Raw genomic sequence first — 144,179 nt, 5'->3', positions numbered from 1 at the left:
TGTCACACTTACAGGCCTTTCCCCCGATCCTTACAAACATGCACTTCATTCTGAAGCCCAAGCTCTTCAACATCAAAACTCTCTTTAATATAAAGGGCCACACCACCACCCTTCCTTCCTCCTCTATCCCTTCTGAAGAGCTTGTAACCATCCATCACAGCACTCCAGTCATGGCAGTGGTCCCACCATGGGTCGGTAATAGCAACTAGGTCATGGTTTGTCAGATGCACAGTTGCTTCCAGCTCCTCTTGCTTGTTGACCAAGCTGCGTGCGTTGGTGTAGACGCACTTCAGCTGAGGCATCTGCCTCTCTCCCAGCTCAAACAGCATTTCCCTAGGCTTATCTCTGGTAAGCCCTGTTTTGTCCACTCCCCCATCGTAGCTAGTTTAAAGCTCTTTCGATAAGCCCCGCTACCGTCTATGCTAGGATTCACTTCCCCCTTTGAGACAGTTGGGTTCCATTCATGGATAACAGACCATGGGCCAAGTAAACTGTCCTGTGATCAAAGAACTCAAAGTTTCTGGCTCAGTACCAACCTCTGAGACAATTGTTCATTGCTTTGCTTTCCAAGCCTGCTCTGTGTCCCTCACTGCCACTGAAGGTATAGAACAAAAAATCACTTGATCTCCCACTTTGTGAACTAAATGGCCTAAATTCCTGAAATCTCTTTTTATAGTTTGTAGTCCTATCTAAGAAATTTCATCACTGCCCACCTAAACTATGAGTAGTGGAAAATAATCAGTGGACCTAACCAGCATTGGGAGTTTCCTCATTATGTCCCTGACCTGAAACCAAGAAGGCAGCAGACTTACTGACAACTGGGGTCCAGTCTGCAAATGGGGCCCTCTATTCCTCTGAGAAGGGAGTCACCCACCACGGCCACCCTTCTTTCTTTCATGGCAGAGGAAGTCACAAGGCTTGGTAGTGACTGCCTTGCATTAGGTTTCCTCCTAGGCAGATCCTCCATTGCCTCCCCATTCTTATCTCCTTCAGATTTCAGAGTGTCAAACCTGTTGCTTAGATGGATCAGGGGTCGAGGGCTAGGCAGGCATGGGGGGGCTCCTGTGATGTTGAGTTGGGACTCTCTTCCAACCCTCCTCATCAGTCAGGTCTGTCTGACTGTGACAGGGCAGGGAGTCAACCACTTTTCTGGGGGTATCTGCCTGGCAGCCTTCCCTCGGGGATGCCAGCAAGTCACTCCACCAGCCCATCTCCCGATCACACTCCCTGATGGTAAACTGTGAGTAAAACCTTGAGTAAAGTGAGAGTTCACCTAGACAAAAGTATGAGTAGAAACATGGACTGACGTGAGGGTAAACCCAGAGTAAACCCAGGATCCCATCCATTGGGCATGCACAGCCTCTGAGGGCAACTTTTTCCAGTGTTGCTGTGTAAAAATATAGGTTCCTCACATCTAACCTATGTCTCCCCTTTTTAATTTAAATCCGTTTCCATTTGTCCTGTTATCAACAGACCATCCCATCCTTATTCTAGCGTTAGGCATCTCATCCTCAGATGGAAACCCTGGGGCTGAATTGGGATCAGTTTTTCAAAGAACCACAGGAGCTACAAGTTCACCTAGCTGAGTTCAGATGTGCACAGTGAGGTGTCTGTGTGTGAGTCCCTCATCTGAATCCTTGGTTTTTATTCCACAGGGACTGCACTACTCATACACAGTCTCTCAGTGATGCCCAAGGTGCCTTGGGTGATCCTAGTTTTGTGCTAGTGCTTGTAAACTGTGACGGAAAATCTATAAGATAGACACCTCCTTCTGGAGCATCAGCTGAGGGCCAGAAGGGAGGTATTCTTGGCCATCCTAAATACCACCTCAGCCACGTGCTTAGGGCACCCATTGTGTCTTTTGCACCTGACCCCATGGAGTATGTAGTGATATTCAGCTTATCAAAAGGATGAGCTCAGAACAGAAGAGGCAGATCTTCCTCTCTGCTCCATCTGTGGCATAGTCTGGATTTCAAGGCATTGCAAAGCTATGGCACATCTACGTTCTTGCACTGATGACACTTTAGCATGCTCTGGGCTCGCATTTCAATGGCATCTAATAAATCTAGGGTCATACCTGTTGACAGGAAGCTGGCAAATGTTGTCTCATTGTAAGGAAGAGCAAGAAAGATGACACGGGCAACTATGGACCTGTCAGTCTCACTACAGTGCTTGGTAAAATTATGGAGAAAATGATGGTGGGAGTTATGGAAAAACAACTGAAGGACAGGTCACAGACAACACAAGATACAGAGGGGAAGGTCCTATTTAATTTCAGGTCTTTTTTTGACACCTTTATCCATTGAGCTGAACAAGGGAAGGCAGTTGATGTAATCCTTGATGATTTCAGTAGAGCTTTTGATACTATTTCTCCAGCACCCTTCTGGACAGAAATTCCTGCATACAGCTAGACAGAAACAAAACGTGGTGTGTTGTAATACAAGAAGAATTTTACAGAGCAGCAGCCATGGATTGAGATAAGGAGTTCACAGAGCAGCAGCTGCGGAGCAGGATAAACAGCATGAGAACAAAGGACATCTCTAGGAAAAGAATGAATGGCTCGTGGCTTTGAAGGGGGGTTATAGGGTTGTTATTGCAGTAGCTTTCCTCCAATTAGCGTGTGTGATTTTTGGACACCCTTGTCTGTCTCCTATAAAAGTCTGGCTTTCGGGCAATAAATTGATGCAGCTATATGTAACTATATTGGTGTTTCTCTGTTTGACCCAGCACGCTGACATTTTGCCTTTCAGGTTCACCAGCAGTGGTGGGTGAGCAGTTGGCCAGTAGTTCTGTCCCAAAGGATTATAGTCAGTGGGTTCCATTGGGCTGATAGATGGTCACTGTCAGAGCTCCCCAGGGTTCCATTTTAGGGCCACTTTCCTTTCATGTTTATGCAGATGACTTGCATGCAGGACTAGAAGATGTTCTGAGCAAGTTTGCTGATGAGACCAGATGAGGAGGTGTTGTTGCCTCCACTGAGGGTGGAAAGGACTTGCAGAGAGATGTGGACAAGTCAGAGAAGTGGGTACCAGTTGGTACTAAGCACCAAGTGCATAAAGTATAACAAGAACAAGTGCCTGATTGTGCACCTGGGTATGGGCAACCCTGGACATAAACACTGTCTGTATATTGGACACATGAGAGACGTCTGACTGAAAAGGATTGGGGGTCCTGCTCAACATAAAATTTTAAGTGAGTCAGCAGTGTGCCCAGCCAGACAAGAAGGCCAACAGTCCCCTAAAGTGCATCAAGCAATTTATTGCCAGCTGGGTGGGAGAAAGGTTTGTCCCTCTTTGCTCTGCATTGCTACTGCCTCACCTGGAGCACTGGGTGCACTTCTGGGCAATGCAGAACATAAAGAACATCAAACTATGGGAGAGTGTGCACAGGAGGGCACTGGAACTGAGAGATCTGAAGTTCAGAGTTTCACTGGGATTGACTGCTTGTTCAGACTGGGCCCTTCTCACACCCCACATCCTGTGATGAGACACAGGGCACATGTGGGATATGAACTTTAACAGCATCCTTGCACCACATGCAAATGCTTTTCCCAGTGCTTCAGTGTTCCACCACCCATTGCTTTCAACATAGTTTTCAACACCCCATTGTATCTTTTAATTTTACCAGAAGCTGGTGCATGGTAGGGGATATGATAAATCCACTCAATGCCATGAACTTTGGCCCAAGTATTTATTAAGGGAATTTTTGAAATGTGTCCCATTATGAGACTCAGTTCTTTCTGAGGTGTCATGTCTCTATAGGACTTGTTTCTAACAACCCAATATTGTGTTTCTGGCAGTAGCATGGGGTACTGCGTATGTTTCAAGCCACCCAGTGGTTGCTTCCACCATGGTAAGCACAAAACGCTTATCATTATGAGATCCTGGCAAGGTGACATCATTCACCTGTCACTCCTCCCCATATTTATACTTTTGCCTTGGCCTTCCCCCCAGAGAGGCTTCATATTCTTGGCTTGTTTAATTATGGCACATGATTCACAGTCATGAATAACCAGTGCAATAGCATCCATAGTTAAGTCCACCCCTCAGTCTCTAGCCCAATTATATGTTATGTCCATTCCTTGATGGCCTGAGGTCTCATGGAACCATCAAGCTTGAAATAATTCACTCTTGTTCTGCCAGTCCAAGTCTATTTGAGCCACCTCAATTCTGGCAGCTCGACCTACCTGATGGTTGTTTTGTTGTTCTGCAATAGCCCGACTCTTGGGCAAGTGTGCATCCACGTGACACACCTTTACAATCATATCTTTTTTTTGAGCAGTTATGTTTTTCTACAGTTCAGCAGCCCAAATAGGTTTACACCTCCGTTGCCAGTTATTTTGTTCCCACTGCTGTAACAACCCCCATAAGGCATTTGCCACCATCCATGAGTCAGTATAAAGATAAAGCATTGGCCACCTCTCCCGTTCAGCCACATCTAAGGTCAGCTGGACAGCTTTTACCTCTGCAAACTGACTTGATTCTCCTTTACCTTCAGTGGCCTCTGCGACCTGTCGTGTGGGGCTCCAAACAGCAGCTTTCCATCTCCGATGCTTCCCTACAATATGAAATGATCCATCAGTGAAAAGAGCATATTTCTTTTCATTTTCTGGTAGTTCGATGTATGGTGGGGCCGCTTTAGCACATGACACCTCTTCTCCTGGTGATGTTCCAAACTTTTTATCTTCAGTCCAGTTCATGATCACTTCTAAAATTCCTGGACGATTGAGGTTCCCCATCCGCGCTTGTTGTCTAATCAGTGCAATGCAATCCACTTGCTCCAGGTGGCATCAGTAGCATGATGGGTGGAGAGAACCTCCCCTTTCAACATCCGGTTCATCATTGACAGTCGAGGTGCCAGAAAGAGCTGCATTTCAGTACCAGCTACTTCGGAAGCAGCCCGAGCCCCCTCATACGCGGCTAAGATCTCCTTCTCAGTTGGAGTGTAGCACTCTTCAGACCCCTTGTACGCTCAGCTCCAGAATCCCAGGGGTCGGCCTTGGGTCCCTCCTGAGGCTCTTTGCCACAAACTCCAAGTGGGACCTTTCTCTCCAGCAGCAGTATAGAGGATGTTCTTTACATCCTGTCCAGTCCGTACTGGCCCCAGGTCCATGGCACAGGCTATCTCCTGTTTAATCTGTTCAAAAGCCTGCTGCTGCTCTGGGCCCTATGCAAAATCATTCTTCTTCTGCATCACCTGATAAAGGGGGCTTACAATGAGGCTGTAGTTTGGAATGTGCATCCTCCAAAAGCCCACTGCACCCAGGAAAGATTGTGTCTCTTTCTTGCTAGTTGGTGGAGACATGGCAGTGATTTTGTCAATCACTGTTGGGATGTGATGACATCCATCCTGCCACTTTATACCTAAGAACTGAATTTCCTGGGCAGGCCCTTTTACTTTGCTTCACTTAATAGCAAAACTGGCTCATAGAAGAATTTGAATTATTTGCTCTCCAGCACAGCAGCACTCAGTGGGGGTGTGACCTCATTCAGGCCACGGTAGTCTACTGTCAGCCTCCATTCTCCACTGGCTTTACGCACTGGCCATATGGAGCTGTTAAAAGGTGAGTGAGTTTTACTGATCACTCCCTGATTCTCCAACTGGCGAATCAAATCATGAATGGGGAGCAAGGAATCCCTGTTGGTGCGATACTGCCGTCTGTGCACTGTCTTTGTAGCAATCGGTACCTGCTGCTCTTTTATTTTTACTCGTAGCAGCCTCACAACAGACGGGTCCTCTGACAGGCCAGGCAAAACAGACAGCTGCTTAATGTTGTCCATATCTACAGCAGCGATTCCAAAGGCCCAGTGATACCCCTTAGTATCCTTGAAATGCCCTCTTCTGAGGTATCCTCAATACCAAGTATGAACGGAAACCCTGGACCACTCACATAGGATGTTTTTTCCAGTCTTTACCAGTGAGGCTTATTTCAGCCTCCAACACAGTCAATTCTTGAGAGATATCCAGAAATATGGATTGATTCTGTCCCTTCATGACTGGAGGGCATTAGGGTGCACTGTGCACCAGTATCCACCAGTGCCTTATATTTCTGTGGTTCTGATGTGCTAGGCCATCAAATCCACACAGTCCAATAAACTCTATTATCCCTTCCACTCCCTTGAATGAGGGCAGGGCCCCTCTATTGGTTACCTGTGATAACTGGAGCAGCCGTACCGGTGGTTGGACTGTTTTGTAGTTCCCTCACCCGTGCTCATAGTACAGGAGTAGGCTGGTCATGCCACTTCCTCGTGTCTTCTCTGTGGTCACGTAGGTAACACCACAAGGAAACACACAGTGCAATTTACTGTTGTTCCTTGCTCAATCTGGAAAGCGCTTGTGTCTAATAGCTGAGAATTTTAATGATACACATGAAGGCTTTATGGTCGTTAATTTCTTTACGATCTCTCGCCTTCAACTGAAGCAGCAGCTAGGCCAATTACCAAGTGACACCAAGGAGATGAAGTGGCAAAATGGCGATTTATTGAAACAGACACATCCTTATATAACCTACGCCTTTTTGTCTACACCCACTGTATTACACTAAGATTCTTCCAGAATATGGGGAAGGGCCTGTCACATCACAACAAGCTACCGTCCCAGCTGTCCCAACAGCGAAGCAACCAGGTAACAAGAGATTCATTCTGGTGCCGTGTGAACTCCTTTCTTACGCCTTCGATTTCAGTCATCTTCAGGGATCGACAAACAGTAACAGAGATTTCCTCCTCATCACTCTCTTCTTCATGACACTTTTCCTTTTTCCTTTCTCGGTACTTATCCAGACCTGTCACCTGGATCTTCTGTTGCCTCCTCCTCCACTTCTTTTTTCCGTTCTAGACGTGAGGACACCCATTTCCATTTCTTGCCTTCCACAAGGGCAACTGATATTGTTACTGGTGCCTCCTGTGACTGATCAAAGTTGACTTGGGGATTTCCCTTTTTGGCTAGAACCTCAGCTCGGAAATTCTCTCTTTTCGGAACAGTGTTATATAGAGCACGGTAAGCACAAGCCAAGCCCCAAATAAGTCATACCCCCTTAGATCTATCTAGGCTGCGCCATCCCTGACTCAAATACTGGCTTAGTTTCTCGGGATCCCACAGGTGTTCAAGAGTTAAATCCCATGACATTGCGGGCCCCCATGTGTTGGCGAACCTGAAGGCAAAAGTCAGCGTTCTAGGACAAACAACCACACACCAATATAGTTAAATATAGCTGTGTCCATCTATTGCCTGAAGAGCCGTACTTTTATAGCAAACAAACAAGGGTGTTCAAAAATCACACGTACTAATTGGAAGAAAGCTTCTGCAATAAGAACCCTAAAACCCCGCTTCAAAGCCACGAGCCTTTCACTCTTTTGCTAGAGGTGTCCTTGGTTCTCATGCTGTTTATCCTGCTCTGCAGCTGCTGCTCTGTAAAGTGCTTATCTTGATCCATGGCTGCTGCTCTGTAAAATTCTTCTTGTATTACAACAGAATGGCAGTTCCCTGGGGTCTCCAGCACACCCCCAGCCAGCTGGCAAATGCCACTGAGGACCTTTAGGAAAGACATGGCCTGGGTAGTGACAATGTTCACTGGACAACTGTGAGCCCCACAATGGGTCTCGTACCTGTGTGCCATCTTCTGAACACCAGTAGCACGGTGTAGATGCAAGGCCCAGCCAGGCAAAATCAAAACATGCTTCTGGAAGGGGATCCTTTCTGAAGAGTCGTTACACTAATGAGAGGACCACAAACATTCACTCAGCGAACTCCAAATCTCTGTGCCTTTGCAGGCCTAGGGTCTTGTTTGGTTCACAGAGACACGGTGGGTTGATTCTCAGCTCTGTACTGTAGCAAATGGGGTACAGATTCTGCATGACGGATGGGCAAGGAAGAAGAGAAAAGGCTGCTGCCATCCATGAGAGGGCACTGAGCTCTGCCTGGGGATGGCAGAGGAGCCAGCTGAGAACTGATGGAAAGGGCTCAGAGAGGAGAGCGGCAGATTCTGTTCCTTGCTTCCTGATCAGGAAGAACAAGAAGAGGGGACAGGCAGGAATCTGAGTTACAGCTGGAATGGAATTGTTTTCTTCAGACTGTCTGCTGTGGTGCAGTGTTTTGGTTCTAGGAGAAAACCATTGATAACACTCTGATGTTTACAGCTGCTGCTAAGCAGTGTTGTACAGAGCCAAGGCCATGGTCAGTGGAGGGCACATGGAGCTGGGAGGGAACAGAGTGAGGACAGCTGACTGATAGTGGCCAAAGGGACGTTCTCTATCAGCTGACAGCAAGCAGAAATTGTATTGAAAGGGGTGGGAGTTCATCTCAGTCTCTTCACTGCTCAGGGCCCAGCTGAGCATCAGTCTGGTGGTGCTGAGCAAGTGCTTGTGCATCAGTTGTTACATACAATTCCATATCAACGGATATATAGTGATAACTATTACTCCACTTCTTTTATCTCTCTTAGTAAACTGCTTTGTTACATCCCAGAAGTTGTACTCTTTTTCCCAGTTCTCATCCCCATCCCACTGGGAATTGGGCAGTGCACAAAGCACTGTGTGCTGCTGAGCCACATGTTGGGTTCAACAACCACAGTCATTTTGGTGCCTGATGTGAGGCTCCAAGGGTTGAGATAGCAGCACATCTGTCCAGAGCGGACAGGGCTTTGTGGGAGCTGGAGAAGTGCAGGCCATGGTGCTGATATGTGTGGATGTGCTCCCTATGTGTGGAGCTTGTTGAGTCTTCTCATGAAGCTTCACTGCACAGCTCCTTACTTGGTGCTTGGATGCTGCATTAGGGTATTTATTTTGCTATGCTGTTTGACCTCAGTTTGTACCACGATAAAATTGGCAGCTGACAAAGTGAAGTTTTGTGCACATTCAGCTCTGCGGTCATCTTTGGGTTTTGGAAGTAATATTGTCCATATGATTAGGAATTACACAATTTACATTGTCGCCTCTGTGAGTCCGGGGGTGTACTGGATATTGTGTTGAGGGACATGGTTTAGTGGGAGCTATAGGTAATAGGTGAACGGTTGGACTGGATGATCTTTTAGGCCTTTTCCAACCTTGGTGATTCTATGAATCTATGATTGAGGTTAAACAATTATTCAGGAATATCAGTGAGAGATCTGCCCCAAGGTGAGAAGGCTCTGCATGGCAGAGGGTGTGGGACGGTCTGGGCAGCTGCCTGGAGTGGTGGGCACCCCCAGGGCTTTGGAACTTCATCTCCGAGCAACTGCAGGATCCTGATAAACTGGTAGAATATTGGGGGCAGGTCTGCTGTGGCACTGGTAACCCCCAAGAGGCACAAATGACTGCAGTGTGCCAGATCCAGAGAGCTGGATCTGCTGACAGTGCTGCAGCCTCTGCAACTCCTGGCACAGACCATGCAGCAGCTCCAAGGTTTTGCTACACGTCCTGCAGTTGCTCCAAGCTCTGGGCAGATCCCTCTGTCACTCCACCCCTCATAATGAGCTCTTCTCTGGTCCTGCTCTAAAGGGGCCCTCTTGTTATGGCAGTGCCAGCAAGGAGACCAGCTCTGACAGACCTGTTCATATTGCCGGCTACTGACTGCAGCCCTGGATTGCTGCTGTAGAGGCAACAGGACTGTTGTGAGACACACAAGACCTTCAGGACTGCACAAATGAGAGGACTCAAGAGCACTGCAGCACTGGTAAGAGCACATGAATGAAAAGAGCACGTTGAGCTGCTGTCTGTGGCTGTACCTCCCCAAATCCAGGCAAAGTAGGAAGAAAGAAAATCTAAGTAAGTCTATTTTGAAAGCTTTTTAGGTATCTTATAACATATTCAGGGAATCTGGTTCCATGTTTACATGAGTTCTTGGAGTGAGAAAATGGAAATTAGGTAGGAAAGAATTTAAATACATTTTTATTTATAAGTTCAATAACATTTTTTTTTTGCACATTCCTATATCTCACATAATCAAACAGACAAAGATGCATAAAACATAAAGAACCACCACTGGGAATCCTATTGAGGAAGTTGTGCATTTTATTGTAGCTGGAATAGTGCTTATTGCAACACCTTCCTGAAAGCGTGCTTGATCTCCCTGTTCCTCATGCTGTAGATAATAGGGTTTAGTGTTGGAGGAACCACTGCATACAGAAGTGCCACTGTCAGATCCAGGAGTGGGGAGGAAATGGACGGGGGCTTCAGGTAGGCAAAAGCACCAGTGCTGAGAAACAGGGAGACCACAGCCAGGTGAGGGAGGCACATGGAGAAGGCTTTGTGCCGTCCCTGCTCAGAGGGCATCCTCAGCACAGCCATGAAGATGTGCACATAGGACACAACTATGAAAACAAAGCAACCAAAGCCTAAACTGACACCAAAAAAGAGAAATACAAATTCCATGAGGTAGGAGCCAGAGCAGGAGAGCTTGAGGATCTGTGGGATTTCACAGAAAAACTGGTTGACAACATTGCCTTGGCAGAGAGGCAGTGAAAACGTACTGGCAGTGTGCAGCAGGGAATAGAGAACCCCAGTGCCCCAGGCAGCTGCTGCCATGGTGGCACAAGCTCTGCTGTCCATCAAGGTCCCGTAGTGCAGGGGCTTGCAGATGGCAACGTAGCGGTCATAGGACATGATGGTGAGAAGGGAATACTCTGCTGAGAGGAAGAAGGAAAAGAAAAAGAGCTGTGCAGCACATCCTGTGTAGGAGATGGCCCTGTTGTCCCAGAGGGCGTTGGGCATGGCTTTGGGGAGAGTGGTGGAGATGCTGCCCAGGTCGAGGAGGGCCAGGTTGAGGAGGAAGAAGTACATGGGGGTGTGCAGGCGGCGGTCGCAGGCTACGGCTGTGCTGATGAGGCCGTTGCCCAGGAGGGCAGCCAGGTAGATGCCCAGGAAGAGCCAGAAGTGCAGGAGCTGCAGCTGCCGCGTGTCTGCCAACGGCAGCAGGAGGAACTCGCTGATGGAGCTGCTGTTGGACATCTGCTGTTGTTGGGCTTGGAGTCCTGCTCAGAGTGCAGAAGATAATGACAAGTCCAGACCATTCTCAGAGGCACTACTCCTGCTATAATATGAAATGTTTTTATTCTCTTACAACAGTGTACATTTAGCACCATTACTTGCATTTAATTTCATGTATTTCAGCATTCCTTAAGCAGAAGCAGCATATGGAGCTCTAACCTTCCTTTTATTTTCTTATGCCTTCTCCCTGGATATTTTCATCTGTTTCATGTCTCATATCTTTACCCCAAGTGCTCTTAGAGCCCCCTACCCAAGCTTCTGTGGCATTCAGTTTCAGTTAGAAAATGCTGCCTGTTTGTAGGATAAGTGAATTATTCATGCCTACAGAAAATGATGATAATTCCATCCTTCGAGAAAGGGGAGACTGAAAGCACATCATGTGTGAGTGTTCACAAAACAAGCAATTGATTGATGAAAAATTCTCAGAACTCTTATTGCCCCTTTTAGATTTCTGACTCCAAACCTCTTTGCCTCAGAACAGGAAATGGAAACCCCCTGCCTTGGCTCTCCTTTTGCAAAGTGCCCTCAGAAACATTCCGTTGTGCAGTGGAGTTGTGATCCCCTGCCCCAGGCAGCAGCTGTGGCAGCACAAGCCCTGCCGGGGGGCTCCTTCCCCCCACCCGTCTCCCTGCAGCACCCTGGGCAGCTCCCCGGGCAGGCTGAGTGCTGAGCCTGGCAGGCGGCAGAGTCCCATACCCGGCACACAGCCCCTGGGGCACAGCAGGGACCCTGCTCTGCAGGACAGCCCTGGGCACCCGCCTGCAGCCCCGGCTGCACAGCCTGCAGCCGTGCTGGGACATGCAGCCCTCAGGGCTGTGATTTCATACTGCAGTATGGAAGCCCTCAGCTGGAGCAGAAGGCTTTTTCCACAGTAAAGAAACATGCAGTGCCTGCATCCAGATCTCCTATGGGATGTCCCAAATTAAGTTGACCCTCTATGAAAAGCAGCTCATGGTCTGCAGTGAGACTTACCCTGTCATGGTCTGTGAGCAATGCTCCTGCAGTGAGCTCACAGCCCGCTCACACCACACACATCCTGCAAGCTCTCTTCAGTTTCTCTCCTCTCCTTCTGTCACCTGCAGGCTGTGCTGTGCACAAGAGCTGCTCCTGGGCACAGCTGTCTCTCTGCAGCCCTGCACACTTTTATGAGCTCCCTGTGTCCCAGGAGCCTGGACAGGCAAGCAGCAGATTATGTCATTTTTATCTTTCCGACTTGTCTCCCCTGACATGTCCCTGGGTCCTCATGGCCAACAGCTCCTGAAAGACAACAGCATCATGACTGTGCTTTGAAATTCGCTCAATTAACCACCACATGTCCAGTGGTCAGTGACTGATTGGAGACATATGGGGAGTGCTCCCAGAGATCGTTTGATGAAACAAACACCAACACACAAGAAGCTAGAAATCTTGGTAGAGCTGCAGGCCTGAGCTCCTGTTTGGACCATGGGGACACAGTTTAATGGTTTCCACAACTGCACTGTAGCACAAGGGGGATACCGAGTCTTTAGGATGGATGGGCGAGGAGACAAAGAAGGGCGACTGCCCTCTGTGAGAGTGCACTGAGCTCTGCCTGGGGATGGAAGAGCAGACAGGTCAGAGCTAATGGAAATGGCAAACAGAGGAGACCATCAGTGTCTTTTCCTGTCTTCCTGATCAGGGAGAGTAAATGGAAGGTGCCCTCTGCAGACAGATGGGAATCTGATGTTGTCTGTCCCTTGTCCCATTTGGTGGCCTTTGTCACTCCATTATCTGCAGCAGGGACAGCACAGCAGGGCATGTGGCATCCAGCAGATCCCTGGAGAGCACAGATGGCAGCTTCTTGACCAAGCAGTGGAGGAACCAAAGAGGAGAGGTGCTCTGCTGGATCTCATACTCTCCGGCATGGAAGGACTTGTGGGAACTGCGAAGGTGAAAGGGGCATCAGGCCACGTGCAAGATGCAAATGTATCTCTTTTTATTTATTTTGAGGCTGTAAGCTTAATAGTTGATCATAAATGTCAATAAAACTGAAACAAATAATTGAAGACAAAGATGGAAATCATTGAAATTGTGTTAACCCTTCTCAACATGAAAAATTCTCATGAGTCTTGTTCCATTTTAAGTTGTAAATATGAATCTTTGAGGTGATTTGATGTCTTTTTTTTTCTTTTACTGAAACTACAATGTTTTCCAGAACTGTGTTCGCTGGACACAAATGTCTTCAGATTCAGAGACACAGACAGTGGTGCCAGTGCCAATGCCCTGTGACTATAGCCCGGTGCCCAGCACTACTCTTCCCTGCTGCCTATTTGATGTGCCTCATCCTCCAAGTTTTTTCAGCTCTCCTAATTAAATGGCCATGGTTAAGGGCATGTTTTCAGCAGGCCATTTGGGCACAAACTACTCCCACTGCCCTCCAGATTTCTCCATCCCTTGCTCTTTGTTCAGTCAGATACCTCCCAATTATCTGTCTGATTTCTGACTTTCAGGGGGATTACTGGAATTTGTTCCATCTCCCCAAAGTCTGAGAATCAGTGAGAATGTGTTAACCCGTCTCAATGTGTGAAATACTCACAAGTCCTGATCAATTTTAAGTTGATACCTCTCAACTACCTGGCTGATCTATCCCAGGGAGATTACTGGAATTTGCTCTATCTACCAGAGTCTGATGGCCTCTGTTGTCAACTACTTCACTGTGATTCAATCTATCCTATCCTACCTCAGAATAAATCATTTCTTTTAAAAGTATTCCATATGAAAGACAAACTTCAATAGATGCAGCTTGAACATGGCATGCAGTTGATCACTGTGTTTTACTGTTCATTCAATTGCATCACCTTTCTTTCCATTTGCTGGCCAGATAAAAAAGAGAAATCTTTCCTTTTCCATGTGTAGCTGGTTCTCTGAGGAAAGCCAGTGGGAGTTGGTGCAAAGCAGTTTTAACACTGAGCGGATGAATGCAGAGGAGAAGAGTGATGTGAAGAAAAGTGATGCAAGTCCCATAGGTCCATTGTGAGCAGAAATTGGGTGGGGAGGTTGAGAAGGACCTTTGTCAACACAGTAACAGTACAGAACTCATTGGGACATCCTGGATTGGTATCAGTTGCACAGTGCTGCTTTAATGTCTTCTTTAAACCCAACTATAAATAAATAGACAATAAATTTATACTGGATTCTTTAAGCTCTCTCCAGATATCCCTCCTTTTTGCTGAACAAGTTCTGATAACCTGAAGAAGATAACAAGATGGCATAAGGCACAGGAGATTCTTTAGGTTATAATGGTCCCAGGGTGCATTTGATGCTGAGTTCATCAGCCTCTAGTGCAGAGAGAAGTTTGCACAAAGTGCTCAACAAGACAAAGTCAGAAGTAACAGTGAAGTTTCTTGGAGTATTAATGGGCCCGCTGAGGAACATTACCAAGTAAGCTTCCCAAGGGACTTGTTAGAGAAGATAACTGGAAGCCATGACTACAGGCAGGCAAAGGCACTGGCATGCTAAGAAACCTCTCCTTTGCCTTACAAAGCAGACAGGTCAAGCCCTGATTGCAAGACCAGTGGTAGAGAGGTCCTGTATGTCATGTTGGCTCTGGGCATTTCCTGGGGCAATGTGTTGGAATTTTGTATGATGTTAAATGAAAGACATGGGGACAGAAGATCCCAGGCTCTACATGTGGTGCAAGGACGCTGTGAGGTTCATGTCCCATATGAGACCTATGTTTCATTGCAGGATGTGATCAGGGATGTGAGAAGGGCCCAGTCTGAACAAGCAGCCAATCCCTGTGAAACTCTGAACTTCAGATCTCTCGGTTTCAGTGCCCTCCTTTGCACATTCTCCCAGAGTTTGAAGTCCTTTATGTTCTGTGGTGCCCAGAACATAGTGAGGCAGTAGCAATGCAGAGCAGAGGGACAACCCTTTCCCTCACCCAGCTGGCAATAAGTTGCTTCATGCACTCCAGGGGACTGTTGTCTTTCCTGGCTGCCTTGGCACACTGCTGACTCACATTCAGTGTGATGCTGACCAGCACCCCAACCCTTTCCAGTCAGAATCCTCTCCAGTGTCCCATATCCAGTCAGTGTGTATGTCCAGCATTGCCCCTACCCAGGTGCACAATCAGGCACTTGTTCTTGTTATACTTTATGCACTTGGTGCTTAGTACCAACTGGTACCCACTTCTCTGACTTGTCCACATCTCTCTGCAAGTCCTCTCCACCCTCAGTGGAGGCAACAGCACCTCCTCATCTGGTCTCATCAGCAAACTTGCTCAGAACGTCTTCTAGTCCTGCATTCAAGTCATCTGCATAAACATGAAAGGAAAGTGGCCCCAAAATGGAACCCTGGGGACCCCGACAGTGACCATCTACCAGCCTGATGGAAAAAACTGACTATAATCCTTTGGGACTGACCTACTGGCCAACTGCTCACCCACCACATTGTGTTTCTGTCTAGCCATATGCAGAACATTCTGTCCAGAAGGTTGTTGTGAGAAACAGTATCAAAATCTCCACTGAAATCCTCAAGGATTACATCAACTGGCTTCCCTTGGTCAACTAAACGGATAACTGTGTCACAAAATGAGCTTAAATTAAACAGGACCTTTGCCTCACAAACTTGTGTTGGCTGCGACCAATGACAGAATTGTCCTTCAGCTGTTTTTCCATAACTCCCACCATCATTTTCTCCATAATTTTACCAGGCTCTGGACTGACAGGTCCATAATTGCCCATGTCATCTTTCTTGCTCTTCCTTACAATGAGACAACATTTGCCAGCTTCCTGTCAGCTGGCATGACCCTAGACTTCTTTAGATGCAATTGAAATGAGAGCCCAGAGCACACTAAGTTTTCATCATTGAAAGAAAGTAGATGTGCCATAGCTTTGCAATGCCTTGAACTCCAGAGTATGCCACAGATGGAGCAGAGGGGAAGATTTGCCTCTTCTGTAGTGAACTCATTCTTTTGGTAAGCAGAATAACACTACCTGATACATGGGGACTGTGTCTCTGCTCTGCTCTGCTCAGCTCACAGGGCAGCGGTCTGGCAGGGTGTTGCTCTCATGTCAATGCAGGTAAACTCACTTTAATCCTTTTTCCTCTGTAAATGCTTCCTCTATTTCTATGCTCAGATACACTTCCACATTCCCTCAACTACACTTCCATATATCATTAACAATTACACTTTCTTATACCATCAAAACAGTTTGTCAAAACGTACAGTTCTTCAGTTCACATAAACTCCCTTAATACAGTCTGTATTCTTCAGTTATAAACACTGTGCCACAGAACCAGCACTGATTGAACCACCTCCCTCACACACTTCCTCGCAAGCAGTACATAGTATTACATAAATGGGTTGACACTCATTGGTCGGGTGGAATGTACACCTCTCCTCAGGACAATCTTACTAATCTACAGAGTACAAACTCCTGTCTTCTTACATACAAGCAGAAAGTACTTATGAGTGGACACACAACACAGTCTTTCACTTTGTCCGTGTCTGGCCATTTCCCTCACAGGAGGAAGGAAACATGGATCGGGACTCGGCACTCACCCTGCAGCTGTTCTGTGTCTCACTCACACCACACTCACTCTGACATTTAGATCAAAAACCATGGTTTATTCATACTACACAATGCTGACAACGTTTTCTAGCTGGAATCTTAATAACACTCATACTCTGGTCGACCAGTTGCAAACGTTAATGTTTTTCCCAGAGTCGGCTTGACACACGGTACCAAACACTTAAAGCAGATGATAAAATTGAACATACAACCTATAACCCCCGTGATTACAACTTGGAGAACCCAGGCTACCATTTGACAGGCTATCCACTATATCCCATACCCGTAGGAGAGACCAACCTAGGTCCCTCCTATTGTCACCCACCTGGGAGAGAGTACTTGTTCTTGTTTCCATTCATATGACATACAGTTCCCTTTCATAGGAACTCACCCAAGGAGTCTTCCTACCCCAGCTGGCAACCAAAGCCATGAGCTCACCTCCCTGGGAGCAGCACGTATGGCTGTAAACTGTGTAGGATGTCTCCTCAAGACATATGGGCTCCACTTACCATACACATACCTGGTCCACCTATGGGTGGTCCTTGTCTGTCCCTGCAGTGATCAGGTGAGGAAGGGAGTCCTTCAGAGAAATGTCAGGGTGCGCCAAAAGTGTCTCCCTCTCAGCTGGTCCTGCAGCGAACAGAGCTGGTCCCACCTGGGCCGCCAAATTGACTACAGGAATTGAACTCTATAACCTCTATAACTGATACAGTCTCCCATGACATCCTTATAACAAAGCTGAGGAAGTATGGGATAGGTGATTGGACAGTGAAGTGGGTCGAGAATTGGCTGACTGGCAGAGTGCAGAGGGTTGTCGTTGGCGGTGCAGTGTCTGGCTGAGGGCCTGTAACGAGCGGCATCCCCCAGGGGTCTGTGCTCAGTCCGGTCTTGTTCAACATCTTCATCAATGACCACCCTCAGCAAGTTTGCTGATGACACGAAGTTGGGAGGATTGGCTGACACACCTGAAGGCTGTGCTGCCATTCAGCGAGACCTGGACAGGCTGGAGAGCCGGGCAGTAAGAAACCGGATGAGGTTTAACAAAAGCAAGTGTAGAGTCTTGCACCTAGGGAGAAATAATTGCATGCACCGGTACAGGCTGGGGGAAGAGCTGCTGGGGAGGAGCTCTGCTGAGAGGGACCTGGGCGTCCTGGTGGACGACAGATTAACCATGAGCCAGCAGTGTGCCCTTGTAGCCAAAAAAGCCAATGGCATCCTGGGGTGCATTAAAAAGAGCGTGTCCAGCAGGTCGAAGGAGGTGATCCTCCCCCTCTACTCTGCCCTGGTGAGGCCTCATCTGGAATATTGTGTCCAGTTCTGGGCTCCCCAGTAAAAAAAAGACAGGGATCTCTTAGAAAGAGTCCAGCAGAGGGCCACTAAGATGGTGAAGGGCCTGGAGCATCTCCCCAATGAGGAGAGACTGAGGGAACTGGGTCTGTTTAGCCTTGAGAAAAGAAGGCTGAGAGGGGACAGGATCCAGGTTCTATAAATATTTGAGGTGTGGGGGGCAAAGTGTTGAGGCCAGACTCTTTTCAGCAGTGTCTTTTCAGAGACGGGACAAGGGGAAATAGACAGAAACTGCACCATAGGAAGTTCTGCACTAATGTGTGCAATAACTTCTTTACGGTGAGAGTGACAGAGCACTGGAACAGGCTGCCTAGGGTGGTTGTGGAATCTCCTTCTCTGGAGATATTCAAGACCTGCCTGGATGCTGAGCTGTGCAACGTGGTGTAGGGAACCTGCTTTGGCAGGGGGCTGGACTCAGTGGTCTCTGGAGGTCCCTTCCAACCCCTACAATTCTGTGATTCTGTGAATATCATGGAGTTGTTTGGATGGGGAAAGACTACCCCTTTGAATGACCTTTTGTCAGGGCATGTCCTGGGATTCCTAGGATCCTCAAAATGCAGCACTGCTTCTGTCACTGAAAAATGGGGCCCTGTGTGGGACGGAGGGAGGGTCCATGAGTCCCTGGCCCACCTGACTGAGTATTTCCATGGTCTTAGCAAAGACATACTTACAACTTGAGAATGACAGTTAGCTGTGTTCATGGTGGCATGGCCACTTTTAATGGCCTTGAACTGTCTGAACATAACTGAAGAGGCTCAGGCTGATGCAAATCAGCTATTGAATGATAGTGTTGAAAAACTGGAAAGACAGGTGGCAGTTTTGATGGGGAAAAAACCTAATTCAATCATTCTCCTATGGAAGATCAGGAACATCTCTCTGGAAGACCATGGGGGCCCTGTACAAGGGAATCTGTATAAAATGGACTCTGTAAATGAAGGCACTAAAAGGTCCATTTTGAGGTTCCATTTGGACTAGATCTATTTGAGATCTACAATCTAGACTGATTGTAACCCAAAAATGAAAAAAAAAAAAAAAAAAAATGCAGGATAGGCTGGTGGGAGTGCCCTGACCAGTATCCAACCCCCCAAACCCTGCTGCCCATAATACAGCAGCTGAACTGATGGATATAGTACAGTGGTTTAGACAGAAACCAAGAGAGCATGCCAGCATAGCTGCTCTGGTTATGGGACATGGAGGCAGAAAGCGCTGTGGTGAATGGACTGGAAATTTCAAAACTGACATCCATTACTACTCACCCTGCCCTCAGGCAAAGACTGTATGCTCTGTCCAACATAATGAGGATAGCCATTTGATCAGTGAATGATTTATGGCTGTGTGTCATATAACATGGCCAAATAAGAATGACATACCATTAAATATCAGCCTGTGGTCCTCTATGGAGGACTAACAAAATTATATTAGAGAATTAGGCATGAAAGAGGCAATCTATGAAGATGATTTTGAGAGCCCAGTCAATAAATTTTTCATCAGGAACGAGGGATCTCATCCTACAGCCATCACCTTTACATCAGTATGGGTCTATGTTATCCATACTGAACCCCCCAGTGGCCCTCAGGTGCTGTAATACAACAGGCTGCCCAATTGATGGGGAGACAAGAGTGCCTACGGCCAGATGCAGGCTCTGAATGGTGGTGGAAAGGTCTGAGAAAGGCAGAGAACCATCTGCTGCCATGACTTAGGCGTCCAGCCCCTAAGGTAATCCAGTCTGGACCCATTAGGGTCTTGAGACAACAAATGTTTAAAGACCAGATTAGAGCAGGAGTTCAGTTTAAAAAGATCGATGGACAGCATAATCAGGAAAAAATATCTGTTAAACAGGCCCAAGCACTGAGTATTTATAGTCCAACCTTTTCAGCCAAACTAGATGTGAATGTAACTCAAGAAGGGTCTGGATGGGGGCTCTGGCAGAGCCAGAGTTCTTTGTGAACCCCTATGAGGTTTTGGCCACAGGTTTGGCATGGAGCAGAATAAAGATACATCACAGTTGAAAAGCATTTATTGGCTACCTATTCTACACTACAGGTGGTAGAACCAGTAGCTCAGATTTCAGAGGTTATCGTTAAACAACAAGGCCAGTCCAGGGGTGGGTAAAAGATCTAACACACATCTCTATGATGGGGGTGGCCCAATCACAAGCAGTGGTGCGCTCAGTTGTTCTGCTTGCCTGCTCCTCAAGGAGTTAAGAGAAATCTATGCCTGTTGCGTGTTCGAGTGCATGCGCAATGCCATGTGGAGGGCTTATCACAATAAAGATTGGCGGATTTGCTGCGTAGACCGGTCAGAACTCAGATCTGCGTTGTGCTTCCTGTGGCACCAAACGCCCAACAGTGGCAGTTCCGTGTATTGGCCAGCAGGTGGCAGCAGAGACCACGGAAAGAACGTCTGCGGGACAGACCCTGGGGATCCGTTCTCTTTTGATTATAGAGGAAGAACACAAAGATGGAAGAGGAGGGAAGGGGGAAAAAAAAAAGAAAAAAAGAAAAAACCAAACCACAGCAAACAAATAAAAACTTCTCCAAACGTAGCAAACTTGAATGTCTGTCAATAAATAAATGAGTAATTGAATTGATGTCCGTTTCAGACAGTCCCCTGTAGAATCAGGGTAAGGGTTAGGATTAGAGTTACATTGCAGGTTAATGCTGTTATCTTTACAGCTCCTGTGAGGGTTGGGGTCTGGGTCAGGTGTTTAAAAATGAAATGAAAAAAGAATTAAAAAAATATATTGAAAGCTTCAGATTTCCTTAATCTTTGTGGGAATCATATAATGTGCAACTCAGATCTACCTCTTCGTGCAGTGACTGCCTGTAAATTTGCTGGAGCCTAATATAATATGGCCTTGTGCTTTCCACTAACTCACCTTCATTTCATTTTCATTACATTTGCTTGGTAGTCAGATTTTGGTGTGTGGATATTTTAAAACAATCTAACCGACATTAGCAAAAAATTAAAAATAAAATTTAAAAAAATGCACTACAGCATCGTATCAATTTTTATAGATAAGATAAAGAAGAGCAGTTTCCCTTAGTTTTCTGTGCCTCTTTACTTTCTTACCCTCTCCCCTTGTGTGAGAAACTCTCAAAGTCAAAGATTTCTAGTTAGGCAAAGATGGCAGCGATAGCAGCAGTGCTTATTCATTATTGCAATACTGCGCGCACATCCCCTATTGGCAAGGGAGAAACTGCACACCAGTCAGTGAAATCAATTCTGTTCTGTGCCCTAAACCCACTGCAGGTGATGCTCTCATGGCTCTCATTGGTTGAGCATCTCAGGCTCACAGACTCCTCGAGACTGTGGCTAGGATTCATTTCCATAGAAGGTCAATTACCAACCTCTTGTTTTTAGGTCTGCCTTGTACTTTTCTGCGGACAGAGAAGGGCAATGTTTCCAAAAGTCAGTACATTCATTCTGTCCTGTGCTGGGCTCTACCCACCCTGTATTTATCTTGTGCTTGTCTCAATTCTCCCCATGTCAGAATGCCCCCAGTCTGAACTTAATTCTGTTCAGCAACTTTCTTGGTGGAAAAACTACTTATACAGCTGTTTTACAAGAGGGTTATACATTCAGTTAGGGCCTACACTATGTACTGAAAATACTGGAAACTTCCACTGCAAAAACACAATCTACCTCTCCCATCTGTGCAGCCTTGCAGACCCAGAGCATGCCAGGTTATTTCTGCTTTCATAGCATTTGCATGCTGTAGGGTGAGCACAAGGTTCTGCTGCTTGATTCTTCTGCAAGAGCTGCCTACCGGCAAATGGTTGCAGGGATGGAGGATGTGACAGAAAGCATTTGTCTCCACAAGAGCAGAGTTACATTCAGTGCAGAGTGTGAGAGTCAGGTTGGTGTGGAAAAGCACTGACACGCTGGGGATGATGCAGTGCTCACATGTCTAACACTCACAGACATTACTGTCAGAAGGATGGTGCTGTGTTGTGCTTCTACCTTTGGCAGCCCCTGGAGAAATGCTATGGCACACAGAACACCTTTGTATTGCACTGACTGCTGCCATGCAGCATGGATTTAACACACCAAATCCAGAGGAGCATGACTGCATCTAACTGCCCTGAGAAAAACTACTGTAGCTGAAGAGATGAGGAGGCAGCTGCTCATCTGCAGAACAAGCAGTACTGCCAGACATTGGGCCAGGTGAGCACCTCCTGCTGCAGCGTGATGATGACAGGGCTGGAGATGATCTGCAAAGCCAGCTTAAAAGTGGGAGACGTGAGTCAACATGGCAGGAGGACAGAGGTGTTAGGGAGCAGCCAAGGCATCAAAGAGTATCAGAAGGCTTTGAAAAGTATCACAAAGTGACAGCCAGGAAGACTGGGATATATCATGAGCAGCAACCTGGATGCTAGAGATTATTTGCTCCCATACAAAATGGTAGAGATCTTGCTGCAGACATCCCAAAGCCAGGCAAAATGGGAACCCAGAGCTCTGCCTGCACGAACCCCACAGCCATAGCATTGCAAGCTGAGCTGCCTTGCTGTTTGTTGCATTCATCCCAATCCCTGTGATTGAAGACTCAGAATGCAGTCGAGGCGATGACTGAGCATGAGAGTGACTTTATTCAATAAAAGACAGGAGGGCTTGAGAGGTCAAGGGTGAAGATGGGACTCCTCTTGTCAAGATGAGAGTGGCTCAGAGCTGGTGCTGCTGCCTGGTGCCTGGGACTGGCAGCCTGACTCTAAGTCCCCATCTAAGATGCTCAGCTTCACCTCACTGATGCTGCCCTGCTCCTGCATGGTGGTGCTGCTGCTGGGACACTCGGGCTGTGCTTGGGATGGGCAGCACTGCAAAGGCGCTGGGTCACAATCCAGGCAGGTGACTGCTGTGTCTGGCAGGCTCAGGTCAGGAGCTTCAGCAGAGCCAGGAGATATGAGAGCATGAACGTGGATGAGCCCCTTGTGTCCATCACTGTTACCATGTGGAAGGCTGCCATCCGAATTGCAGCGATTCATGCTTAATAAGAACTCTCCATTGATGGAAAGACACTGCTTGGTTTGGATCTTTGGGGTTGACAAGGGCTCGAATCACCTAGGAAGGCATAGAAACACAAGGGTTAGTTTCAAACATTTGCAAGTTGAATCATGAAAGGTTGTTGATACTTGGTAATAGAGTGGCGGCAGGAAGAAGCAAGTAGGCTTGAAGCAGCATAGCCACTGTCTTGAAAGTGATCCTCATTCAGGTCCAGCTCGTGTGTTGTTTCACTGTAATCTGCTTCTTTGGGTCTACCTAGTGGGCAGCAACACTCGAGCTGTTACTGATATCATTGAAAAGAACTGGAGACAATTGTTCTATTCCTAAGAGCTTCAAGGTGCCTAGAAGCACAAATAGAAACCAGCAGTATTTCATCACTTCACCAAAAGGAAGGTCAAACACCTGAGCTGTGAAGAGCAGTTACAGAACCTATGCATAAGATCACACCAGACATACTTTGTTCTAACAACAGTTATGGCACATAGTCCATTTCCTTCAATATTCCCAAAATGAAATGATGTGGAGCATTACAGGGAAAGAAACACTGCACACAGACACTATGACCCTGATTAGACTCAAGCAGCAGACTTAAAACAAGTCAGAGTTTTTGATTCCAGGATATTTCAGGACCTATCGTGTGAAATTCAGTTACACAACAGTGCCTAGGTGCCTGCGTTTCAAGCAACTTTCAGATCACAGCCATGTAAAATAAAAACAAATTCAGTGCAGAAATAGCAAGCCTGTACCTTAATACTCATGAGATTATCCATTTTTTACTGCATTCTGACTAAGTTCTAAAACTTGCTCATCCCAGTTCACTTCAACAAGTTCCACCAATTCAAGCAACGCAGTTCTGAGATCCTGTGTATGTTGTGCAGATAGAATTGAACAGTGCAGAAATAGTCTCTGACAGCTTTAAGAGCTCCGTTCTGCTTACAAACTCTCAGTCCAAAACTATTCAGTTTTAAGGAAATGAACACCTGAAGCAGTTGGATCATCTGCCGCATTCTGCTTCTTGGCATCATGATTAGCACAAAGGGTTTTCTGCTGTCCTGCAGAGATGGAAAAAGTCCTGCTTACAAATGGACCAAGTTTCAGTGTACAGCAGAGTTTGTACCAGACTAATAAGCCACGTCATTCAATTCATTTGCTCAGGTTGTTATGCACTCCGAAAGGAAACAGAACTAACTGTTGGATTCTGAAGGCAATCTGTGGGGTCCTACATTACCTCCTGATACTGGAAGAGGAAATTCTAATAGCAAATGCAGAACTTTGATCTTTGTAGACATGAGAAGAGCTGGCATTTAGGAACATTCATTTCAGGGAAATCAAATGATGTGTCTGTATTTTTACTACAGATAGTATAGGGAGCAGCCAGTTGAAGAACCAGATACAAAAAATCCAGACCATTGGCAAGAAAATACTTCTCCTTAAATTCTGTATGCTATCATGGTACAGAATTAGGCTACAGTGCCACATAGGCCAACCAAGCGTAGAACCAATTCCACAAAATACTGGTAGACAAAGCAGCAAAAACAGGGACAATATTCAGCAGACAGGCCTTTCTACTCACAGCTCAGCATGTTCTGCCATCCGAAAAGCAAGGCCTCTTGTCAAGCTCAGCTATTTCCCTTCTCAGTGTATTCTAGCACCACTGATACCCACTGGTATCCTCCTGTAGAGTGCCATCATATTGTCATCATCCAAAGGGAAAAGCCACACAGCAGAGCATACAGCACTACACCCATGCTCCAAATATCCGCCTGAAAAACAAAAAGACAAGCTTACAAACCTGAAGCACCTCAAATGGCTTCCTGACAGACTGGATTGTCTGCCCTTGCCAAAGCCCACATATAGCCCATGAAAAGCTGGCTCTTTCCCTCAGGAAAAAGAGCCTTATCGTCCCAGAGAAAGCATATAACCCTCATTCAATTGCCCTTTCACTCAGCTTAGAGCACTACTAAAACCAGCATCTTCACCTTAGCTCATCACACTGCTGCAGTTCCTTTTACAAGGATTTCACTGGCAAAAATGAAATCAAAGCCGTCACAAGGGATTTAGCACAGTTACGTGTTACTGGCTACGAGAGCTGTCAGCACAGTCACCTGTCAGGCTTTGCTGCTGTTCTATATATGTACAGGCACAACAAGGTTCAGACACCTCACAGTGCAGTTCTCACTTTGACTGTAAAGAAAAAGGAGGCTTGAAAAGCAGCGTGTGGAAAACAAAGAAACAAGAATTAGAACAACAGTGGGGCCATGGCACTTGTAGGAATTGCTCCGCCTTTAACAGCGATTCAAGAAGGATGAGGGCATCCCAAACCAGACCAGTTTGGACAGATTAACAACTGCAAGTAGTGGGTTCCAAAATTCCAGACATGAAATCAAAGCTGGAAAAACTCTTCACATTTTCATCTCTCAATTTTTAGTACATTGTGCATTACAACGGAAACAATTCTTCACATACAACTTGGAAGCTAAAGACAAGTCTGACAAAACAGACTGCACAAAAATGATGGATAATTAACAGAGCAAATTGCTCTTTCAAAAACTTAGTAATAGAAAGAGATCTCTGAAGTTGCTGTTCTGTAGAGCACCAAAGCAGTCGCTTGAGGCAGTTTAAGATTAGCCTGAGACAAACCAGCCAGCTGTGTGAACTGAGACCAATTGCACTTCTTCTATTTTACTTTCATTCTATGTGACCTCACTAAGCAAATATTGTCTAAGACCATGAGTATCACATAAATGTGCAGATCTCAAGCTGCTCACTTATCTAGTACCCTTGGCATGATGCTTTATTTTCCTCAGCTATTCATCTAGTTTGTGCCTGTTGATTGTGCAACAACAGCCTGTTGATCTCGATTACCTGTAAGAGGCTTTAAATTGGGCCAGGAAAAATCATTTGAGGATAAGTAATTATCTGGGACTCAGTAAGGCAGTCTTCCCATGCTTTCATAACAGCCGAGATACACACACACACAAACTCATGGAACCCCACTGCTTTGCACAATCCTGTGCACACTCACATGTGTCATGCACTGATTTCCCAGCCAGTCCTCATGGGGTCTATTACTTAGGACAGGAGTGCAGGGGAGCAGCCAGAAGCTGTTTGCATTCCCTGCTGTCTGCTGGGCAGCTTTGCTGGAGATGCTTGGGTTGCTTTGCTTTTCCTTGGGAGGTGGGAAGGAGCTTTGGGTTGGAGGCACATCCCGTGCCAGAGCATCTCGATGGCACGTGTGTGGCACTGATCTGCAGCAGATGAAGGGGAGGAGGTCCCAGCACAGCCCTGCACCATGCTCTGCCACACTGGGCAGCTTGTTCCTGGCTCAGCAGCGTCATCAGACAAGAAGCAGGGAAGGAAATCAAGGATGGGGGGTACCATCAAACGCAGTTAGTGCATGCCTGTGCAAGACAAACAGACCCAGAGCTTGCGGGTTATTCCTGCTTTTGTAGCATTTGTGTGCTGTAGCTGAGCAAAAGGTTCTGCTGCTTGAATCTTCTTCTGCAAGAGCCACCTACCGGTAAATGTCTGCAGGGATGGAGGATGTGACAGAAAGCATTTGTCTCCATGACAGCGTAGTTACACTTGGTCTAGAGAGTGAGAGAGGCAGGCAGCACTGCCTCATGTTGGTCAGGGCGAGCTCCTCCTGCTGCAGCGCGATGATGGCAGGGCTAGAGATGATCTGCAGGGACAGCTCACAGGTGGGAGCCAGGAATGGACACGGCGGGAGGACAGAGGTGTTAGGGAGCAGCCACGGCATCAAAGAGCATCAAAAGGCCCTGAAAAGCATCACAGCCACAGCCAGGAAGCTTGGGGTTTTCATGAGCAGCATCCAGGATGCTAGAGACTATTTGCTGCCATACACAACGGCAGCAGAGCTCTCGCTGCAGGCATCCCAAAGTCAGGCAAAATGGGAACACACCCAGAGCTCGGCCGCACAAACCCCACAGCCAGAGTGTTGTAAGCTGAGCTGCCTTGCAGTTTCTTGCACTCATCCCAATCTCTGCGAATGAAAACTCGGAATTCAGTCAAGGCATTGATTGAGCACGAGCGTGCCTTTATTCAATAGGAGAAAGGAGGGGGTGTGAGGTCTGGAGGAAAGATGGGACTCATCCTCTCTTGTAATCATGAGAGCTGCTCAGAGACCGTGCTGTTGCCCGGAGCCTGGGACTCGTGTCCTGATTCTGTGCCCCCCTGCGAGATGCTCAGCTTCTCCTCGGTGATGCTGACCTGAGCCTGCATGGTGGTGCTGCTGTCGGGGCACTCAGGCTGTGCTTGGGCTGGGCTGCACTGCAGAGACATTGAGTCCAGGCTGGTGCCTGAGGTGTCTGGTGGGCTCAGGTCAGCAGCTTCAGTAGGGATGGGATGAATGAAGGCTTCAACGATGATGACCTTCTTCTCTTGATAGCTGATGTTATACGGAAGGCTTTCATCTGAACTGCAGCATTCTGTGCTTAGTAACAACTCTTCATTGATGGAAGATGCGTCATCGTAACATGCCCTGCGTCTTGGGGATATACAAGGGCTCGGGTCACCTAGGAAGGAGCAGATGTACAGCAGTTAGTGTCGAACGTTCGCAAGATGAACCATGGAGATTCTTGACATTTGGCTATGTAGTGGTGGTGGGCAGAAGCAAATAGGCTTCTAGCAACAGTGTCACTGTCTTGAAAGTGATCCACGTGCAGGTCCAGCTCTTGTGTTGACAAGAGACTCATTTGGGAAAGACAGGGATCAACTGAAGATGTCAGGCACGGGCTTGAACGCCAGAAGGAGGTACAAGCCCACTGAAAGCATGAATTCTACCTGTGTTGCTGACAAGCAGTGTTTTGTAAGCTGGACTTGCACCCTTACCTGCCAGGACCAAGACTTCTGCTTCAGAGGGCTCCCTGGCACTGCTCTGCAGTTGGTGTTTGGCCACAGGGGATGGTTTGCCCAGGCAGAAGCAGGAACACCAACTGCCAGCTGCTGACTCTGCCCTCTTACTGGGAGAACTCATTCTGCAGAGAAAACAGAGCATGCTGTCAGACGTGTTGCAGGGTGATGGAAGAGCTGCACCGAGCCCTGGCCAAAAGTTGCCTGTTCTGGGCACTGCCTGCTTTCTGCTGAAACACAGCTTAGAAACGCCCTCTGTTTCAAACAGCAGAGGATGCTTCCATTCCTACAGCTCAGCCCTCAAGTCCTGAAGGCTAAATACCTCTCAACGATGTCAAGCAAGGACATGGATCCGGAGAATGTCGGAGGCTCAGGCTGCTTTGCTCTCCCAGGGCTGACCTTCACCAGGGAACAAAGGCCGTTGATGAGCTTGCCCCATTTCTTTGGCTCTGCGCAACAAAACAAAGAAACCAGTTCATTTCAGGCCTGGCTCGGTTGGACGAAGCTGAGCGCAATGCATTCGACAGAGCATGTAACAACGGGAAGAACATTCCCAACAAGGACACGCAAGAATGGATTTTCCCCATCCCTGGAGGTGCCCAAGGAGATTACTGTAGTTCTCTTTCTAAGCTTGCTGAACTTGGGCATAAACAAACCCCCTGAAAGTAACGTTCTGACCCTATTTGACTAACTCGCATTGTCAAATGTAAATTACGCACCTGGCTTTGGCAATGAATTGAGGAGGGAATCGGGAACTTTTCCGCTGATGAGTTCCATGCACTCACCAGGGAAAAGCCCAACCTGTAATTAGAACAAAAAGACAGGTGAGCATTAGCCCGAGCCCAGAGCCAAAGGGAAGGTCCACTGACAGTGACACAGGGCAACTGTTTGCATCCAGCAGCCATCCTGTGCAGGCAGAGCAGCTCCAAGCTGAGATTCCCAACTCTACTGAAGTTGTGCTCTCTAGTCAAAAACGTGTGCCTACCTCAAAGCCACGCTTGCCTCTCCACCAGGGGCTCAGCCTGTTGATATGTCCTCATATCAACAATGCTCACCAGATCTCCGACCTGAAAGAGATTGAAACATCAATCCCAGATTCAGCAAATCTGGTAGGAAAACAAAGCAGAAAGGACTGCCCTCTTCTATGCACGACAACACGGAACGCCTGGAACTGCTTACCTCCAGAGAGAGCTCATCTGGCCCCTGGGCGACGTGGCTCTTAATAACATGGGCTGCCGCAAATGCTGGGATCACAGCGCTGGCACAGCTGAAACAAAAAGGGTGTGCGAGTTTCCTGTTAGCACTCAGTGTGAACCAATCTACCACTGAGCAACACCGTGAGTCCCCACTCACCTCAGCACAGGTCAACCTGTAACCCCAACCTTCCCCTATCCATGTGCACACGCACACCCATTCACCACCCTGCCTGCTTTGCACACCCCCATGCACACTCTGCATCGTGTGCCCTCCTTTGCATTCACAGACGTGTGCAAACCATCCCTGGGAACACCTACGTGCCTACACCTTCCACAAACACCCCTGTGTGTGCACCTGTGTGCAACCCAACTCCTCAGCACACGCACGCGTTTGTGCCACCCTGTCCATGCACTCACCACGTGCCCTCCAGCAACCAAGGATTGCAGAGATGCTCCAGACTGTGCCAGAGATGGAATCTCAGAGTGCTGGGACATTATTGATCACTAAGGAAAACACTTGGAAGCATATTCAATCTGCAGAAGCTGTAATTACTGGGCACAGTTAGCTTTCCTATGGCTCAGCTGGAGGAGGCGGGTGCTCTCATACATCTGAGACACTCGCACAATGTTGGGATCATTCTGATGGAAACTATGTCTTCAGATATCATGGTTAAAACCATCCAAGATGATCATGCAGAGCCTTAGCTCTTGAGCAGCACTTCCTCCCCACCCTTCACTACTCCAAGCAGCTCCAACAAACTTCTCAGAAGAAATCCAGGCCAGCACAGACCTGGCAGACCAGAACCAAGTGCAGCTTGTGGGACGGCAGTGCCCACTCCTTGCTTCCACCCTGCTCCAGCAGGTTAAGGAGTCTGAGCCTCACTGGCCTTTGACAACTCAAGACTTTCAGCACCTCATGCCAACATTTCTCACTAAGATACACCTCAGGCATTGAATTCTCTTCTCACTACCTCCTCCCAGTCCTCCCCTAGGAACAGAAACCATTCAGATTCTACAGCAAACACATCTACCCTGCAAGAGCACACTGAACCACCTGCAACAATGAAACATGGTTTTGGAGAGTGGGTATGAAAACACACCTTTAGACAGCTGTCTCCCTGTAGCCAAAAGGAAACCAAGCAGCAAAAGAAGAGTCCAGCCTGAAATATGCCCATGCTACTAGCCCAGGTTTTTCACAGTCAATGCAGAATCCATCCTGCTCTTGAGTTAACAAATGACCAGTGGGTCTCCCCTTGCTCCACCCCTTCTCCTTCAAAGCCAGAAAAAGAAAGAAAAACAAGTAGAAGAAAACCCAGACGTACCTTTCCACACACAAAGCAGAAAGTGGAACAGCAGTTGTCTCCTTCCTGAGACATGGTGGGGAGCATCCCAGAGGAAGCCCAAGTTCTTTGCTTCTCTCCACAGGGACTTCAAGCACTCTTGGCAAGAGCTGCTTTGGTTCTTTCTTCAATTGCTTCCATCACCAGAATCTCCTTTGGAAAAGGAACCCGAATGAAAGAATCAGCAAATGAAAAAGAATGAGCAATAGCCACTTTACCAGCTTTCTTCTGACACTCAATTTAGACTCTTGACTCGGGCAAGGTCTTAAAATCAGCTGGTTACAAGAACTGTCCCAAAATATATCCAACATCTGTACAGCTGCCGTTATTTCTGACAGCGAGTGTAATCACAGAATCATAGAATGGCCCGGGTTGGAAGGGACCTCAAGGATCATGAAGATCAATCACCTCCCTGTCCCTGCTGGCCATCCCCTCTTCTGATGGAGCCCAGGGGACCATTTGCTCTCTGAGCTGCAAGAGCACGCTGATGGCTCACGTTCTGTTTTTCATCCACCAGGACCCCCAGGTCCTTCTCTGCGGGGCTTCTCTTAAGGACTGCTCCTCCCAGTCTGTAGAAATGCCTGGGATTCCTCCAGCCCAAGTGCAAAACCTTGCACTTTGCTGTGTTGAACCTCATTAAATTCACCTAGGCCAACCTCTCGGTTGAGCTCCCTCTGAATGGCATCCCTTCCTTCCACTGCGTCAGCCGCACCACTCAGCAAACAGCAGAGGGTGCACTCCATTGCATCATTGGTGTCTCTGATAACCATGTAAAAAAGCACTGGTCCCAAGACAGACTCCTGGATGACACCACTTGTTATCGGCCTCCACCTGGACATCAAACCATGAGTCACCACCCTCTGTCCTCTACAAAACCTCTTTGTCTTCTACTCCTGCTGCAGCTGCAATGGCTGCACCAGCATGACTCACGTGTTTGACAATCCTCCAGCTCTGGCCTAGCCATGCACAGCAGCAGTCCGTCTCCCTCCCAGCTCACTCACCAGTGTGCTGCTGTGCCCCAAATTCAGTGCAGCAGCATTGAGAGCAGGCAGCACCCATCACCCTCCTCTAACTCTCTCTGCCAGCTGCGATGAGGACTGACACAGCACGCCCACCCCAGCCCAGCTTTTCTGCTGAGACACCTCCCAGCAACCACCCAGCACCAATCCCAGTTGCTGCAAACTGTCTGAGAGCCTGCTGGAGTGCACTGACAATAACTTTGTGGGCCAAGCATTAAGCACACCAAGCAGAAGGGAAGCATTACTGGACATGCTGAACAGCAGGGGTTAAGACTGGAGGTGGTCAGAGCTGTAGTGACCATGCCCTCCTAGAGTTCCTCATCTCAAGGAATGTGTGCCTGGCAAAAAGCAAAGTCAGGACCCTGAGCTTCAGGAGAGTCAGCTGCAGGCTGTTCAAAGAATTCTTGCATGAGAGACACTGGAAAACTGTTTTTAGGGGTAAAGGAATGGAAAAGAGATGGTAACTTTCTCAGAAAACCTTTCTCAGAGCTGGAGCTCTGAGCTCCATCCCGACCACACGAAACACAGCAGAGGAGGCAGGAAAGCAGCATGGCTGAACCTGCTGGTTACAGGGAGCAACAAGAAGGAAATGGAGAAACAGCGGAAACGGAGACATGCAGCCTGGTCGCTTTGGTGGCCTTCTACAGTGGAGTGACAGCATCAGCAGGGAAAGGAAAAGCAACTGACATCACTCAGCCAGACTTTTGCAAGGCCTTCGATGTTGAGCAAGTTTCCTGTTAGAACTCAGTGTGAACAAATCTACCACTGAGCAACACCCTGAGCCCCCACTCACCTCAGCAGAGGAAAGCCTGCACCCCAGCCTTCCGCCTATTCTGCTCCATTGATGGAAGCACACCGGGCATCATTGCTACTCACCCGACCAATGATGATAGGGGCAGAAAAGGGAATTCCTCTTTACCTTTCAGATGAAAAATTGATGACTGTGTGGAACCTTCCCAGTACCGCTGCGGGGCCTTCCTTTACTTGTATCCTGCTGCTCCGTGTCACAGTGGGAGAGCTGCTCTGGCCTCTCCTCTCAGCCTGTGCCTCCTGCAGTGTGAGCAGCTTTGTGGATAGAGGAGACACCCACACAGACTTGGGCCTGGATAGAGAACTGTGCCCTACAACATAGGTACATTTACATCATGCTCTTTTCCTTGTGTGTGAGCAATCCTTGCTCTTTTCAGATGGTACTATGAGCGTGTGACACCCCAAACACATAGTTAGCATCTGTCCATATCATTAAGGCTCTCGTCAAGGCAGTTATTTCAGCCTTCTGAGGGGTAGTCCCCACGGCTGATGGTTGTGCTTCCATTCCCTGCTCAGTAGCAGTTACTGCATGTCCTGCCTTACAGCCTCCTTGTCTCACAAAACTGCAGCTGCTGGTAAACCAGGCGTCTTCTGCATCTTCTAAGGGTTCGTCCTTCAGCTCCGACCGACTGGATGTAATGTGCAGCATCAGTTGTTTCAAAGCAGTGATGTCATCCTGGTTCTCCACCAGGGGAGTTCCGCTAAGGAAAGATACTGGGTTGGCAATAGTAGTTACAATTATTTCTATATCACCCTGCTCTACCAGGATGGCCTGGTATTTCGGGAATCTTTGGGGTGAACAGATGCCATTCAGAGGGACCTTGACAGGCTGGAAAGCTGGGCTCGGGTGAACCTAATGAGGTTCAACACAGCAAAGTGCAAGGTTTTGCACTTGGGCCGGAAGAACCCCAGGCACCTGTACAGGCTGGGAGGAGTTGTCCTTGAGAGCAGCTCGGCTGAAAAAGACCTAGGGGTCCTGATAGATGAGAAACTTAACATGAGCCAGCAGTGCGCTCTGGCAGCCCGGAAAGCAAATGGGATCCTGGGCTCCATCAGGAGAGGGGTGGTCAGCAGGGATAGGGAGGTGATCGTCCCTCTCTACTCTGCTCTTGTGAGGCCCCATCTGGAGTACTGTGTCCAGGTGCGGAGCCCTCAGTACAAAAAAGATATGGAGATGTTGGAAAGGGTCCAGAGGAGGGACAGGAAGATGATCAGGGGGCTGGAGCACCTCCCCTATGAGGACAGGCTGAGGGAGTTGGGTTTGTTCAGCCTGGAGAAGAGAAGGTTGCGGGGTGACCTCATTGCAGCCTTTCAGTACCTGAAGGGAACTTACTCCCAGGAGGGGAGTAAACTCTTCGAAAGGGCTGATAATAGCAGGACTAGGGGAAATGGTTTTAAGTTGAAGGAGGGAAGATTTAGGTTGGATGTTAGGGGAAAGTTCTTTACTAGAAGGGTGGTTAGGTCCTGGAACAGGCTGCCCAGTGAGGTTGTGGATGCCCCGTCCTTGGAGGTGTTCAAGACCAGGTTGGACGGGGCCCTGGGCAACCTGATCTAGTAAAGGCGTATGTTTGGTGGCCCTGCTAGGCAGGGGGGTTGGAACTACATGATCCTTGAGGTCCCTTCCAACCCGGGTAATTCTGTGATTCTGTGATTCTGTGGGGTGAAAGCCAATGTCCCCCTTTTGCCTCCAATACAGTAAACACTGCATGAGATATTAAAACTGGTATCCTTTGGCCCAGTGTAGATTGATGGGCTTCTTGAATATTGAGCACCAGTGCACCCTGGATATCCCTTACTCACTTCAAGCTGTTTCAAGTTTACCATCAGTCCGTAGCTGTGTATCCATGGTCGGCACCCTCCTGTCATTCCTGGCAACGTATGGAGTTCCTTGGCAGTTTGCAGCTCAGGGGTTGAGCAGATGGCTTCTTTCTTGGCAGTCCTTAAGGTTCAAAGTCCAGCTGTCATCTCCTATCCCAAATACGTCACTTGCTGCTGAGTTAGTTGTGCTTTCTGTAAACCAAGAAACTCAGCAAACTCTCAGTCTATTGTACACAGTCCTTTTGTTGCTGTGGCACCCACGTGCTCCAGTAAAGTTCCACCCTAGGATGGAGGATCCCAGGTCTCAGGCTCACGAGTTGACCAGTTCTCAACAATCATTTAGCTGTTCTCACAACCCTGGGTAACACTGTCCAGGTTCACTGAGTCTCTTCTCCCTCTATTAGGGAGAACAGATACACGCAAGTACTCGTATGCTATCATGAGGAATTCAGTAGGTTACATTTAATTTAGAAGCATGATGCAATCAAAAGCTCGCTTAAATAAAAGCATACCCTTTTCTTTCACTCAAAATAATAGCCCAGAAAAAAATAAAAACAAAACAAAACTCTCATCATAATTGTTAAAGAAATTATCTACTAAATCTCGATGGAGAGTGGAGACACATGCTAGTTTTAGGAACACAGCACTTATTATCTGAATGCATCTCAAGGCATGCTCCTTGTGAAACTGTGAGAACTTCTATCATTAACAGACGTGTACCATGCCCTGATATATGGTTAAACCGCTTGCAGTGCACTGTCAGATGTACAGGATGGCAGCTGTATGTGCTGTGACCAAATAAACCCCACACTGAAACCTTTCAGAATTTTAGGACCTACAAGTACTGCATTCATATTAAAAGTAAAAAATTCCTAAGCTACACATGTTCTAGGTTTCCATTTGTTAGATACAACATACCTTTGGAAGTAGGCGCCTAAAAAGATATGCCTTCTACTTGCTTCTCTGTCTGGCTCTTCGAAAAGAAGGCCTTTGGAGCAGGAAATGCAAAGGGCAGCTCATTTCTTAACACTGACTCTGCATCAACATTCTCTGTGTTTGCACGCTTCTTAGATGCCACTTTTCTTGTCACTGGAGTTGACAGTGTGAATTCCATATCACCCAGTTGAGTATCATGCCTCGAATGGTGCCAGAGACGGAACAAAAGGTTTTCTGATCACAGCCGGAGAAGTTACTGTCAAAGAAATTCTAACAGCTGAGAAGGTCAGACACAATGCTTATAAAAATATCATACATTATTTGGCTATTGAACAAAACAGTTGAAAACTCTGATTCTCTCCTAGAATAAGTTCGTTTCTTATAGACTGTCAAACACCATTTTTTTATTTGTTCATCTCAATTCTCCATTGAGGATTAACCTTCACCAGCTTATCTAAACATAAATATGAATTATCACTTGGTTTAGTTAAAAATTTGAATAATATCACAGTGGATTTTGTTGTCCAACACAGTAAGATTGAATTTCTTTCGGTACCTTTCAACCTCTGCCTACCTCCAGCCTAACTCCAGAATCTTATTAACTGTGCCTTATCGCTTCCCATTGTGTTTTAAAATCCTCACTGACTCCTTTACTTGTTCCCTTGCTTGCTGTTTCTGTGCAAACCAAACACTGGAGTTAGGGATCACGTCAAACCAACCATGGCCTACAGGTAGAAGGCAACAAAATTTATGCTTAACATACTTCTTTGCTCTATCTTTATCTTCCTTTGGTCAAGGTCCACTAGATACTTAAATATGGAGTAAGCACTAGATACAATGAGAAGCAGATTTCTAGATTAAGAGCTGTATTTTTTCTGTAAGAAACTAGCTGTACATCTTCACACACCTGCTTTGTTTTCTGAGTATTTAGATCGAGTGGAGATTCTTCAAACACTGAAGCTACATCAGAAAATTCCATGGATCCAAACGCATCTGGCACATGGCTGCAGTCTGGCACATCTTCATATGCCAGAGCCTTTTCAGACAGAAATGTTCCACCGAGATTCTTTTGCAGAATTAGAAGGAAGATTTCATCAGAAGATTTCACCACTAAAGTCTAAATAAGATTGGTTTGCAAGTTCCAAACTATGGCTAACAGCTAATGGAAGTCCACAGGCCAGCAGCAACAACTTTTATATTATGTTCTTAATATTCTAATTGTTGATATGACGTTCATATAAAGAGCAGAAGGGAAATTACTCTTAGAGCTCAAGTCATCTTTCACAGCCTGCGTCAACAAGAGCAGCACCTCATAGCCTTTGGTTTCAAGACCTGGACCACAAGCTAGCTAATGATTTTACACAGAATTCCAGAGTTCAAGTCACTGTTTACATTAGGGCTGAAATTGTACTGAAAGCCTTCAAGTTCATCACACTTAATTATCACTGGCACCACACATAACTCCACGTTACATATGTGATCACACGCAACCTGGCAACTTCAGACAATTCCCAAAGCACTCCACTTGCACTTGGCTACTAAAGTACAGAAAAAGGAATTAACATCAGAAATAGCTGCAGTCAAAACCATCTAAGAATCCAAGTCTCCAGGAAACAAGGAAAGCAAATCCTCTCCAGGACTGTGTTCTAAAAGGAAACAGATCAGAAAGGTGAGTTCTTCCCCCCTTTGACCACCCACTCATGTAACGTCCATGTCATTTCTAAGTATGCTGCCCAGACCAAGACTGAGGATGCTTCAGAAGAAGACCTTCCCTGCTAAGCCAAACAGAACAAGTAAGGTACCAAAATATGTAGAGCCAAACGAGGAAAGGTGCTCTAAGAAGGTAAGCATCACAAGAGACCAACAGGAATACTTACACAATCCAAACAATGCACAGTTTCTGTTCCACAAGCTGCCAAGAGGAATGTGTGCAGTACTCACAGCGCACCATGTACACTACTTACTGCAGTCATACTCCTTCGTAGGACCAGCCCAACTTACTAAAACACTTTAATGAGCAATCCGAACTGTCTGGATCAGCACGGTTCACTTGGAAGGGACCTTCACAGATAAACCTGAAGAGGTGAGGCGACTGCACTATCTAAACCTTAAAGCATATAGGACCTTAAAGCATAAGCTTAAAGCACAGAAGCATGACCAGCAGGTCGAGGGAGGTGGTGCTGCCCCTCCACACTCCTCTCATTGAAACCCCATCTGGAGCACTGCACGCAGTTCTGGAGCCCTCAACACAAGAAGGACTTGGAGATGTTCAGGCAGGTCCAGAGGAGGGCCATGAAGGTGATCAGAGAGGGCTGAAAGCACCTCTACTATGTGCACAGGCTGAGAGAGATGGGGCTCTTCAGCCTGGAGAAGACTCCAAGGAGACCTTAGAGTGGCCTTCCAGTATCTGAAGAGGGCCTACAGGGAAGGCTGGGGAGGGACTTTTCATAAGGGCAGGTAGCAACAGAATGAGGGGAAATGGCTTTACATGGGAAGAAGGTAGATTAGGATTGGATATTAGGAAGAAATGCTTTACTGTGGGTGTGGTGAGACACTGGAGCAGGTTGCCCAGCAAGGCTCCAATATGATTGCTTTGCAAGTTCCAAACTATGGCTAACAGCTAATGGAAGTCCTCAGTCCAGCAGCACAAAATTTTATATTATCTTCTTAATATTCTAATTGTGGATTTGACGTTCATATAAAGAGCAGAAGGGAAATTACTCTTAGAGCTCAAGTCATCTTTCACAGCCTGCGTCAACAAGAGCAGCACCTCACAGCCTTTGGTTTGAAGACCCGGACCACAAGCTAGCTAATGATTTTACACAGAATTCCAGAGTTCAAGTCATTGTTTATGTTAGGGCTGCAATTCTACTGAAAGCCTTCCAGTTCATCACACATCATTATCAATGGCACCACAGATACCTCACAAAGAAGCATTATGACACCACAAAGGGGCATTATGACGTCAGAAAGGGCATTATGACATCACAAAGGGCACTATGAATCACAAAGGAGCATTATGACATCACAAAGGAGCATTATGACGTCTCAAAGGGCATTATGACGTCACAAAGGGCGTTATGACGTCACAAAGTAGCATTATGACATCACAAAGAAGCATTATGACACCACAAAGAAGCATTATGACATCACAAAGGGGAATTATGACGTCAAAAAGGGTCATTATGACGTCTGAAAGGGGCATTGTGATGTCACAAAGGGGTGTTATGACATCACAAAGGGGTATTGTGACATCACAAAAGAGCATTAAGACATCACAAAGGGGAATTAAGACGTCACAAAGGGCATTATGACGTCACAAAGAGGCATTATCACGTCACAAAGAGGCATTATGAAAACAAAGGAGCCTTATGACGTCTCAAATGGCATTATGACATCACAAAGGGCATTATGACGTCACAAAGGGGCATTAAGACATCACAATGGGTCATTATGACGTCAGAAAGGGGCATTATGGCATCAGAAAGGTGCATTATGATGTCACAAAGGGTGTTATGATGTCACAAAGGGGCATTATGATGTCACAAAGGGGCGCTGGGAAAAGATCTCTGTGTGGAGATTGCTTCTACTAGAGGTAGTTCTATAAGACTGTTATATAGAGCTGTGCAGGGGCTGTAAATCTGTCTGCAGAGGGTGATGATCAGTTCCAAGTGTCTGCAGTCAATGCTCATGGACAGAGCCCATCCAACCTGGCCTTGAATGCCTGCAGGCCTTGAATGGGGCATCCACAGCTTCCTTGGGCAACCTGTTCCAGTGTGTCACCACCCTCTGAGCAAAAAACATCTACCTAAGATCCAACCTATACCTCCCCAGTCTCAGTTTTAAACCATTCCCCCTTGTCCTATCATTATCCACCCTCATAAACAGCCATTCCCCCTCCTGTTTATACGCTCCCTTCAAGTACTCAAAGGCCACAATGAGGTCTCCCCACAGCCTTCCATTCTCCAGGCTAAACAAGCCCAGATCCCTCCACCTTTCCTCATAGGAGAGCTGCTCCAGCCCTCTGATCATCACAGTGGCCCTCCTCTGGACCCCCCCCAACAGCTCCACATCCTTCCCAGGCCTGGACACAGTGCTGCAAATATGGCCTCACAAGAGCTGAGCAGGAGTGGACAATCACCTCCCTCTCCTGCTGGCCACCCCTTTTTCAGTGCAGCCCAGAACACACATGGATCTATCTTTTCCATACGGATATTCCCATCTGTGTACATATATATACCACACCTACACCCCCACAATCTGCTACAACTCCATAGAATTTTCAAGGTTGGAAAAGACCTGGATGATCTTATGATCTTATGACTGATCTTATCATCCAGTCCAACCATCACCAATACTTCCCAGTTAAATCACATCCCTCAACACAACACCCAAACTTTTTGTCAACTTCCCAGGGTTGGTGACTCTACATGAGAGAAAAGGGCACTCAGATAAGGGATTCTGCATTTGCTATTAGCAGAGGTGGGATGAGACCGAGCACTGCCCCAGCTCCTGGGATAATGCAGAAGGGCTGAGACCTTCCAGCTGCTTCCACCCAGGGTCACACAGCAAAGCCGACCCTGCAGGAGTCTGCATCATTCTTTGCATGGCATTGCTAAGAGGAAGATCCCCCCCCTACCCTTGGCTCTACACTCCAGCTGCTGTCTGCCATCTGTAAAGCCACCACAGCTCTCCTACTGGAGTTCCCATCTGCACAGTGACAGCTTGGTTTCTTCTTACTGTCAAAGCAGCCACAGCCTCAGTGCTTCTCAAATCTCCCCTTTTCAGCTGATTTCCTCTTTCTTGTGGCTGGGCAATTCCTCCCTCTCACAGTCATCCCTCTGCCCCACTCTGTGCCCACAGACCCAGAGAGGGCACACAGAGCCAGCCCTGTCCCAGCTGCTGCTGCTTCACATCTGACAGTCTCAGGAGCTGAGATCCAGGCCGAGACAGCAATGCCCAGACATGGTTTGTAGGACGTTTGTGATAGGAAATAGGGAGGCTTGTGATTAAACCTGCCCCCTAAGGAGGAAGGCAATGCTGCCTGCAGCCCCAGCAGGCATTACAAAACATCCCCATTTACAGGAGGGTTTTAAATAGCACAATTCAGGAACTACAACTGCACAAATTCCCGCATGCCCTGGAATAAGTTTGGGAATGGACATGGTTCTACCACCTGTGCAATGCCATAGAAATAACAACCATCCACCTGTAAACCTCCATCCTCTCCCCTGCTGCACAAAGGGAAGCTCAACAGCAGTGCACAAATGTCCCAGCAATGTCTGAGCACTGCTCTGTGCATCCCAACCTGCTCATCCCATCCACTCCTGGCTGGGCAGCAGGATTGGGGTGGCACATTGCAATGGGCACAGAGGAACATGGAAGCCCCACACATGTGAGGAAGGGGCTGGCTGTGCTCCACACTCACGTTATCAGACGTGATTTGCCCTTCTGTGGGGAGCCTCTGCTCTTTCCCAGCTCATCCTCCAGCGTCTGGGACTCCAGGATCTCATTCAGGCTGTTGTTGGCTGCGGGGCAGCTCCATGAAGAGCCTCCCCTCCACCGACCGGCACACAACAGCCGCTCCCGCGCACTGCGGCTCAGCCAATCGGAGCCGGCGGAGCTGCCGCTGCCCGATGGGACCCCCCCCCCCACATATTGACCCCCCAGACGAGGAAGAGGAGGAGGAGAGCGACGAGGAGCTGCCGCAGGAGCTGACGTTGGGGCGGGGGGGCAACGCGGGGGGGGGGTCGGCAGTGGGGGGTGGGGGAGGGGGTGGGGCAGCATTACCCCCGGACCCCGTGGACCCCCCCCAGCCAAAGTGCTGCTCTCCGACCCCCGCGGGCTCTTTGTGCAGCCGCTGCCCTCCAGTTATAGGACCCCCCCCCCCATATTGCGCTTTGCTCACCCCCACCTCCGGAACCCCCCCCCCACTCACCACATCGCCCCCTCCCCCCCCGGGTGGGGTTATGGGGGGTGGGGTGGGGTCGACGATGTGCCGTAAGCCGCGCTGGGGTCGTGTGACAAACCCCCCCCCCCCATCAAGATGAATGGGGCGCTGTCAGGGGGGGGCTCAGCCGTAAGGATAAAGCGGGGGGGTTAGTGACGGGGGGGGCAGTGCTATAGGGAACGCAACTAATCTAAGCCCCCCCCCCCCACATTAACACCCCATTGTGTGTGGGGGTGGTGGGGGTGGGGCACACAATAACCCCCCCAAATGCCAAACAGCCCCAACACCCCCCCTCAAAGCCGCTGACTTACGCTGTGCCCCCCCTGCATGAAGGGTCCCCCCCCATCGATTGAGCCCCCCCCAATCCCATCTATAGTTGAGAGCTATGCTTTTTGTAACCCCCCCCTTTTAAAGCCCCCCCCCCCCACAATGTTGTGCACGATGTGCTGCCCCCCATGAGCCCCTGACCCCCCCCCTTAAAAGATGGGGTGGGGGGGGTGGTCTCGGACCCCCCCTCCTTTAAACGATGGGGTGGGGGGGCGGATTGTCACTGCCCCCCAACACCAAAATGGATACCCCCCTTTTAAAGGATGGGGTGGGGATGGGGGGGTGAAGGTGATCTCGCCCCCCCCCCCATTAAAACGGACCCCCCACCCCTTTAAAGGATGGGTGGGGGTCGGTTACGGGCCCCCCCGGCGCTGTGTGTGTATGTGCCTCTCCCCGTTTTGCTCCCCCCGTGGCGCAGTGTGCTGGGAAAGGATCTCTGTGTGGAGATTGCTTCTACTAGAGGTAGTTCTATAAGACTGTTATATAGAGCTGTGCAGGGCCTGTAAAGAGAGTTGAGGGGGACTCTAGTGGGCATATGGGGCTGTGGTGGGCAATAGGAGGACTAGGGGCTCTAGGGGGCTCTGAGGGTGTGTAGGGGTTGTGGATCAGGTTGGATCTTAGGAAGATGTTTTTCACTCAGAGGGTGGTGACGCACTGGAACAGGTTGCCCAAGGAGGCTGTGGATGCCCCATCCCTGCAGGCATTCAAGGCCAGGCTGGATGTGGCTCTGGGCAGCCTGGTCTCGTGGATGGCGTCCCTGCACATAGCAGGGGGTTGGAACTGGATGATTTTTGGGATCCTTTTCAACCCAGGCCATTCTATGACTGTACAGTTCCATAGTGGAACAAATATAATATGCTAACTATGTAAAACATGGAGTCAGACCTGTGTGATTTGTCCACACCAGGAGGTGATTAGAAAACAATTTGTAAGCTACAAAGCTGCTTGCTGGAAAGGAAAAGAAAATAAAACTACAAGAAAAAGGGAAATCATTTCTTCCTGAAAATAGGAAGAATTATAGATCTGACATGAAATTTGAGTGAAGCTCCTGATTTTATGAAGCTATTCCCATTATTTTCTTGGTGCTGTGTTTCCCAAATGAGTGGTTTCTGGCTCTGCTGCAGCACCAGTCTGCATGTGAACATCAACTCTGTTCACCATCTGGGAAGATTAGGACTTCCCTTCTCCTACCAGCACCACTGAATTACAGTTACTCAGTGGTTAAACAAAGGAATCCTTAAAGAAGGGTTTACAGCTGTCCTGTTGTCTGAAGTGCTTGGGGCATTCTGATGCTATTAAGCTCTATGTATTAACAAGTTCAAAAAGAAAAGGTAGGCATCTGATTGTTGTGACAGTTTCTAAGCGATTTGGAAAGCTGTACCACCCAACCACTCCTTCTATTTGATGGAGGTGACAAAGCTCAGTTTAATTTCTGACTGCTGTTTAAATTCTGAAGCTCGAGCTGGTTCCTGGAGCAGAAAAAGCTCGGAAGCTGTCCCTCCTACAAGCAGGCACCTCTGAGCAAAATATGACATCTCAGTTTCTGATGGTAAGGTCAGGAGATCTGATTCCAGCATCTAGCTTTTGGCTTAATACTGTGTTAGTGGGACCTTTGGCATCTAGCACTTAATGATCTTGAAGGTTTCTTCCAACCCAAGCCCTCCCATGATCCTATGATTCTGTGATTTCATTCAGGTTTATTGAGATGAGTTCTCCTGAATGTGCTGTTCTCCATATGATTATAATTGGAGTCCAGATGGGTGACTGAAACCAGACACCAAACTTTCTGATGGCCAAAATTAAATGAAATCAATCCTTTACTGTGTCAGTAGTCTGTAACTAGAGCCCATCAGGTAATTCCCAGCCTCCTGCCTGTATCAGTGGCTGCACACAGTGAAAAAGTCTGATGGGATTTTAACCTCTAAAATGTTCCAAAGCAACCAGAGGGTGAATATATTCACTATGTAAATACCTGCAGGAATAAGCTTGTCATGTATGTCCTCAGGTACCACAGTAGTTAATGGTGGGACTCAGTAGGTCATGCTGAAAGTTGAGTCTGCTGATTTTGAAGGTCTTTTGAAGGTCTTTTCCAGCCTACATGACCTTATGCTAATATTTCTGAAATTTATTTCTGTTCAGCTCCCAGAAAACCTCCCACCCAGCCCCCAACTGACCCCGTGGTGAAAAATAAAACAGAAACCTCAGTGACGCTGGCATGGTCCCCTCCAAAGATGCACCGCCCCATTCCAGTCGATGGCTACATTGTGGAATGCAAGAAACTAACTGGCTTCACCTGGGTGAGGTGCCACGAGTCTCATGTCCCCGTCCCAGAGTTCACGGTGAGCAATCTGTCTGAAGAGGCTGATGATCAGTTCCGAGTGTCTGCAGTCAATGCGCATGGACAGAGCCCGTCTCTGGAATTCCCAGGGAGCGTGCACCTTGGTAAGCACAAAAACCCCAATGGAAATGGGTCAGTGTGTGCTGAGCAGCTGTGTTGGTTCCCTAAAGATGCTTCCTTTGACTTTAAGGATAGCAGTGCATTAACACACCAAAGGCTTTCCTTTATTCCTAGTTCTCCTATCTCCTATCAACCTCCAGCTACCACTAAAGTGATACGAGTTGTTTCTGTGACAGAGACATGAATATCCTTATCTTTTGATATCTCACATGTGCAAGAGGCAGAACTTTCTGTAACAGATCTTAAGCACAGAAGTGCTTCTTCTAGCACTCATGCAAAGGGAGAAGTAGAAATGTACCTATGATTTAATCTTCCATCTCTAAATGAGATACCAGACTTGCATCTAAAGAGCATTAAGACATACATGTTCTTCCTCAGACCCAGTCCTGGCTGTGAAATCCCCCCTAACAACTGGTGAAGCTGTACCTGGAGGGGATGCCATGTTTACTATTGACCTTACAACAACGTGCAAGCATGCCAGCTGATGAATGTCTGCAGTTCACAGCTATTGGCCAGTGCATTCAGTCACCAGGTTTACCACTGCATGACCATAGAGCAGTACTTTCAGCTGCAGGTTCAGACAGCCTTTCTGATTGCACTGGAATAGTTTAGAAGTAGGGGAGCAATCATTCCAATAATATCTCTATCAATCAGCTTTGCATGACAAAGTAGAACAAATAAACATTCATGATGGGAGGACCTGTTTGTCATTGGGTGGAAACCTCTGCAGAAGCATGTTTAGAGCATTATTAATCAGTAGAAGGAGATGTTTGGTTGATTTTTACTTAGTAAATCCAGCAAGAAGACCAAATGAAATATCGTGAATTGCTCAGCACTGACACAATGATGAGTGCAGGAACAGAAGGTGATACTTTTTCAGAGATGTTGCAGCAAACATTGACCACGTTAGCCTGATATAAATTGAAATAACGAGGCCTTTGCTCCTGACAGGTGCTGCAGTGAGATTTACCAAGAAGAGCAAAGATGTAGAAAAGATCTGCGCTTGGCTGCGTGAGGAAGCCAAACTGCAGGCTGAGCTTTCAGACACAGGCGCTACTGTGGAGTGGATGAAGGATGGGAAGGAGCTCAAGGCCAGTGAAAATTATGAACTGCAAATTGTGGGGAAGAAACACACCCTGAAAATTCACAACGACTCAATGGATGATGCTGCAAGTTATCAGTGCATCTGTGAGGGGGATAAAATGCTCTATCAGCTTTCAGTGAAAGGTATGTGACAGTCTGGGCTGTCCTCTTCCTGCCCAGGGCCAGCAGACTGCATTCACCTGACTCCCCGACAGTCCAGCTGTTGTCAGACAGCATCTGGGGTGTTTTCAGTGGCTGTTTTGACTTGAACTGGCCAATCTGCTTTGTAGAGCCATTTGATTTCTGTGTTCTGTCCTGTGATTCGTCCCTAAGATATAGAGGAAATCAAGGGAAAGACAGGAAAAAGAGCATCCCAGCCTTCCTGCTCTTCTGTCAGGGTGGCCACAAGAGATGATGTCAACATCTCTTTTTGTAGCAGTGATCCCAAATGTAGAAAACACCTGTGAAGAGTCACAGGGACTAAATTGATGGAGAGCAGAACTTCCTGCCAAGGCTTGTCAGCTAGTCTTAATTTTGCTTTTCTTCTCTCTCTTTGTCATGTTAGCATAATATTTCATACTGGCAGGTCTGCCCATAGAATTAACTGGCACAGGCTGCCCAGGTAGGTGGTGGGATCCCTGGAGGCGTTCAGGAGCTGTCGAGATGTGGCCCTGATGGATGTTATCAGGGGGCATGGTGGGGTGGGTTGGGGTTGGAATCAAAGGAGGACCCCCTTTGTATTTCATCGGGAAGCACTACTGGTAATAAGACCTTTGGAGCAAATCCTGGTAGGGCCACGCTCAGCTGGTCCAGTCTGGAGGCTGTTTCTCCTTACTGCAGTATCTGCAGTGAAAACCAGCAGCTGCTTTTGTGTGGTTGGGCTCACATCCAGCAGTGGTGACGGGACTACAATGATAAGAGACAGTTCCTGAAAAAATGAATGAAATTTGACTGTATGATAGGATGGAGTTAAATGTATTGACAGGATCTCAGTCATCCCAGTGTCCATCAGCTGGCTCTCGAGCTCCTAAATACAGGCATTCTGTAGAACGTTGTTGAATTTGTATTATACATGCGTGTTCTTGGAACTGCAGAACAAATGCATGCATAATCCAGACTTTGATTTTAGCAGCTCTGACTGCGCTGTCTCAACAGACCCAACTCAGTTGTGTGCGCTGTTTTGAAATGATATGTTAACAAGAAGTTGGAAAACAAGCTCAATTACCCTCAGTAAAATAGGACCGTGGACTTAGGCTTGAACTTTTGGCTAAGACAGTGGTGAGATTTTGAATCTTTGAAGTCAATTATTCCACTGTGTGTTAATAAGGGCCAGTTTTATCATCTAACTTTTGCACTCCAATTAATTTCCATAAAGGAATTCTTTTTTTTCTTTTTTCTTTTCAGTCCTAAGTGATATCTCTATCTTTTAGGCTTGATTTGTTTGCCAGGGGGTTACAGTGCAGTAATAGATACCCCCTCCATTGATTTCCTTCTAGTTTGCTTGTTCCAATTCTTTCCTCAGTTTTCCTATTTTAGACATTTTCTTGAAGCCTTGGGCTTCTTCCTTTGGCTCTGTCCCCTGTACAGTGTACGTCCTTCAACTTGTGGAGATAAGGTAATCTGGTACGTGGTTTATAAAAGCTGCCAATTTGCCAGCTTCTGAATTAGAATCTAGCAATTAGAACTAGGATTAAACGTGCACGTTTGATCTTATGATAAATGAATGCCTCATGGTCACCAATGTCCCTGCAGTTCTTTACCATCATATGTATTTTGTGTCTTCATATTTTGTTTCAGCACTGGCAAACTTCGTAATCAAAGAGACAAGTGGAGGAGTAATCAGGGCCGTTGCTGGAAAACAAGCTGAATTTGTTTCTGAGACCTCTGAAGCCAATGTCATGGTGAAGTGGTACAAAAATGGCAAAGAAATCAAGACCAGTAAGAAATTCACAATGGAAGATAAAGGGAAACTGCATAAGCTTGTGGCTTCAGCTGTAACGAAAGAAGACGAGGGAACATACATCTACACAATTGGAGATGACACTCTGATTTTTGATTGGAAAGTCTCAGGTAAGTTTGTGAGGCAAACATAGGATCACAATCCATGTAAAGCACTTCAGACTTAATTCATTTTATTTGTCCAACGCTGTGGGTTTCCAGTATTTAGGACAAAGATTGCATAGCTCTATTGAAGCAATTCTGACCTTCCTGTTGTCCCTATGCAAATCCACAGTATGAGCAAATAATGTAACTGTGTTGTGATGAATTCAAGACAGCCTTAGCTCCAGCTGGGGCTGGAGTCACGACTTGAGCCCTGACATCTGGGCTTCATTCATCTAGTTCATGTATTGCCTCAGCACTTACATCATCTTTAAACCTATGACTGAAATGGTCCTAAGTTATTAGCATGGGAATCCTGTCTCCTCTTTGGACAAATTAAACTCCACATTTGGAGAGTTGAGTGTCTCCTGCTGTACCCGAAGGACATTGTGATCTCTGAGGTGTCTCCCTGAGGTGCTGTAAGCACAGCCATTAGCTCATAGTGCAAGTAAAGCACTGTTAGGTCAAGCCTGGAGGAGTAATGCTTGTCACTGACATGTTCCTGTTCAGGGTGGAGCTGGAGGGTAAAATAACACAAGAAATTGTCATTGAAATTCAATATCTGTGAAATTCAGCTGGTTGCATTCACAGAACCTGGCGTTAAGATCTGTTTTCTGTTTTATATCTTGAGCCTATTTTCCATAACCCAGTCCTCATTTATGAACTGAAGCTCTACTGAAAGCCTTTCGCTGTGTATGCTCATGCTGCAGTGCAGCGCTTGTGACCTTTAACAGCACATTCACGTTCCTCTGATCACAGGATCCTTACGGTTGATTAAGACCCTCTAGTCTGACTGCTCACCCATCACCACCGTGATGCTCACCATCAGCTTAGCTAAAAACTCAGCAGAGATGATAGATCAAGCACAACACTGGATTTGGGGTGGCTAGAGATTCCTAAGATATTGAAGGATTGCTTGCAGGTGGTGTTGGTTCAGGTATTCACCCTGCATCCCACCTGCTGTTCTGTTTGGTTGAGAATCATGCATTCTGCAATTTCACTTTGTAATTCAAAGACCCTGGCTTTATCTGTTGAAAAACTGATCTAAAACAAGCCAAGAAGACTCCGTTGGAACTGGTTGATGCAGAACAAAGGCATCCCCAAAGGACAAGTTGCACTGTTTGATGAACATTATTGGATGAGAGCTAAGCTAAGATTTAAAAAGTTCTGGGGCTGTCTCTGAGCATCAAATACAGAGGAAGCCTGCATGATTCCCTGAGAATGGATACCTCCTACTTTGGTGTAGGGTTAAGGGAACACTAGCAGTAACTCCTATCACAAAATGTCACATGGCTCAGACAAAATGCCATCAAGAGGGCTTAATTAGGAGCACCAAATGGTCGCAAGATGGTCTTAGGGCAGGGAAGTAATCTATCTATGTGATATTGATTGATGCTATTAGTTCTTAACAGCTTGACTCTAGAAGGACTGTTGTTCTTTGGTCACCTAGTTATAAAAGAATAAATGGCTCCTGTCTATTACAATTTTTAACGCATTTTTTGTTCACTGATGCCATAAATGTTCCTGGCATAGTAATTGGCCTTGGTATATTCAGTGACTGAAAGCAACAGTTGTTGCTCTAAGAAATGCAGTACAAAGCTAGGTCTGCCTGTAGCTGACAGCCATCAGCTTGCTCCTCAGGCAGGTTCTGTCTGTGTATGGGAGATCACAATGTGAACCACTGATTGATCAGCTGAGGCAAGTGTGGGGTCAGCTGTGGGAGCACAGGTGAAAGTTATGTAGCTGTGCTCCCTGGAGGGGTGGAGTTCGACTCCACCTCCTCTGAGACCTCATTTAAGGGCTGACCCTCACTGAGGCAGCATCTCTTGGAGATTGCTCACCAGGGAGGATCACCTCAGCTCTGGTGAGTTCCCTTTTCCTTATATCTTCTGTATTTCTACCATTTTACTTGTAATTGCTATCCTTGTTAATACCAGCACAGTTATTGCCAATACATTTGGCAAGCCAGGCAGGAGCCACTGACTTGGCATCTAGAAATATAAGGAAAAAAAAAAAAGTCCTTTGTGTGGAAAATCTTTAATTGGTACAAGGGGGAGAAGACCACCCCCTTAGGGACATGCCTTCCTGGACAAATTCCAGGTTTTGAGGCGTCCCCATATTACCAATTAGCAACAATTATTGAACAATGGGGCCCTTTAAGAGTACCAAATAACATGGACGCCTATTGTCTAACTGATTACTTTCTAGGACTACAAAAAGATATCTTAATTACAAAAGAAAAGCGAATGGCTGCATCTATGGCAGCCTGGCCATTATTAAATGCTTTAAATAGGGCAGAGATAAAATCAAACAACATTGCACATGAAAATGAATTGTTAAAGGCCCGTATTGAAAAATTGGAGGGTGAGATCAATCTATTGACAGGAAAAAAAACGTCATTTTCTTCCTCCAACCCTCAAATTAGATACATTTCATTTAATGACGATCAAGATCCTGAAGAAATGAATCAAAATAAGATCACTAAATCTGATCTAGAAAAACCATCTGAGACGGACTCACTAGAAGTCCATCCAGTAATAACTCAAAAAACAAAGAAAATTCAAGATCGACCAGCAGGAGTGCCTCCTGATCAATGGCCCCCTGCCGAATCTGTTTTACATGTAACAGCCCGTCCATATACGCCTACTGAACTCATGGACCTAGTGCAACGATTTAGGCAAAGGCCAAGGGAAAGTGTTCCGGCTTGGTTATTACGGTTATGGGATTCAGGGGCAGATAGTGTACTGGTTAGTGGCCCCGAAGTATCTAAGTTGGCCACAATAACAGTACATCCTGCCCTTCGGCAGAGACTGTATGCTGGGACTCAGTTCCCTGAAGAAAACCATTCAATTGTAGAATGGATAATGGCTGCCTGCCGTATGGTGTGGACAAATAAAACTGACATGCCAGTAAACACAGGGATGTGGTCTTCTATGGAAGACCTTCAAAATTATATACGTGAATTAGGTATGAGAGAGGCTATCTACGAAGACACATTCGATAGCCCTGATATGGTTAAATTTTCTGCGGGAATGAGGGACCTAATTTTACAGTAAGCACCCTCTCATATGTATGGAACCTTGGTTTCCATACTTAATCCAGTAGTATCCGCAGAGGCAGTAGTCCAACAAGCCGCCCAATTGGTAGCAGACCTCGGAGAAACTGAGCGTTTACGAGCTAAGCGCAATATCAGGGTGATTGAGGATGCCGAGGCTTTTCCAATAGTGCGAGCCAGAAGATCGGCCCCGCGAACTTCTCGGGCAGGACCTGTTAGGGTATCCCGGAAACAAATGTTTAATGATCTGCTCCGGGCAGGCGTTCAGTTTTCAAAAATTGATGGGCAGCCCAATCAGGTTCTCCTTCAGTTGTGGAAGCAACTGAAGGATGAACAAAAATTTCAGAATAAACCCAAAAGGCCAGGGATAAGATTTATAGAGCGGCGACCAACAACAACATGGAATTTAGAAGATTTTATAGTTCCAAATAGGAAAAAGAAGCCACCTCAGGTGCCTCGGGTTATGACACCGGAGGTATCGGAGGTAAAAGACTTGAATCTGGCTCAGTTCATGGCTTGACGAGGGATGTCAGTCCTCCTAGGGCCTCTAGACGGGACCGGAGGCCCTATGTGGAACTGACGATATACTGGTCCCGAAAGAATATACAGAAGGTTATGGCCCTAGTTGATACCGGGGCAGAGACATCTATAATATATGGAGACCCAACTAAATTTAAAGGTAATAGAGTGATGATTGGAGGTTTTGGGGGACAAACCATTCCGGTCACCCAAACCTGGGTAAAACTGGGGGTCGGGCGTCTTCCACCACGGGAGTACAAGGTATCCATTGCCCCAATTCCAGAGTATATATTAGGAATTGATATCCTGTGGGGTCTGGCTCTCCATACAACAGTGGGAGAGTTCCGATTGCGGCAGAGATGCATTAGTATCCGGGCAATCCAGACAATATTGAGAGGCCATGCAAAACATGAGCCTATTTGTTTGCCGAAGCCACGCCGGATTACTAATGTGAAACAGTACAGACTCCCGGGTGGGCAGGATGAAATAACAAAGACGGTGCAGGAATTAGAAAGAGTGGGTATTATAAGGCCTGCACATAGCCCATATAACTCCCCAATATGGCCAGTGCGAAAACCGGATGGAACATGGAGGATGACAGTAGACTATAGGGAATTAAATAAGGTCACGCCACCTGTTCATGCGGCTGTACCCAATATTGCCTCCCTAATGGACACACTAAGCAGGGAAATCAAAACATATCACTGTGTCTTGGATTTGGCGAATGCATTCTTCAGTATTCCAATCAGTGAAGAATCGCAAGATCAGTTTGCATTTACATGGGAAGGGAGGCAATGGACTTTCCAGGTCCTACCCCAAGGGTACGTACATTCGCCCACTTTTTGTCATAATTTAGTGGCACGTGATCTGGCTAAGTGGGAAAAGCCAAATAATGTCAATTTATATCATTATATTGATGACCTCCTGTTAACATCCGATTCGTTAGAGGCGGTGAGACAAGCAGCAGATTTGTTGATAGCTTACCTGCAGAAAAGAGGGTGGGCTATAAACCCACAGAAGGTGCAAGGTCCGGGGCTATCTGTAAAATTCCTGGGAGTAATTTGGTCCGGGAAAACCAAAGTACTACCCAGTGCGGTAGTAGATAAAGTCCAAGCGTTTCCAGTCCCTACAACATCAAAACAATTGCAAGAATGTTTGGGTATATTGGGGTATTGGCGCTCCTTTATACCTCATTTAGCTCAGCTATTAAGGCCATTATACAAGCTTACAAAGAAGGGTCAATCATGGAATTGGGGAAAGATAGAACAGGATGCTTTCCAACAGGCAAAACTGGCAGTTAAACAAGCTCAGGCGTTGGGTATATTTGATCCGACCCTCCCAGCTGAACTAGATGTTCATGTTACTCAAGATGGTTTTGGCTGGGGCCTGTGGCAACGCCAGAGTTCTGTTCGAACCCCCATTGGATTCTGGTCTCAGGTTTGGCACGGAGCAGAAGAACGATATAGCATGATTGAGAAACAGTTATTGGCTGCCTATTCGGCATTACAAGCAGTAGAGCCGATAACGCAAACAGCAGAGGTCATAGTTAAGACTTCATTACCAATCCAGGGGTGGGTGAGAGATTTGACTCACCTTCCTAAGACGGGGGTGGCCCAAGCACAAACGGTGGCACGATGGGTCGCCTATCTAAGCCAGAGAAGCAGTCTGTCTTCATCTCCACTTAAAGAAGAACTACAGAAGATCCTAGGCCCAGTGACGTATCACAGTGATACATCAAAAGAACCGATGGTTGCTCCACCAGAGAAGAGTCCCGTTCAGGAAGGAAGATATCCTATTCCTGAAGATGCCTGGTATACGGATGGGTCCAGCAGAGGCAACCCGAGCAAGTGGCGAGCAATAGCATACCATCCCTCTACTGAGACCATCTGGTTTGATGAGGGGGATGGTCAAAGCAGCCAATGGGCAGAATTGCGAGCCGTGTGGATGGTTATAACTAAAGAACCTGGTGACGGCGTCCTGAACATCTGTACAGATAGTTGGGCTGTGTACCGGGGGCTCACTCTGTGGATTACGCAATGGGCTACCCAGGAATGGACTATCCACGCCCGACCGATTTGGGGTAAAGACATGTGGGTAGACATTTGGAATACGGTCAAACACAGGACAGTATGTGTCTACCATGTCTCTGGTCATCAACCCTTGCAGTCACCAGGAAATGATGAAGCTGACACACTGGCCCGAATCCGATGGATTGAGAATTCACAATCTGAAAATATTGCCCGTTGGTTACATCAGAAGCTACGGCATGCTGGACAGAAGATAATGTGGGCAGCTGCTAAAGCATGGGGGCTGCCTGTACAACTATCTGATATCGTTCAAGCATGTCAGGATTGCGATGCTTGCTCAAAGATGAGACCGAGACCGTTGCCTGAAACAACATCCCACATTGCTAGAGGATATAGTCCTCTTCAGAGATGGCAGGTCGACTACATTGGGCCCCTCCCTCGGTCTGAGGGGGCGAGATATGCCCTGACCTGCGTTGACACTGTAAGTGGACTGCTGCAAGCCTATCCTGTACCAAAGGCAAATCAAGCATACACAATTAAGGCACTTACTAAACTGATGTCTGCATACGGGACACCTCAAGTTATCGAGAGTGACCAAGGGACTCACTTCACTGGAGCGATGATACAGCGCTGGGCAGAAGAAAACAACATTGAATGGCGATTCCACCTGCCATATAACCCAGCAGGGGCAGGCCTTATTGAACGTTATAATGGTATCCTTAAGGCTGCCCTGAAAACAGACTCTCAGTCCCTGCAGGGGTGGACAAAAAGATTATATGAAACCGTGCGGGACCTGAATGAAAGACCTCGGGATGGCAGACCCAGTGCCCTGAAAATGTTACAAACTATATGGGCCTCCCCTCTTAGGATCCAAATTACAGGCACCGATAATAAGGTAAAACCGCAGGTTGGTACTGAAAATAATCTTCTGCTCCCTGCCCCTGAGAATTTAGAACCGGGAATCCATAAGATAAATTGGCCTTGGAAGGTGCAGGTAGGACCCAAATGGTGTGGCCTACTTGCACCTTGGGGGAGATTATTGGAGGTGGGAGGTTCAGTCACCCCCTCGGTGATAGGTACATGGCCTACTGACATCGTGGTCAATACTCCGGCCTTTTTTGCTAAAGGAACACCTATTATGTCCCTATGGCAGATCAAGACTCCTCCTCTGGTGCCAGATATAGTTATACAGCCACAGATATCTGGCCAGAGGGTATGGTAGCGGAGGCCGGGACATAATCCAGTACAAGCAGAAGTATTGACCCAAGATAAGAATACGGCCTGTATCTTGCCCTGGAGGGCGGATCTTCCCCTCCTAGTACCCTTGAAACATCTATATTACTCCCCTTAAGATTGATTCTAAGCCTCTAGGACCATTACTCTGGACTGATGAAACGCAGACGGACCTGCACTTCAAGATGATTTGTCTCCGGTAACATCTATCAAGCACTGGCCCATGGAAGATCATAAACACCCATCCAATCATCATCATTTGAATAATATCAACATCTAATGCGACGGGAGATTGTATCAGCGTCGTGATTGGGTCTCTGTAATAAGGGGAACTCACCTAATCATTGGTTCACGTTGTGAAGGGGTGGAGTGTATGGGAGATCACAATGTGAACCACTGATTGATCAGCTGAGGCAAGTGTGGGGTCAGCTGTGGGAGCACAGGTGAAAGTTATGTAGCTGTGCTCCCTGGAGGGGTGGAGTTCGACTCCACCTCCTCTGAGACCTCATTTAAGGGCTGACCCTCACTGAGGCAGCATCTCTTGGAGATTGCTCACCAGGGAGGATCGCCTCAGCTCTGGTGAGTTCCCTTTTCCTTATATCTTCTGTATTTCTACCATTTTGCTTGTAATTGCTATCCTTGTTAATACCAGCATAGTTATTGCCAATACAGTCTGGATGGAATGAAGGGCATGAAATACTGATGTGCTCATCAAACGCTGCTTGTTAGCTTAGAGACAAGGTGTTGAATTGGTTTGTTCATGTATTGCAAACAGGTTACTTAGCTGCCTTCATTTTAGCTTCAGAAGAACATGTGCAGAATACAGAATTGATTAGAAGAAATAAGAACTGTCTGCATAGAACTTACTCTTTCCTTACACAGGAGAATCAAGCACACGTTTGTATGTGAGTACCTCCAGAGGTGAAACTTGATCCCCCAGATGTAATGAGCAGAGACATTACAATCAGTTCTAACTGTATCTTAATGCTGTGCTGAATAAGCCTGAGTCAGGATGTAAACCACTTTCTCTTTTTTTCTTCAGATGAAGCCATTAATTTTGTCAGCAAGTCCAAAACGACTCCAGAAATATCAGTCAGTCCTTCTGAAGACCTGGAGCTGGTGTGTGAGGTGTCAGCTGCAAGCGGAGCTGTCGTATAGAAGAAAGATCAAATAGAGGTGAAGCAGGACCAGAGGACAACCATCATCTCCCAGGGGACGCACCGCAAGCTCATGGTCAAAAATGTGACCCTGAAAGACCAAGGGAGCTACAGCTGTGAAACAAAAGATGACAAAGCAACATTCCAAGTGAAAGTCAGAGGTGAGAAAATGCTTGGAATCCCAGAGATAAAGGAACACTTCATTTTGTGTGTCTTGCATTTGGAGGATCAACTTACAGCCTCTCTGGTGCAAAACATTTTGGCTATAGGACTTTCTTTGTCATCTAGTGTCATAGCAACACTTTTCTACATGTGCTTTTCCATCCAGGAATGAATTACTGCAACAAACAATAGGCAAGGAGGGTAACTTGTGCAGCTCTTGTAGTCAGCTGGTGTCTGCAGGGTTACAGTGCAAGAGCACACCAGGCATGCAAGGAGTGAGAAAAGGGGAGGTGTTTGATGAGATCTGGTTACAAAATTTGAATGACACAATGAGGTGGAAAATGCCACTAATCAGACTCATAAATGGCCTGGGTTGCAAAGGCCCACAGTGCTCATCCAGTTCCAACCCCCTTCTTCCTATGTGCAGGGTTGCCAACCAGCAGCCCAGGCTGCCCAGAACCACATCCAGCCTGGCCTTGAATGCCTGCAGGGATGGAGCATCCACAGTCTCCTTGGGCAACCTGTTCTAGAGGGCCATTCCCTTCTGATTTACTGGAAATGTAGAGAGACATCAGAAGAAACAAAGAGAAGGGAGGAGGTTCAGCAGTGCATGCAGGTGTTCTAAATCTCATGTCCAAATCTGCTATCAGACTGCGAAATGTTTAGATTTATGATATGATATGAAATGATATGCCTATTCATTTCCCAAGGCAAAATAGAGGGGAAAGTATTTTCCTGTCTTAATGAGGCATCATGATGGTCCCTGTGAAGGGCAAGTATAATGAAAATGGGGAACTGGAGTAAGCTCTGCAGCAGACTACAGCAAAATGGTGTGACTGTTGTGATGTCCCTGCAGAGAAAGAAGACGTGTTTACAAACAAGGACAAGGTAAAAAAGGAGGTGAAGGCTGCACTGACTCAAAATGCCACGCTGAGCTGCGAGGTGGCCCAGGAGAAGATGGAGGTGAAGTGGTACAAGGAGGGGAAACTGATCACCTCGAGCAAGAAGTTCAAGGTGGAGTCAGAGGGCAAACAGTGTCGGCTGGTGGTGATCCAGGTAGAGAAGAAAGATGCAGGGGAGTACAGCTGCGAGGCTGCTGGCCAGAAACTCACCTTCAAGATTCATGTCACAGGTGAGAGAGAACGCATTTTGGCCTTTCATTCTAGAATGTTTTAGAAAACGGTCATTAGTTTGTAAGTTTTCCCTGCTATGCTTAAAATTTTTGGAGCTGAACTTTGGGGTGGTTAATTTCTGATGAGGAAATTGAACAAATTATTCTAAATACAGTTGTGAGGCAGCTCCATCTTTTAAAATCTTCAGGAATTTCCTTTTGCTGTGGGAATGAGGCCATAGACAAGAAAGTTCTGATTGCACTTCTCCATTCCCACGTGCCTGTACCACTAGAACAACTCTGCAATGCAGCTGCGTCTCAGGAAGTTTCAGAACAGGGGCTTTGTGTCAAGCACTAGGGGGTGTGCTCTATGTAACATGTTTTTGTCTTGGAAGGGCTCATTTAGCATGGGAGAGAATACTACAGGAATGTTTTGTATAAGTTGATGTTTTGAAGACATAAGTAAATGGCAGCTAGGGGACGAAAGAGTCATGAGAGTCATACAAGAAGCATCACAGAATGCCTTTTGTTGGAAGGGACCTGGAGGATCATCCAGTTCCAATCTCTGTCCTGGAAAGGAACACATTCTTTGTGACTAGGTTGCTCTAACACCCATCCAGCCTAGACTTGAATGTTTTCAGGGATGGGGCATCCATAAATTGCACAACTTCTCTCCACATCATTCTCTTGGGGCATCAGACTGGGAGAACTGATTCATTTTTCTGACTCCTTCCCCAAAACCTGCTCTTCTTTCAAGAGGCCAAACTAATGTATCTCTCTCTCTTCAGAGCCAGAATTTGTATTTACAAACAAGGAGAAGGTACAGAAGGTGGTGAAGGCTGCAACAACAGAAAAATGCCACGCTGAGCTGCGAGGTGGCCCAGGAGAAGATGGAGGTTGTTATCAATTTATAAGCAATGAGCCAATAATGTTCCAATTATAAACTTTTATTAATTGTAGCGGGTAAAACTAAAAGGCAATTCAGCGCTGGGCGACAGAGGGATTATTGTTCCTCCAACTGCCGCGCCGTCCCGTCCCTTGCAACTTCTTTTGTATTGTCCATCCCGAGCGTATTGTCCTTTAATTGGTCGGTTGTGATCGTGCGACTTGGTGTGTCGTTCCTTGGTTGGTCCTTCCGTGGAACTTTGTATCCATCGGGGCGCGCTTTGCCTGTAACTACGCAGAGTACACAATCTACCCATAAAATTAGAGTGTTCTGCAACCTTTGTGGCCTCCATATTCCACCATTATATCCCGGTCCTAATGAACAAGCACTCCACCACAATGCTACCACATCCCGGTCTTAATGAGCAAACATTTTATCACAGAGGTCAAGTGATAAAAGGAGGGGAAACTGATCACCTCGAGCAAGAAGTTCAAGGTAGAGTCAGAGGGCAAACAGCGTCGGCTGGTGGTGAGCCAGGTGGAGAAGAAAGATGCAGGGGAGTACAGCTGCGAGGCTGCTGGCCAGAAACTCACCTTCAAGATTCATGTCACAGGTAAGACAGGTGTTGTATGAAATACAGCAGAGAACAGTAAAGTAAAATCTAGTTTCTATTATACTGCACCTGGATCACTGTAGTCTGTGCTGAGGTTTTTTCCCTAGACTTGATTGCCTGGGTTTGTAGAAAGTATTTGGTTTCAGTATGACACAAAGACCTGTTTCAGTCTGTCTGTAGAGCAATAATTAGTAATATATGTACAGTGGAAGCAATATTCAAGATATTATTCAAATCTCTCCTGTGCCTGAGATCCCAAACTGTAATTCTTGTTCACCTAAACATTTGACTAAGATAAGTATGTGCAGTGAGGCTGGAGTGCATGTTCTACGTGCAGCCTTTCATGGCAGGAGAAGCAGGAACTTCTCCTAGTAGTACACTGCCTTTTTACTATGCCTTTATGTTGGAGGCTGCATCTGGATAGGTGAGTCTGCTACTCACAGTAAGAGACCTGGTAGAGCTGACTATTGCCAGAGCTCAAAGTAAGATAGATATCTGCAAATCACACACAAAGAACAAAGGACTGCGTTGGTGAGCATATTTCCTTTGTGCCTTTGACAGTCACAGTTGTGGCAATGGTAGAGGCCATGAGGAGTCTGTTCAGGAAGCCAGGAGTACTGTTCTGGGTCATGAAAAGGCAGCCAGTGGTTTGACTATCACATGTTTATGTGTTTTGATGTTTCACAGTGGGTCTTAAGTAAAAGGAACTCAGGTTTTGGTTGCCTGCAGGACAGATGTTCTTTTGGGTTCAATATGTTTGCATAGTGACTTGCAACCATGGGACTGGTGTTCAAGGACCCTCTTGGTTCCTTCAGTTCCTAGGTTCTTTCTTGCCTAGATTTGACACTTTGTTTCAACAGAAGAGCTGATATTCTCTAGTGAAGGCTATTAGTTTGGGCACAAGTGGTAACCTAAACCTGTTCCAACCTGTACATACAAACCTGCAAGTTGGTCTCATTTCGGTCCCTCAGTCAATACTTTTTCTTTTCTTCCCTCAGAGCCAAAACCTGTGTTTATAAACCAGGAGCAGGTGCAGAAAGAGGTGAGTGCTGCCCTGGCAGCAAGTGCCTCCCTCAGCTGTGAAGTAGCACAGGATCCAACCGAAGTAAAATGGTACAAGGATGGAAGACTGCTTGCCTCCTCCAGAAAGTTCAGAATGGAATCTGTGGGCAAAACACGGCGTCTGGTTGTGGAGCAGCTGGAGAAGAAAGATGCTGGAGAATACATCTGCGAGGCTGCTGGCCAGAAGATGACCTTCAAGTTGGAAACAACTGGTGAGCATTCGCTTTGGGAGCACTAAGCAGCTTTTTATGTGGCTTAGAGGAAGACTGGCTGTCTTCTACCCTGTGGGCATGGAACAGCCACAATTCCCCCCGGAACAACATCAATGACCCACACCACAAGTTGGATTCTCCTTTTTAATGTAGTGGTAGCGAGGTGAAAATCTGGCTGTGGAATATTTTTGACTAAGGAACTTCTACTTTAATTTCTAGATGCGCTGAATTACCCTCTGGAGTGTCTTTCTGAATATATAAGCAACCATGGGTGACTATGATCCTGATTTATATCTAGGTTCAGGCTTACTTTTTCAGTTAGGTTAGATCAATAGCTCCAGAGAAGATAGGGAAATACAGCAGTTCACTGATACCATGTGTCAGAAGAATGCAGCTCAGTGCTGGGCAGTTTGCTGCTTCATTCCCTCTTACAAGTTGCACCCAAGGCTGGAAAAGACCACTGAGATAGCTGAGTCCAACCCAGCCCACCCTCACTGGACTTACTAACCACGTCCCCAGTGCCACATACCCGTGGCTCTTGAGCACCTCCAGTGACTGCGGTATATCAGCGTGGTTGCTTCAGTTGTGGGAGTTTTCAGACACTGGCTGTTGTTCTAGCGAGACAAAAAACCAAAACTGATGGAACAGTGTCTATACAGGAAGCAACTGGCTGTCCTGATGGCTGCCAACAGTTTTACACAAGGTGTGTCATGCAAGCTTGCATGAGTCTGGTTTAAAAACTTGCTGTTCTGATGGAAGGAGAGGATGTTGGTACAGGATAACTGCGGGATTTGTGCTCTCCCGACATCCAGTTGCAATCACAGCTTATTGTTGCTATAGAAAACAGCTTCTCTGTAGACAAATTGAGTTAGTTCCAATAAGTGGCTGAAGCCCTAAGTGATCCAAGGTGAAGCATGATCCAAACTGGAATTTAACTAATTGTAGTAGGGAATCCAAGCCTTAATGAGATGAGTTATTTAAAATATGAGTCCTCCATCTAAAACAGCATTGAACTCTTACTCTGGTTTATGATAGAAGTGAGAGTTTAACAGCAGAAGTCTGAAGTTATGCTCCATATTTCTCATCACTCAAGAGAATATTTGAATATATGAATTCCTTTGGCTATGTTAGAGCTCATAATGAGGTCAGCTGATGTTCTTTAAATGCTCGGAGTCTAGCAATGTGGGGAAGTGGACTGCTATTTGCTGTTGAGCTTTAGGCTAAGAAGCCTGATTTTAGAGGACTGTGGACTTCCCCTTTCCCTTCCCCTCTCCTCCCCTTCTCCCTGGACTGATCCCACATGGTTTGAGAATGATTTCAGATCAAGGTAAATGAGGAATCGCCGTGTGAAAACCTGTTGTTTTACTGCACTATAAGAGACACTTAGTCAAAAGACAAGTGTGTGTTCCAAGCTTGAGATTGCAGGAGATCCTAGAAACAACTCAGCTGCTCAAACCTGTAGTCTGGCTGAATCTTTTATTGTCAGTTTTGGTCAGGAGGAGATGCTTGAGTAAGACAAATAAAAGGTCACGGGTAAGTTGGTCCTTCTTGTGATATACTTCTAGGCTTTCATCAGGGAGAAGCTTAATTAGTCCAAATAATCATAGCAGAAACCACACCAAGAGCATGAGAGTGAAATTTATACTTTCTTGACGTGAAGGAAAATTTTACCTGGTTCTGCCATTCCCCAAATATTTGTTTCCTTATGACAAGAAGAACTTTGCAGAAGTAATTTTTTTTTTCAGTCTTGCGTGCAACACAAAAAGGGGTAAAATCTAGGAGGCCACCTGAAATGTTTTTTCCATCTGGAAGGATCCATTTAACAGCACCCATGGACCTGGTTATGAACAAAACTAAGTTCCCAACTAAATCCACATTCTTCTTTCTCCTTCTCAGAATTGCCTGTGAAAATCAGCAAACCATTGGCAGACAGTAGCGTCATTGAGAAGGACAAGGTCACATTTGAGTGTGAGCTGTCCAGGCCCAACATGGACGTCAAGTGGTTCAAGGTATGGCATGTAATGGTATTTTCCTTTCTGACTTCTCTGGAAATGAATGAGAGCCTTTAATTTCACTTCCAAGGGATGCGAGTCTGAGCTTTTCCTTGATAGCTTTTTCACTGCTCTCTTTTCTTTATGCTCTTTTATTTGCCCAGATCAGCACTCTTTGTTATTATGTCCTGAGTTCATTTATCAAGTTGAAATTGAAGCTTGTTTTGGTTTTATTGTGAACTTTTTAGGTCATGCTGCACAAAATATTGTTGGTTGAACTACAGTACAGTCTTGAGCTTCAAGTCTAACACAGAAATTCTCAGCTGGGATTTTGTAGCCTTGTTGTGAACTGGGTTTTTGGGGTGAAATCTCAGTTTTCTTTGCACCTGACAGTGTGAGAATTTGCTCTGGCACTTTGTGTACCTCCCTGGTGCTCAGCTGTTCCTTCCCTTACTTGGGGATAACGTCATTTATTCAAGGTGATGTCCAAACAGGCTTGTTAACAGTCCTCCGCAGTGCTTTAAGCTGTCATAGGTCAGCCAGAATTTATGCATGTTCTATAGCCATTCCTTCATGTTGAAAACACTGCACTGTGCTTAAGCTTCAGCATATGTTCCAGTAAGCACAGTTCCATTAATTCTAGGGGAGTGGGTGAATTAAGCATAGATCTGAAGGCTCCCTTTGCTGAGTGCAGAGATGGAAGGACTAATGGAGATCTGACTTGATATTTTCCCTTCTAGGATGGGAAGGAGCTCTGTCAAAGTAAAAAAGTGGGCATTACTTCCCAGGGAAATAAGAGAAGTCTCATTATTCACAAGTGTGAATATGAAGATCAGGGAACATCCACATGCTGAGCAGCCTAAGACAAGACATCAGCTACCCTAAAGGTTCATTTTATGTTTAACTGAAAGAGCAAATAAATCCTCTTGTGGTATTTTGCACCACGGGAAGAAATGCTTCATGGGCAGTTTGGGCATTTCTTGGTTAGTCCTTTTGGATACCTTTCTCTTTCTTCTTTATGCTCAAGACAGATTTTCCCTCCATGTGTTGCATTGGTTAAACCCCAGTTTGTAGCTCATCATTGGGCTCTGAAGCATCAGACTTGTTACTGAACACACGGGTCTGCTGTGCCCTGGTAGATGCCACCTTCCCAAGGGACGTATGAAATGATGCTTTTTTCTGATTTCCTACTAGATGCTGTCCTCATGTGGCCACTTGGGTTCAGTGTTAGCATGAACATGAACATGTGTCCTGTCCCATGACTTTGGTGAACTCTCATTTTCTCTCTCATTCTGCAACCAGGTTGGGTTGCTGTTTCAGTACTGGCTGTTTTATGTAGCCATTCCATTTGTTCTGGTTTACGTTCTTTTTTATTTTCTTTTTTTCAGGCATCATTTCTATACAGTAGACAAAGCCAGCCTATTACATTTGATTTACAGTTTTTAGCTTTTGCTGGTAAGCATTTCAGCTCTCAGGCAGTTTTACCAACAGCTTTGAAGAGCTGAAATGAACCAGCCTGGACACGATGGTCTGTTTTTGTTGGTGTGTTGTATTAGGCGAAATCGGACCCTCGGGATGTAACGTGATAGGCCCTCCCCTGCTGGGTCATGCATATGTAAAAAAGATAAGGATGAAACTGGATACCTATATAAGGGACCCTCACATTCCAATAAACGCCATTTTACCGCTCACCATAATGGTGTAACAAACAGCTGTGACTTGGTCGGGGCCGTCGATACACATTCACAAAGGGACTTGACTTTCCAGGTTACCAGATCGAGGTAACAAATGGTGCCCCGTGTGAGGCAAAGTCCTGGAGGTGAGTGTGCGACGGCTAAAACCGCGCTGACGGACGCGGTATCCACGGTTCGAGCCCGTGGAAGCACTCTCGGTGGGGTGCAAAGGGGAATGCAGCGCTGCGCCTATCCTACGGCCGATAGTTCGTAGAAGACCAGGAAGACTTCAGGTCTCTGGGTAAATGTATTCCGTCATTAGAGTAGTATTGCAACTTTGTAAAACCTACTATGGTAGGAAAGCTACGCCTTCTAAGAAGGACATTGCAGTCGTCATTAGTTGTCTTGAAAAGGAGAGGGAGCTTTCCTCTCCTCGGGTGATTTTGGATCACAATAAGTGGGACTCTTTAACTTTTTCGCTCTTTGAGCGCGCAATGAATGAGCAAAAAGCTTCTGAGCTCAAAACGTGGGCATTGGTGCTACGGGCATTGAAAGCGGCTCGGAAAGGGGGGAAGACTGAAACTCAGGTTGGGACGGCGGAATGTGGGTCGGGAGGCTTTTTCTCTTGCAGATGTGAGGATTTGAAAGACAAAGACAAGGTGGCGCGAGCCATCCCGACCGCACCCATCACTCCGGCTGAACAACAAGCAGACGGCCCTGTCCAGCAGCATTCCACACATTCCACATCCTTATCTCTTGACCAGCAGAAGCCTTCCTCGGAGGCCCCATCACGGTATCCAAAGCAACCTGCGTTCCTTCGCCCATCCTTGGGGGTGGGGAAGGGGAGTGAGCAGGGGCGGGAGGATGGGTCCCTTCCTCGAGATGGGATGTGTTGTGGGTGTGGTTCCGCCCCGGGGGGCGGGGTGGATAAGACTAACCAAGATGGAAGCCAATCCGCATCAGCGGGGGCGGAGGCAGAGGCGTTCCTAATCATAACCCTTCCTCAAGAGGGTGGGCTACTGGTCCAGCTCTACCTGGGGGGAGGGAGAGGGGAGAACAAGAGCGACCAAGTCTCGGATTGGTCAAAGATAAGGGAGGCATTCCTTTTTATCGTTAATTGGGGGCCCGGTCAGGGGGCCCCGGGCTTGAGTGGAGCCTCTGAAGCAGAAACAAGTCCAGCTGACGAGCGAGCCACGGCAGCCCGAGTTGGAGTCGGTTAAACTCCTGCTGACAACTTGGAGGAGAGGAAGAATGCTTAGGATAAACTGTATTGATTATTGTCACTGTCTTTGTGATTGTTAAATGTTTATGGTATATGAAAGTATAAATGCAAATGGTATATGGAACTGTTAATGTTATAGGAATGTGTAAACATGAATGCTATATGGAAGTGGAATTATTAATGTTACATGGAAGTGTAATTGATGGTACGAGTTGTGGAATTGTGAAAAACAAAAAACAGGAAAAAGGTTACAGAAGAATAGTGAGTTAAAATACTGAATGTGATCTGCTCTAGCCAGAAAAGTTTAAGTGCCAGCAAGAGAACGCAAACCCCCGCGCTGCCCCCCCTCACTGCTTACCCCCCCCACCCTCCGCCGCTTGTGAAAGTAAACAAATCGTTACTTCTGAATGGGGACAAAAGCAAAGCATTCTGAGTGCTCGTGCCCCTGGTTCAGTGTTAATCACTTCCCCTTCTGGGATCCGGATTACAGACAAAGTTTTCTCCCTCTTTGTCTGCAGTGCTGTTTAACCTCTGAAGATCTCTTGCTAGTCGGAGCAAGAATGCCTTCATTTTCTCCCAATAATATACACATTTAGGGGACTAGGGTAGGGACTTGGACAAATTTGTTGATGGAGCTTGAAATTGTATGGAGGGGGAATTGTGGTGGTGGAGTTGGATGGAACGGTGGCAGCCGTACTAGAGCAGGATCTGAAGATCCCAGGATGAGTTTTGCCCGTAGTGGGCTGAATGCAATGTGCACACAGCAGTGCAAAGATATTTGTTTTCTGACAGTTACAGGTGCATCTCACTCTATACTGCATCAAGACTTACTATATTACCCATAGATGATTTTTGTAACAATAGAAATAAGTGACTATAGCTGTCAATAACTTTTCTGAGTAGTTTGTATTGTAGAGAGATCTAATATAGTGGTTTGTTATCTTTTAAGAACAGGTGTTTCATCTGGGCTCTGTATCATGCACTGGCCATGCATATATGGAGCACATGTGAAAAAAGCCTGCACAGGAGAGAATCTGTGATGGGTGAGAAAGGCAAAGTGCACTTTGAAGCAGGGGACGCCCTGCAGGCACTGCCTATCGCATCCACCACTACTGTGTTCCTTCTCTCTCCTTTTGGTGGTTTGCCACCTCATAGTTATCGATAAGTAATAATACATTAGCTTAGAAATTTCCATTTATAGAATAGTCTAAAATGAATGCTGGAATGAGTGTGTATATGTCAACTCAAAAATTATGATGTTACATGTAATCTTCTGTTTAGTGTATTATCAGTGAAGGTTTTGATTGAGTGATGGTTATGTTAACATTTAAGTCCCCTGCAGCTCAGCGACACTGGGCCACTGCCATCGTGGTCCTTGGTGTGCTGCGACACATCGAGACAGACAATGGCACGTGCTTCATCTCGAGATCTACTCAAGGAGCATTGGGGAATATCTCACTCGACAGGCATCCCTGGGAATTCCCAGGGACAAGCATTGTGGAAAGGGCCAACCGTCTCCTGAATGACAAGATACGTGTCCTTGGGGAGCGGGAAGGTCACAGAGAATAGAGCTGCAATAGATTTCCTGCTGCTGGCTCAAGAGGCACAGGTGCAAGGACTTTGAATAAGAAAATGGAGTTCCAGCAGATATATGAGAAGCTTTGAGTGGAAGGATGAACTGTATAATATAGCCCAAGATGCCTTGAAAATACTAACTAAAGAAGCACTAACATTATTACACACTGCACCACATACCTCTGCATGTTTACGTCACTTTTTAAATAACTCACCACAAAAATTTATATAAGTACTAACACTTTTATATACTAGGATTAGGATTGGAGCTTGCGTTGTAACGGGACATGGTTTTGTTAAGCATGGGGAGAGGGAGATGTTGTATTAGGCGAAATCGGACCCTCGGGATGTAACGTGATAGGCCCTCCCCTGCTGGGTCATGCATATGTAAAAAAGATAAGGATGAAACTGGATACCTATATAAGGGACCCTCACATTCCAATAAACGCCATTTTACCGCTCACCATAATGGTGTAACAAACAGCTGTGACTTGGTCGGGGCCGTCGATACACATTCACAAAGGGACTTGACTTTCCAGGTTACCAGATCGAGGTAACATTGGTGTAATGAATTTATGAAGTTAAACTGATTGACCCCATAAGGTTTTACAGTGTATGACTCACGTCTGGCAGAGTTATCACAGCAATGAGTTTATATACTTAGCATTTCAGGAGGCAAATGGTTGGGGATACTCTTTCATTTGCTTGCGTCTCAGAGTGAATCACTAGTATGTGAACCATCCTTCATCTCCTTTGTATTGCTTTTGTGTGTGTCTGTGTGTGGTTTCCCCTGTGAATTTCATTCTTTCCAGTTATATGGAAGTTCTCTTTTGAGCAGTGAAATTAGATGTTCCATCATCAGTCATAATGGTAAAGCTGAGTTGCCACGTTATCTGTGTCCTTTCTGTCTGGCGTCTCAATAACTGCTGCCCCACCACAATATCTGCCTAATACTTCAGCTCCATGGATGCCTCCTTGTGCAAACTGAGAGCCTGTATTTGGTGTGCATAGATCTGGGCTTACATCTGTGCTGGTAAATGCACTAGTGCATGGGCTAAGCAGTCCTGCCTCCTGTGCTGTGGGCATTGAGATGGGGCTCCTACAAGCTGCCCATTGCAAGATATTTAGAAACTAATTGCTGCGGAGGTTTCCATCCTCTTTTCAGACTAACTAAAATTTGGTTAGTGGGATCAAAACAGAAGGGGCAGGGAGGGAGAGCTGACCAAGGACTACTGATGGAACAACTATGAATCCTTGGTTCCTCAGGATTCCCTGCATCAGCAGTTGGCAACAGGAGTAAGGGGGCTCAGGAGGACACTGTGGAGTAGTGTGAAAAATGAGCGAAGAGAGTTACTAATTGATGCCTCTTGGAAAGTAGTCCAAGAGTGGTCCTCTTCCTAAACTCTCCTCTTGTGTGTGGTTTTATCTTTATGAGGTGTTCATAACAAGTGATGTGTAGATCTCCCTTATCTCATAATGTCTTTTCCTGCCTGCAGTGAATATGCAGGATACTGGATCATATACCAGCTTCTTTGAATTACTGCTCATGTCAGGAGATAAAATCTGCCTATTCTTTGAACTAACACTGGCGAGGGTTAGTTATTCTGGCTACCGAGAGAATGACACAGCAGATTAAACTCTTTCATTTCCTTCTTTGTCAAATGCCTTTTCATCTAACTGTGTGTCCCATAGAAATTCAGAGCAGTGTTGGCTGAGGGAAGTGGAAATATTTATCTCCTGTGTGTATCTGCCACCCTATTTAGACATGCTGGCAGAGCGCAGAGATTGGAGGAGTTGGATTAGGCAGTAGTTTCCCTATTGCTCACAGAACCACTTTTTCTGTGGTCTCCCAGCTACCCTGTGCCCAGTGGCCTATGCAAGATGGAGCGGAAAAGGCTCATTTTATGAACAAACAGGAACCTTTCTGGTCAGATTAATACCTGTGCTCTTTTAGAGAGATTTAGATACTAGAGATTTTAGGTATTGGAATAGGCTCCCCAGAAAGGTGGTTGAATCACCATCCCTGGTTGTGTTTAAGAGCCTTTTGGATGTGGTACTCAGGGATATGATTTAGTGTAGGGTTTTTAGAGTTAGGGTACTGGTTAGGCTGCGGTTGGACTTGATGATCTTCAATGTCTTTTCCAACCTGGGTAAATCTATGATTCTATGCAGGAACTCTTCTCCTGAGGTTAATCCAAGTTGTATCCAGGCCCTTCAGAAGGAAAGGGATATAGCAGCACAGAAATATGGCCTGATTCTGACATAACTAAATGCAGACCTGGAGAGTTAAAAGGGATTGTGTGATGTTCAAAGGATTTTGAAGCAAAGATGTCCCCTAGGTAAGATTTGTGGCTGACATTCCCCATACATTGTTTGTAGGCACACAAGCTAAGGAGAGACTAGTGATGAGCATGCAGAGAAGCCAATGGTTCAGACAGGTTTGTAGTGACACAACACTGTAGAGTTCTGTCTAGTTCTCCTTGGCATAGTTTGGAAAATAAAGATGAGGTAATTGGTGGTAACCAATATGGCTTCATCAAGGTCAAGCCATGTCTGACAAACTTGGTGGCCTTTCATGATGGAGTAACAGCATCAGTGGATAATGGGAGAGCAACTGACATCATCTACTTGGACTTGTGCAGAGCATTTGATCCCGTCCTGCATGACATCCTGGTCACCAAACTGGAGAAAAATGATTTTGATGGATGGACCAGTTGCAGGATAGGGAACTGTCTGGATGGTCACACTCAGAGAGCTGCAGTCAATAGCTCAGTGTCCAGGTGGAGGGTGGTGTTGGGACCAGTGTTATTTAACATTTTTGTAGGCAACATGGAGAGTGGAATCAAATGCAGCCTCAGCAAGTTTGCAGATGACACCAAGCTGAGCGGTGCTGTTGATGTGCTAGAGGGAAGGGATGCTACTCAGAGGGACCTGGACAGGCTGGAGAGGTGGGCCCTTGGCAGCCTCATGAACTTGAGTGTGGCCAAGTACAAGGCCCTGCACCTGGGTCAGGGCAATCCCAAGCACAGGCACAGGCTTAGAGGAGAATGATTTGAGAGAAGCCTTGACCCTGAGGAGAAGAGTTGGTGTGGAGGGAGGTGTCCCTGCCTATAGCAGGGGGACTGGAACTAAATGACCTTAAAGATTCAGTCAGTTCTATTGTTTTTCTACCCTTAATTTTGCTTGAAAGGTTTTAGAATAAATGAGATTCTGGTTTCCATGAAAACTGTTTGCAGGGAGCTCCATTGTAGCTAGTAGGTCTGTCTTTAAGTTCAAGGGCAATAATGCATTGACTGTGTTGAAGAGAGAAATGACTCAGGAATGGATGATGGTTTAGAATAAAACATAATCCTACTTATTTTCTATGCAAATATGTGTAAGGAAAAGATGCTGCACTCAGTTCTGGAAATACCCTGACAAATATATCTCTACTGTTTCACAGCTGGAGATATCAAGATTGTTAAAGCACTGGAAGATGTGGAAGTGAATGAATATGGGAGTGCATCTTTTGTCTGTGAGATTTCACACGATGAGTTTCAGACCCAGTGGTACAAAGAGGACAACAAGCTGAAGGCTGATGACAACATCAGAATGCAACAAGATGGTAGGGTGTAAGCGGGGGGTCTTTCTCCTGAGTGGGGGGTGGGTTGGAGATCAAGCATATAAGACATCTGAAATGAAGTGAAGAGGGTTCAGAAGCGAGTTCCCCTTTTGTTTTGGGACTGAGGTTTAGGTGGAACAAGTGACATGGTGGGATGCTTAGTGTGGGAAGTGTGATGCTATCCCACCATCCCACACTGCTGGGAGCAGGTAGGAAATGAGTGCAGTTATTTCCAAAGTGGGGGTGAACAGGGCAGTCAGTTCACCTCTCCAAAGAGGTTTTGTCTGACTGTGAGTGTGATCCTTCTGTATCAGATACTTTGAATTTGACGGTGGCCGCATTTGATCAGTCCTTGTAGAAGCCATGTTTAGATTCTGCTTTGGTCTGCTCCATTTCCAGTTCAAAGTCGTTGGACACTAAATGAGACAGCTGCATCTCAGTAAAAGATGTGTTTGAATAGCTGTGATGTGCTTACTATTCAGATTTACAGAGCTGAGGTTTTGTCCTTGGCTATACCAAAGAAGTCAAATCAGGTGAAATTAATTGTATTTCTGAACTAGACAAGTTTAAGTTTGGTAGCACCTAAATTTGGTGCGGTTTGTCATTGATTTCATCTGAAAGAAACTTGCAGGCTTTTTATCTGCTGTTGTCCCCAGCGTAAGATTATCCATTCACACCCTAAAGTACTTGTTATATTTTCAACTCACTCTTATTTGAATAAAAGCCTCAACAATTGGGAGCAATTTAATAAGCACAGAACAAGAGCTGGACCTTGCATTTGGTAGATACTGTACAGTATTACTTCATAGAAATGTAGTCAATGGCATTCCCTATAGACAATCGTTTGTTTTATCTTTAGAGTCGTTCAAAGAACCGTTGTGAACTTGACATTAATTGGAATGGAATACACGCAAGAGACTTTCCTCTTTTTCCAATTGTCCTCATCCTTTCTTCTCTTCCACCCCTGCTTTGCAGATTACCATATAGAAATCACCAGGAAGTTGGAGGACAAGACAGCTTTGGAATGTCATTCTGTCATCCTGTCCTGTGACTTCAGGCCTTCTCCAAAGGTTGTGAAATGGTTCAAGGGCCGCACACCCATCGAGCCCTCTGAGAAGTACAAGATCAAGAGGGATAAGCATTCAGTAGAGCTCAGAATTCTGAAGCTGAAGCCCGATGATGCTGGTGTGTACAAGTGCAAGGCAGGAATTGCAGAGACTGAGGCCACGCTGACAGCTGAAGGTATGAGCAGGGAGGGTGGCCTCTTCCATGTCCTATTTAACCTCAGATTTCTCTTCTTGAGGTTGACTTCTGCCGTTCTCTCCTGCTAACTTTATACATGTATTATCTTCACATAGATGATTACACAAAGATCATCTAGTCCAACCATTCTACCACATCCCAGTATGATTTATAGTAACAGTGGTAACAGTTCACCTTGTTTCCCCACAGCCCGCAATGTAGAAGTAACGAAGCACCTGCAGGATGTAGAAATTGAAGAAGAGAGCTCTGCTGTCTTCTCCTGCGAGCTGTCCCATAATGACGAGGACGTGGAATGGTTCCTGAATGGCAACCTCCTTTACACCAACAATTACAATGACATCAAGAACGTTGGCAATTGCTGCACACTGACAATGAAGCAGGTTAAGCCTGAGGATGCTGGCACAGTGACAGTGAAGTCAGACAAGGTGTCAGAAAGCGCACCTGAAGGTGATAGGTGGGTCTGATCACACCCCTCCTGGATGTAAGAGATGCTAAGGAGCTCCAGTTCATTCTATTGTGCAGCAGTCCTGCTTCTAAAGCTGACCTCTCTGGGGTGACAAGTCATCAGAGGCTTTCTTCCAGTGGAAGGTTCCATTGCAGCAGATATCAAGGAAGGAGGATGGTTTTGGTGTCCTGCCAAAGCATTCCATTACTTTTTATCATCATTTTACTTAACACAAGGAGAGTTACAGGAGCAATTTCTTTTACTGCTTCAGTAACATGCAGTGTCAATGCTGTTGTCTCCAAGGATTTATGACTGAAGGAGAGATCATTCAGTGTGTGTTTTGCCTCTGGGATGACTAATGACCAGGCTGTGAGCAACCTGATCTAGCTGTGAATGTCCCTTTTTATTGCAGGGGAGCTGGGCTAGATGGCCTTTAAGGGTCTCTTCCAATTCTAAGGAACTTGTGCCTGAAGTGCAGAAGTGGATGAATTATACCACTTCTTCATATCCTCCCCATGATTACAGAGGAAATACAACAAAACAACATGCATGGTCTTACTGTTGTCATTTGCTTGAATACGAAGACGTCTCTTTTTTATGGTTGAGATTTTTGTTGATATGGGTCAGGAGGAACTCACACTTTTTAGCTTTCTCAATAGGCAAAAAGTTCCAGTTGCTGCAAGCCACCGAGGTAACCAATAGAGGGGCCCTGATCCCCCTTGTGCCATCGGGATGCTCTGGCACGGGATGTGCCTCAAATTCAAAGCTCCTTCCCACCTCCCAAGGAAAAGCAAAGCAACTCAAGCATCTCCAGCAAAGCTGCCCAGCAGACAGCAGGGAATGCAAACAGCTTCTGGCTGCTCCCCTGCACTCCTGTCCTAAGTAAGTGACCCCTCGAGGACTGGATGGGAAATCAGTGCATGACACACGTGAGTGTGCACAGCATTGTGCAAAGCAGTGGGGATCCGTGTGTGTGTGTGTGTATTTGTGCATGGATGGTGTTGTACACACATTTGTGTCCATGAGTGTACAAACCAGTGGTGTTGCTCAGGTGTGTTTAGGTCTGTGGGTATGTGTGCAAGGACGAGCATGCACATATATGTACGTGCACAGGGGTGTGCAGAGTGTTGGAGCTGCACAAGGACATTGTGGTACCGGTGTGTGTGTGCACTTTGGGAGTGAAAGGAAGGGGTTACACATGTGTGAGTGTGTGTGCGCACAGGGCTGCACTAAGGGATGTGGTTGTGTGAGTGTGTGTGAGCACATAGATAGTGCGTGGATGCGGTGGCACAAATGTGTGCTTGCACAGGGCTGTGCTGAGGAGTTGGGCTGCACACAGGTGCACACAAAGGGATGTTTGAACCCTTTGCCCCTAAGAACAGTTTTCCAGTGTCTCTCGTCCAAGAATTCTTTGAACAGCCTGCAGCTGACTCTCCTGAAGCTCAGGGTCCTGACTTTGCTTTTTGCCAGGCCCGCATTCCTTGAGATGAGGAACTCTAGGAGGGCATGGTCACTACAGCCCTGACCACCTCCAGTCTTAACCCCTGCTGTGCAGCATGTCCAGTAATGCTTCCCTTCACAGAATCACAGAATTACCCGGGTTGGAAGGGACCTCAAGGATCATGTAGTTCCAACCCCCCTGCCTAGCAGGGCCACCAAACATACACATTTACTAGATCAGGTTGCCCAGGGCCCTGTCCAACCTGGTCTTGAACACCTCCAAGGACGGGGCATCCACAACCTCACTGGGCAGCCTGTTCCAGGACCTAACCACCCTTCTAGTAAAGAACTTTCCCCTAACATCCAACCTAAATCTTCCCTCCTTCAACTTAAAACCATTTCCCCTAGTCCTGCTATTATCAGCCCTTTCGAAGAGTTTACTCCCCTCCTGGGAGTAAGTTCCCTTCAGGTATTGAAAGGCTGCAATGAGGTCACCTCGCAACCTTCTCTTCTCCAGGCTGAACAAACCCAACTCCCTCAGCCTGTCCTCATAGGGGAGGTGCTCCAGCCCCCTGATCATCTTTGTGGCCCTCCTCTGGACCCTTTCCAAAATTTCCATATCTTTTTTGTACTGAGGGCTCCACACCTGGACACAGTACTCCAGATGGGGCCTCACAAGAGCAGAGTAGAGAGGGACGATCACCTCCCTATCCCTGCTGACCACCCCTCTCCTGATGGAGCCCAGGATCCCATTTGCTTTCCGGGCTGCCAGAGCGCACTGCTGGCTCATGTTAAGTTTCTCATCTATCAGGACCCCTAGGTCTTTTTCAGCCGAGCTGCTCTCAAGGACAACTCCTCCCAGCCTGTACAGGTGCCTGGGGTTCTTCCGGCCCAAGTGCAAAACCTTGCACTTTGCCGTGTTGAACCTCATTAGGTTCACCCGAGCCCAGCTTTCCAGCCTGTCAAGGTCCCTCTGAATGGCATCTGTTCCCTCCACCGTATCGACTGCACCACTCAGCTTGGTGTCATCAGCAAACTTGCTGAGGGTGCACTCCATTCCCTCATCGATGTCATTAATAAAGATGTTAAAGAGCACCGGTCCCAAGACAGACCCTTGAGGGACGCCGCTCGTTACCGGCCTCCACCTGGACATAGAGCCATTGACCACCACCCTCTGTCTGCGGCCTTTCAACCAATTGCTTATCCATCTAGTTGTCCACCCATCAAATCCACCTCCCTCCAATTTGGAGATGAGGATGTGATGGGGGACCATGTCAAAGGCCTTGCTCAGGTCCGGGTAAATGACATCGGTCGCCTTCCCTTCATCCACCAACGCCGTCACTCCATCATAGAAGGCCACAAGATTAGTTAAGCATGACCTTCCCCTGGTGAAGCCATGCTGGCTGTCTCGGATCACATGCTTGTTCTTTATGCGATCAAGCATGTTGTCCAGGAGGATCTGTTCCATAATCTTCCCAGGCACAGAGGTGAGACTCACCGGCCTGTAGTTACCCGGGTCGTCCCTGCTCCCCTTCTTGTAAATGGGAGTGACGTGACCCTTCCTCCAATCATCCGGGACCTCACCTGACAGCCACGACTTCTCAAATATGATGGAGAGCGGCTCAGCAACCACCTCAGCCAGCTCCTTCAGGACCCTGGGATGCACGCCATCTGGCCCCATAGACTTATACTCATTCAGTCTAAGGAGGCACTCTCGGACTTGCTCTACCCTTACAGTGGGGAGGGATTTACCTCCTTGGTCCCCACATGGAGGTATGGGGGTGCAAGACTTAGGGACGTGAAAAAGACTAGAATCCTGGCCACCAGTGAAGACCGAGGTGAAGAACTCATTCAGCACCTCAGCTTTCTCTTCATCTGTTGAAGCCATTTCTCCTTTTAAATTTACCAGAGTAGGCACGCCCATTTTGGCCTGTCTCTTCTGGCCAATGTACCTGTAGAAGGTTTTCTTGTTGTTTTTCACATCCCTCGCCAAGTTCAGTTCTGCCTGAGCCTTGGCTTTCCTGATCCCACATCTGCAAGTTCGGACGGCATCCCTGTATTCTTCCCGGGTGACACAGCCTTGTTTCCAGAGCTTGTACACCCCTTTCTTCACCCTCAGTTCTCTTAGCAGGTCCTTGCTGAGCCATGCCGGTTTTCTACCTCTCCTGCCCACTTTCTTAATCAGGGGAATGGAGACCTCTTGTGCTGCCAGGAGGGCATCCTTGAACAGTAGCCAGCTCTCCTCAACGTCCTTATCTTTGAGGGCAGCGCGCCAGGGGATCTTGGCCAGCATTCCATTGAGTAGCTTGAAGTCTGCTCTTCTAAAGTTGAGCATCCTGGTCCTGCTCTTTGCCAGGCCCACATCGCTTGAGATCACAAACTCAACCAGGGCATGATCGCTGGAGCCCAGGCAGCCTCCAACCTTGACGCCTTTGATGATCTCCTCAGCGTTGGTGAGCAGCAGGTCCAGCAACACTTGACCTCTGGTCGGTCTGTCCAATACCTTCCCTTCTGCTTGGTGTGCTTAATGCTTGGCCCACAAAGTTATTCCCAGTGCAGTCCAGCAGTCTCTCAGACAGCTTGCAGCCAGCCATGCTGATTTCCCAGCCTGACTGGAATCCCCCATCAAGTTGAGAGTCAGTGAGCGCGGTGCTTCTGGTAGCTGCAGTAAGCAGGGCCCATCAACAGGCTCCCTTGACCAGGCGGCCTGGAGCAGACCCTCACCTCCAGAAGCCCATTATTGGTTCAGTCCCGAATTTTACCCGCAAGTTCTCAACGTGATCGTGGCTGTTCTTAGTCCTTTGCAGTCAGCTTCTTCATAGAGAGGGCAAATACCTTGCCCTCCGGAATTCCATAGTAACAATCATGTCTCCTTTATGTCAGGTGAGGTGTTTTTTGTTGTTGTTGTTTTTTGTTTGCTTGTTTGTTTGTTTTCCATTTTCTAGGTAGAAAATTTAATTTCTGAGCCAGGAGAAGAAGAAGTGCAACATGTAACAATCTTCCTGGCACTGTGCAGTTTGCATGAGTAGCCAAGTGCTCCTCAGGTAACGTGTGCTGCAGAGCTGACCTTGGTGGCAGGGGTTGTGTCTTCATTTTCTTCCTGTCATGTGGGAACATAAGAAGACTCTTCAGAGCAGGAGCTGCAGAGGAAGATGAACGGCATGAGAAGGTAAGGCTAGGAACCAAGGACACCTCCAGAAAGAACAGAAAAACTAAGTCATTTAAGATGCATGATGGCCGTGTGATACTGTCCGTGACTGGAGGAGAAGCACATGGCTAGGAATGACTGATGGCTCTGGTGGGATGAGTGCCTACGTGCGCCGTAAAGGAGAGTTTGTGGGATGTTCTGTGGACATGTGAAGGCTGTGGGAAAGTTAAGAGAGAAAACGTGTGAATTCACAGAAGTGGTATTAGAACCTGGAATAAACCATTTGGATCACTCACATCTGAGTCCGTGCCAGATTGTCGCACTGTCAGAACCTGAGGCCTGGGATTTTCCTTTAGTAGTGCCAACTGCCTGTTGTAAATGAGAAAAGATATTACTAAACATAGCTTCCCTCCTTGTAGGTTTGATATTTCTGTCTTTGCATTCCTTTAGCACCCAGGGTGTTGATGCAGCTGCACAAATCCGCTGTACTGTCCTCCTGTTTTGCATGGAAGAATGGTAAAATAGCAATCTCTGGGTGAAATTTTGTTCAGGCGTTTTCCTTTCTGTGCCCCTAGGAAGCAATGGCTTGGAAATGGCAGTGCCGCCTGGGAACCCACACAGCAACCCAGTATCTCATTGTCTGGGTCTGTGAAAAACCACAATGATGACAAAAGATGTTTCAATTCTGTCTGTGCTGTCAGTGCAGCCCTGAGGAGCGGTGTGGGCATGGCATGGCAGGGAGAAGGGATTTCCCTTCCAATGGGAAAGTGCCTGTTCATGTGTTGGTATGTAACCGCTCCATGGCCTGCTCCATGTGCTTCTGAATGGGCAGCTCAACTTTTGTGTCACTCAGCCACCTGTGGCAGAGGTCAGGATTAGTGCCTTTCAAGGAGCTGAGAAGCATTTCTTGCTCAAGTCCTGCTTCCAAGCTTAACCACCTACAATGAAGTAGATGTCGTTTTTCTGGTGTCCTTCAATTCCGTGTCCGCATTTTCCCAAAAGCAAAAGAATTTGGAGTTAATCAGCTGCAGTGAAGTGAGCGATTTCAGTGCCTATTTCTGATGGTGGCAATGAGTTCAGAGGTCACACTTAATTGACAGTGCCTGTTTCCATTCTGACAAAGGCTGTAGTTTCAGCTGACTTCCCGAGGCTGCCATGTGTGGTGGTGACACAGCCTTGGGCTTGTGCGTTTGCATGACTCCCACCTTTCCTTTCTGTGTCTTGCAGGTCAGCTGGTGCTGGAAGCGGCCGGTATCTGAGTAGGAATGAAGGTGAGTGCAGGAGCAGCTGCTGAGGGGAGGAAGGAAGTCCATGCTAATGAGCTCTGAAGCATCTGCGGGTCCGGTACCAGAATAGGCAGCAGTGATGCAGGGGGCTCCTCGGCAGGAAGCTGGCTGATCCAAATGCTTGCTGAGAGTTTGGAAGCCCAAACCCTTATGGTCTCTGTAAGGGTGGTTAATAAAAAGATATTAACCAAGATGGTGGTAAATAGCCTAAGGTTATTAGCAAAGGGAAACTCACCAATATCGATACCTTGACTAGAAAGCTGAGGCAGCCTCAACTAGGGAGCAATCTCTAAGACATGCTGTCTCAGAGGTGGTCAGCCTTTAAATGAGGTCTCAGAGGAGGTTGAGTCGAGGTCCACCCCTTCTGGGAGCACAGCTAGATTACTCTCACCTGTGCTCCCGCAGCTGACCCAATACTTGCCTCAGCTGATTAATCAGAGGTTCAAGCTGTGATTTCCCATACAGTCTCTAAGCTGAAGGCAGCATCTCCTTGATCTGATGGTGGTGTGCCTGAGTGAGGGAGTGATCCAAGCTGGATGCAGAAGAGTCATCTTAATTTCTCTGCTATTTTACTTCAGATGACACCTATTGGGTGTTGGTTTCTTAAAATTTGGATCTAGGAGGTGGTCTCTTCCTTTGCTTCTGATGAAAGCACAGAAGTGCAGCAGGAGTAGAAGACAAAGAGGTTTTCTTGGTGACAGGAACACCAATTATTTGATTCAAATGTGTAACTGATGTAGATGGTGAAGAACAGATCTGCCTCAAAGACATGCTTGATCACATAAGAAATGAGCATGTGATCCAAGACAGGCAGCGTGGCTTTAGCAGGGGAAGGCCATGCCTAACCAGTCTGGTGGCCTTCTATGATGGAGTGACGGCATTTGTGGACAAAAGGAAGGTAACAGATGTCATTGACCTGGACTTGAGCAAGATCTTTGACATTGCCCTCCACCACATCCTTATCTCTAAACTGGAGGGATGTGGATTTGACAGGTGGACCACCTGGTGGATAAGGGATTGGTTGAAAGGCCACAGACAGAGGGTGGTGATTCATGGTTCTATGTCCAGGTGGAGGCCGATAACAAGTGGTGTCATCCAGGAGTCTGTCTTGGGACCAGTGCTTTTTTACATGGTTATCAGAGACACCAATGATGCAATGGAGTGCACCTTCTGCTGTTTGCTGAGTGGTGCGGCTGACGCAGTGGAAGGAAGGGATGCCATTCAGAGGGAGCTCAACCGAGAGGTTGGCCTACGTGAATCTAATGAGGTTGAACACAGCAAAGTGCAAGGTTTTGCACTTGGGCTGGAGGAATCCCAGGCATTTCTACAGACTGGGAGGAGCAGTCCTTAAGAGAAGCCCCGCAGAGAAGGACCTGGGGGTCCTGGTGGATGAAAAACAGAACGTGAGCCATCAGCGTGCTCTTGCAGCTCAGAGAGCAAATGGTCCCCTGGGCTCCATCAGAAGAGGGGATGGCCAGCAGGGACAGGGAGGTGATTGATCTTCATGATCCTTGAGGTCCCTTCCAACCCGGGCCATTCTATGATTCTGTGATTATACTCGCTGTCAGAAAGAATGGCAGCTGTACAGAAGCTGGATATATTTTGGGACAGTTCTTGTAACCAGTTGATTTTAAGACCTTGCCCGAGTCAAGAGTCTAAATTGAGTGTCAGAAGAAAGCTGGTAAAGTGGCTATTGCTCATTCTTTTTCATTTGCTGATTCTTTCATTCGGGTTCCTTTTCCAAAGGAGATTCTGGTGATGGAAGCAATTGAAGAAAGAACCAAAACAGCTCTTGCCAAGAGTGCTTGAAGTCCCTGTGGAGAGAAGCAAAGAACTTGGGCTTCCTCTGGGATGCTCCCCACCATGTCTCAGGAAGGAGACAACTGCTGTTCCACTTTCTGCTCTGTGTGTGGAAAGGTACGTCTGGGTTTCTTCTGCTTGTTTATTCTTTCTTTTTCAGGCTTTGAAGGAGAAGGGGTGGAGCAACGGGAGACTCACTGGTCGTTTGTTACCTCAAGAACAGGATGGATTCTGCATTGACTGTGAAAAACCTGGGCTAGTAGCATGGGCATGTTTCAGGCTGGACTTTTCCTTCTTGGTTTCCTTTTGGCTACAGGGAGACAGCTGTCTAAAGGTGTGTTTTCATACCCACTCTCCAAAACCATGTTTCATTGTTGCAGGTGGTTCAGTGTGCTCTTGCAGTGCAGATGCTGTAGTTTGCTGTAGAATCTGAATTGTTTCTGTTCCTAGGGGAGGACTGGGAGGAGGTAGTGAGAAGAGAATTCAATGCCTTAGGTGTATCTTAGTGAGAAATGTTGGCATGAGGTGCTGAAAGTCTTGAGTTGTCAAAGGCCAGTGAGGCTCAGACTCCTTAACCTGCTGGAGCAGGGTGGAAGCAAGGAGTGGGCACTGCCGTCCCACAAGCTGCACTTGGTTCTGGTCTGCCAGGTCTGTGCTGGCCTGGATTTCTTCTGAGAAGTTTGTTGGAGCTGCTTGGAGTAGTGAAGGGTGGGGAGGAAGTGCTGCTCAAGAGCTAAGGCTCTGCATGATCATCTTGGATGGTTTTAACCATGATATCTGAAGACATAGTTTCCATCAGAATGATCCCAACATTGTGCAAGTGTCTCAGATGTATGAGAGCACCCGCCTCCTCCAGCTGAGCCATAGGAAAGCTAACTGTGCCCAGTAATTACAGCTTCTGCAGATTGAATATGCTTCCAAGTGTTTTCCTTAGTGATCAATAATGTCCCAGCACTCTGAGATTCCATCTCTGGCACAGTCTGGAGCATCTCTGCAATCCTTGGTTGCTGGAGGGCACGTGGTGAGTGCATGGACAGGGTGGCACAAACGCGTGCGTGTGCTGAGGAGTTGGGTTGCACACAGGTGCACACAAAGGGGTGTTTGTGGAAGGTGTAGGCACGTAGGTGTTCCCAGGGATGGTTTGCACACGTCTGTGAATGCAAAGGAGGGCACACGATGCAGAGTGTGCATGGGGGTGTGCAAAGCAGGCAGGGTGGTGAATGGGTGTGCGTGTGCACATGGATAGGGGAAGGTTGGGGTTGCAGGTTGACCTGTGCTGAGGTGAGTGGGGACTCACGGTGTTGCTCAGTGGTAGATTGGTTCACACTGAGTGCTAACAGGAAACTCGCACACCCTTTTTGTTTCAGCTGTGCCAGCGCTGTGATCCCTTGCTGCAGGGATGGGGTGTTGGAAGGATGGTGTGCGTGCCGAGCTCCCATCTCTTGCAGGAATCAAGTGTAGAGCAAAAGGGATGTTTGGGCCAGGTGACTGTAAGAAGGCTGGCTGCTTTGGATGGTGGTAGCTGATGGAAACAGGTGCTCTGGGGACCGTTCAGCTTTTAACAGAAGACAGGGGTCCTGCAGCAAGAACGACTAGGTTCTCAAATGGCTTCAGACGTGCACACCGACTACATCCCCGCAGACATTTACCGGTAGGTGGCTCTTGCAGAAGAAGATTCAATCAGCAGAACCTTTTGCTCAGCTACAGCACACAAATGCTACAAAAGCAGGAACAACCTGCAAGCTCTGGGTCTGTTTGTCTTGCACAGGCATGCACTAACTGCGTTTGATGGTACCCCCCATCCTTGATTTCCTTCCCTGCTTCTTGTCTGATGACGCTGCTGAGCCAGGAACAAGCTGCCCAGTGTGGCAGAGCATGGTGCAGAGCTGTGCTGGGACCTCCTCCCCTTCATCTGCTGCAGATCAGTGCCCCACACGTGCCATTGGGATGCTCTGGCACGGGATGTGCCTCCAACCCAAAGCTCCTTCCCACCTCCCAAGGAAAAACAAAGCAACCCAAGCATCTCCAGCAAAGCTGCCCAGCAGACAGCAGGGAATGCAAACAGCTTCTGGCTGCTCCCCTACACTCCCGTCCTAAGTAAGAGACCCTATGAGGACTGGCTGGGAAATCAGTGCATGACACACGTGAGTGTGCACAGGATTGTGCAAAGCAGTGGGGTTCCACGAGTTTGTGTGTGTGTGTATCTCTGCTGTTATGAAAGCATGGGAAGACTTACTGAGTCCCAGATAATTACTTATCCTCAAATGATTTTTCCTGGCCAAAGTTAGAGCCTCTCACAGGTAATCGAGATCAACAGGCTGTTGTTGCACAATCAACAGACACAATCTAGATGAATAGCTGAGGAAAATAAAGCATCATGCGAAGGGTACTAGATAAGTGAGCAGCTTGAGATCTGCACATTTATGTGATGCTCATGGTCTTAGACAATATTTGCCTAGAGAGGTCACATTGAATGAAAGCAAACTCTAAGATGAATGAAAATATGCACAGGAGAAGAAGCCTCTGAGGCTTCTCAAGTGTTATGACCAGAAGACATAAACTCTGTTAAAGCAAACGTTTCTCTCTATTTTTTGTGTTATTCCAGGCAGGCCTTGATTACCGCCTGAACACATGCTGTGGAAGCCCAGCTTATGCAGCACCAGAGCTAATCCAGGGCAAAGTGTCTATTGGCTCAGAGGGATGTAGAGCGGTGTTTGTTTTCCCCTCTTTCCCTTCCCTCTCCACAGAGCATTTAAAGGCAGTGGAGCTCAGGTAGGCTCTCTTGGTTTCCCTTCTGAATTCTGCTAGGTTGCATCGCTTGGTAGCTCTCAGAAGCTGTCAGTGGCCACAGACTAGAAAAGTGCAATTGGTCTCAGTTCACACAGCTGGCTGGTTTGTCTCAGGCTAATCCTGAACTGCCTCAAGCGACTGCTTTGGGGCTCTACAGAACAGCAACTTCAGAGATCTCTTTCTATTACTAAGTGTTTGAAAGAGCAATTTGCTCTGTTAATTATCCATCATTTCTGTGCAGTCTGTTTTGTCAGACTTGTCTTTAGCTTCCAAGTTGTATGTGAAGAATTGTTTCCGTTGTAATGCACAATGTACTAAAAATTGAGAGATGAAAATGTGAAGAGTTTTTCCAGCTTTGATTTCATGTCTGGAATTTTGGAACCCATTACTTGCAGTTGTTAATCTGTCCAAACTGGTCTGGTTTGGGATGCCCTCGTACTTCTTGAATCGCTGTTAAAGGCGGAGCAATTCCTACAAGTGCCATGGCCCCACTGTTGTTCTAATTCTTGTTTCTTTGTTTTCCACACGCTGCTTTTCAAGCCTCCTTTTTCTTTACAGTCAAAGTGAGAACTGCACTGTGTCTGAACCTTGTTGTGCCTCTACATAAAGAGAACCGAACAGCAGCAAAGCCAGACAGGTGACTGTGCTGACAGCTCTCGTAGCCAGTAACACGTAACTGTGCTAAATCCCTTGTGACGGCTTTGATTTCATTTTTGCCAGTGAAATCCTTGTAAAAGGAACTGCAGCAGTGTGATGAGCTAAGGTGAAGATGCTGGTTTTAGTAGTGCTCTAAGCTGAGTGAAAGGGCAATTGAATGAGGGTTATATGCTTTCTCTGGGACGATAAGGTTTTATTTCCTGAGGGAAAGAGCCAGCTTTTCATGGGCTATATGTGGGCTTTGGCAAGGGCAGACAATCCAGTCTGTCAGGAAGCCATTTGAGGTGCTTCAGGTTTGTAAGCTTGGCTTTTTGTTTTTCAGGCGGATATTTGGAGCATGGGTGTACTGCTGTATGCTCTGCTGTGTGGGTTTTTCCTTTGGATGATGACAATATGATGGCACTCTACAGGAGGATACCAGTGGGTATCAGTGGTGCTAGAATACACTGAGAAGGGAAATAGCTGAGCTTGACAAGAGGCCTTGCTTTTCGGATGGCAGAACATGCTGAGCTGTGGGTAGAAAGGCCACAGCACAGTCTGCTGAATATTGTCCCTGTTTTTGCTGCTTTGTCTACCAGTATTTTGTGGATTTGGTTCTACGCTTGGTTGGCCTATGTGGCACTGTAGCCTAATTCTGTACCATGATAGCATACAGAATTTAAGGAGAAGTATTTTCCTGCCAATGGGCTGGATTTTTTTGTATCTGGTTCTTCAACTGGCTGCTCCCTATACTATCTGTAGTAAAAATATAGACACATCATTTGATTTCCCTGAAATGAATGTTCCTAAATGCCAGCTCTTCTCATGTCTACAAAGATCAAAGTTCTGCATTTGCTATTAGAATTTCCTCTTCCAGAATCAGGAGGTAATGTAGGACCCCACAGATTGCCTTCAGAATCCAACAGTTAGTTCTGTTTCCTTTCGGAGTGCATAACAACCTGAGCACATGAATTGAATGACGTGGCTTGTTAGTCTGGTACAAACTCTGCTGTACACTGAAACCTGGTCCATTTGTAAGCAGGACTTTGTCCATCTCTGCAGGACAGCAGAAAACCCTTTGTGCTAATCATGATGCCAAGAAGCAGAATGCGGCAAATGGCAGATGATCCAACTGCTTCAGGTGTTCATTTCCTTAAAACTGTGAATAGTTTTGGACTGAGAGTTTGTAAGCAGAACAGAGCTCTTAAAGCTGTCAGAGATTATTTCTGCACTGTTCAATTCTATCTGCCTAACATACACCGGATCTCAGAACTGCATTGCTTGAACTGGTGGAACTTGTTGAAGTGAACTGGGATGAGCAAGTTTTAGAACTTAGTCAGAATGCAGTAAAAAATGGATAATCTCATGAGTATTAAGGTACAGGCTTGCTATTTCTGCACTGAATTTGTTTTTATTTTACATGGCTGTGATCTGAAAGTTGCTTGAAACGCAGGCACCTAGGCACTGTTGTGTAACTGAATTTCACACGATAGGTCCTGAAATATCCTGGAATCAAAAACTCTGACTTGTTTTAAGTCTGCTGCTTGAGTCTAATCAGGGTCATAGTGTCTGTGTGCAGTGTTTCTTTCCCTGTAATGCTCCACATCATTTCATTTTGGGAATATTGAAGGAAATGGACTATGTGCCATAACTGTTGTTAGAACAAAGTATGTCTGGTGTGATCTTATGCATAGGTTCTGTAACTGCTCTTCACAGCTCAGGTGTTTGACCTTCCTTTTGGTGAAGTGATGAAATACTGCTGGTTTCTATTTGTGCTTCTAGGCACCTTGAAGCTCTTAGGAATAGAACAATTGTCTCCAGTTCTTTTCAATGATATCAGTAACAGCTCGAGTGTTGCTGCCCACTAGGTAGACCCAAAGAAGCAAGTGAAACAACACACGAGCTGGACCTGAATGAGGATCACTTTCAAGACAGTGGCTATGCTGCTTCAAGCCTACTTGCTTCTTCCTGCCGCCACTCTATTACCAAGTATCAACAACCTTTCATGATTCAACTTGCAAATGTTTGAAACTAACCCTTGTGTTTCTATGCCTTCCTAGGTGATTCGAGCCCTTGTCAACCCCAAAGATCCAAACCAAGCAGTGTCTTTCCATCAATGGAGAGTTCTTATTAAGCATGAATCGCTGCAATTCGGATGACAGCCTTCCACATGGTAACAGTGATGGACACAAGGGGCTCATCCACGTTCATGCTCTCATATCTCCTGGCTCTGCTGAAGCTCCTGACCTGAGCCTGCCAGACACAGCAGTCACCTGCCTGGATTGTGACCCAGCGCCTTTGCAGTGCTGCCCATCCCAAGCACAGCCCGAGTGTCCCAGCAGCAGCACCACCATGCAGGAGCAGGGCAGCATCAGTGAGGTGAAGCTGAGCATCTTAGATGGGGACTTAGAGTCAGGCTGCCAGTCCCAGGCACCAGGCAGCAGCACCAGCTCTGAGCCACTCTCATCTTGACAAGAGGAGTCCCATCTTCACCCTTGACCTCTCAAGCCCTCCTGTCTTTTATTGAATAAAGTCACTCTCATGCTCAGTCATCGCCTCGACTGCATTCTGAGTCTTCAATCACAGGGATTGGGATGAATGCAACAAACAGCAAGGCAGCTCAGCTTGCAATGCTATGGCTGTGGGGTTCGTGCAGGCAGAGCTCTGGGTTCCCATTTTGCCTGGCTTTGGGATGTCTGCAGCAAGATCTCTACCATTTTGTATGGGAGCAAATAATCTCTAGCATCCAGGTTGCTGCTCATGATATATCCCAGTCTTCCTGGCTGTCACTTTGTGATACTTTTCAAAGCCTTTTGATACTCTTTGATGCCTTGGCTGCTCCCTAACACCTCTGTCCTCCTGCCATGTTGACTCACGTCTCCCACTTTTAAGCTGGCTTTGCAGATCATCTCCAGCCCTGTCATCATCACGCTGCAGCAGGAGGTGCTCACCTGGCCCAATGTCTGGCAGTACTGCTTGTTCTGCAGATGAGCAGCTGCCTCCTCATCTCTTCAGCTACAGTAGTTTTTCTCAGGGCAGTTAGATGCAGTCATGCTCCTCTGGATTTGGTGTGTTAAATCCATGCTGCATGGCAGCAGTCAGTGCAATACAAAGGTGTTCTGTGTGCCATAGCATTTCTCCAGGGGCTGCCAAAGGTAGAAGCACAACACAGCACCATCCTTCTGACAGTAATGTCTGTGAGTGTTAGACATGTGAGCACTGCATCATCCCCAGCGTGTCAGTGCTTTTCCACACCAACCTGACTCTCACACTCTGCACTGAATGTAACTCTGCTCTTGTGGAGACAAATGCTTTCTGTCACATCCTCCATCCCTGCAACCATTTGCCGGTAGGCAGCTCTTGCAGAAGAATCAAGCAGCAGAACCTTGTGCTCACCCTACAGCATGCAAATGCTATGAAAGCAGAAATAACCTGGCATGCTCTGGGTCTGCAAGGCTGCACAGATGGGAGAGGTAGATTGTGTTTTTGCAGTGGAAGTTTCCAGTATTTTCAGTACATAGTGTAGGCCCTAACTGAATGTATAACCCTCTTGTAAAACAGCTGTATAAGTAGTTTTTCCACCAAGAAAGTTGCTGAACAGAATTAAGTTCAGACTGGGGGCATTCTGACATGGGGAGAATTGAGACAAGCACAAGATAAATACAGGGTGGGTAGAGCCCAGCACAGGACAGAATGAATGTACTGACTTTTGGAAACATTGCCCTTCTCTGTCCGCAGAAAAGTACAAGGCAGACCTAAAAACAAGAGGTTGGTAATTGACCTTCTATGGAAATGAATCCTAGCCACAGTCTCGAGGAGTCTGTGAGCCTGAGATGCTCAACCAATGAGAGCCATGAGAGCATCACCTGCAGTGGGTTTAGGGCACAGAACAGAATTGATTTCACTGACTGGTGTGCAGTTTCTCCCTTGCCAATAGGGGATGTGCGCGCAGTATTGCAATAATGAATAAGCACTGCTGCTATCGCTGCCATCTTTGCCTAACTAGAAATCTTTGACTTTGAGAGTTTCTCACACAAGGGGAGAGGGTAAGAAAGTAAAGAGGCACAGAAAACTAAGGGAAACTGCTCTTCTTTATCTTATCTATAAAAATTGATACGATGCTGTTGTGCATTTTTTTTAATTTTATTTTTAATTTTTTGCTAATGTCAGTTAGATTGTTTTAAAATATCCACACACCAAAATCTGACTACCAAGCAAATGTAATGAAAATGAAATGAAGGTGAGTTAGTGGAAAGCACAAGGCCATATTATATTAGGCTCCAGCAAATTTACAGGCAGTCACTGCACGAAGAGGTAGATCTGAGTTGCACATTATATGATTCCCACAAAGATTAAGGAAATCTGAAGCTTTCAATATATTTTTTTAATTCTTTTTTCATTTCATTTTTAAACACCTGACCCAGACCCCAACCCTCACAGGAGCTGTAAAGACAACAGCATTAAGCAGCAATGTAACTCTAATCCTAACCCTTACCCTGATTCTAAAATCGTCCCTAACTCCAAATGCAACAATAAAAATGATGCTAGAAGTTTGTAGCAAAAGGAACCTTAACCCTGATCATAATCCAAAAAAAAAAATCATTATGGTAACAATAATCTTTACCTTAAGAGTAATATTAATCAGAGCCCAGATGATGCCTGCATCCAATCAGAAGCATGCTTTGCATTATTTAAGAGTTGTATTTTTTCCAATGAACTCTCTCTATTATCACGTTTATAAAGTAACAGAGTCTGTTCTTTTTCTCCTGACACTGTGCCTTACTCCTGACATCCCCTGGAAATGACCCAGATAGGGCACCATCAAAGTAATGCTAATAGTAATGTCAATCCTAAGGGTATCTCTAGCCTCAGTGTTAATGGGACGCTAACAACAATCCCAACAGCCTTAAACATTCTGGTGGTGTGAAAGAGGTGCTGCCTTGCACATGCTGGGCAGTCCCATTGCCTGTTAAATGCAGGCGGCAGCGTAGAAACATGATGCCCGTGGTCAGAATGCCCTGTGGCAGATCCTGGCACCGGAGAACTGACCGGAGAACCATGAGAGAACTGACAACAAATCACGCGACATCAGTAATATAAATAACCGACCCAGTGGTTATTTACAAGCCTTGGGAGACCCAGACAGGATCTCAGAGTGGTGAATGTAGGTACAGAAGTTGTTACTACTCTGTTTTCTTCTAAAAGAAGTGTTTTTTTTTCATCTCAGAAGATGGGGGGGGGGAGGGGCGGGAAAGGGATATCAATTTAATTACTCATTAATTTATTGACAGACATTCACGTTTGCTACGTTTGGAGAAGTTTTTATTTGTTTGCTGTGGTTTGATTTTTTTTTTTTCTTTTTTTTTTCCCCCTTCCCTCCTCTTCCATCTTTGTGTTCTTCCCCTATAATCAAAAGAACGGATCCCCAGGGTCTGTCCCGCAGACGTTCTTTCCGTGGTCTCTGCTGCCACCTGCTGGCCAATAAGCGGAACTGCCACTGTTGGGCGTTTGGTGCCGCAGGAAGCACAACGAAGATCTGAGTTCTGACCAGTCTACGCAGCAAATCCGCCAATCTTTATTGCGATAAGCCCTCCAGACAAGAGCATAAAGTCTTTGCCTGAGGGCAGGGTTAGTAGTAATGGATGTCAGTTTTGAAATTTCCAGTCCATTCACCATAGCACTTTCTGCCTCCATGTCCCATAACCAGAGCAGCTATGCTGGCATGCTCTCTTGGTTTCTGTCTAAACCACTGTACTATATCCATCAGTTCAGCTGCTGTATTATGGGCAGCAGGGTTTGGGGGGTGGACACTGGTCAGGGCACTCCCACCAGCCTATCCTGCATTTTTTTTTTTTTTTTTTTTTCATTTTTGGGTTACAATCAGTCAGATCTCAAATAGATCTAGTCCAAATGGAACCTCAAAATCTGACCTTTTAGTGCCTTCATTTACAGAGTCCATTTTATACAGATTCCCTTGTACAGGGCCCCCATGGTCCTCCAGACAGTTGTTACTGATCTTCCATAGGAGAATGATTGAATTAGGTTTTTTCCCATCAAAACTGCCACCTGCCTTTCCAATTTTTCAACACTATCATTCAATAGCTGATTTGCATCAGCCTGAGCCTCTTCAGTTATGTTCAGACAGTTCAAGGCCATTAAAAGTGGCCATGCCACCATGAACACAGCTAACTGTCATTCTCAAGTTGTAAGTATGTCTTTGCTAAGACCATGGAAATACTCAGTCAGGTGGGCCAGGGACTCATGGACCCTCCCTCCGTCCCACACAGGGCCCCATTTTTCAGTGACAGAAGCAGTGCTGCATTTTGAGGATCCTAGGAATCCCAGGACATGCCCTGACAAAAGGTCATTCAAAGGGGTAGTCTTTCCCCATCCAAACAACTCCATGATATTCACAGAATCACAGAATTGTAGGGGTTGGAAGGGACCTCCAGAGACCACTGAGTCCAGCCCCCTGCCAAAGCAGGTTCCCTACACCACGTTGCACAGCTCAGCATCCAGGCAGGTCTTGAATATCTCCAGAGAAGGAGATTCCACAACCACCCTAGGCAGCCTGTTCCAGTGCTCTGTCACTCTCACCATAAAGAAGTTATTGCACACATTAGTGCAGAATTTCCTATGGTGCAGTTTCTGTCTGTTTCCCATTGTCCCTCCTCCACACACTGCTGAAAAGAGTCTGGCCTCACCTCTTTGCCCCCCACACCTCAAATATTTATAGACCTGGATCAGGTCCCCTCTCAGCCTTCTTTTCTCAAGGCTAAACAGACCCAGTTCCCTAAGTCTCTCCTCATAGGGGAGATGCTCCAGGCCCTTCACCATCTTTGTGGTCCTCCACTGGACTCTTTCCAAGAGATCCCTGTCTTTTTTGTACTGGGGAGCCCAGAACTGGACACAATATTCCAGATGAGGCCTCACCAGGGCAGAGTAGAGGGGGAGGATCACCTCCTTCGACCTGCTGGACACGCTCTTTTTAATGCACCCCAGGATGCCATTGGCTTTTTTGGCTACAAGGGCACACTGCTGGCTCATGGTCAATCTGTCGTCCACCAGGATGCCCAGATCCCTCTCAGCAGAGCTCCTCTCCAGCAGCTCTTCCCCCAGCCTGTACTGGTGCATGCAATTATTTCTACCCAGGTGCAAGACTCTACACTTGCTTTTGTTAAACCTCATCCGGTGTCTTACTGCCCAGCTCTCCAGCCTGTCCAGGTCTCGCTGAATGGCAGCACAGCCTTCAGGCGTGTCAGCCAATCCTCCCAACTTCGTGTCATCAGCAAACTTGCTGAGGGTGGTCACTATCCCCTCATCAAGGTCGTTGATGAAGATGTTGAACAAGACCGGACCCAGCACAGACCCCTGGGGGACGCCGCTAGTTACAGCCCTGCAGCCAGACACTGCACCACCAACGACAACCCTCTGCACTCTGCCAGTCAGCCAGTTCTCGACCCACTTCACTGTCCAATCACCTATCCCATACTTCCTCAGCTTTGGTATAAGTATGTCATGGGAGACTGTATCAGTTATAGAGGTTATAGAGTTCAATTCCTGTAGTCAATTTGGCGGCCCAGGTGGGACCAGCTCTGTTCGCTGCAGGACCAGCTGAGAGGGAGACACTTTTGGCGCACCCTGAGATTTCTCTGAAGGACTCCCTTCCTCACCTGATCACTGCAGGGACAGACAAGGACCACCCATAGGTGGACCAGGTATGTGTATGGTAAGTGGAGCCCATGTCTTGAGGAGACATCCTACACAGTTTACAGCCATACGTGCTGCTCCCAGGGAGGTGAGCTCATGGCTTTGGTTGCCAGCTGGGTAGGAAGACTCCTTGGGTGAGTTCCTATGAAAGGGAACTGTATGTCATATGAATGGAAACAAGAACAAATACTCTCTCCCAGGTAGTTGACAATAGGAGGGACCTAGGTTGGTCTCTCCTACGGGTATGGGATATAGTGGATAGCCTGTCAAATGGTAGCCTGGGTTCTCCAAGTTGTAATCACGGGGGTTATAGGTTGTATGTTCAATATTATCATCTGCTTTAAGTGTTTGGTACCGTGTGTCAAGCCGACTCTGGGAAAAACATTAACGTTTGCAACTGGTCGACCAGAGTATGAGTGTTATTAAGATTCCAGCTAGAAAACGTTGTCAGCATTGTGTAGTATGAATAAACCATGGTTTTTGATCTAAATGTCAGAGTGAGTGTGGTGTGAGTGAGACACAGAACAGCTGCAGGGTGAGTGCCGAGTCCCGATCCATGTTTCCTTCCTCCTGTGAGGGAAATGGCCAGACACGGACAAAGTGAAAGACTGTGTTGTGTGTCCACTCATATGTACTTTCTGCTTGTATGTAAGAAGACGGGAGTTTGTACTCTGTAGATTAGTAAGATTGTCCTGAGGAGAGGTGTACATTCCACCCGACCAATGAATGTCAACCCATTTATGTAATACTATGTACTGCTTGCGAGGAAGTGTGTGAGGGAGGTGGTTCAATCAGTGCTGGTTCTGTGGCACAGTGTTTATAACTGAAGAATACAGACTGTATTAAGGGAGTTTATGTGAACTGAAAAACTGTACTGTTTGACAAACAGTTTTGATGGTATAAGAAAGTGTAATTGTTAATGATATATGGAAGTGTACTTGAGGGAATGTGGAAGTGTATCTGAGCATAGAAATAGAGGAAGCATTTACAGAAGAAAAAAGGTTAAAGTGAGTTTACCTGCACTGACATGAGAGCAACACCCTGAACCTCTGCCCTGTGAGCTGAGCAGAGCAGAGCAGAGACACAGTCCTCATGTATCAGGTAGTGTTATTCTGCTTACCAAATGAATGAGTTCACTACAGAAGAGGCAAATCTTCCCCTCTGCTCCATTTGTGGCATACTCTGGAGTTCAAGACATTGCAAAGCTATGGCACACCTACTTTCTTTCAATGATGACGCCTTAGTATGCTCTGGGCTGTCATTTCAATTGCATCTAAAGAAGTCTAGGGTCATGCCAGCTGACAGGAAGCTGGCAAATGTTGTCTCATTGTAAGGAAGAGCAAGAAAGATGACATGGGCAATTATGGACCTGTCAGTCCAGAGCCTGGTAAAATTATGGAGAAAATGATGGTGGGAGTTATGGAAAAACAGCTGAAGGACAATTCTGTCATTGGTTGCAGCCAACACAAGTTTGTGAGGCGAAGGTCCTGTTTAATTTAAGCTCATTCTGTGACACAGTTATCCGTTTAGTTGACCAAGGGAAGCCAGTTGATGTAATCCTTGAGGATTTCAGTGGAGATTTTGATACTGTTTCTCACAACAACCTTCTGGACAGAATGTTCTGCATATGGCTAGACAGAAACACAATGTGGTGGGTGAGCAGTTGGCCAGTAGGTCAGTCCCAAAGGATTATAGTCAGTTTTTTCCATCAGGCTGGTAGATGGTCACTGTCGGGGTCCCCAGGGTTCCATTTTGGGGCCACTTTCCTTTCATGTTTATGCAGATGACTTGAATGCAGGACTAGAAGACGTTCTGAGCAAGTTTGCTGATGAGACCAGATGAGGAGGTGCTGTTGCCTCCACTGAGGGTGGAGAGGACTTGCAGAGAGATGTGGACAAGTCAGAGAAGTGGGTACCAGTTGGTACTAAGCACCAAGTGCATAACGTATAACAAGAACAAGTGCCTGATTGTGCACCGCAGAACATAAAGGACTTCAAACTCTGGGAGAATGTGCAAACGAGGGCACTGGAACTGAGAGATCTGAAGTTCAGAGTTTCACAGGGATTGACTGCTTGTTCAGACTGGGCCCTTCTCACATCCCTTCTCACATCCTGCAATGAAACATAGGTCTCATATGGGACATGAACCTCACAGCGTCCTTGCACCACATGTAGAGCCTGGGATCTTCTGTCCCCATGTCTTTCATTTAACATCATACGGACCTCCAACCCATTGCCCCAGGAAATGCCAGGAGCCAACATGAGAGACAGGATCTCTCTACCACTGGTCTTGCAATCAGGGCTTGACCTGTCTGCTTTGTAAGGCAAAGGAGAGGTTTCTTAGCATGCCAGTGCCTTTGCCTGCCTGTAGTCATGGCTTCCAGTTATCTTCTCTAACAAGTCCCTTGGGAAGCTTACTTGGTAATGGCCCTCAGTGGGCCCATTAATACTCCAAGAAACTTCACTGTTACTTCCGACTTTGTCTTGTTGAGCACTTTGTGCAAACTTCTCTCTGCACTAGAGGCTGATGAACTCAGCATCAAATGCACCCTGGGGCCCATTATAACCTAAAGAATCTCCTGTGCCTTATGCCATCTTGTTATCTTCTTCAGGTTATCAGAACTTGTTCAGCAAAAAGGAGGGATATCTGGAGAGAGCTTAAAGAATCCAGTATAAATTTATTGTCTATTTATTTATAGTTGGGTTTAAAGAAGACATTAAAGCAGCACTGTGCAACTGATACCAATCCAGGATGTCCCAATGAGTTCTGTACTGTTACTGTGTTGACAAAGGTCCTTCTCAACCTCCCCACCCAATTTCTGCTCACAATGGACCTATGGGACTTGCATCACTTTTCTTCACATCACTCTTCTCCTCTGCATTCATCCGCTCAGTGTTAAAACTGCTTTGCACCAACTCCCACTGGCTTTCCTCAGAGAACCAGCTACACATGGAAAAGGAAAGATTTCTCTTTTTTATCTGGCCAGCAAATGGAAAGAAAGGTGATGCAATTGAATGAACAGTAAAACACAGTGATCAACTGCATGCCATGTTCAAGCTGCATCTATTGAAGTTTGTCTTTCATATGGAATACTTTTAAAAGAAATGATTTATTCTGAGGTAGGATAGGATAGATTGAATCACAGTGAAGTAGTTGACAACAGAGGCCATCAGACTCTGAGAGATGGAGCAAATTCCAGTAATCTTCCTGGGATAGATCAGCCAGGTAGTTGAGAGGTATCAACTTAAAACTGATCAGGACTTGTGAGTATTTCACACATTGAGATGGGTTAACACATTCTCATTGATTTATATCTTTGTCTCCAACTCTGTTTTTCACTTTTACTGACATTAATGAACATCTTTCAGACTTCGTGCCTTAATAAAAAAGAGACAGTGATTGAGAAAAAGAAAAAGTATAAGAAGAAAAAGAAAACGAATAGATAGGAAGGGATAGATCAAATCACAGTGAAGGAGTTGACAACACATTCCATCAGACTTTGGGGAGATGGAACAAATTCCAGTAATCCCCCTGAAAGTCAGAAATCAGACAGATAATTGGGAGGTATCTGACTGAACAAAGAGCAAGGGATGGAGAAATCTGGAGGGCAGTGGGAGTAGTGTGTGCCCAAATGGCCTGCTGAAAGCATGCCCTTAACCATGGCCATTTCTTTAGGAGAGCTGAAAAAACTTGGAGGATGAGGCACATCAAATAGGCAGCAGGGAAGAGTAGTGCTGGGCACCAGGCTACAGTCACAGGGCATTGGCACTGGCACCGCTGTCTGTGTCTCTGAACCTGAAGGCATTTGTGTCCAGTGAACACAGTTCTGGAAAACATTGTAGTTTCAGTAAAAGAAAAAAAAAGACATCAAATCACCTCAAAGATTCATATTTACAACTTAAAATGGAACAAGACTCATGAGAATTTTTCATGTTGAGAAGGGTTAACACAATTTCAATGATTTCCATCTTTGTCTTCAATTATTTGTTTCAGTTTTATTGACATTTATGATCAACTATTAAGCTTACAGCCTCAAAATAAATAAATAAATTAAAAGAGATACATTTGCATCTTGCACATGGCCTGATGCCCCTTTCACCTTCACAGTTCCCACAAGTCCTTCCATGCCGGAGAGTATGAGATCCAGCAGAGCACCTCTCCTCTTTGGTTCCTCCACTGCTTGGTCAAGAAGCTGCCATCTGTGCTCTCCATGGATCTGCTGGATGCCACATGCCCTGCTGTGCTGTCCCTGCCACAGATAATGGAGTGACAAAGGCCACCAAATGGGACAAGGGACAGACAACATCAGATTCCCATCTGTCTGCAGAGGGCACCTTCCATTTACTCTCCCTGATCAGGAAGACAGGAAAAGACACTGATGGTCTCCTCTGTTTGCCATTTCCATTAGCTCTGACCTGTCTGCTCTTCCATCCCCAGGCAGAGCTCAGTGCACTCTCACAGAGGGCAGTCGCCCTTCTTTGTCTCCTCGCCCATCCATCCTAAAGACTCGGTATTCCCCTTGTGCTACAGTGCAGTTGTGGAAACCATTAAACTGTGTCCCCATGGTCCAAACAGGAGCTCAGGCCTGCAGCTCTACCAAGATTTCTAGCTTCTTGTGTGTTGGTGTTTGCATTAGTGCAAAAGCACAGAAGTAAATATCCTAATTGAAAAGCATCACTGGACATTGCCTGACTGGATAGCTCATCTATAGAATCAGTGTGCAGAAGGTGGCACACAAACATTAGACTGATCGTGGGTCTTGGAGGTGACGTAGCAGCACGGACACACCATGGGCATGGCTTTCCTGAAGGCCCTGTGCTGCTCTTGTAGCTGTGAGTGAATTCACCGGACAGCCGGTGCTATCCCCTCTCTGGCCCTCAGCTGATGCCCAGGAAGGAGGTGTCTATCTCAGGGATTTCCCACACGGTTTACAAGCACTTGCAAACATCAGGAGCAGCCCAGGCACCTTGGGCATCACCCAGTGTCTGTGTGTGAGCTGCTGCCTCCCAGCTGAAGGACCGAGGACTCAGAGCAGGAGCTCACATGCAGGCAACTCCTTGTGCACTTCTGAACTGAACCAGAGAAATCCCAGCTCCTGTGGTTCTGTGGGGAGCCGAATCCCATTTCAGCTCCAGGATTTCTGTCAAGGGATGAGACTCCTGCACTGCCTCAGCTGGATCACTGCCCTGCACAGGGAAAGTCCAAACCTCGCCTTCCTTGTCTGGTTGCCCTTATTGTTTCATCAAACGATCTCTGGGAGCACTCCCCATATGTCTCCAATCAGTCACTGACCACTGGACATGTGGTGGTTAATTGAGTGGATTTCAAAGCACAGTCATGATGCTGTTGTCTTTCAGGAGCTGTTGGCCATGAGGACCCAGGGACATGTCAGGGGAAATGAGTGGGAAGGATAAAAATGACATAATCTGCTGCTTGCTTGTCCAGGTTCCTGGGACACAGGGAGCTCATAAAAGTGGGCAGAGCTGCAGAGAGACAGCTGTGCCCAGGAGCAGATCTCGTGCACAGCACAGCCTGCAGGTGACAGAAGGAGAGGAGAGAAATTGGAGAGAGCTTGCAGGATGTGTGTGGTGTGAGCGGGCTGTGAACTCACTGCAGGAGCATTGCTCACAGACCATGACAAGGTAAGTCTCACAGCTGACCATGAGCTGCTTTTAATTAAGGGGTAACTATAACTGGGACATCCCATAGGAGATCTGACTGCAGGCACTGCATGTTTCTTTACTGTGGAAAAAGCTTTCTGCTCCAGCTGAGACGGGTGCCCAGGGCTGTCCTGCAGAGCAGGGTCCCTGCTGTGCCCCAGGGGCTGTGTGCCGGGTATGGGACTCTGCCGCCTGCCAGGCTCAGCACTCAGCCTGCCCGGGGAGCTGCCCAGGGCGCTGCGGGGAGACGTGTGGGGTAAGGAGCCCCCGGCAGGGTTTGTGCTGCCACAGCTGCTGCCTGGGGCAGGGGATCACAGCTCCACTGCACAACTGAATGTTTCTGAGGGCACTTTGCAAGAGGAGAGCCAAGGCAGGGGGTTTCCATTTCCTGTTCTGAGGCAAAGAGGTTTGGAGTCAGAAATCTAAAAGGGGCAATAAGAGTTCTGAGAATTTTTCATCAATCAATTGCTTGTTTTGTGAACACTCACACATGATGTGCTTTCAGTCTCCCCTTTCTCGAAGGATGGAATTATCTTCATTTTCTGTAGGCATGAATAATTCACTTATCCTACAAACAGGCAGCATTTTCTAACTGAAACTGAATGCCACAGAAGCTCGGGTAGGGGGCTCTAAGAGCACTTGGGGTAAAGATATGAGACATGAAACAGATGAAAATATCCAGGGAGAAGGCATAAGAAAATAAGAGGAAGGTTAGAGCTCCATATGCTGCTTCTGCTTAAGGAATGCTGATCTACATGAAATTAAATGCAAGTAATGGTGCTAAATGTACACTGTTGTAGGAGAATTAAAACATTTCATAGTATAGCAGGAGTAGTGCCTCTGAGAATGGTCTGGACTTGTCATTATCTTCTGCACTCTGAGCAGGACTCCAAGCCCAACAACAGCAGATGCCCAACAGCAGCTCCATCAGTGAGTTCCTCCTGCTGCCGTTGGCAGACACGCGGCAGCTGCAGCTCCTGCACTTCTGGCTCTTCCTGGGCATCTACCTGGCTGCCCTCCTGGGCAACGGCCTCATCAGCACAGCCGTAGCCTGCGACTGCCGCCTGCACACCCCCATGTACTTCTTCCTCCTCAACGTGGCCCTCCTCGACCTGGGCAGCATCTCCACCACTCTCCCCAAAGCCATGCCCAACGCCCTCTGGGACAACAGGGCCATCTCCTACACAGGATGTGCTGCACAGCTCTTTTTCTTTACCTTCTTCATGTCAGCAGAGTATTCCCTTCTCACCATCATGTCCTATGACCGCTATGTTGCCATCTGCAAGCCCCTGCACTACGGGACCTTGATGGACAGCAGAGCTTGTGCCACCATGGCAGCAGCTGCCTGGGGCACTGGGGTTCTCAATTCCCTGCTGCACACTGCCAGTACGTTTTCACTGCCTCTCTGCCAAGGCAATGTTGTCAACCAGTTTTTCTGTGAAATCCCACAGATCCTCAAGCTCTCCTGCTCAGAATCAAATCTCAGGGAAGTTGTGTTTCTCATTTTTACTATCAGTTTAGACGTAGGCTGCTATGTTTTCATAGTTGTGTCCTATGTGCAGATCTTCGTGGCTGTGCTGAGGATGCCCTCTGAGCAGGGACGGCGCAAAGCCTTCTCCACGTGCCTCCCTCACCTGGCCGTGGTCTCCCTGTTTCTCAGCACTGGTGCTTTTGCCTACCTGAAGCCCCCCTCCATTCCCTCCCCACTCCTGGATCTGACAGTGGCACTTCTGTACTCAGTGGTTCCTCCAACACTGAACCCTATTATCTACAGCATGAGGAACAGGGAGATCAAGCACGCTCTCAGGAAGGTGTTGCAATACTCACTATTCCCGCTTCAATAAAGTGCACATCTTCATCGCATGATTCCCAGTGATGGTTCTTCATCTTTTATGCATCTTTGATTGATTGATTATGTGAGATACAGCAACGTGCAAAAAAATGTTATTGAACTTATAAATAAAAATTTGTTTCACTTCTTTCACACCTACTATCCATTTTCTCACTCCAAGAGCTCATGTAAACATGGAACCAGATTCCCCGAATAGGTTAAGAGATAAATAAATAGCATTCAAAATACGCTTTTCCTTAGCTCTTCTCTTATCCAACTTTGTCTGGATTTGGGGAAGGTACAGCCACAGATAGAAGCACAACTAGTTCTTTTCATTCCTCCTCTCTTTACACTGATACAGTGCACAGAGGATTCGAGTCCTCTCATTTCTACAGGCCTGAAGGTCTTGTGTGTCTCACAGCAGTCCCGTCGTCTCTACAGCAGCACTCAGTGGTTTGCTTAATTTTCTTATCTCAATACTTGGAACAGCTACAGGACCTGTAGCATAAGTGACCGCAGAGCTCCTTATGAGGGGTGGAGTGACAGTGGGATCTGTCCAGAGCTTGGAGCAACTGCAGGATGTGTAGCAAAAACTTGGAGCTATTGCAGGGACTGTGCCAGGAGTTGCAGAGGCTGCAGCAATGTCAGCAGATCCAGCTCTCTTCCCCTTGAAGATGCTGAATAGTGTTGAACACAGCTCAGTAGGTGTGGGCCAGGCCCTGGCACACTGCAGTCATTTGGGCCTTTTTAGGATTACCAGTGCCACAGCAGACCTGTCTCCAATATTCTACCAGTTTCTCAGGATCCTGCAGTTGCTCGGAGATGAAGTTCCAAAGCCCTGGGGGTGCCCACCACTCCAGGCAGCTGCCCAGACTGTCCCACACCCCCTGCCATGCAGAGCCTTCTCACCTTGGGGCAGATCTCTCACTGATATTCCTGAATAATTGTTTAACCTCAATCCTAGAATCATAGAATCACCAAGGCTGGAAAAGGCCTGAAAGATCATCCAATCCAACCGTTCACCTATTACCAATAGCTCCCACTTAACCATGTCCCTCAACACAATATCCAGTCTCTCCTTGAATACCCCTGGTCTCCCAGAGACGACAGTGTAAAATGTGTAATTCCTAATCATACCAACAATATTACTTCCAAAACCCAAAGATGTCCAAAGAGCTGAATGTGCACAAAACTTCACTTTGCCAATTTTATCGTGGTACAAACCAAGGTCAAACAGCATAGCAAAATAAATACCCTAATCCAGCATCCAGAGTTGACAAATGATGCAGCAGGGAAAACAAGCAGCAAGCAAGGAGCTGTGAAATGCAGCTTCATGAGAAGACTCAGCAAGCTTCACAAATAGGGAAACTATCAGCACCATGGCCTGCACATCTCCAACTCCCACAAAGCCCTGTCCACTCTGGACAGATGTGCTGTTACCACAACCCTTGGAGCCTCACATCAGGCACCAAAATGACTGTGGTTGTTGAACCCAACATGTGGCTCAGCAGCTCACAGTGCTTTGTGCACTGCCCCATTCCCAGTGGGATGGGAATGAGAACTGGGAAAAAGAGTACAACTTCTGGGTTGTAACAAAGCAGTTTACTAAGAGAGATAAAAGGAGAGGAGTAATAGTAATCACTATATATCCGTTGATATAGAATCGTATGTAACAACTGATGCACAAGCACTTGCTCAGCACCACCAGACTGATGCTCAGCTGGGCCCTGAGCAGTGAAGAGACTGAGATGAACTCCCACCCCTTTCAATACAATTTCTGCTTGCTGTCAGCTGATAGAGAACGTCCCTTTGGCCACTATCAGTCAGCTGTCCTCACTCTGTTCCCTCCCAGCTCCATGTGCCCTCCACTGACCATGGCCTTGGCTCTGTACAACACTGCTTAGCAGCAGCTGTAAACATCAGAGTGTTATCAATGGTTTTCTCCTAGAACCAAAACACTGCACCACAGCAGACAGTCTGAAGAAAACAATTCCATCCCAGCTGTAACTCAGATTCCTGCCTGTCCCCTCTTCTTGTTCTTCCTGATCAGGAAGCAAGGAACAGAATCTGCCGCTCTCCTCTCTGAGCCCTTTCCATCAGTTCTCAGCTGGCTCCTCTGCCATCCCCAGGCAGAGCTCAGTGCCCTCTCATGGATGGCAGCAGCCTTTTCTCTTCTTCCTTGCCCATCCGTCATGCAGAATCTGTACCCCATTTGCTACAGTACAGAGCTGAGAATCAACCCACCGTGTCTCTGTGAACCAAACAAGACCCTAGGCCTGCAAAGGCACAGAGATTTGGAGTTCGCTGAGTGAATGTTTGTGGTCCTCTCATTAGTGTAAGGATTCTTCAGAAAGCATCCCCTTCCAGAAGCATGCTTTGATTTAGCCTGTCTGGGTCTTGCATCTACACTGTGGTACTGATGTTCAGGGCCTTGCTCAGAATCAGCAGCCTGCATGAAAGGAAAAGCTCTGTGGTTTTCTCTTGATTTGTCCCGTTTATTTCCCATGCTACCCGCACTGGTCTACAGGCACTTTAGGGCAGCAGTAGGTTGGGGTTACCCCCAGAGGGTACACAGTAAGATTTAGGACGGGGTATTGGCAACAAGACTTTCTCTGAGGAATCCTCACACAATCCTATAGAACAACTCAGAGGCTTTCCATTCAATCTCCAACAGCAACAATATCCCTCAGCCCTTCTCTGTCACATCCAATTCCCCACCCTTCCCCATTTAGACCTGGTTTAAAGCCCTATAATCAATCAGTGCAGGAGCATTTCAGATGGGGTCATGGAGGAGGCAGACTGCCATTCTTGGGGTGGCCATTTTCCCAGGAGGGCATGGTGGGAGGGCTTTGTCCCATCTGGTTCCACCAACACTTGCATCCACCCAGCAGAAGGCTGTGCCCTCTGTGTCCCACTTGAACTCTGCATGGAGCTTACAGTTGGCAGTGACATGGCTGAGAAGCTCTGGGCATGGATTAAGGGACAGGGAATTAATGTGCCTTCCTAACTTCCTCCCTGCATGCCTTAGCAACTTCCTTGTAATCTCCCCAAGTACCCAGCCCCTTCTTCCAGAGGACGGAGATTCTCTTTTTCTTCCTGAGTCTCAATAGTTTTTTCCAGTTCATCTGCACTGGTCTTCTTCCCCTATGGCTCACCTTATGGCATTCAGGGACAGCCTGATCTCGTGCCTTTAAGATTTCCATCTTGAGGAGTGTCCAGGCTTCCTGGACCCCTTTACCCATAAGGAGCGACTCCCAAGGGACCTGTGCTACAAGTGTCCTGAACAGGTCAAAGTCCGCCCTCTAGAAGTTCAGGATAGTAGTTTTGCTAGTCACCCTTCTGACATCTCCAAGAATAGAGAATTCTACCATTTCATGGCCACTCTGCCCAAGACAGTCCCCAACCTTCTCAACTCCTACCAGTCCTTCACTGTTAGTGAAGAGCAGGTCTAGCAAGGAACCACCCCTGGTAGGACTTCATACCAGCTGTGTAAGGAAGCTGTCTTGCATGCAATCTATAAACCTCTTGGACTGATTCCTCTGCTATTTATTATATTCCCAGCATATATCAGAGAAGTTGTAGTCTCCCAAGAAAATGAGTGCTGGCAATCTTGCGACTTCAGTAAGCTGCTCATAGAATGCCTCACCCATCAATTAGGCGGTCTATAAGAAACCTTTAGCAAGATGTCACACTTACAGGCCTTTCCCCCGATCCTTACAAACATGCACTTCATTCTGAAGCCCAAGCTCTTCAACATCAAAACTCTCTTTAATATAAAGGGCCACACCACCACCCTTCCTTCCTCCTCTATCCCTTCTGAAGAGCTTGTAACCATCCATCACAGCACTCCAGTCATGGCAGTGGTCCCACCATGGGTCGGTAATAGCAACTAGGTCATGGTTTGTCAGATGCACAGTTGCTTCCAGCTCCTCTTGCTTGTTGACCAAGCTGCGTGCGTTGGTGTAGACGCACTTCAGCTGAGGCATCTGCCTCTCTCCCAGCTCAAACAGCATTTCCCTAGGCTTATCTCTGGTAAGCCCTGTTTTGTCCACTCCCCCATCGTAGCTAGTTTAAAGCTCTTTCGATAAGCCCCGCTACCGTCTATGCTAGGATTCACTTCCCCCTTTGAGACAGTTGGGTTCCATTCATGGATAACAGACCATGGGCCAAGTAAACTGTCCTGTGATCAAAGAACTCAAAGTTTCTGGCTCAGTACCAACCTCTGAGACAATTGTTCATTGCTTTGCTTTCCAAGCCTGCTCTGTGTCCCTCACTGCCACTGAAGGTATAGAACAAAAAATCACTTGATCTCCCACTTTGTGAACTAAATGGCCTAAATTCCTGAAATCTCTTTTTATAGTTTGTAGTCCTATCTAAGAAATTTCATCACTGCCCACCTAAACTATGAGTAGTGGAAAATAATCAGTGGACCTAACCAGCATTGGGAGTTTCCTCATTATGTCCCTGACCTGAAACCAAGAAGGCAGCAGACTTACTGACAACTGGGGTCCAGTCTGCAAATGGGGCCCTCTATTCCTCTGAGAAGGGAGTCACCCACCACGGCCACCCTTCTTTCTTTCATGGCAGAGGAAGTCACAAGGCTTGGTAGTGACTGCCTTGCATTAGGTTTCCTCCTAGGCAGATCCTCCATTGCCTCCCCATTCTTATCTCCTTCAGATTTCAGAGTGTCAAACCTGTTGCTTAGATGGATCAGGGGTCGAGGGCTAGGCAGGCATGGGGGGGCTCCTGTGATGTTGAGTTGGGACTCTCTTCCAACCCTTCTCATCAGTCAGGTCTGTCTGACTGTGACAGGGCAGGGAGTCAACCACTTTTCTGGGGGTATCTGCCTGGCAGCCTTCCCTCGGGGATGCCAGCAAGTCACTCCACCAGCCCATCTCCCGATCACACTCCCTGATGGTAAACTGTGAGTAAAACCTTGAGTAAAGTGAGAGTTCACCTAGACAAAAGTATGAGTAGAAACATGGACTGACGTGAGGGTAAACCCAGAGTAAACCCAGGATCCCATCCATTGGGCATGCACAGCCTCTGAGGGCAACTTTTTCCAGTGTTGCTGTGTAAAAATATAGGTTCCTCACATCTAACCTATGTCTCCCCTTTTTAATTTAAATCCGTTTCCATTTGTCCTGTTATCAACAGACCATCCCATCCTTATTCTAGCATTAGGCATCTCATCCTCAGATGGAAACCCTGGGGCTGAATTGGGATCAGTTTTTCAAAGAACCACAGGAGCTACAAGTTCACCTAGCTGAGTTCAGATGTGCACAGTGAGGTGTCTGTGTGTGAGTCCCTCATCTGAATCCTTGGTTTTTATTCCACAGGGACTGCACTACTCATACACAGTCTCTCAGTGATGCCCAAGATGCCTTGGGTGATCCTAGTTTTGTGCTAGTGCTTGTAAACTGTGACAGAAAATCTATGAGATAGACACCTCCTTCTGGAGCATCAGCTGAGGGCCAGAAGGGAGGTATTCTTGGCCATCCTAAATACCACCTCAGCCACGTGCTTAGGGCACCCATTGTGTCTTTTGCACCTGACCCCATGGAGTATGTAGTGATATTCAGCTTATCAAAAGGATGAGCTCAGAACAGAAGAGGCAGATCTTCCTCTCTGCTCCATCTGTGGCATAGTCTGGATTTCAAGGCATTGCAAAGCTATGGCACATCTACGTTCTTGCACTGATGACACTTTAGCATGCTCTGGGCTCGCATTTCAATGGCATCTAATAAATCTAGGGTCATACCTGTTGACAGGAAGCTGGCAAATGTTGTCTCATTGTAAGGAAGAGCAAGAAAGATGACACGGGCAACTATGGACCTGTCAGTCTCACTACAGTGCTTGGTAAAATTATGGAGAAAATGATGGTGGGAGTTATGGAAAAACAACTGAAGGACAGGTCACAGGCAACACAAGATACAGAGGGGAAGGTCCTATTTAATTTCAGGTCTTTTTATGACACCTTTATCCATTGAGCTGAACAAGGGAAGGCAGTTGATGTAATCCTTGATGATTTCAGTAGAGCTTTTGATACTATTTCTCCAGCACCCTTCTGGACAGAAATTCCTGCATACAGCTAGACAGAAACAGAACGTGGTGTGTTGTAATACAAGAAGAATTTTACAGAGCAGCAGCCATGGATTGAGATAAGGAGTTCACAGAGCAGCAGCTGCGGAGCAGGATAAACAGCATGAGAACAAAGGACATCTCTAGGAAAAGAATGAATGGCTCGTGGCTTTGAAGGGGGGTTATAGGGTTGTTATTGCAGTAGCTTTCCTCCAATTAGCGTGTGTGATTTTTGGACACCCTTGTCTGTCTCCTATAAAAGTCTGGCTTTCGGGCAATAAATTGATGCAGCTATATGTAACTATATTGGTGTTTCTCTGTTTGACCCAGCACGCTGACATTTTGCCTTTCAGGTTCACCAGCAGTGGTGGGTGAGCAGTTGGCCAGTAGTTCTGTCCCAAAGGATTATAGTCAGTGGGTTCCATTGGGCTGGTAGATGGTCACTGTCAGAGCTCCCCAGGGTTCCATTTTAGGGCCACTTTCCTTTCATGTTTATGCAGATGACTTGCATGCAGGACTAGAAGATGTTCTGAGCAAGTTTGCTGATGAGACCAGATGAGGAGGTGTTGTTGCCTCCACTGAGGGTGGAGAGGACTTGCAGAGAGATGTGGACAAGTCAGAGAAGTGGGTACCAGTTGGTACTAAGCACCAAGTGCATAAAGTATAACAAGAACAAGTGCCTGATTGTGCACCTGGGTATGGGCAACCCTGGACATAAACACTGTCTGTATATTGGACACATGAGAGACGTCTGACTGAAAAGGATTGGGGGTCCTGCTCAACATAAAATTTTAAGTGAGTCAGCAGTGTGCCCAGCCAGCCAAGAAGGTCAACAGTCCCCTAAAGTGCATCAAGCAATTTATTGCCAGCTGGGTGGGAGAAAGGTTTGTCCCTCTTTGCTCTGCATTGCTACTGCCTCACCTGGAGCACTGGGTGCACTTCTGGGCAATGCAGAACATAAAGAACATCAAACTATGGGAGAGTGTGCACAGGAGGGCACTGGAACTGAGAGATCTGAAGTTCAGAGTTTCACTGGGATTGACTGCTTGTTCAGACTGGGCCCTTCTCACACCCCACATCCTGTGATGAGACACAGGGCACATGTGGGATATGAACTTTAACAGCATCCTTGCACCACATGCAAATGCTTTTCCCAGTGCTTCAGTGTTCCACCACCCATTGCTTTCAACATAGTTTTCAACACCCCATTGTATCTTTTAATTTTACCAGAAGCTGGTGCATGGTAGGGGATATGATAAATCCACTCAATGCCATGAACTTTGGCCCAAGTATTTATTAAGGGAATTTTTGAAATGTGTCCCATTATGAGACTCAGTTCTTTCTGAGGTGTCATGTCTCTATAGGACTTGTTTCTAACAACCCAATATTGTGTTTCTGGCAGTAGCATGGGGTACTGCGTATGTTTCAAGCCACCCAGTGGTTGCTTCCACCATGGTAAGCACAAAACGCTTATCATTATGAGATCCTGGCAAGGTGACATCATTCACCTGTCACTCCTCCCCATATTTATACTTTTGCCTTGGCCTTCCCCCCAGAGAGGCTTCATATTCTTGGCTTGTTTAATTATGGCACATGATTCACAGTCATGAATAACCAGTGCAATAGCATCCATAGTTAAGTCCACCCCTCAGTCTCTAGCCCAATTATATGTTATGTCCATTCCTTGATGGCCTGAGGTCTCATGGAACCATCAAGCTTGAAATAATTCACTCTTGTTCTGCCAGTCCAAGTCTATTTGAGCCACCTCAATTCTGGCAGCTCGACCTACCTGATGGTTGTTTTGTTGTTCTGCAATAGCCCGACTCTTGGGCAAGTGTGCATCCACGTGACACACCTTTACAATCATATCTTTTTTTTGAGCAGTTATGTTTTTCTACAGTTCAGCAGCCCAAATAGGTTTACACCTCCGTTGCCAGTTATTTTGTTCCCACTGCTGTAACAACCCCCATAAGGCATTTGCCACCATCCATGAGTCAGTATAAAGATAAAGCATTGGCCACCTCTCCCGTTCAGCCACATCTAAGGTCAGCTGGACAGCTTTTACCTCTGCAAACTGACTTGATTCTCCTTTACCTTCAGTGGCCTCTGCGACCTGTCGTGTGGGGCTCCAAACAGCAGCTTTCCATCTCCGATGCTTCCCTACAATATGAAATGATCCATCAGTGAAAAGAGCATATTTCTTTTCATTTTCTGGTAGTTCGATGTATGGTGGGGCCGCTTTAGCACATGACACCTCTTCTCCTGGTGATGTTCCAAACTTTTTATCTTCAGTCCAGTTCATGATCACTTCTAAAATTCCTGGACGATTGAGGTTCCCCATCCGCGCTTGTTGTCTAATCAGTGCAATCCACTTGCTCCAGGTGGCATCGGTAGCATGATGGGTGGAGAGAACCTCCCCTTTCAACATCCGGTTCATCATTGACAGTCGAGGTGCCAGAAAGAGCTGCATTTCAGTACCAGCTACTTCGGAAGCAGCCCGAGCCCCCTCATACGCGGCTAAGATCTCCTTCTCAGTTGGAGTGTAGCACTCTTCAGACCCCTTGTACGCTCAGCTCCAGAATCCCAGGGGTCGGCCTTGGGTCCCTCCTGAGGCTCTTTGCCACAAATTCCAAGTGGGACCTTTCTCTCCAGCAGCAGTATAGAGGATGTTCTTTACATCCTGTCCAGTCCGTACTGGCCCCAGGTCCATGGCACAGGCTATCTCCTGTTTAATCTGTTCAAAAGCCTGCTGCTGCTCTGGGCCCTATGCAAAATCATTCTTCTTCTGCATCACCTGATAAAGGGGGCTTACAATGAGGCTGTAGTTTGGAATGTGCATCCTCCAAAAGCCCACTGCACCCAGGAAAGATTGTGTCTCTTTCTTGCTAGTTGGTGGAGACATGGCAGTGATTTTGTCAATCACTGTTGGGATGTGATGACATCCATCCTGCCACTTTATACCTAAGAACTGAATTTCCTGGGAAGGCCCTTTTACTTTGCTTCACTTAATAGCAAAACTGGCTCATAGAAGAATTTGAATTATTTGCTCTCCAGCACAGCAGCACTCAGTGGGGGTGTGACCTCATTCAGGCCACGGTAGTCTACTGTCAGCCTCCATTCTCCACTGGCTTTACGCACTGGCCATATGGAGCTGTTAAAAGGTGAGTGAGTTTTACTGATCACTCCCTGATTCTCCAACTGGCGAATCAAATCATGAATGGGGAGCAAGGAATCCCTGTTGGTGCGATACTGCCGTCTGTGCACTGTCTTTGTAGCAATCGGTACCTGCTGCTCTTTTATTTTTACTCGTAGCAGCCTCACAACAGACGGGTCCTCTGACAGGCCAGGCAAAACAGACAGCTGCTTAATGTTGTCCATATCTACAGCAGCGATTCCAAAGGCCCAGTGATACCCCTTAGTATCCTTGAAATGCCCTCTTCTGAGGTATCCTCAATACCAAGTATGAACGGAAACCCTGGACCACTCACATAGGATGTTTTTTCCAGTCTTTACCAGTGAGGCTTATTTCAGCCTCCAACACAGTCAATTCTTGAGAGATATCCAGAAATATGGATTGATTCTGTCCCTTCATGACTGGAGGGCATTAGGGTGCACTGTGCACCAGTATCCACCAGTGCCTTATATTTCTGTGGTTCTGATGTGCTAGGCCATCAAATCCACACAGTCCAATAAACTCTATTATCCCTTCCACTCCCTTGAATGAGGGCAGGGCCCCTCTATTGGTTACCTGTGATAACTGGAGCAGCCGTACTGGTGGTTGGACTGTTTTGTAGTTCCCTCACCCGTGCTCATAGTACAGGAGTAGGCTGGTCATGCCACTTCCTCGTGTCTTCTCTGTGGTCACGTAGGTAACACCACAAGGAAACACACAGTGCAATTTACTGTTGTTCCTTGCTCAATCTGGAAAGCGCTTGTGTCTAATAGCTGAGAATTTTAATGATACACATGAAGGCTTTATGGTCGTTAATTTCTTTACGATCTCTCGCCTTCAACTGAAGCAGCAGCTAGGCCAATTACCAAGTGACACCAAGGAGATGAAGTGGCAAAATGGTGATTTATTGAAACAGACACATCCTTATATAACCTACGCCTTTTTGTCTACACCCACTGTATTACACTAAGATTCTTCCAGAATATGGGGAAGGGCCTGTCACATCACAACAAGCTACCGTCCCAGCTGTCCCAACAGCGAAGCAACCAGGTAACAAGAGATTCATTCTGGTGCCGTGTGAACTCCTTTCTTACGCCTTCGATTTCAGTCATCTTCAGGGATCGACAAACAGTAATAGAGATTTCCTCCTCATCACTCTCTTCTTCATGACACTTTTCCTTTTTCCTTTCTCGGTACTTATCCAGACCTGTCACCTGGATCTTCTGTTGCCTCCTCCTCCACTTCTTTTTTCCGTTCTAGACGTGAGGACACCCATTTCCATTTCTTGCCTTCCACAAGGGCAACTGATATTGTTACTGGTGCCTCCTGTGACTGATCAAAATTGACTTGGGGATTTCCCTTTTTGGCTAGAACCTCAGCTCGGAAATTCTCTCTTTTCGGAACAGTGTTATATAGAGCACGGTAAGCACAAGCCAAGCCCCAAATAAGTCATACCCCCTTAGATCTATCTAGGCTGCGCCATCCCTGACTCAAATACTGGCTTAGTTTCTCGGGATCCCACAGGTGTTCAAGAGTTAAATCCCATGACATTGCGGGCCCCCATGTGTTGGCGAACCTGAAGGCAAAAGTCAGCGTTCTAGGACAAACAACCACACACCAATATAGTTAAATATAGCTGTGTCCATCTATTGCCTGAAGAGCCGTACTTTTATAGCAAACAAACAAGGGTGTTCAAAAATCACACGTACTAATTGGAAGAAAGCTTCTGCAATAAGAACCCTAAAACCCCGCTTCAAAGCCACGAGCCTTTCACTCTTTTGCTAGAGGTGTCCTTGGTTCTCATGCTGTTTATCCTGCTCTGCAGCTGCTGCTCTGTAAAGTGCTTATCTTGATCCATGGCTGCTGCTCTGTAAAATTCTTCTTGTATTACAACAGAATGGCAGTTCCCTGGGGTCTCCAGCACACCCCCAGCCAGCTGGCAAATGCCACTGAGGACCTTTAGGAAAGACATGCCCTGGGTAGTGACAATGTTCACTGGACAACTGTGAGCCCCACAATGGGTCTCGTACCTGTGTGCCATCTTCTGAACACCAGTAGCACGGTGTAGATGCAAGGCCCAGCCAGGCAAAATCAAAACATGCTTCTGGAAGGGGATCCTTTCTGAAGAGTCGTTACACTAATGAGAGGACCACAAACATTCACTCAGCGAACTCCAAATCTCTGTGCCTTTGCAGGCCTAGGGTCTTGTTTGGTTCACAGAGACATGGTGGGTTGATTCTCAGCTCTGTACTGTAGCAAATGGGGTACAGATTCTGCATGACGGATGGGCAAGGAAGAAGAGAAAAGGCTGCTGCCATCCATGAGAGGGCACTGAGCTCTGCCTGGGGATGGCAGAGGAGCCAGCTGAGAACTGATGGAAAGGGCTCAGAGAGGAGAGCGGCAGATTCTGTTCCTTGCTTCCTGATCAGGAAGAACAAGAAGAGGGGACAGGCAGGAATCTGAGTTACAGCTGGGATGGAATTGTTTTCTTCAGACTGTCTGCTGTGGTGCAGTGTTTTGGTTCTAGGAGAAAACCATTGATAACACTCTGATGTTTACAGCTGCTGCTAAGCAGTGTTGTACAGAGCCAAGGCCATGGTCAGTGGAGGGCACATGGAGCTGGGAGGGAACAGAGTGAGGACAGCTGACTGATAGTGGCCAAAGGGACGTTCTCTATCAGCTGACAGCAAGCAGAAATTGTATTGAAAGGGGTGGGAGTTCATCTCAGTCTCTTCACTGCCCAGGGTCCAGCTGAGCATCAGTCTGGTGGTGCTGAGCAAGTGCTTGTGCATCAGTTGTTACATACAATTCCATATCAACGGATATATAGTGATAACTATTACTCCACTTCTTTTATCTCTCTTAGTAAACTGCTTTGTTACATCCCAGAAGTTGTACTCTTTTTCCCAGTTCTCATCCCCATCCCACTGGGAATTGGGCAGTGCACAAAGCACTGTGTGCTGCTGAGCCACATGTTGGGTTCAACAACCACAGTCATTTTGGTGCCTGATGTGAGGATCCAAGGGTTGAGATAGCAGCACATCTGTCCAGAGCGGACAGGGCTTTGTGGGAGCTGGAGAAGTGCAGGCCATGGTGCTGATATGTGTGGATGTGCTCCCTATGTGTGGAGCTTGTTGAGTCTTCTCATGAAGCTTCACTGCACAGCTCCTTACTTGGTGCTTGGATGCTGCATTAGGGTATTTATTTTGCTATGCTGTTTGACCTCAGTTTGTACCACGATAAAATTGGCAGCTGACAAAGTGAAGTTTTGTGCACATTCAGCTCTGCGGTCATCTTTGGGTTTTGGAAGTAATATTGTCCATATGATTAGGAATTACACAATTTACATTGTCGCCTCTGTGAGTCCGGGGGTGTACTGGATATTGTGTTGAGGGACATGGTTTAGTGGGAGCTATAGGTAATAGGTGAACGGTTGGACTGGATGATCTTTTAGGCCTTTTCCAACCTTGGTGATTCTATGAATCTATGATTGAGGTTAAACAATTATTCAGGAATATCAGTGAGAGATCTGCCCCAAGGTGAGAAGGCTCTGCATGGCAGAGGGTGTGGGACGGTCTGGGCAGCTGCCTGGAGTGGTGGGCACCCCCAGGGCTTTGGAACTTCATCTCCGAGCAACTGCAGGATCCTGATAAACTGGTAGAATATTGGGGGCAGGTCTGCTGTGGCACTGGTAACCCCCAAGAGGCACAAATGACTGCAGTGTGCCAGATCCAGAGAGCTGGATCTGCTGACAGTGCTGCAGCCTCTGCAACTCCTGGCACAGACCATGCAGCAGCTCCAAGGTTTTGCTACACGTCCTGCAGTTGCTCCAATCTCTGGGCAGATCCCTCTGTCACTCCACCCCTCATAATGAGCTCTGCAGTTACTCCTGCTACGGGTCCTGTAGCTGTTCCAAGTATGGTAATAAGAAAATGGTACAAATTCCTCCCAAGGGAGGAAGTACAGCCCTGCGGTGGCTCCAACCCCTCCAATGAGCCCAGTGGCTGCTCCAACATAGTCACAGGTCCTGTGGTGGTTCCAGCTCTGGCAATGAACTCTGAGGTCACTTCAACTCCTGCAACAGCCCAACAGCCACTTCAGCTCCTACAGTGAACCCTGTGGCTGTTAAAACCCCTGCAACTAATCCTGGACTTGTAGACAGATGCGCATAGGGATTAGTTCATATATGTTTGCAACTGCATATGTTGTATATGTGTGAAAATACACTAAATATATTATATATGTATAAATACATTTGTCATAATTATTATCCTTTTCTTTTTCTCTTTGTCTCAACCCATAAACCTTAAACCACAGCACTGCCTTGAGATGCTTACGGATCTCCTTGGGACTATTCAATCTGATCTGGTCACACAGTGAAGAGCACCTGAAGATCTCAAGGTTTTCTCAGGGAGCAGCTCCTGAGGTATATTCCTTACACCAGCTTTGGAAGAGGCCTCCCTCCAGTTCTCTGGTCCTGCTCTAAAGGGGCCCTCTTGTTATGGCAGTGCCAGCAAGGAGACCAGCTCTGACAGACCTGTTCATATTGCCGGCTACTGACTGCAGCCCTGGATTGCTGCTGTAGAGGCAACAGGACTGTTGTGAGACACACAAGACCTTCAGGACTGCACAAATGAGAGGACTCAAGAGCACTGCAGCACTGGTAAGAGCACATGAATGAAAAGAGCACGTTGAGCTGCTGTCTGTGGCTGTACCTCCCCAAATCCAGGCAAAGTAGGAAGAAAGAAAATCTAAGTAAGTCTATTTTGAAAGCTTTTTAGGTATCTTATAACATATTCAGGGAATCTGGTTCCATGTTTACATGACTTCTTGGAGTGAGAAAATGGAAATTAGGAAGGAAAGAATTTAAATACATTTTTATTTATAAGTTCAATAACATTTTTTTTTTGCACATTCCTATATCTCACATAATCAAACAGACAAAGATGCATAAAACATAAAGAACCACCACTGGGAATCCTATTGAGGAAGTTGTGCATTTTATTGTAGCTGGAATAGTGCTTATTGCAACACCTTCCTGAAAGCGTGCTTGATCTCCCTGTTCCTCATGCTGTAGATAATAGGGTTTAGTGTTGGAGGAACCACTGCATACAGAAGTGCCACTGTCAGATCCAGGAGTGGGGAGGAAATGGACGGGGGCTTCAGGTAGGCAAAAGCACCAGTGCTGAGAAACAGGGAGACCACAGCCAGGTGAGGGAGGCACATGGAGAAGGCTTTGTGCTGTCCCTGCTCAGAGGGCATCCTCAGCACAGCCATGAAGATGTGCACATAGGACACAACTATGAAAACAAAGCAACCAAAGCCTAAACTGACACCAAAAAAGAGAAATACAAATTCCATGAGGTAGGAGCCAGAGCAGGAGAGCTTGAGGATCTGTGGGATTTCACAGAAAAACTGGTTGACAACATTGCCTTGGCAGAGAGGCAGTGAAAACGTACTGGCAGTGTGCAGCAGGGAATAGAGAACCCCAGTGCCCCAGGCAGCTGCTGCCATGGTGGCACAAGCTCTGCTGTCCATCAAGGTCCCGTAGTGCAGGGGCTTGCAGATGGCAACGTAGCGGTCATAGGACATGATGGTGAGAAGGGAATACTCTGCTGAGAGGAAGAAGGAAAAGAAAAAGAGCTGTGCAGCACATCCTGTGTAGGAGATGGCCCTGGTGTCCCAGAGGGCGTTGGGCATGGCTTTGGGGAGAGTGGTGGAGATGCTGCCCAGGTCGAGGAGGGCCAGGTTGAGGAGGAAGAAGTACATGGGGGTGTGCAGGCGGCGGTCGCAGGCTACGGCTGTGCTGATGAGGCCGTTGCCCAGGAGGGCAGCCAGGTAGATGCCCAGGAAGAGCCAGAAGTGCAGGAGCTGCAGCTGCCGCGTGTCTGCCAACGGCAGCAGGAGGAACTCGCTGATGGAGCTGCTGTTGGACATCTGCTGTTGTTGGGCTTGGAGTCCTGCTCAGAGTGCAGAAGATAATGACAAGTCCAGACCATTCTCAGACACACTCCTCCTGCTATAATATGAAATGTTTTTATTCTCTTACAACAGTGTACATTTAGCACCATTACTTGCATTTAATTTCATGTATTTCAGCATTCCTTAAGCAGAAGCAGCATATGGAGCTCTAACCTTCCTTTTATTTTCTTATGCCTTCTCCCTGGATATTTTCATCTGTTTCATGTCTCATATCTTTACCCCAAGTGCTCTTAGAGCCCCCTACCCGAGCTTCTGTGGCATTCAGTTTCAGTTAGAAAATGCTGCCTGTTTGTAGGATAAGTGAATTATTCATGCCTACAGAAAATGAAGATAATTCCATCCTTCGAGAAAGGGGAGACTGAAAGCACATCATGTGTGAGTGTTCACAAAACAAGCAATTGATTGATGAAAAATTCTCAGAACTCTTATTGCCCCTTTTAGATTTCTGACTCCAAACCTCTTTGCCTCAGAACAGGAAATGGAAACCCCCTGCCTTGGCTCTCCTCTTGCAAAGTGCCCTCAGAAACATTCCGTTGTGCAGTGGAGTTGTGATCCCCTGCCCCAGGCAGCAGCTGTGGCAGCACAAGCCCTGCCGGGGGGCTCCTTCCCCCCACCCGTCTCCCTGCAGCACCCTGGGCAGCTCCCCGGGCAGGCTGAGTGCTGAGCCTGGCAGGCGGCAGAGTCCCATACCCGGCACACAGCCCCTGGGGCACAGCAGGGACCCTGCTCTGCAGGACAGCCCTGGGCACCCGCCTGCAGCCCCGGCTGCACAGCCTGCAGCCGTGCTGGGACATGCAGCCCTCAGGGCTGTGATTTCATACTGCAGTATGGAAGCCCTCAGCTGGAGCAGAAGGCTTTTTCCACAGTAAAGAAACATGCAGTGCCTGCATCCAGATCTCCTATGGGATGTCCCAAATTAAGTTGACCCTCTATGAAAAGCAGCTCATGGTCTGCAGTGAGACTTACCCTGTCATGGTCTGTGAGCAATGCTCCTGCAGTGAGCTCACAGCCCGCTCAAACCACACACATCCTGCAAGCTCTCTTCAGTTTCTCTCCTCTCCTTCTGTCACCTGCAGGCTGTGCTGTGCACAAGAGCTGCTCCTGGGCACAGCTGTCTCTCTGCAGCCCTGCACACTTTTATGAGCTCCCTGTGTCCCAGGAGCCTGGACAGGCAAGCAGCAGATTATGTCATTTTTATCTTTCCGACTTGTCTCCCCTGACATGTCCCTGGGTCCTCATGGCCAACAGCTCCTGAAAGACAACAGCATCATGACTGTGCTTTGAAATTCGCTCAATTAACCACCACATGTCCAGTGGTCAGTGACTGATTGGAGACATATGGGGAGTGCTCCCAGAGATCGTTTGATGAAACAATAAGGGCAACCAGACAAGGAAGGCAAGGTTTGGACTTTCCCTGTGCAGGGCAGTGATCCAGCTGAGGCAGTGCAGGAGTCACATCCCTTGACAGAAATCCTGGAGCTGAAATGGGATTCAGCTCCCTACACACCCACAGGAGCTGGGATTCCTCTGGTTCAGTTCAGAAGAGCACAAGGAGTTGCCTGCATGTGAGCTCCTGCTCTGAGTCCTCGGACCTTCAGCTGGGAGGCAGCTGCTCACACACAGACACTGGGTGATGCCCAAGGTGCCTGGGCTGCTCCTGATGTGTGCCAGTGCTTGTAAACCATGTGGGAAATCCCTGAGATAGACAGCTCCTTCCTGGGCATCAGCTGAGGGCCAGAGAGGGGATAGCACTGGCTGTCTGGTGAATTCACTCACAGCTGCAAGAGCAGCACAGGGCCTTCAGGAAAGCCATGCCCATGGTGTGACCATGTTGCTGTGTCAACTCCAAGGCCCACGATCAGTCTAATGTTTGTGTGCCACCTTCTGCACACTGATACCATAGATTAGCTATCCAGTCAGGCTATGTCCAGTGATGCTTTCCAATTAGGATGTTTACTTCTGTGGTTTTGCACTAATGCAAACACCAACACACAAGAAGCTAGAAATCTTGATAGAGCTGCAGGCCTGAGCTCCTGTTTGGACCATGGGGACACAGTTTAATGGCTTCCACAACTGCACTGTAGCACAAGGGGGATACCGAGTCTTTAGGATGGATGGGCGAGGAGATAAAGAAGGGTGAATGCCCTCTGTGAGAGTGCACTGAGCTCTGCCTGGGGATGGAAGAGCAGACAGGTCAGAGCTAATGGAAATGGCAAACAGAGGAGACCATCAGTGTCTTTTCCTGTCTTCCTGATCAGGGAGAGTAAATGGAAGGTGCCCTCTGCAGACAGATGGGAATCTGATGTTGTCTGTCCCTTGTCCCATTTGGTGGCCTTTGTCACTCCATTATCTGCAGCAGGGACAGCACAGCAGGGCATGTGGCATCCAGCAGATCCCTGGAGAGCACAGATGGCAGCTTCTTGACCAAGCAGTGGAGGAACCAAAGAGGAGAGGTGCTTTGCTGGATCTCATACTCTCCGGCATGGAAGGACTTGTGGGAACTGCGAAGGTGAAAGGGGCATCAGGCCACGTGCAAGATGCAAATGTATCTCTTTTTATTTATTTTGAGGCTGTAAGCTTAATAGTTGATCATAAATGTCAATAAAACTGAAACAAATAATTGAAGACAAAGATGGAAATCATTGAAATTGTGTTAACCCTTCTCAACATGAAAAATTCTCATGAGTCTTGTTCCATTTTAAGTTGTAAATATGAATCTTTGAGGTGATTTGATGTCTTTTTTTTTCTTTTACTGAAACTACAATGTTTTCCAGAACTGTGTTCGCTGGACACAAATGTCTTCAGATTCAGAGACACAGACAGTGGTGCCAGTGCCAATGCCCTGTGACTATAGCCCGGTGCCCAGCACTACTCTTCCCTGCTGCCTATTTGATGTGTCTCATCCTCCAAGTTTTTTCAGCTCTCCTAAATAAATGGCCATGGTTAAGGGCATGTTTTCAGCAGGCCATTTGGGCACAAACTACTCCCACTGCCCTCCAGATTTCTCCATCCCTTGCTCTTTGTTCAGTCAGATACCTCCCAATTATCTGTCTGATTTCTGACTTTCAGGGGGATTACTGGAATTTGTTCCATCTCCCCAAAGTCTGAGAATCAGTGAGAATGTGTTAACCCGTCTCAATGTGTGAAATACTCACAAGTCCTGATCAATTTTAAGTTGATACCTCTCAACTACCTGGCTGATCTATCCCAGGGAGATTACTGGAATTTGCTCTATCTACCAGAGTCTGATGGCCTCTGTTGTCAACTACTTCACTGTGATTCAATCTATCCTATCCTACCTCAGAATAAATCATTTCTTTTAAAAGTATTCCATATGAAAGACAAACTTCAATAGATGCAGCTTGAACATGGCATGCAGTTGATCACTGTGTTTTACTGTTCATTCAATTGCATCACCTTTCTTTCCATTTGCTGGCCAGATAAAAAAGAGAAATCTTTCCTTTTCCATGTGTAGCTGGTTCTCTGAGGAAAGCCAGTGGGAGTTGGTGCAAAGCAGTTTTAACACTGAGAGGATGAATGCAGAGGAGAAGAGTGATGTGAAGAAAAGTGATGCAAGTCCCATAGGTCCATTGTGAGCAGAAATTGGGTGGGGAGGTTGAGAAGGACCTTTGTCAACACAGTAACAGTACAGAACTCATTGGGACATCCTGGATTGGTATCAGTTGCACAGTGCTGCTTTAATGTCTTCTTTAAACCCAACTATAAATAAATAGACAATAAATTTATACTGGATTCTTTAAGCTCTCTCCAGATATCCCTCCTTTTTGCTGAACAAGTTCTGATAACCTGAAGAAGATAACAAGATGGCATAAGGCACAGGAGATTCTTTAGGTTATAATGGTCCCAGGGTGCATTTGATGCTGAGTTCATCAGCCTCTAGTGCAGAGAGAAGTTTGCACAAAGTGCTCAACAAGACAAAGTCAGAAGTAACAGTGAAGTTTCTTGGAGTATTAATGGGCCCGCTGAGGAACATTACCAAGTAAGCTTCCCAAGGGACTTGTTAGAGAAGATAACTGGAAGCCATGACTACAGGCAGGCAAAGGCACTGGCATGCTAAGAAACCTCTCCTTTGCCTTACAAAGCAGACAGGTCAAGCCCTGATTGCAAGACCAGTGGTAGAGAGGTTCTGTATGTCATGTTGGCTCTGGGCATTTCCTGGGGCAATGTGTTGGAATTCTGTATGATGTTAAATGAAAGACATGGGGACAGAAGATCCCAGGCTCTACATGTGGTGCAAGGACGCTGTGAGGTTCATGTCCCATATGAGACCTATGTTTCATTGCAGGATGTGAGCAGGGATGTGAGAAGGGCCCAGTCTGAACAAGCAGCCAATCCCTGTGAAACTCTGAACTTCAGATCTCTCGGTTTCAGTGCCCTCCTTTGCACATTCTCCCAGAGTTTGAAGTCCTTTATGTTCTGTGGTGCCCAGAACATAGTGAGGCAGTAGCAATGCAGAGCAGAGGGACAACCCTTTCCCTCACCCAGCTGGCAATAAGTTGCTTCATGCACTCCAGGGGACTGTTGTCTTTCCTGGCTGCCTTGGCACACTGCTGACTCACATTCAGTGTGATGCTGACCAGCACCCCAACCTTTTCCAGTCAGAATCCTCTCCAGTGTCCCATATCCAGTCAGTGTGTATGTCCAGCATTGCCCCTACCCAGGTGCACAATCAGGCACTTGTTCTTGTTATACTTTATGCACTTGGTGCTTAGTACCAACTGGTACCCACTTCTCTGACTTGTCCACATCTCTCTGCAAGTCCTCTCCACCCTCAGTGGAGGCAACAGCACCTCCTCATCTGGTCTCATCAGCAAACTTGCTCAGAACGTCTTCTAGTCCTGCATTCAAGTCATCTGCATAAACATGAAAGGAAAGTGGCCCCAAAATGGAACCCTGGGGACCCCGACAGTGACCATCTACCAGCCTGATGGAAAAAACTGACTATAATCCTTTGGGACTGACCTACTGGCCAACTGCTCACCCACCACATTGTGTTTCTGTCTAGCCATATGCAGAACATTCTGTCCAGAAGGTTGTTGTGAGAAACAGTATCAAAATCTCCACTGAAATCCTCAAGGATTACATCAACTGGCTTCCCTTGGTCAACTAAACGGATAACTGTGTCACAAAATGAGCTTAAATTAAACAGGACCTTAGCCTCACAAACTTGTGTTGGCTGCAACCAATGACAGAATTGTCCTTCAGCTGTTTTTCCATAACTCCCACCATCATTTTCTCCATAATTTTACCAGGCTCTGGACTGACAGGTCCATAATTGCCCATGTCATCTTTCTTGCTCTTCCTTACAATGAGACAACATTTGCCAGCTTCCTGTCAGCTGGCATGACCCTAGACTTCTTTAGATGCAATTGAAATGAGAGCCCAGAGCACACTAAGTTTTCATCATTGAAAGAAAGTAGATGTGCCATAGCTTTGCAATGCCTTGAACTCCAGAGTATGCCACAGATGGAGCAGAGAGGAAGATTTGCCTTTTCTGTAGTGAACTCATTCTTTTGGTAAGCAGAATAACACTACCTGATACATGGGGACTGTGTCTCTGCTCTGCTCTGCTCAGCTCACAGGGCAGCGGTCTGGCAGGGTGTTGCTCTCATGTCAATGCAGGTAAACTCACTTTAATCCTTTTTCCTCTGTAAATGCTTCCTCTATTTCTATGCTCAGATACACTTCCACATTCCCTCAACTACACTTTCATATATCATTAACAATTACACTTTCTTATACCATCAAAACAGTTTGTCAAAACGTACAGTTCTTCAGTTCACATAAACTCCCTTAATACAGTCTGTATTCTTCAGTTATAAACACTGTGCCACAGAACCAGCACTGATTGAACCACCTCCCTCACACACTTCCTCGCAAGCAGTACATAGTATTACATAAATGGGTTGACACTCATTGGTCGGGTGGAATGTACACCTCTCCTCAGGACAATCTTACTAATCTACAGAGTACAAACTCCTGTCTTCTTACATACAAGCAGAAAGTACTTATGAGTGGACACACAACACAGTCTTTCACTTTGTCCGTGTCTGGCCATTTCCCTCACAGGAGGAAGGAAACATGGATCGGGACTCGGCACTCACCCTGCAGCTGTTCTGTGTCTCACTCACACCACACTCACTCTGACATTTAGATCAAAAACCATGGTTTATTCATACTACACAATGCTGACAACGTTTTCTAGCTGGAATCTTAATAACACTCATACTCTGGTCGACCAGTTGCAAACGTTAATGTTTTTCCCAGAGTCGGCTTGACACACGGTACCAAACACTTAAAGCAGATGATAATATTGAACATACAACCTATAACCCCCGTGATTACAACTTGGAGAACCCAGGCTACCATTTGACAGGCTATCCACTATATCCCATACCCGTAGGAGAGACCAACCTAGGTCCCTCCTATTGTCACCCACCTGGGAGAGAGTACTTGTTCTTGTTTCCATTCATATGACATACAGTTCCCTTTCATAGGAACTCACCCAAGGAGTCTTCCTACCCCAGCTGGCAACCAAAGCCATGAGCTCACCTCCCTGGGAGCAGCACGTATGGCTGTAAACTGTGTAGGATGTCTCCTCAAGACATATGGGCTCCACTTACCATACACATACCTGGTCCACCTATGGGTGGTCCTTGTCTGTCCCTGCAGTGATCAGGTGAGGAAGGGAGTCCTTCAGAGAAATCTCAGGGTGCGCCAAAAGTGTCTCCCTCTCAGCTGGTCCCGCAGCGAACAGAGCTGGTCCCACCTGGGCCGCCAAATTGACTACAGGAATTGAACTCTATAACCTCTATAACTGATACAGTCTCCCATGACATCCTTATAACAAAGCTGAGGAAGTATGGGATAGGTGATTGGACAGTGAAGTGGGTCGAGAATTGGCTGACTGGCAGAGTGCAGAGTGTTGTCGTTGGCGGTGCAGTGTCTGGCTGAGGGCCTGTAACGAGCGGCATCCCCCAGGGGTCTGTGCTCAGTCCGGTCTTGTTCAACATCTTCATCAATGACCACCCTCAGCAAGTTTGCTGATGACACGAAGTTGGGAGGATTGGCTGACACACCTGAAGGCTGTGCTGCCATTCAGCGAGACCTGGACAGGCTGGAGAGCCGGGCAGTAAGAAACCGGATGAGGTTTAACAAAAGCAAGTGTAGAGTCTTGCACCTAGGGAGAAATAATTGCATGCACCGGTACAGGCTGGGGGAAGAGCTGCTGGGGAGGAGCTCTGCTGAGAGGGACCTGGGCGTCCTGGTGGACGACAGATTAACCATGAGCCAGCAGTGTGCCCTTGTAGCCAAAAAAGCCAATGGCATCCTGGGGTGCATTAAAAAGAGCGTGTCCAGCAGGTCGAAGGAGGTGATCCTCCCCCTCTACTCTGCCCTGGTGAGGCCTCATCTGGAATATTGTGTCCAGTTCTGGGCTCCCCAGTAAAAAAAAGACAGGGATCTCTTAGAAAGAGTCCAGCAGAGGGCCACTAAGATGGTGAAGGGCCTGGAGCATCTCCCCAATGAGGAGAGACTGAGGGAACTGGGTCTGTTTAGCCTTGAGAAAAGAAGGCTGAGAGGGGACAGGATCCAGGTTCTATAAATATTTGAGGTGTGGGGGGCAAAGTGTTGAGGCCAGACTCTTTTCAGCAGTGTCTTTTCAGAGACGGGACAAGGGGAAACAGACAGAAACTGCACCATAGGAAGTTCTGCACTAATGTGTGCAATAACTTCTTTACGGTGAGAGTGACAGAGCACTGGAACAGGCTGCCTAGGGTGGTTGTGGAATCTCCTTCTCTGGAGATATTCAAGACCTGCCTGGATGCTGAGCTGTGCAACGTGGTGTAGGGAACCTGCTTTGGCAGGGGGCTGGACTCAGTGGTCTCTGGAGGTCCCTTCCAACCCCTACAATTCTGTGATTCTGTGAATATCATGGAGTTGTTTGGATGGGGAAAGACTACCCCTTTGAATGACCTTTTGTCAGGGCATGTCCTGGGATTCCTAGGATCCTCAAAATGCAGCACTGCTTCTGTCACTGAAAAATGGGGCCCTGTGTGGGACGGAGGGAGGGTCCATGAGTCCCTGGCCCACCTGACTGAGTATTTCCATGGTCTTAGCAAAGACATACTTACAACTTGAGAATGACAGTTAGCTGTGTTCATGGTGGCATGGCCACTTTTAATGGCCTTGAACTGTCTGAACATAACTGAAGAGGCTCAGGCTGATGCAAATCAGCTATTGAATGATAGTGTTGAAAAACTGGAAAGACAGGTGGCAGTTTTGATGGGGAAAAAACCTAATTCAATCATTCTCCTATGGAAGATCAGGAACATCTCTCTGGAAGACCATGGGGACCCTGTACAAGGGAATCTGTATAAAATGGACTCTGTAAATGAAGGCACTAAAAGGTCAGATTTTGAGGTTCCATTTGGACTAGATCTATTTGAGATCTGACTGATTGTAACCCAAAAAGGAAAAAAAAAAAAAAAAAAAAATGCAGGATAGGCTGGTGGGAGTGCCCTGACCAGTGTCCACCCCCCAAACCCTGCTGCCCATAATACAGTAGCTGAACTGATGGATATAGTACAGTGGTTTAGACAGAAACCAAGAGAGCATGCCAGCATAGCTGCTCTGGTTATGGGACATGGAGGCAGAAAGCGCTGTGGTGAATGGACTGGAAATTTCAAAACTGACATCCATTACTACTCACCCTGCCCTCAGGCAAAGACTGTATGCTCTGTCCAACATAATGAGGATAGCCATTTGATCAGTGAATGATTTATGGCTGTGTGTCATATAACATGGCCAAATAAGAATGACATACCATTAAGTATCAGCCTGTGGTCCTCTATGGAGGACTAACAAAATTATATTAGAGAATTAGGCATGAAAGAGGCAATCTATGAAGATGATTTTGAGAGCCCAGTCAATAAATTTTTCATCAGGAACGAGGGATCTCATCCTACAGCCATCACCTTTACATCAGTATGGGTCTATGTTATCCATACTGAACCCCCCAGTGGCCCTCAGGTGCTGTAATACAACAGGCTGCCCAATTGATGGGGAGACAAGAGTGCCTACGGCCAGATGCAGGCTCTGAATGGTGGTGGAAAGGTCTGAGAAAGGCAGAGAACCATCTGCTGCCATGACTTAGGCGTCCAGCCCCTAAGGTAATCCAGTCTGGACCCATTAGGGTCTTGAGACAACAAATGTTTAAAGACCAGATTAGAGCAGGAGTTCAGTTTAAAAAGATCGATGGACAGCATAATCAGGAAAAAATATCTGTTAAACAGGCCCAAGCACTGAGTATTTATAGTCCAACCTTTTCAGCCAAACTAGATGTGAATGTAACTCAAGAAGGGTCTGGATGGGGGCTCTGGCAGAGCCAGAGTTCTTTGTGAACCCCTATGAGGTTTTGGCCACAGGTTTGGCATGGAGCAGAATAAAGATACATCACAGTTGAAAAGCATTTATTGGCTACCTATTCTACACTACAGGTGGTAGAACCAGTAGCTCAGATTTCAGAGGTTATCGTTAAACAACAAGGCCAGTCCAGGGGTGGGTAAAAGATCTAACACACATCTCTATGATGGGGGTGGCCCAATCACAAGCAGTGGTGCGCTCAGTTGTTCTGCTTGCCTGCTCCTCAAGGAGTTAAGAGAAATCTATGCCTGTTGCGTGTTCGAGTGCATGCGCAATGCCATGTGGAGGGCTTATCACAATAAAGATTGGCGGATTTGCTGCGTAGACCGGTCAGAACTCAGATCTGCGTTGTGCTTCCTGTGGCACCAAACGCCCAACAGTGGCAGTTCCGTGTATTGGCCAGCAGGTGGCAGCAGAGACCATGGAAAGAACGTCTGCGGGACAGACCCTGGGGATCCGTTCTCTTTTGATTATAGGGGAAGAACACAAAGATGGAAGAGGAGGGAAGGGGGAAAAAAAAAAGAAAAAAAGAATAAACCAAACCACAGCAAACAAATAAAAACTTCTCCAAACGAAGCAAACTTGAATGTCTGTCAATAAATAAATGAGTAATTGAATTGATGTCCGTTTCAGACAGTCCCCTGTAGAATCAGGGTAAGGGTTAGGATTAGAGTTACATTGCAGGTTAATGCTGTTATCTTTACAGCTCCTGTGAGGGTTGGGGTCTGGGTCAGGTGTTTAAAAAATGAAATGAAAAAAGAATTAAAAAAATATATTGAAAGCTTCAGATTTCCTTAATCTTTGTGGGAATCATATAATGTGCAACTCAGATCTACCTCTTCGTACCTCTTTTGTGGTGTAGGGAACCTGCTTTGGCAGGGGGACTGGACTCAGTGGTCTCTGGAGGTCCCTTCCAACCCCTACAATTCTGTGATTCTGTGAATATCATGGAGTTGTTTGGATGGGGAAAGACTACCCCTTTGAATGACCTTTTGTCAGGGCATGTCCTGGGATTCCTAGGATCCTCAAAATGCAGCACTGCTTCTGTCACTGAAAAATGGGGCCCTGTGTGGGACGGAGGGAGGGTCCATGAGTCCCTGGCCCACCTGACTGAGTATTTCCATGGTCTTAGCAAAGACATACTTACAACTTGAGAATGACAGTTAGCTGTGTTCATGGTGGCATGGCCACTTTTAATGGCCTTGAACTGTCTGAACATAACTGAAGAGGCTCAGGCTGATGCAAATCAGCTATTGAATGATAGTGTTGAAAAACTGGAAAGACAGGTGGCAGTTTTGATGGGGAAAAAACCTAATTCAATCATTCTCCTATGGAAGATCAGGAACATCTCTCTGGAAGACCATGGGGACCCTGTACAAGGGAATCTGTATAAAATGGACTCTGTAAATGAAGGCACTAAAAGGTCAGATTTTGAGGTTCCATTTGGACTAGATCTATTTGAGATCTGACTGATTGTAACCCAAAAATGAAAAAAAAAATGCAGGATAGGCTGGTGGGAGTGCCCTGACCAGTATCCAACCCCCCAAACCCTGCTGCCCATAATACAGCAGCTGAACTGATGGATATAGTACAGTGGTTTAGACAGAAACCAAGAGAGCATGCCAGCATAGCTGCTCTGGTTATGGGACATGGAGGCAGAAAGCGCTGTGGTGAATGGACTGGAAATTTCAAAACTGACATCCATTACTACTAACCCTGCCCTCAGGCAAAGACTTTATGCTCTTGTCTGGAGGGCTTATCGCAATAAAGATTGGCGGATTTGCTGCGTAGACCGGTCAGAACTCAGATCTGCGTTGTGCTTCCTGCGGCACCAAACGCCTAACAGTGGCAGTTCTGCTTATTGGCCAGCAGGTGGCAGCAGAGACCACGGAAAGAACGTCTGCGGGACAAACCCTGGGGATCCGTTCTTTTGATTATAGGGGAAGAACACAAAGATGGAAGAGGAGGGAAGGGGGAAAAAAAAAAAGAAAAAAAAAAATCAAACCACAGCAAACAAATAAAAACTTCTCCAAACGTAGCAAACGTGAATGTCTGTCAATACATTAATGAGTAATTAAATTGATATCCCTTTCCCGCCCCCCCCCCCCCCCCCCCCCAACTTCTGAGATGAAGAAAAAACACTTCTTTTAGAAGAAAACAGAGTAGTAACAACTTCTGTACCTACATTCACCACTCTGAGATCCTGTCTGGGTCTCCCAAGGCTTGTAAATAACCACTGGGTCGGTTCTGATGTCGCGTGATTTGTTGTCAGTTCTCTCATGGTTCTCCGGTCAGTTCTCCGGTGCCAGGATCTGCCACAGGGCATTCTGACCACGGGCATCATGTTTCTACGCTGCCGCCTGCATTTAACAGGCAATGGGACTGCCCAGCATGTGCAAGGCAGCACCTCTTTCACACCACCAGAATGTTTAAGGCTGTTGGGATTGTTGTTAGCGTCCCATTAACACTGAGGCTAGAGATACCCTTAGGATTGACATTACTATTAGCATTACTTTGATGGTGCCCTATCTGGGTCATTTCCAGGGGATGTCAGGAGTAAGGCACAGTGTCAGGAGAAAAAGAACAGACTCTGTACTTTATAAACATGATAATAGAGAGAGTTCATTGGAAAAAATACAACTCTTAAATAATGCAAAGCATGCTTCTGATTGGATGCAGGCATCATCTGGGCTCTGATTAATATTACTCTTAAGGTAAAGATTATTGTTACCATAATGATTTTTTTTTTTTGGATTATGATCAGGGTTAAGGTTCCTTTTGCTACAAACTTCTAGCATCATTTTTGTTGTTGCATTTGGAGTTAGGGACGATTTTAGAATCAGGGTAAGGGTTAGGATTAGAGTTACATTGCTGGTTAATGCTGTTATCTTTACAGCTCCTGTGAGGGTTGGGGTCTGGGTCAGGTGTTTAAAAATGAAATGAAAAAAGAATTAAAAAAATATATTGAAAGCTTCAGATTTCCTTAATCTTTGTGGGAATCATATAATGTGCAACTCAGATCTACCTCTTCGTGCAGTGACTGCCTGTAAATTTGCTGGAGCCTAATATAATATGGCCTTGTGCTTTCCACTAACTCACCTTCATTTCATTTTCATTACATTTGCTTGGTAGTCAGATTTTGGTGTGTGGATATTTTAAAACAATCTAACTGACATTAGCAAAAAATTAAAAATAAAATTAAAAAAAATGCACAACAGCATCGTATCAATTTTTATAGATAAGATAAAGAAGAGCAGTTTCCCTTAGTTTTCTGTGCCTCTTTACTTTCTTACCCTCTCCCCTTGTGTGAGAAACATTCAAAGTCAAAGATTTCTAGTTAGGCAAAGATGGCAGCGATAGCAGCAGTGCTTATTCATTATTGCAATACTGCGCGCACATCCCCTGTGGGCAAGGGAGAAACTGCACACCAGTCAGTGAAATCAATTCTGTTCTGTGCCCTAAACCCACTGCAGGTGATGCTCTCATGGCTCTCATTGGTTGAGCATCTCAGGCTCACAGACTCCTCGAGACTGTGGCTAGGATTCATTTCCATAGAAGGTCAATTACGAACCTCTTGTTTTTAGGTCTGCCTTGTACTTTTCTGCGGACAGAGAAGGGCAATGTTTCCAAAAGTCAGTACATTCATTCTGTCCTGTGCTGGGCTCTACCCACCCTGTATTTATCTTGTGCTTGTCTCAATTCTCCCCATGTCAGAATGCCCCCAGTCTGAACTTAATTCTGTTCAGCAACTTTCTTGGTGGAAAAACTACTTATACAGCTGTTTTACAAGAGGGTTATACATTCAGTTAGGGCCTACACTATGTACTGAAAATACTGGAAACTTCCACTGCAAAAACACAATCTACCTCTCCCATCTGTGCAGCCTTGCAGACCCAGAGCATGCCAGGTTATTTCTGCTTTCATAGCATTTGCATGCTGTAGGGTGAGCACAAGGTTCTGCTGCTTGATTCTTCTGCAAGAGCTGCCTACCGGCAAATGGTTGCAGGGATGGAGGATGTGACAGAAAGCATTTGTCTCCACAAGAGCAGAGTTACATTTAGTGCAGAGTGTGAGTGTCAGGTTGGTGTGGAAAAGCACTGACACGCTGGGGATGATGCAGTGCTCACATGTCTAACACTCACAGACATTACTGTCAGAAGGATGGTGCTGTGTTGTGCTTCTACCTTTGGCAGCCCCTGAAGAAATGCTATGGCACACAGAACACCTTTGTATTGCACTGAGTGCTGCCATGCAGCATGGATTTAACACACCAAATCCAGAGGAGCATGACTGCATCTAACTGCCCTGAGAAAAACTACTGTAGCTGAAGAGATGAGGAGGCAGCTGCTCATCTGCAGAACAAGCAGTACTGCCAGACATTGGGCCAGGTGAGCACCTCCTGCTGCAGCGTGATGATGACAGGGCTGGAGATGATCTGCAAAGCCAGCTTAAAAGTGGGAGACGTGAGTCAACATGGCAGGAGGACAGAGGTGTTAGGGAGCAGCCAAGGCATCAAAGAGTATCAGAAGGCTTTGAAAAGTATCACAAAGTGACAGCCAGGAAGACTGGGATATATCATGAGCAGCAACCTGGATGCTAGAGATTATTTGCTCCCATACAAAATGGTAGAGATCTTGCTGCAGACATCCCAAAGCCAGGCAAAATGGGAACCCAGAGCTCTGCCTGCACGAACCCCACAGCCATAGCATTGCAAGCTGAGCTGCCTTGCTGTTTGTTGCATTCATCCCAATCCCTGTGATTGAAGACTCAGAATGCAGTCGAGGCGATGACTGAGCATGAGAGTGACTTTATTCAATAAAAGACAGGAGGGCTTGAGAGGTCAAGGGTGAAGATGGGACTCCTCTTGTCAAGATGAGAGTGGCTCAGAGCTGGTGCTGCTGCCTGGTGCCTGGGACTGGCAGCCTGACTCTAAGTCCCCATCTAAGATGCTCAGCTTCACCTCACTGATGCTGCCCTGCTCCTGCATGGTGGTGCTGCTGCTGGGACACTCGGGCTGTGCTTGGGATGGGCAGCACTGCAAAGGCGCTGGGTCACAATCCAGGCAGGTGACTGCTGTGTCTGGCAGGCTCAGGTCAGGAGCTTCAGCAGAGCCAGGAGATATGAGAGCATGAACGTGGATGAGCCCCTTGTGTCCATCACTGTTACCATGTGGAAGGCTGTCATCCGAATTGCAGCGATTCATGCTTAATAAGAACTCTCCATTGATGGAAAGACACTGCTTGGTTTGGATCTTTGGGGTTGACAAGGGCTCGAATCACCTAGGAAGGCATAGAAACACAAGGGTTAGTTTCAAACATTTGCAAGTTGAATCATGAAAGGTTGTTGATACTTGGTAATAGAGTGGCGGCAGGAAGAAGCAAGTAGGCTTGAAGCAGCATAGCCACTGTCTTGAAAGTGATCCTCATTCAGGTCCAGCTCGTGTGTTGTTTCACTGTAATCTGCTTCTTTGGGTCTACCTAGTGGGCAGCAACACTCGAGCTGTTACTGATATCATTGAAAAGAACTGGAGACAATTGTTCTATTCCTAAGAGCTTCAAGGTGCCTAGAAGCACAAATAGAAACCAGCAGTATTTCATCACTTCACCAAAAGGAAGGTCAAACACCTGAGCTGTGAAGAGCAGTTACAGAACCTATGCATAAGATCACACCAGACATACTTTGTTCTAACAACAGTTATGGCACATAGTCCATTTCCTTCAATATTCCCAAAATGAAATGATGTGGAGCATTACAGGGAAAGAAACACTGCACACAGACACTATGACCCTGATTAGACTCAAGCAGCAGACTTAAAACAAGTCAGAGTTTTTGATTCCAGGATATTTCAGGACCTATCGTGTGAAATTCAGTTACACAACAGTGCCTAGGTGCCTGCGTTTCAAGCAACTTTCAGATCACAGCCATGTAAAATAAAAACAAATTCAGTGCAGAAATAGCAAGCCTGTACCTTAATACTCATGAGATTATCCATTTTTTACTGCATTCTGACTAAGTTCTAAAACTTGCTCATCCCAGTTCACTTCAACAAGTTCCACCAATTCAAGCAACGCAGTTCTGAGATCCTGTGTATGTTGTGCAGATAGAATTGAACAGTGCAGAAATAGTCTCTGACAGCTTTAAGAGCTCCGTTCTGCTTACAAACTCTCAGTCCAAAACTATTCAGTTTTAAGGAAATGAACACCTGAAGCAGTTGGATCATCTGCCGCATTCTGCTTCTTGGCATCATGATTAGCACAAAGGGTTTTCTGCTGTCCTGCAGAGATGGAAAAAGTCCTGCTTACAAATGGACCAAGTTTCAGTGTACAGCAGAGTTTGTACCAGACTAATAAGCCACGTCATTCAATTCATTTGCTCAGGTTGTTATGCACTCCGAAAGGAAACAGAACTAACTGCTGGATTCTGAAGGCAATCTGTGGGGTCCTACATTACCTCCTGATTCTGGAAGAGGAAATTCTAATAGCAAATGCAGAACTTTGATCTTTGTAGACATGAGAAGAGCTGGCATTTAGGAACATTCATTTCAGGGAAATCAAATGATGAGTCTGTATTTTTACTACAGATAGTATAGGGAGCAGCCAGTTGAAGAACCAGATACAAAAAATCCAGACCATTGGCAAGAAAATACTTCTCCTTAAATTCTGTATGCTATCATGGTACAGAATTAGGCTACAGTGCCACATAGGCCAACCAAGCGTAGAACCAATTCCACTAAATACTGGTAGACAAAGCAGCAAAAACAGGGACAATATTCAGCAGACAGGCCTTTCTACTCACAGCTCAGCATGTTCTGCCATCCGAAAAGCAAGGCCTCTTGTCAAGCTCAGCTATTTCCCTTCTCAGTGTATTCTAGCACCACTGATACCCACTGGTATCCTCCTGTAGAGTGCCATCATATTGTCATCATCCAAAGGGAAAACCCACACAGCAGAGCATACAGCACTACACCCATGCTCCAAATATCCGCCTGAAAAACAAAAAGACAAGCTTACAAACCTGAAGCACCTCAAATGGCTTCCTGACAGACTGGATTGTCTGCCCTTGTCAAAGCCCACATATAGCTCATGAAAAGCTGGCTCTTTCCCTCAGGAAAAAGAGCCTTATCGTCCCAGAGAAAGCATATAACCCTCATTCAATTGCCCTTTCACTCAGCTTAGAGCACTACTAAAACCAGCATCTTCACCTTAGCTCATCACACTGCTGCACTTCCTTTTACAAGGATTTCACTGGCAAAAATGAAATCAAAGCCGTCACAAGGGATTTAGCACAGTTACGTGTTACTGGCTACGAGAGCTGTCAGCACAGTCACCTGTCTGGCTTTGCTGCTGTTCTATTTATGTACAGGCACAACAAGGTTCAGACACCTCACAGTGCAGTTCTCACTTTGACTGTAAAGAAAAAGGAGGCTTGAAAAGCAGCGTGTGGAAAACAAAGAAACAAGAATTAGAACAACAGTGGGGCCATGGCACTTGTAGGAATTGCTCCGCCTTTAACAGCGATTCAAGAAGGATGAGGGCATTCCAAACCAGACCAGTTTGGACAGATTAACAACTGCAAGTAGTGGGTTCCAAAATTCCAGACATGAAATCAAAGCTGGAAAAACTCTTCACATTTTCATCTCTCAATTTTTAGTACATTGTGCATTACAATGGAAACAATTCTTCACATACAACTTGGAAGCTAAAGACAAGTCTGACAAAACAGACTGCACAAAAATGATGGATAATTAACAGAGCAAATTGCTCTTTCAAAAACTTAGTAATAGAAAGAGATCTCTGAAGTTGCTGTTCTGTAGAGCACCAAAGCAGTCGCTTGAGGCAGTTCAGGATTAACCTGAGACAAACCAGCCAGCTGTGTGAACTGAGACCAATTGCACTTCTTCTATTTTACTTTCATTCTATGTGACCTCACTAAGCAAATATTGTCTAAGACCATGAGTATCACATAAATGTGCAGATCTCAAGCTGCTCACTTATCTAGTACCCTTGGCATGATGCTTTATTTTCCTCAGCTATTCATCTAGTTTGTGCCTGTTGATTGTGCAACAACAGCCTGTTGGTCTCGATTACCTGTAAGAGGCTTTAAATTGGGCCAGGAAAAATCATTTGAGGATAAGTAATTATCTGGGACTCAGTAAGGCAGTCTTCCCATGCTTTCATAACAGCCGAGATACACACACACACAAACTCATGGAACCCCACTGCTTTGCACAATCCTGTGCACACTCACATGTGTCATGCACTGATTTCCCAGCCAGTCCTCATGGGGTCTATTACTTAGGACAGGAGTGCAGGGGAGCAGCCAGAAGCTGTTTGCATTCCCTGCTGTCTGCTGGGCAGCTTTGCTGGAGATGCTTGGGTTGCTTTGCTTTTCCTTGGGAGGTGGGAAGGAGCTTTGGGTTGGAGGCACATCCCGTGCCAGAGCATCTCGATGGCACGTGTGTGGCACTGATCTGCAGCAGATGAAGGGGAGGAGGTCCCAGCACAGCCCTGCACCATGCTCTGCCACACTGGGCAGCTTGTTCCTGGCTCAGCAGCGTCATCAGACAAGAAGCAGGGAAGGAAATCAAGGATGGGGGGTACCATCAAACGCAGTTAGTGCATGCCTGTGCAAGACAAACAGACCCAGAGCTTGCGGGTTATTCCTGCTTTTGTAGCATTTGTGTGCTGTAGCTGAGCAAAAGGTTCTGCTGCTTGAATCTTCTTCTGCAAGAGCCACCTACCGGTAAATGTCTGCAGGGATGGAGGATGTGACAGAAAGCATTTGTCTCCATGACAGCGTAGTTACACTTGGTCTAGAGAGTGAGAGAGGCAGGCAGCACTGCCTGATGTTGGTCAGGGCGAGCTCCTCCTGCTGCAGCGCGATGATGGCAGGGCTAGAGATGATCTGCAGGGACAGCTCACAGGTGGGAGCTAGGAATGGACAAGGCGGGAGGACAGAGGTGTTAGGGAGCAGCCACGGCATCAAAGAGCATCAAAAGGCCCTGAAAAGCATCACAGCCACAGCCAGGAAGCTTGGGGTTTTCATGAGCAGCATCCAGGATGCTAGAGACTATTTGCTGCCATACACAACGGCAGCAGAGCTCTCGCTGCAGGCATCCCAAAGTCAGGCAAAATGGGAACACACCCAGAGCTCGGCCGCACAAACCCCACAGCCAGAGTGTTGTAAGCTGAGCTGCCTTGCAGTTTCTTGCACTCATCCCAATCTCTGCGAATGAAAACTCGGAATTCAGTCAAGGCATTGATTGAGCACGAGCGTGCCTTTATTCAATAGGAGAAAGGAGGGGGTGTGAGGTCTGGAGGAAAGATGGGACTCATCCTCTCTTGTAATCATGAGAGCTGCTCAGAGACCGTGCTGTTGCCCGGAGCCTGGGACTCGTGTCCTGATTCTGTGCCCCCCTGCGAGATGCTCAGCTTCTCCTCGGTGATGCTGACCTGAGCCTGCATGGTGGTGCTGCTGTCGGGGCACTCAGGCTGTGCTTGGGCTGGGCTGCACTGCAGAGACATTGAGTCCAGGCTGGTGCCTGAGGTGTCTGGTGGGCTCAGGTCAGCAGCTTCAGTAGGGATGGGATGAATGAAGGCTTCAACGATGATGACCTTCTTCTCTTGATAGCTGATGTTATACAGAAGGCTTTCATCTGAACTGCAGCATTCTGTGCTTAGTAACAACTCTTCATTGATGGAAGATGCGTCATCGTAACATGCCCTGCGTCTTGGGGATATACAAGGGCTCGGGTCACCTAGGAAGGAGCAGATGTACAGCAGTTAGTGTCGAACGTTCGCAAGATGAACCATGGAGATTCTTGACATTTGGCTATGTAGTGGTGGTGGGCAGAAGCAAATAGGCTTCTAGCAACAGTGTCACTGTCTTGAAAGTGATCCACGTGCAGGTCCAGCTCTTGTGTTGACAAGAGACTCATTTGGGAAAGACAGGGATCAACTGAAGATGTCAGGCACGGGCTTGAACGCCAGAAGGAGGTACAAGCCCACTGAAAGCATGAATTCTACCTGTGTTGCTGACAAGCAGTGTTTTGTAAGCTGGACTTGCACCCTTACCTGCCAGGACCAAGACTTCTGCTTCAGAGGGCTCCCTGGCACTGCTCTGCAGTTGGTGTTTGGCCACAGGGGATGGTTTGCCCAGGCAGAAGCAGGAACACCAACTGCCAGCTGCTGACTCTGCCCTCTTCCTGGGAGAACTCATTCTGCAGAGAAAACAGAGCATGCTGTCAGACATGGTGCAGGGTGATGGAAGAGCTGCACCGAGCCCTGGCCAAAAGTTGCCTGTTCTGGGCACTGCCTGCTTTCTGCTGAAACACAGCTTAGAAACGCCCTCTGTTTCAAACAGCAGAGGATGCTTCCATTCCTACAGCTCAGCCCTCAAGTCCTGAAGGCTAAATACCTCTCAACGATGTCAAGCAAGGACATGGATCTGGAGAATGTCGGAGGCTCAGGCTGCTTTGCTCTCCCAGGGCTGACCTTCACCAGGGAACAAAGGCCGTTGATGAGCTTGCCCCATTTCTTTGGCTCTGCGCAACAAAACAAAGAAACCAGTTCATTTCAGGCCTGGCTCGGTTGGACGAAGCTGAGCGCAATGCATTCGACAGAGCATGTAACAACGGGAAGAACATTCCCAACAAGGACACGCAAGAATGGATTTTCCCCATCCCTGGAGGTGCCCAAGGAGATTACTGTAGTTCTCTTTCTAAGCTTGCTGAACTTGGGCATAAACAAACCCCCTGAAAGTAACGTTCTGACCCTATTTGACTAACTCGCGTTGTCAAATGTAAATTACGCACCTGGCTTTGGCAATGAATTGAGGAGGGAATCGGGAACTTTTCCGCTGATGAGTTCCATGCACTCACCAGGGAAAAGCCCAACCTGTAATTAGAACAAAAAGACAGGTGAGCATTAGCCCGAGCCCAGAGCCAAAGGGAAGGTCCACTGACAGTGACACAGGGCAACTGTTTGCATCCAGCAGCCATCCTGTGCAGGCAGAGCAGCTCCAAGCTGAGATTCCCAACTCTACTGAAGTTGTGCTCTCTAGTCAAAAACGTGTGCCTACCTCAAAGCCACGCTTGCCTCTCCACCAGGGGCTCAGCCTGTTGATATGTCCTCATATCAACAATGCTCACCAGATCTCCGACCTGAAAGAGATTGAAACATCAATCCCAGATTCAGCAAATCTGGTAGGAAAACAAAGCAGAAAGGACTGCCCTCTTCTATGCACGACAACACTGAACGCCTGGAACTGCTTACCTCCAGAGAGAGCTCATCTGGCCCCTGGGCGACGTGGCTCTTAATAACATGGGCTGCCGCAAATGCTGGTACGTTTAAAGATGACATAGCACGCACCAGCTGCGGCTTCTGCATGTTATCAGCCTGCAAAACAGAGAACAGGCCGTGGTCAGGAGCTGAGGACAAACCACGAGGATTTCAAGGTGAGGAGCACATCTGCAGAGAAAGCTGCAGCAAATGCGCTCCGTCCTTCTCAGGAGCACTTCAGAAGGAGCTGCACGTCTCATAGCTCTGGAGCAGCACTTCTTCCCCACCCTTCACTACTCCAAGCAGCTCCAACAAACTTCTCAGAAGAAATCCAGGCCAGCACAGACCTGGCAGACCAGAACCAAGTGCAGCTTGTGGGACGGCAGTGCCCACTCCTTGCTTCCACCCTGCTCCAGCAGGTTAAGGAGTCTGAGCCTCACTGGCCTTTGACAACTCAAGACTTTCAGCACCTCATGCCAACATTTCTCACTAAGATACACCTCAGGCATTGAATTCTCTTCTCACTACCTCCTCCCAGTCCTCCCCTAGGAACAGAAACCATTCAGATTCTACAGCAAACACATCTACCCTGCAAGAGCACACTGAACCACCTGCAACAATGAAACACGGTTTTGGAGAGTGGGTTTGAAAACACACCTTTAGACAGCTGTCTCCCTGTAGCCAAAAGGAAACCAAGCAGCAAAAGAAGAGTCCAGCCTGAAATATGCCCATGCTACTAGCCCAGGTTTTTCACAGTCAATGCAGAATCCATCCTGCTCTTGAGTTAACAAATGACCAGTGGGTCTCCCCTTGCTCCACCCCTTCTCCTTCAAAGCCAGAAAAAGAAAGAAAAACAAGTAGAAGAAAACCCAGACGTACCTTTCCACACACAAAGCAGAAAGTGGAACAGCAGTTGTCTCCTTCCTGAGACATGGTGGGGCGCATCCCAGAGGAAGCCCAAGTTCTTTGCTTCTCTCCACAGGGACTTCAAGCACTCTTGGCAAGAGCTGCTTTGGTTCTTTCTTCAATTGCTTCCATCACCAGAATCTCCTTTGGAAAAGGAACCCGAATGAAAGAATCAGCAAATGAAAAAGAATGAGCAATAGCCACTTTACCAGCTTTCTTCTGACACTCAATTTAGACTCTTGACTCGGGCAAGGTCTTAAAATCAGCTGGTTACAAGAACTGTCCCAAAATATATCCAACATCTGTACAGCTGCCGTTATTTCTGACAGCGAGTGTAATCACAGAATCATAGAATGGCCCGGGTTGGAAGGGACCTCAAGGATCATGAAGATCAATCACCTCCCTGTCCCTGCTGGCCATCCCCTCTTCTGATGGAGCCCAGGGGACCATTTGCTCTCTGAGCTGCAAGAGCACGCTGATGGCTCACGTTCTGTTTTTCATCCACCAGGACCCCCAGGTCCTTCTCTGCGGGGCTTCTCTTAAGGACTGCTCCTCCCAGTCTGTAGAAATGCCTGGGATTCCTCCAGCCCAAGTGCAAAACCTTGCACTTTGCTGTGTTGAACCTCATTAAATTCACCTAGGCCAACCTCTCGGTTGAGCTCCCTCTGAATGGCATCCCTTCCTTCCACTGCGTCAGCCGCACCACTCAGCAAACAGCAGAGGGTGCACTCCATTGCATCATTGGTGTCTCTGATAACCATGACACCACTTGTTATCGGCCTCCACCTGGACATCAAACCATGAGTCACCACCCTCTGTCCTCTACAAAACCTCTTTGTCTTCTACTCCTGCTGCAGCTACAATGGCTGCACCAGCATGACTCACGTGTTTGACAATCCTCCAGCTCTGGCCTAGCCATGCACAGCAGCAGTCCGTCTCCCTCCCAGCTCACTCACCAGTGTGCTGCTGTGCCCCAAATTCAGTGCAGCAGCATTGAGAGCAGGCAGCACCCATCACCCTCCTCTAACTCTCTCTGCCAGCTGCGATGAGGACTGACACAGCACGCCCACCCCAGCCCAGCTTTTCTGCTGAGACACCTCCCTGCAACCACCCAGCACCAATCCCAGTTGCTGCAAACTGTCTGAGAGCCTGCTGGAGTGCACTGACAATAACTTTGTGGGCCAAGCATTAAGCACACCAAGCAGAAGGGAAGCATTACTGGACATGCTGAACAGCAGGGGTTAAGACTGGAGGTGGTCAGGGCTGTAGTGACCATGCCCTCCTAGAGTTCCTCATCTCAAGGAATGTGTGCCTGGCAAAAAGCAAAGTCAGGACCCTGAGCTTCAGGAGAGTCAGCTGCAGGCTGTTCAAAGAATTCTTGCATGAGAGACACTGGAAAACTGTTTTTAGGGGTAAAGGAATGGAAAAGAGATGGTAACTTTCTCAGAAAACCTTTCTCAGAGCTGGAGCTCTGAGCTCCATCCCGACCACACGAAACACAGCAGAGGAGGCAGGAAAGCAGCATGGCTGAACCTGCTGGTTACAGGGAGCAACAAGAAGGAAATGGAGAAACAGCGGAAATGGAGACATGCAGCCTGGTCGCTTTGGTGGCCTTCTACAGTGGAGTGACAGCATCAGTAGGGAAAGGAAAAGCAACTGACATCACTCAGCCAGACTTTTGCAAGGCCTTCGATGTTGAGCAAGTTTCCTGTTAGAACTCAGTGTGAACAAATCTACCACTGAGCAACACCCTGAGCCCCCACTCACCTCAGCAGAGGAAAGCCTGCACCCCAGCCTTCCGCCTATTCTGCTCCATTGATGGAAGCACACCGGGCATCATTGCTACTCACCCGACCAATGATGATAGGGGCAGAAAAGGGAATTCCTCTTTACCTTTCAGATGAAAAATTGATGACTGTGTGGAACCTTCCCAGTACCGCTGCGGGGCCTTCCTTTACTTGTATCCTGCTGCTCCGTGTCACAGTGGGAGAGCTGCTCTGGCCTCTCCTCTCAGCCTGTGCCTCCTGCAGTGTGAGCAGCTTTGTGGATAGAGGAGACACCCACACAGACTTGGGCCTGGATAGAGAACTGTGCCCTACAACATAGGTACATTTACATCATGCTCTTTTCCTTGTGTGTGAGCAATCCTTGCTCTTTTCAGATGGTACTATGAGCGTGTGACACCCCAAACACATAGTTAGCATCTGTCCATATCAATAAGGCTCTCGTCAAGGCAGTTATTTCAGCCTTCTGAGGGGTAGTCCCCACGGCTGATGGTTGTGCTTCCATTCCCTGCTCAGTAGCAGTTACTGCATGTCCTGCCTTACAGCCTCCTTGTCTCACAAAACTGCAGCTGCTGGTAAACCAGGCGTCTTCTGCATCTTCTAAGGGTTCGTCCTTCAGCTCCGACCGACTGGATGTAATGTGCAGCATCAGTTGTTTCAAAGCAGTGATGTCATCCTGGTTCTCCACCAGGGGAGTTCCGCTAAGGAAAGATACTGGGTTGGCAATAGTAGTTACAATTATTTCTATATCACCCTGCTCTACCAGGATGGCCTGGTATTTCGGGAATCTTTGGGGTGAACAGATGCCATTCAGAGGGACCTTGACAGGCTGGAAAGCTGGGCTCGGGTGAACCTAATGAGGTTCAACACAGCAAAGTGCAAGGTTTTGCACTTGGGCCGGAAGAACCCCAGGCACCTGTACAGGCTGGGAGGAGTTGTCCTTGAGAGCAGCTCGGCTGAAAAAGACCTAGGGGTCCTGATAGATGAGAAACTTAACATGAGCCAGCAGTGCGCTCTGGCAGCCCGGAAAGCAAATGGGATCCTGGGCTCCATCAGGAGAGGGGTGGTCAGCAGGGATAGGGAGGTGATCGTCCCTCTCTACTCTGCTCTTGTGAGGCCCCATCTGGAGTACTGTGTCCAGGTGTGGAGCCCTCAGTACAAAAAAGATATGGAGATTTTGGAAAGGGTCCAGAGGAGGGACAGGAAGATGATCAGGGGGCTGGAGCACCTCCCCTATGAGGACAGGCTGAGGGAGTTGGGTTTGTTCAGCCTGGAGAAGAGAAGGTTGCGGGGTGACCTCATTGCAGCCTTTCAGTACCTGAAGGGAACTTACTCCCAGGAGGGGAGTAAACTCTTCGAAAGGGCTGATAATAGCAGGACTAGGGGAAATGGTTTTAAGTTGAAGGAGGGAAGATTTAGGTTGGATGTTAGGGGAAAGTTCTTTACTAGAAGGGTGGTTAGGTCCTGGAACAGGCTGCCCAGTGAGGTTGTGGATGCCCCGTCCTTGGAGGTGTTCAAGACCAGGTTGGACGGGGCCCTGGGCAACCTGATCTAGTAAAGGCGTATGTTTGGTGGCCCTGCTAGGCAGGGGGGTTGGAACTACATGATCCTTGAGGTCCCTTCCAACCCGGGTAATTCTGTGATTCTGTGATTCTGTGGGGTGAAAGCCAATGTCCCCCTTTTGCCTCCAATACAGTAAACACTGCATGAGATATTAAAACTGGTATCCTTTGGCCCAGTGTAGATTGATGGGCTTCTTGAATATTGAGCACCAGTGCACCCTGGATATCCCTTACTCACTTCAAGCTGTTTCAAGTTTACCATCAGTCCGTAGCTGTGTATCCATGGTCGGCACCCTCCTGTCATTCCTGGCAACGTATGGAGTTCCTTGGCAGTTTGCAGCTCAGGGGTTGAGCAGATGGCTTCTTTCTTGGCAGTCCTTAAGGTTCAAAGTCCAGCTGTCATCTCCTATCCCAAATACGTCACTTGCTGCTGAGTTAGTTGTGCTTTCTGTAAACCAAGAAACTCAGCAAACTCTCAGTCTATTGTACACAGTCCTTTTGTTGCTGTGGCACCCACGTGCTCCAGTAAAGTTCCACCCTAGGATGGAGGATCCCAGGTCTCAGGCTCACGAGTTGACCAGTTCTCAACAATCATTTATCTGTTCTCACAACCCTGGGTAACACTGTCCAGGTTCACTGAGTCTCTTCTCCCTCTATTAGGGAGAACAGATACACGCAAGTACTCGTATGCTATCATGAGGAATTCAGTAGGTTACATTTAATTTAGAAGCATGATGCAATCAAAAGCTCGCTTAAATAAAAGCATACCCTTTTCTTTCACTCAAAATAATAGCCCAGAAAAAAATAAAAACAAAACAAAACTCTCATCATAATTGTTAAAGAAATTATCTACTAAATCTCGATGGAGAGTGGAGACACATGCTAGTTTTAGGAACACAGCACTTATCTCATTATCTGAATGCATCTCAAGGCATGCTCCTTGTGAAACTGTGAGAACTTCTATCATTAACAGACGTGTACCATGCCCTGATATATGGTTAAACCGCTTGCAGTGCACTGTCAGATGTACAGGATGGCAGCTGTATGTGCTGTGACCAAATAAACCCCACACTGAAACCTTTCAGAATTTTAGGACCTACAAGTACTGCATTCATATTAAAAGTAAAAAATTCCTAAGCTACACATGTTCTAGGTTTCCATTTGTTAGATACAACATACCTTTGGAAGTAGGCGCCTAAAAAGATATGCCTTCTACTTGCTTCTCTGTCTGGCTCTTCGAAAAGAAGGCCTTTGGAGCAGGAAATGCAAAGGGCAGCTCATTTCTTAACACTGACTCTGCATCAACATTCTCTGTGTTTGCACGCTTCTTAGATGCCACTTTTCTTGTCACTGGAGTTGACAGTGTGAATTCCATATCACCCAGTTGAGTATCATGCCTCGAATGGTGCCAGAGACGGAACAAAAGGTTTTCTGATCACAGCCGGAGAAGTTACTGTCAAAGAAATTCTAACAGCTGAGAAGGTCAGACACAATGCTTATAAAAATATCATACATTATTTGGCTATTGAACAAAACAGTTGAAAACTCTGATTCTCTCCTAGAATAAGTTCGTTTCTTATAGACTGTCAAACACCATTTTTTTATTTGTTCATCTCAATTCTCCATTGAGGATTAACCTTCACCAGCTTATCTAAACATAAATATGAATTATCACTTGGTTTAGTTAAAAATTTGAATAATATCACAGTGGATTTTGTTGTCCAACACAGTAAGATTGAATTTCTTTCGGTACCTTTCAACCTCTGCCTACCTCCAGCCTAACTCCAGAATCTTATTAACTGTGCCTTATCGCTTCCCATTGTGTTTTAAAATCCTCACTGACTCCTTTACTTGTTCCCTTGCTTGCTGTTTCTGTGCAAACCAAACACTGGAGTTAGGGATCACGTCAAACCAACCATGGCCTACAGGTAGAAGGCAACAAAATTTATGCTTAACATACTTCTTTGCTCTATCTTTATCTTCCTTTGGTCAAGGTCCACTAGATACTTAAATATGGAGTAAGCACTAGATACAATGAGAAGCAGATTTCTAGATTAAGAGCTGTATTTTTTCTGTAAGAAACTAGCTGTACATCTTCACACACCTGCTTTGTTTTCTGAGTATTTAGATCGAGTGGAGATTCTTCAAACACTGAAGCTACATCAGAAAATTCCATGGATCCAAATGCATCTGGCACATGGCTGCAGTCTGGCACATCTTCATATGCCAGAGCCTTTTCAGACAGAAATGTTCCACCGAGATTCTTTTGCAGAATTAGAAGGAAGATTTCATCAGAAGATTTCACCACTAAAGTCTAAATAAGATTGGTTTGCAAGTTCCAAACTATGGCTAACAGCTAATGGAAGTCCACAGGCCAGCAGCAACAACTTTTATATTATGTTCTTAATATTCTAATTGTTGATATGACGTTCATATAAAGAGCAGAAGGGAAATTACTCTTAGAGCTCAAGTCATCTTTCACAGCCTGCGTCAACAAGAGCAGCACCTCATAGCCTTTGGTTTCAAGACCTGGACCACAAGCTAGCTAATGATTTTACACAGAATTCCAGAGTTCAAGTCACTGTTTACATTAGGGCTGAAATTGTACTGAAAGCCTTCAAGTTCATCACACTTAATTATCACTGGCACCACACATAACTCCACGTTACATATGTGATCACACGCAACCTGGCAACTTCAGACAATTCCCAAAGCACTCCACTTGCACTTGGCTACTAAAGTACAGAAAAAGGAATTAACATCAGAAATAGCTGCAGTCAAAACCATCTAAGAATCCAAGTCTCCAGGAAACAAGGAAAGCAAATCCTCTCCAGGACTGTGTTCTAAAAGGAAACAGATCAGAAAGGTGAGTTCTTCCCCCCTTTGACCACCCACTCATGTAACGTCCATGTCATTTCTAAGTATGCTGCCCAGACCAAGACTGAGGATGCTTCAGAAGAAGACCTTCCCTGCTAAGCCAAACAGAACAAGTAAGGTACCAAAATATGTAGAGCCAAACGAGGAAAGGTGCTCTAAGAAGGTAAGCATCACAAGAGACCAACAGGAATACTTACACAATCCAAACAATGCACAGTTTCTGTTCCACAAGCTGCCAAGAGGAATGTGTGCAGTACTCACAGCGCACCATGTACACTGCTTACTGCAGTCATGCTGCTTCGTAGGACCAGCCCAACTTACTAAAACACTTTAATGAGCAATCCGAACTGTCTGGATCAGCACGGTTCACTTGGAAGGGACCTTCACAGATAAACCTGAAGAGGTGAGGCGACTGCACTATCTAAACCTTAAAGCATATAGGACCTTAAAGCATAAGCTTAAAGCACAGAAGCATGACCAGCAGGTCGAGGGAGGTGGTGCTGCCCCTCCACACTCCTCTCATTGAAACCCCATCTGGAGCACTGCACGCAGTTCTGGAGCCCTCAACACAAGAAGGACTTGGAGATGTTCAGGCAGGTCCAGAGGAGGGCCATGAAGGTGATCAGAGAGGGCTGAAAGCACCTCTACTATGTGCACAGGCTGAGAGAGATGGGGCTCTTCAGCCTGGAGAAGACTCCAAGGAGACCTTAGAGTGGCCTTCCAGTATCTGAAGAGGGCCTACAGGGAAGGCTGGGGAGGGACTTTTCATAAGGGCAGGTAGCAACAGAATGAGGGGAAATGGCTTTACATGGGAAGAAGGTAGATTAGGATTGGATATTAGGAAGAAATGCTTTACTGTGGGTGTGGTGAGACACTGGAGCAGGTTGCCCAGCAAGGCTCCAATATGATTGCTTTGCAAGTTCCAAACTATGGCTAACAGCTAATGGAAGTCCTCAGTCCAGCAGCACAAAATTTTATATTATCTTCTTAATATTCTAATTGTGGATTTGACGTTCATATAAAGAGCAGAAGGGAAATTACTCTTAGAGCTCAAGTCATCTTTCACAGCCTGCGTCAACAAGAGCAGCACCTCACAGCCTTTGGTTTGAAGACCCGGACCACAAGCTAGCTAATGATTTTACACAGAATTCCAGAGTTCAAGTCATTGTTTATGTTAGGGCTGCAATTCTACTGAAAGCCTTCCAGTTCATCACACTTCATTATCAATGGCACCACAGATACCTCACAAAGAAGCATTATGACACCACAAAGGGGCATTATGACGTCAGAAAGGGCATTATGACATCACAAAGGGCATTATGAATCACAAAGGAGCATTATGACATCACAAAGGAGCATTATGACGTCTCAAAGGGCATTATGACGTCACAAAGGGCGTTGTGACGTCACAAAGTAGCATTATGACATCACAAAGAAGCATTATGACACCACAAAGAAGCATTATGACATCACAAAGGGGAATTATGACGTCAAAAAGGGTCATTATGACGTCTGAAAGGGGCATTGTGATGTCACAAAGGGGTGTTATGACATCACAAAGGGGTATTGTGACATCACAAAAGAGCATTAAGACATCACAAAGGGGAATTAAGACGTCACAAAGGGCATTATGACGTCACAAAGAGGCATTATCACGTCACAAAGAGGCATTATGAAAACAAAGGAGCCTTATGACGTCTCAAATGGCATTATGACATCACAAAGGGCATTATGACGTCACAAAGGGGCATTAAGACATCACAATGGGTCATTATGACGTCAGAAAGGGGCATTATGGCATCAGAAAGGTGCATTATGATGTCACAAAGGGTGTTATGATGTCACAAAGGGGCATTATGATGTCACAAAGGGGCGCTGGGAAAAGATCTCTGTGTGGAGATTGCTTCTACTAGAGGTAGTTCTATAAGACTGTTATATAGAGCTGTGCAGGGGCTGTAAATCTGTCTGCAGAGGGTGATGATCAGTTCCAAGTGTCTGCAGTCAATGCTCATGGACAGAGCCCATCCAACCTGGCCTTGAATGCCTGCAGGCCTTGAATGGGGCATCCACAGCCTCCTTGGGCAACCTGTTCCAGTGTGTCACCACCCTCTGAGCAAAAAACATCTACCTAAGATCCAACCTATACCTCCCCAGTCTCAGTTTTAAACCATTCCCCCTTGTCCTATCATTATCCACCCTCATAAACAGCCATTCCCCCTCCTGTTTATACGCTCCCTTCAAGTACTCAAAGGCCACAATGAGGTCTCCCCACAGCCTTCCATTCTCCAGGCTAAACAAGCCCAGATCCCTCCACCTTTCCTCATAGGAGAGCTGCTCCAGCCCTCTGATCATCACAGTGGCCCTCCTCTGGACCCCCCCCAACAGCTTCACATCCTTCCCAGGCCTGGACACAGTGCTGCAAATATGGCCTCACAAGAGCTGAGCAGGAGTGGACAATCACCTCCCTCTCCTGCTGGCCACCCCTTTTTCAGTGCAGCCCAGAACACACATGGATCTATCTTTTCCATACGGATATTCCCATCTGTGTACATATATATACCACACCTACACCCCCACAATCTGCTACAACTCCATAGAATTTTCAAGGTTGGAAAAGACCTGGATGATCTTATGATCTTATGATCTCAGATCTTATGATCTGGATGATCTTATGATCATCCAGTCCAACCATCACCAATACTTCCCAGTTAAATCACATCCCTCAACACAACACCCAAACTTTTTGTGAACTTCCCAGGGTTGGTGACTCTACATGAGAGAAAAGGGCACTCAGATAAGGGATTCTGCATTTGCTATTAGCAGAGGTGGGATGAGACCGAGCACTGCCCCAGCTCCTGGGATAATGCAGAAGGGCTGAGACCTTCCAGCTGCTTCCACCCAGGGTCACACAGCAAAGCCGACCCTGCAGGAGTCTGCATCATTCTTTGCATGGCATTGCTAAGAGGAAGATCCCCCCCCTACCCTTGGCTCTACACTCCAGCTGCTGTCTGCCATCTGTAAAGCCACCACAGCTCTCCTACTGGAGTTCCCATCTGCACAGTGACAGCTTGGTTTCTTCTTACTGTCAAAGCAGCCACAGCCTCAGTGCTTCTCAAATCTCCCCTTTTCAGCTGATTTCCTCTTTCTTGTGGCTGGGCAATTCCTCCCTCTCACAGTCATCCCTCTGCCCCACTCTGTGCCCACAGACCCAGAGAGGGCACACAGAGCCAGCCCTGTCCCAGCTGCTGCTGCTTCACATCTGACAGTCTCAGGAGCTGAGATCCAGGCCGAGACAGCAATGCCCAGACATGGTTTGTAGGACGTTTGTGATAGGAAATAGGGAGGTTTGTGATTAAACCTGCCCCCTAAGGAGGAAGGCAATGCTGCCTGCAGCCCCAGCAGGCATTACAAAACATCCCCATTTACAGGAGGGTTTTAAATAGCACAATTCAGGAACTACAACTGCACAAATTCCCGCATGCCCTGGAATAAGTTTGGGAATGGACATGGTTCTACCACCTGTGCAATGCCATAGAAATAACAACCATCCACCTGTAAACCTCCATCCTCTCCCCTGCTGCACAAAGGGAAGCTCAACAGCAGTGCACAAATGTCCCAGCAATGTCTGAGCACTGCTCTGTGCATCCCAACCTGCTCATCCCATCCACTCCTGGCTGGGCAGCAGGATTGGGGTGGCACATTGCAATGGGCACAGAGGAACATGGAAGCCCCACACATGTGAGGAAGGGGCTGGCTGTGCTCCACACTCACGTTATCAGACGTGATTTGCCCTTCTGTGGGGAGCCTCTGCTCTTTCCCAGCTCATCCTCCAGCGTCTGGGACTCCAGGATCTCATTCAGGCTGTTGTTGGCTGCGGGGCAGCTCCATGAAGAGCCTCCCCTCCACCGACCGGCACACAACAGCCGCTCCCGCGCACTGCGGCTCAGCCAATCGGAGCCGGCGGAGCTGCCGCTGCCCGATGGGACCCCCCCCCCCCACATATTGACCCCCCAGACGAGGAAGAGGAGGAGGAGAGCGACGAGGAGCTGCCGCAGGAGCTGACGTTGGGGCGGGGGTGCAACGCGGGGGGGGGGTCAGCAGTGGGGGGTGGGGGAGGGGGTGGGGCAGCATTACCCCCGGACCCCGTGGACCCCCCCCAGCAAAAGTGCTGCTCTCCGACCCCCGCGGGCTCTTTGTGCAGCCGCTGCCCTCCAGTTATAGGACCCCCCCCC

The sequence above is a fragment of the Coturnix japonica genome, chromosome 31, assembly GCF_054131305.1.
Source record: "Coturnix japonica strain WE chromosome 31, WE-NBRP24, whole genome shotgun sequence".
Classification (NCBI taxonomy): domain Eukaryota; kingdom Metazoa; phylum Chordata; class Aves; order Galliformes; family Phasianidae; genus Coturnix; species Coturnix japonica.
This window is presented reverse-complemented; position numbering follows the sequence as displayed.